The sequence below is a fragment of the Apodemus sylvaticus genome, chromosome 1 (assembly GCF_947179515.1).
Source record: "Apodemus sylvaticus chromosome 1, mApoSyl1.1, whole genome shotgun sequence".
NCBI lineage: Eukaryota > Metazoa > Chordata > Mammalia > Rodentia > Muridae > Apodemus > Apodemus sylvaticus.
The window spans coordinates 2,445,064-2,589,242 of record NC_067472.1 but is presented as its reverse complement, the minus strand read 5'-3'; the positions used below and the strand labels follow the sequence as shown (position 1 = coordinate 2,589,242).

Sequence of the window (144,179 nt, the reverse complement as noted above, 5' to 3'; positions counted from 1 at the left end):
AATCTGTATCCAAATAATTGTGCCTACAATTCATTCCTTGGTGCAGCAGAACTGTCAACTCTTAGCTTAGCTACTATGGAAGTAAAATCCTTTGGTGATGTGAGGGACATTGAAGTAAATCCTTATCACAATAAACTCCAATGTTTAAAAATTGTTCTTATTATGGGTTTCTACTACAGTAAGAGCCAAGATTGTAAGCTATACTAAAAAAAGAACAAACAAACAAAAAGTCTTTATCTTTTTATGTTCATTTAATAACGTGACCATCATTTTATGATTGGTATAAAATATATATTGTGTTGAATATGATAAAAAATTAAAATAAAAATAAAAACACAAATTGGAACTAGGTACAAGGACAGAAAATAAATGATGGACTAGTCTATACAAGACTTCAAAATAAAACACAAAGCAGACGATTTACCTCTTGACAAAACTATGCTAACTTTTTTTAAGATCTGGTTATTTATTTATATGAGTACAGTGTAGCTGTCTTCAGACACGCTAGAATAGGGCATTGGATCCCATTACAGATGATTGTAGGCAACCATGTGGTTTCTAGCAATTGAACTCCTGAGCTCGGAAGAACAGTCAGTGCTCTTAACCACTGAGCCATCTATCCATCCTAAAACTATGCTAACTTATAAAAATTATTGCTTTAACTTTTAATGAATTTATGGTGCTAGAAAAAAATAATGAATGTTAATCAGATACTAGTCTTAATGGAAAGACATATAAACAATTCTTCTGTAACTCCTTAAACCTTTATTGATCTATGACATCAACTATTGCCTTAAACGTACTATGAACTTACAGAATGTAAGAATGCTTTAAAAAACCATATGATCAACTATCCCAAGTTTTTAACAACAACTAAAACAAAAAGATAACCCCAAGTCCACAAGTTACAGGCTAGTAAAGTGAATCCTGCTATGTGCAGCACCACAGACTCTAGGGATGTTAAGGTGCTTGGTGAACACCCTAAGGCATAAAAAAAAAAAGCACATCATGTAATCCCACAGTATAAAGTTTGAAACCAGGCAAAATTGATCATCAGAGCATGTGGCTCGGAAGAGCGGCTCTTGTACCTGGGAGCTCCTCCAGTGGAACACAGGTCCCCTCGTCACCACCCGGCTGCTTATCCCCTACTCGGGTAGACTTTTGGGAATTTCCAGAGTTTCTACTAACCCCAGAGTCAGCTGTCCATCCCACATTTCCAGCAGTTGCCCTTTGCTAGATGCTCACTATGTGGCGGGGAGGGGTCCTAATGAAACTTGGCTACTATGACCTTCTCTATCTCGTTTGGGACTGTGGATGCATGTGTGCATATATTATTAAAATTAGTCAAGTAATGCATTTAATATTTCTATGCTTTATTAAACATAAACCCTTACCTTTAAAACATCTTTTAAAGTGTTGAAATAGAGGGACTGGAGAGCTCGTTACTGTAAGCACGACGTTCAGTGACAGGCTGTGTCTATATCTAATCCCAATATTGGGAGTCAGCCAGTGTAGTTGAATCTGTGGTATCTGGGTCCACAGAGAGATCGTGCCTCAAAAACTAAGGCAGGACGTGATTGAGGAAGACACCTGGCACTTACCTCTGGCCTCCATGCACACACACACACACACATACACACACACACACACACACACACACACAGGAGAGAGACAGAGACAGGGAGACAGAGAGACAGAGAGACAGAGAGAGAATATCTTTGGATTCAGTAATCTCACAACAGCATTATATAATTTAAATTTATATATGTTGACATCATTCTTGCCCTCCTATTTAATATCTTTTTTAGATTAGGGATTTTAATAGGATCTGTCTCATCCGGTGTTATTGTATATATATGTGTTTGCTGGCAGGTATGCATGTACATGCCTGATTCCCACAGAAGTGAGAAGAGGCCATCAGATCTCTCTGAACTGGAGTTACAGACAGTTATGAGCTATAGTGTGGGTCCTGGGAACTGAACCTGAGTCCTCTGCAGGAGCAGCAAGTGCTTTTATGCACTGAACCATCTTTCCAGCCTCTACTCTTCAAATTAATTTTGTTATTAAAATTATTTAAAGTTGTACTTATGGAAACTGTCCAATCTTTTCCATTGTGACAGGTGTATATATACCCTATGGAAACACCACTGCCATCACGGTTCCCACCCTGACACAGGCCTCTTCTATCCATACTGTGCCCTTCTTCCTTGGGCCTTAAATTTTTCACAGCCATGAGTCCACTTGCCTCAGACCGAAGAAACCATATATTTTCTTTTTGTGCGTTTCTTAGAAAAACTGAATCACTCTGAAAAATTCATGTGTCTGGATTCCTTAATTCAGTGCAATGATTTTCAGATTTCAGGATTAGGGCTATATTACATATTGCATTTATCAGACAAGCAGGTTTTTAGATGACTGAGCATTGCCCTGTTGTATGGATATGGTATAGTTACGAATCCATTCACCTGCTGAAGGATGTTTGAATAAACCTGGAGCATAACCTGAGATCCCAAGTGTGTGGTAGAGAACCTAACAAGGCAGGAATTCCATTCCAACAATTTGCCAACTCCAGGTGGTTTAGGGATTTTTACCAAGATTCAGAATTATAGGAATAATTTTCTACCGAATTATAGGAACAATTTTCTACAGGATTAGAACAATAGAACAGAATAAAATAGAGTAAGTTAGACGACAGACAGACAGATAGATAGATAGATAGATAGATAGATAGATAGATAGATAGATGACAGATGTTGATAAACGAATGCTGTCCCATTAGGGGCTAGTGATCAAACATGGGGCTGGGTTTGAGGAATTTGGCTATGGTAAGCTCTAGTTTCTGCATTTATGATATAAAGAATGCATAAGATTATTTTTAAAATTACTATCTTTATAAAGGAATACTAGCCAGTAAGGCTGTTTCTAAGTTGTTTTGTTATTCTTTTTGAAATTTCTACAGATGATCCTGTTTCTTCATTGTTTTCTGACTTTATTATCATAGTAAATTCACCTTTAAAGCTCTGACCAGACGCCTGCATATTTTCTCATGAAATGACTCTTGGTGATAAATGATAAATATGATAGAAATGATAAGGTGTTTGAGACTCAAAGTCTTTCGATTTGGAAAGTATGGATGGATGGCTTTATCATGAGAAATCTTTCTGACTTTCCTCCAATAGAGTTAGTTGAGGGACCCTCTAGTGGGAAAATTTGCACACAGCACAACCACTGCTTCCAGACTGGATAGTCATGGAGTCTATATTCTGTTCGTGAAACAATAAAGACTAATTTTCATATGACAGTAAAATTCTTTTTTTTATCAGATAGTCTTTTATTGAAATATTTTCTTGTTTCTTCTTAACTAGCTGGGCACTCCACGACACCACTGTTGATGTCATCTATGATGTCATGAGGGTGGTGGCCATCCACATTGCACAGACTGTGCAGTACCCAGGAGCTCTTTGATAGTTACAGAAAGTTCTCTGGCCAAAGACCGGTGTCTCATCTGCTGGGCAATGTTGACAGTCTCATCAAAAGCGATGTTTCCACTGTGTTTAATGTTCTTCTGCTTCTTCCTGTCTCTTGGTAGCTCCTTGAGGGCTTTGATAATCAGGGCAGAGGCAGAGGACACCACCTCAATCTGGGCCTGTCTGTTCTGGATGGTCAGTTTCACTGTAATCGTGAGACCTTTCCAGTCACCGGTAGCCTTGGCAATGTCATCACCACTTTTTTTGGAGACAGACCCCGAGGACCGATCTTAGGGGCCAAGGCGGAGGTGGCGCCGACCTCGCCTCCGGTGCACCTCAAGTACACCACTGATCTCTTTGGGGTCGAACTTGGGCGGCATGGTGGAGGTGGCTGGTGTCGGATGAACCCAGATTCAGGACGACTGAAGAAAGTTGCACCGTAGCCTCCTCTGAGCCGAAAGCGGAAAAAGGACAGTAAAATTCTTAAGACTCATATTCTCACTCGGGTTAAATTATAACTTGCATTTAATGCTAAAGTATATGAGTGGCTACTTGTGTCAGATTATTACATTTAATTTTTTTCTATCTACTTGCTATCCACTTTGGCTAGCAATGTTAGCTTTGTAGATTTAAATCATAAAGATGCTGTTTTCGCAGCTCCCTCCTCTCCATCCTCTGCTTCCCCCAAAGTCCCCCACTCTTCAGGAGCTTGGGTTATCTCCAGGCATCCTAGAAGAGAAAAACTCTTTGACCTTTGGTATTTCCAGGCTTATGCCCTGAACAGGAGCTATCCACTACAGCTAAGCTGCATTATGGAAGCAGCAGGTAGCCCCTGACAGGATCCTGGTCTTCTTTAGGACCTCTTGACTCTCATATTCCCATATCTGCAGCCATTTCCACTGTGTCAGGGGCTGTGCTGAGCCTCTGTGGGTTTCTACATTTGCCCAAGAACTTAGGATATTTATCATGACTGCTCCCATTTTACAAAGAAAAATGGGAGAGGGAAAATTCCCAAGGTGTCCTTCGGTAGCATAAATGTTAATATTAAAGGTTTGCTTCACGAAGCTGTATGGGAGGTTTGTCTCCCATGCAGACAGCACTTAGAGCTGGCGTCTAAATCCTGAGTGTGTTCCCTCTGCAAAGGCGACACGGCAATGGGTTTGCACTTAGTCTATAAACATGAAGTTCATAGGAACTGGAAGAACAAGGTGTCAACCCAATTAAGGACACTGAAAATGACAGCAATGTCAAACCTCTGGGAGTAGCAGCCCATGGGCTTGGATATTTCCTCCTCTGTGAGTCTGGGGCCATCAGGGCAGAAACAACAGGCAAAGCACCGGCTGGTGCAACTTCATGCTTACAGGAAGAGATCAGTATGAGCTCTGTCCTGCAGGGTGTGGCAGAAAGTCCCTCCCAAAGGCCTACACAGGGCTGTGAATTGCGTGAACCCCTTACACTGCTCATGAAAATCCCTATTTCCATGGGAGAATGAGAGTGCAAAACACATTGGCAGAGAAAGCCAGGTGGTACTTGTCATACACATTTAAGCAACTCAAAGAAGTTCACTGAACATGTAGAGTTTGTAAGGGAGAGGCATCTGTCTGCCATACAGAGGAATGTTCCATGCCCAGGTCTCCAAGTGGCCAACTCACAGAGGGGCAACTGGTCTTTAAATGGCTGCTTTTCCAGTGTTTTGTGTTGTGTCTGCACAGCTTGGAGAAGCCCCAGTGTGCCATCTATTCATCTTTGTAGTTGTGATTCAGAGAGGATCTCCAATGATCCCTGGCCAGACAGGATCCTCCATTTCCAAGGCCACTTGGCTGTTTTCATTTGGATAGCAATTTTATTAACTTTGCCTTCTCAATTCTAAATCTCTATTAGGGGGCAGGCATGGTGGTGCACACCCTTAATCTCAGCACTTGGGTAGAAGAGGCAGGTGGATCTCTGTGTGTTTGAGGCTATCTTGGGCTACACAGCAAGCTCCAGGACAGCAAAGGATATATAGTGACCTTTCAAAAACAAAATAATAAATAAGTAAGTAAGTAAGTAAATAAATAAATAAATATCAGAGTTGGCATGAGTCAAATCACAGACATCCAGATGGGTATCTCTCAGATGTTTGTGGCCTGCAAGGCTCAAAGGAGATCTTTTTGGTAAGCAGACTCCTGATTATCAGTAACAAGTGGCTCTCTCGTGCTCTGACTGGTTGGCTCTCAAATAATGTTGGACCTATTAGTTTATGGACCATACGCTGAGTAGCAGGAGTATAGGTTTCATTATAAGAAGATGCAAACAAATATTATATGCAAAAAGAATACTTTGATTCTGAGGCTATAAAATCACTAGGTCTATAGAGAGACTTTTCCGCAGGAACACGTTACATCTTGTCAAATTCACTGAATATTTGATATGACTCATTCTCTTTATTATAAATGAGTTTTAAATGACATTTGGTGGGGATTGTACTAAAATGAGGGAAGAGAAAAGGAACTTATCACCAATGTTCTGCTGATGTGATCTGTGTTATCCAGTGATGGAGTCAGACTCGTCAGAACAGTCAATCATTTCCTCTAGCTTTGCTCATATTTTTATCCATTTGAAACAGCTCTTGGGAACTACAAATACTTGTGGCCAGGTACAAATTTCCTTCATAGTTCTAATGTTTTAGTGTGATTCTAATCCAGTTGGTAACAGTTCACACTGTTGTGATATCTTGGACAGAGTTCTTTTTTACATTTCTTTTTTGCATGTATACGTAGTATGTTAGGGGCAGCTATGTGTACATGTGCTTGCATGTAAATAAGCAGACACATGGGTGCATGCATACAAGTCGGAAGTAGGTTGATACCAGGTGTCTTTCTTGTTCACTTTCTACTATTCAAACACACACACACACACACACACACACACACACACATGCATGCATGTATGTATATATGTATGTATATACTCATGTAGATACAGAGGGTCATTGTCTCTTCCTGAATCTAGAGCTTTCTAATTCAGATAGTGTATCTGGACAACTTCTGCTAGGAATTCTGTATCTGCAACTTGCATGTTAGGATTACCTTATCTGTCTGGCATTACACAAGTGCCAGGGGTTCAAACTCTGGCTCTGATGCCTGTTTGGCAAGAGATCTACCCTCCAAGTCACATACCCAACCCTTGAATAGGGTTATAACCAGGAAATAAAACCATTCATCAATGTGTTATCAAACCCGATTTCATCAGAGAATTAATTTATGGCATGTCAATCCTCAAGAGGCTGAACTTCCAGTAGTTTCCAACTCCCCCAGCCCTGCAGGATAGTCTTGCCTTTCCTGAAATGTTGAATGGGGAAAAATGTCATGGCAGTCGCCAGGGATCACATCACCCATAAAGAAATAGAAAGGAATAAAGGAAATTGAACATTTTCCAGTAATTTCTTTTATGACTCATACTACTTTCTGCAGATCATGTACTTAAGAAATACTTTACTTAACTATGTATCCAAGAAATGATGCTTTAGAGGAAATTAAATTTAACTTTAAACTAAATTTAATTTAACTCCAATCATCTAAATGGCTACTTCATCTGAAATATTTGCCTTCCAAGCACTTTGATACTGTCTAGACGTAGCTGTGTTCATCACATAAAGGGAAGGAAATAACTGGCTTCATCATCTTGTGTTAATTGTGAAGTTATATTAATTATTTATCAGGGTTTTAAAGTATGTGTTTATTTAACCAGACTTGGCGAGGCACACCACTTCACAATGAAATATGACAGAGGTTGGAGGGATGGCTCCATGTTTAACATCATCACTGGCTGTTTTATGGAGGACCCGAGTCCAGTTTCCATCACCCACACTTATTAATACCAGCTCCAGGGTAACTGATGCCCTCTTCCAGCCTCCACAGGCATCACACATATATGACATATGCTCACGCAGACACACATATAGACACACATATAAAAGAAATTATGAGAAGCATATTATGTGTTCAATGCATGATGTTATGCTGCTACCGGAGGTAGCATCTATTATATAGCTAGAGGTGGATACAGATATTAACTAAAGGAAATAAGTTGGGCTGAGTTAGTAGGCTATGGCAAGGCTTTCTACAAACACAAATATAACAGATAACATTAATCTAAATAATAATGACAGTATTAAGTGCCTACTATGTGCTAGACCCTATTCTATACGAAGCTTCCCAGCTGCCCATTCTCAATGACCCTTAGGGCTAGTCTCAATGGAGTCCCTTCCAGTTTCCACAGCTCAGTCCAAAGCTCATCAGTCCTATCCCCAAAGTATGTCTACAATTCTCACCATTAGGATACCTAACACGAGAAGGTCCTGTGCCTTCAGTATCCCAAGAACTGTGTATAGTAATTAAGAAAGATGAAGATTTAGGACTTGTGGGAAAAGAGCCACCGAAACAGTGCAGAGGGAGTTACCTACCAGGACCGTAGCCTTGAGAGTGACAGAATTTGCAGAACTATCCACTTGACAATCATCCATAAGTATGTTTTACCAAAATTTCAAGCATCTCTCAGTCCGTCCAGTTGACAAACAAAATTACTCATCTCAAAGAAACAAGAGGCAGCTTGGGAACAATTCATTTGGGCAAGCAGTCTCACATTGTGGCTTTCTTTGTCCTCTTCCTCTTATGTTATATCTCCCAGGCTACACTGACCTTGACATTGCTTTCTCCTTTCTTTGTCAATATCATTGAGAAGTTCCTGTCAGACAGTTGTTTAAGGCCCCTATCCTATTCAGAACACCACTCCCCAGCCTCCACCCACCTCACACACGTTTCAGGTTCTAAGAGAAGTTCATGAGGGCTGAAAAATTGAACCAATGCATATACAACTGATTTGATCATGTTATAAACACAGCAAACTATAAAGCCTTACTCATACAGATGATCATCTGAAGCATGACTGGCTAGTACCATGAGTGAAAAGAGTATTATTTCTTTTTTTAAAAAAAATTACTTATTTTATGTATATGAGTACACTGTAGTTGTTTTCAGACACATCAGAAGAGGGCATCAGGTCCCATTACAGATGGTTGTGAACCACCATGTGGTTGGTGGGAACTGAACTCAGGACCTTTGCAAGAGCAGTCAGGGCTCTTAACCATTGAGCTATCTCGCCAGCTCCCCAAAGAGTAATATTTCAGGCTTATTAGATTATATAAATTATGAACATAAATGTTACTCTCTCCCATGACATTCTAAGGTGTGGATGACATTATATTCCTCTTGGCCATGCTGAGCAAGAAAGTATAGTCAGGGAAAGACAATGAGGGAGAACAGGAACATAAGCAGTCTGCATGTAAAACTGAGGGTGCACAGAAGGCAGACATGGGGCACAGGAGAGGTCAGTCTATGGACAAGGAAGGGAGTTACAAAGCTATTGTAGTGACCAGAAAAGAATGATTATCATATAATAGCACAGAGTTTATATTTCCATCTTATAAAATTCCCATTTGCAGCACTAAGTGCTAGGGTTGAAAATATGACTTAAACAAAAACAACCGTGTTATCAAAATTATGTGCATGTGCAAAAGTTTGTCTTAGAAAGCAAACACTCAACCTTGAACAGGTGTGTCCATTCCCAACACACTACAGCCTCTGGGTTCATTCACTCTCGAGGTCAATTCTAGACTAACACAGCCTGCGTGAACATTGCCTTCCATGTGGCCATACAAATAGGTCAAAGGTGAGTGGGAAGAATTTGTGGCTCCAGACTGATGCTCTGCAACTCCCCCTCAAACTCTATCCTGGAAAGATTCTTTAAACTGAGTTCCGTGGTCTTCATCTAATCCAAACCACCAAAAGCAGCTAGGCATCCCACAGGTTTGAGTTGAATTAGAAGCAAAGTTGACAAGCCGTGGGAATCCACTGATGCTGCAAGTTTTAGGTGTGCTTGTAACAGCGAGCGTCAGCTCTTGCTTCACTTTGTGTCTGTGTAACTAGAACCCTCACATTTGGCAAGAGGGTTGTTGTGAAAGGTACAGAACACCAACCACCCCCTGTAGTCACAGTTCTTTTGTAACCCTTGGCCAACATGCCCTCCTTCCCATGGGCAGCCTTAGCCATGGCAGAGCTGGATAAGGGAGCTCAGGGCAGGTTCTCTGAAGGTCAGTTGGCTCCTGTGATGGTTATCCAGACACACAGGTGTCTTGAGCCCTTTTTCTCCCTCACCTGAAGTCTGGTATCACAAAGATGCCAGGATCCTAGTGTTACATAAGGGGAGTGTTGACCTCCTCTGCAAACACTGTTATCTGTTTAGAAACTTCCAGTCTTGTATTTTATATCAGACCATGCAATGTTTTTGGGTCAAAGTTGAACCTACTCTCTGAGTGTGGAGACCTAGAAGTGTGTTTTCCACAGGAGCCCATGTCAGCTTCCTGGTCTGTGCTGCTGAAGGTTGACCTCTAAAGCTGCAGTCTGGAGATGTGGAGTGTCAAAGGCTTGTGCATTTGTGATAGTGCTGGACCCCGCTCACATTGAGGAGAGTCCTCCACGTGTGGAGCACTGTGTCACACTGGAGAGAGTCCTCCATGTGTGGAGCACTGTGTCACACTGGAGAGAGTCCTCCATGTGTGGAGCACTGTGTCACACTGGAGAGAGTCCTCCATGTGTGGAACACTGTGTCACACTGGAGAGAGTCCTCCACATGTGGAGCACTGTGTCACACTGGAGAGAGTCCTCCATGTGTGGAGCACTTTGTCACAATGAAGAAAGTCCTCCGCGTGAGGAACACTGTGTCACACTGGAGCAAGTCCTCCATGTGAGGAGCACTGTGCCACACTGAAGCTAGTCCTCCACTTGCCGAGCACTGTGTCACACTGAAGAGTCCTCTATGTGTGGAACACTGTGCTTTCAACTTCATGCTAGTTGTGCCCAGGGGACCAGGCACAAAGAGGCTGATTTTTTTCACTATAACTTTGAGGTAGACATAGCCCCAGGTTGTCTATGAAGCAATGGTTCTCATCAGGAATTGAAGTAAAAAAATATTGAACTCCATTATACTAGGGTCGAGAGTTAAATATATTTTTGTAACTTAGGAGGTTGAAGGGAAGGGATAGAACAAGCATGGTAGGAGGTGACCAACCTAGTGTGGCCGTTCAACCCTTGTGCTGAGATGCGCAGTCCCACAGCAGATGTTTCCATCTGAGCAGATCATGAAGATTAGAGAGAGCATGCTCATTAAAGCAATTTCCAGGGGTCTGTCGGTATATTTGGCAGACTGCTTGTCTGGTGTGTGTGAAGCCCTGGGTTTGATCTCTAGCAATAGATAAACTGGTGTGAAAGTGCATGCATGCAGTCTCAGAATTCGGGAGGAGGCAAAAGTAACTTCAAGGCCACAATTGGATGCATAGCGAGTGATTTTGAGGCTAGCCTGGGGTATATGAGGCTTAGCAGTTATGAACACTTGCTTGTCTTTTCCTGTCCCCACATGGTAGCTTACTGTGTCACCCATATGGGGAACACACTGCCACAAAGGACACCTGCAGGCATGGGGTACACACATCAGGAGAGGATGGGGAAGAAAGCCTTGTTCTGGTCCCTGGGAGAAGATGGCAAAGCTCTCTACCATGCAAGGCAGAAGCGGTAACCGGGAAGCGTGTGAGTCATCAGAATATAACAGTTCTGATTTCATCACTTAGCTGCATAGTTCAGCATGATTAGATTTTGGGAAAGTCACCGTGACAAGGTGACAGAAGAGACAGCAGATCAGGACTCACCCCTTTTGCCAGCATTTCTAGATTTGGGAATCTGACTTTTTTTTCTTTCTGGAGCATTCTAAAATCAGAAACTATTTCAGTTTACCAACTAGTTTCCCCATTGACCTTGAATTTCAAATTGAGGTGACTGAATTTCTAAGTCAGTAGGCTGGATGACATAAGGGTCCCCAAGTTATGAGGCAACACAGCTCAGACACCAGTTCAGAAATGTGTGAACTACTTGGTAAGCAGAATGTAAATGATATACTGATAATACAGGATGAATGTTGGCTCATAGGGAATATTACCGTAGCAAGAACACAGCTTTCCCCAGGAGTAAATAACACAGGGAAGACTAAGTTTGAGCTCTCTTTCATTTCACTTCTCCCCTTTCAGTCCCCTTCCCTACTCCCATTGTTCTCAACTCTCCATCTCCCCTCCCCTTCCTTCCTCCTCTCTCAGACCCTCTATTTCTTTTGTGGTATTGGAGACTAAACCCAGGCCTCAAGGATGCTAGGCAACAAACACAGCTACACCCCTCGCCCAAGACTTTGGTTCCTAATGGCTCTTAGAGGATTTTCTGGTGGGTTTTTTTTTTAGGGGGGGGTTGGGTTCTTCACTTATTTATTACTTAACTCTTTTTATTATATATGAACCAATTTTGTATGGTCCTGTCTAAATCGGTGACTCACAGGATAAATGGGTCCAGTCCTTAAGACTATGTCACATCCTGTAACTTTAAGCAATCTGCCACACTAACCCATCACAGCTGTCAGCACTGCAACACTGCCTTAACAACAAAGTCACAGGCTATAATAGTGCAAGTTGATTTTTAATTTTTCCATTTTATTCATAATTTCATCTGATGGTGCAGTCTCCTATGTATTGGCCTCCTCATTTTCTTCTCTTCCTCCTTTTTCCTCCTCTTTAATTTTACTACTATTACTATTGTGGGAAGACACAGAATACTTGGCAGAGGTCAAAGGACAACTTTGGAAATTGGTTCTCGCCCTCTGTCATGTGGCTTCTGTGGATCAAACTCATCTTGTCAAGCTTGCATCCCCTGAGCTCCTTGGCTTTCCTTGTTTTGATTATGTGTGTGTTTGTGTGTTTGTGTGTGTGTGTGTGTGTGTGCGCGCGCGCGCGCGCGCATATGAGAGAGAGAGAGAGAGAGAGAGAGAGAGAGAGAGAGGATAGAGAGAGAGATCAGGCTAGCCTGAAACTCACACAATCCTCCGTGCTGGGGTCACAGGTGTGTACATCATATGTGCCCTGGTGTTAATTTATCCCTCTCTTCTGTGCTATTCTTGAATAATAAATTAGCAGCGTGGTCTTGCAACACAAAAGCACAGTCCACTTTCATTTTATCTGCATGCTCTTGAAGGCTTTCTTGTGTTTCACTGTGTTCAAGAGGAGTCAGGATCACTCAGAGGATGCATGAACTACGTGACTGACAGAGTAGATCTTTGAGGCAGTTGTTGTCAAGTGCCCACAGGCACACAGATGAACAAAGAAGATTGATAAGAGGAAGGAAAGGACTGTTTGCAGGAACAGAGAAAAGATGGTTAAAAAAAAAAAGATGGCGGTTCTGGGTAGCACACAGCACACCAGTCCAGAACATTCCATATCTAGCACTTTCTCGAGTTCCCACGAACACCTTGGAATGCTCAGCCTCCTGTACCAACCTGGGCTTATCTGAGATTAAAATTAGAAGTGCGTCCTTGGAACCTCTCTCTTCTCCAGCCACTTTTCCATGACACTGCTCAGAAAGATAAGGCTCGCCTATAAAAGGGCATCTCAGCATTTCCTCGTTGTCCGTAGAACCTGACGGATCCGCCACGGTGAGTCAGGAACCTGATTTGGAGACTCCCCTGTTAGACTGCACCCATTTTCCCCCACCCCCGAAGTCTGAGTGAACGTGGATTATGGCAATCTTGTGTTCATCAGACTCAGTCATGTTTTTGCCTCTGTGCAGATGCTGATGCTGTGGACATTCGCCGTGCTGCTGGGAGCAGTAGCTGGTAAGAAAAGATGTGTGTGGAGATGGGAGAGATCTTCCTGAGGCTGTGACAGTCGGGTTCAAGCTGTGGTGAGGAAGAGGACGTAGTTAAGAGCAATGTAGGATTAAGGAAGGCCAGACATAATTGAACTTAACATAGGATTAAGAGCACCAGATCTCGAAGTGATGTGAGGTATAATTCCCAATGCTATTTGTTTCAGACGAGTAATAGTGCTGGCAAATCATACATGACACTGAGCTAAAAATACACTGTTTATCTGATCTTCCAATTAATTGGATATTTATTTTCTGAACCTAGCCCTCTTAGGTCAAGGGAGGTGACTGAATGTAAATTTGTCACTTACACTTCTATGAAGCTATGTAAAATCCTAAAGCCCCCTGAACCTGGGGATATTTGTGTTAAATGGGCATAAAGGCATCCTTTAGTGGGATGACCACGAGGTTTCAGTCAGAGAAGTAAATCATCTTATTCAGCATCCAGCGCATGGTAAAGTCTAGAGAAGTTCCACCTTCACAACAGCTGCTGCTCTTACTCTGTCATTATCCTGGGCTTCGCATGGCTCCACAACTCTTTCTTTGAGCTGTTCCTTCATGGAGTAAGTAGCATGCCAGACTACCGCCATCACATCACTGGTGATTAGTATGATGAGTAAATGTATGAGTAATTCCTGCATCACAGAAATCCAGGATGGTCCTCAAATACAACTCAGACATTGATATCGTCTGCCAAGGTGAAGATTCAACTTGGCCTTTGCATAGAACTTATAATTCTTCATCCAAAGAGTGAAGACCAAAGGTTGCTACCTAGAGTTGAGAGCCTCCACACACTCAAACCAGTTCCTGAGACAAAGGGCCACCTCATATCTAGGCGGCAACGGCCAAAGATAACATCTGGGTCAAAAAGCTATCATTAGTCCTTGACTGGTCCTGAGCAGAGACATGAGGGGAGTGTCTGGTCCCAGAGGCAGAAGGGATGGGCAATAGTCTGGGCAAACAGAGTGTGTTTGAGAAAGCCAAGGAAGTAAACAAGATGCAATTCAACTTACATTTGGTTGATCGTGCACTGAAAAGGTTAAATATCTATGAAATATTTGTGTGTGATTTCAGGAAGTGAAGTTTGCTTTGACAAACTTGGCTGCTTCAGTGATGATGCCCCGTGGTCAGGAACTCTCGACAGACCCCTGAAGGCACTGCCCTGGAGCCCATCAAGGATCAACACCCGCTTTCTCCTGTACACCAACGAGAACCCAGACAACTACCAGGTAGGGAGGGATAGCTGTTGCTTTCCGGACTAAGTTTTACATGCTTTTTGTAACTAATATGAATATTCAAGACTTCTAATGAGAATACAGGAGAAATAGAATTTGTATCCATTTAGACTTTTAGAGCAATCAGATTAAGGACTCTTTAAAAACTTATTTATAAATGGTCATTCGATTCTTAATATTCATGTTTTATATCCAGTATACAATATAAAAATATTACACCTACAGGGATAGAATAGTCATATATATTTCTATAGTATGCATACTATGCATATAGTAATAAAAGTATGTATATTTTATTTGTGTGTTTTAAATAAAATTTCCTGATATGGTGCAAACACACACATAAGGAATTCCCCTAAAATAGTTCAACTTGACAGAATTTGTTTGGAAAGTGATGTGTTTTTGGTAGAAGCTTCTGGACTAGCTATGTCCTGATCTGTAGCCACAGGAAGGAGAAGCAGTGGACCACAGCTTCTAGTCTTGCACCAGTCATGAAGGTGAATGATTAACAGCTCTATCTATGGCAAAGGGATGGTAGAAAAGCTAGGTTAGGTGCTTATGATACATTCCAACCTGTAATGCTTTCCAGGAAGATATGGTAGCATCTTTAATCCAAGCACTTGAAGGGTAGACACTGGTTCGGGAGTTCAAGACTGTCTGCAGCTGTTTAATGAGTTGAAGACATTTGGTGTACATGAGACCCTGCCCCAAACAAAGCAAGACCCAGTTATAATATTTTTAACTTATACTGGATTTATTGAGCAATAACTCCATTATTCCTGGAGGAATATTGGTACATGTACATATCTCTGAATATTGGATAGATTATAAAGATGGATAGATAGATAGATAGATAGATGTGTAGGTAGGTAGATAGATAGGCATAAGTACAAAGACTTCCATTGAAGATCTTAATGACAAATACCATGGGACACATATTGTCTGAGTCAAACAGCTAGCTACAAGAACAGTGGCAACTTGGAGATGGCTGTAAATAGCTTGCCTATGTGGCCTTTCAAGAATCCTACCTACCATCTCTGCCCACACATAAATGATTTTAGAAGCTACTAGAAGAAACTTGACCCAAATACTTTTCTGCCCCAAACAGCAAATTACATCAGATGCATCAAGTATCAGAAACTCCAATTTCAAAACAAACAGAAAAACCCATATCATTATCCATGGCTTCATTGACAAGGGAGAAGAAAACTGGCTATCCGACATGTGCAAGGTGAGCCGTGATGGTTTTTAAGAGAGAGTTAGAGATCAGCAAAATACTGGCCCCAACTGAGGAGGATAAAGAGTGGAGTCTGAGACCACCTGATCCTGGAGCTAGGGATGGGGAGGAGGTAGCAGTGGATACAAGGGTCCTGGGACACTTGTGATATGGGGTATGGAGTTATTCAGGGCTCATGACATAGTTACTTAGTAACTGATGCAGAGATATTTCAGACTTTACCAAGAGAAGCTACCATGAAGTAGCATTCAAGTTAAGGGTGGACCTGCAACGCCTATGTAATGACCCAATGCAGCTGCTGCAATAGAAATCCCAAGAATTTAGTTCCCACAGTGGTCTGGAGCCAATAGTAGACTTGAGGAAGGACTCCATAGTCATTAGAGCCTAAGTTTTGGTCAGAGTATTGGGATTAACACAATAGATATTAGTCAGGTCAAGAAGAGAACTTAACAGTCTTCAAATACATGACTCAACAGTGAATAAAGGACCTGGGTTATTTAACTGCATACTGTGTCTCTTCCATCAGAACATGTTCCAAGTGGAGAGTGCAAACTGCATCTGTGTGGACTGGAAAGGAGGCTCCCGAGCCACATACACCCAGGCTACCCAGAATGTCCGGGTTGTCGGGGCAGAAGTGGCTTTATTGGTTAATGTTATGCAGGTAACTGAGTCTGGGTTATGTAAAAGTCCTTAAGACACTGCTGTCTGGATTCTCCTTTCATCACAAAATCTGTAGGATGATCATTGATAAAGACAAATAAGATTTCCATTCAGGCTTCATCAATAACCTATCTAATTCAATAACTGCCTTTGAACTTTAATTAAATGAACTTAAACACCTAGGTAGGTAGCATCACCTAAGTTCTGCCTGTGTTTTTTATTTAATTTTAGTTCTGGGCATGGGCCCTGGGACTGCTCATACTAAGCAAGCACTCTACTGCTGAGATACAGTGCCAAACTTGGATGTGTCTTAATCTTCCCCTTTGTTATCAATTTGATGTGCTGATATCAGTCACATATTTACATTTTTGTTTTATTTATTTTTATTGTGTTGTGGGATGCAGTGCTCATGGGGGTGTGCAAACATGTTTGTACACATGTGTGGCATCTTTCTGGATTGCTATACAGTCTATTTTTGAAGCACTGCCTTTCACTGAGCACGGAACCCATCTGTTCTGCTACACAGGCAGGCAGGACTGAGTGCCAAGGACCTCCTGTCTCTGCCTCTCTAGTGCTTCAATTACAGGCATCCATCTTCTTTTACATGGGTTTTAGGAATCCTAATCTGGGTGGTTGTGCTTCACTGACTGAGCTATCTCCCCAGTTTTCATTTATTTTATTGAATATGAAACCCAAAGGAAGCAATCTAATCTGACTGGGGCACTGAAAAGTCTTTAAAAATGTCAAACTCAAATGTGCTTGAGTAATTTTCTCATGGGCCCTGATCCAAATCCTTGCCTCACCATCTCCGATTATGACCTCATGTGTCCTTCCAGGGTGTCTCTTTCAGCAGTAGGAGAACACACAGGATTCTAGGCCTAGTTGGACTAGTTTCCATTTCTTCTTAGTGCTGTGGGGGTGCTCTGAATGGGGGAGGGAACACATCTCCTTGGAAACCCAGGTTTGGAGGCACCCTTGACCAATTTGCAATGTGCATTACTTGAAAGCATTTTAACGAACTTTCCTTCCAACAGTCTGATCTTGGATACTCACTCAACAATGTCCACCTTATCGGCCACAGCCTGGGTTCCCACATTGCTGGGGAGGCAGGAAAGAGAACATTTGGAGCCATTGGGAGGATCACAGGTTGGTTGAACAGTAAATTCTAGATGTTGAGACCATATGTACCCTCTGTGGGGACTACAGTGAGGCACAGGAGGAGTCCTTGGTGGGGTTGCTCTGAACTTGTCACACTTCCTGAGTTGTGCCAGGTGGTCAGAGCTCAGAGCACTATGACCTGGTGAGTCATATTCTTGTTTCCAGTTTTTGGTCAACACCACATCTTTTAGCATTGTTTAGCATATAAATATATTGTGCATAACCAAACCACGAATTAAGACTACCCAAAAACACTGTGCCTATTTCCGAGTTCGTGTGTAACGAGCTGAATTCTGTTTTATTTCTAGTTGGTAATAAATCTAAGCTTCACCAACTACAATTCCATTGCTGGGGGAGGCGGGGGAGAGGGAGAAGCTCTGGTTGCCTGGCACTTCTAGTTCTGGGTAGAGCTAATTAGATTCAAAATGTCATTTGCAAGCTGTGGCTGGTTGTATTGGGCGAGGGCCACAGGCTCAGGTAACCTGACAAAGAAGATACTGCTGTCCTGAACCTGAGACATGGATACTTCAGGGTATAAGCATTTTCTCACTCTGCCTTCCATCTTTCTACACTAACCTGGAAATTGTCTCGTTCTATATATTAGAAAAGTTGATTGCATTTGGATCAATGGGAACAGCCAGGGTCTCCATTAGTTTATTAAAGAACCATTCTTCCTGAACATTCTTTCCCATGATTTACCACTGGTCACCATAGCCTGCTCTGCCAGGTGTCATACTATACCATACCATGCCAGGCTATGGGCTCTGTCACAGAAAGCACCTACCTTCCTGGAAGACTAGAATCTGGTAGAAATCTTTAATCTGAAGAACCTTTAGTTTGGCATCTCCTGGGGGGTGTCAGCCATTTGAGGGGAACTGCTGCTAATGGGCAGTAGTCTTGAGGGAGTTGACGTCCATGAGCAGAGTCTAGTCAGATAGCTCTCCATGCACAGCTTACAATAGAGCCCGATACTTGATGAAGTATTCACACATTAACATCTCTTGTACTGATGACACATTCTATCTGCGTCAGGGTTGGACCCTGCTGAGCCTTACTTTCAGGGCACACCTGAAGAAGTCCGACTGGACCCCACCGATGCTCAGTTTGTGGACGCAATTCACACAGATGCTGCACCCATTGTCCCCAACTTAGGTGAGCTTCTCCAGCCTGTCTGCTGAATGACTTTAATCTCTGTATTTGAACCTTTGGCTGGGCCTTGGTCAAATAATAATAGAAACTTTCTATTACTTTTAAAAAATATTCAGGATTTGGAATGAGCCAGACTGTGGGTCACCTAGATTTCTTTCCAAATGGAGGAGTGGAAATGCCCGGATGTCAGAAGAATATTCTTTCCCAAATCGTTGACATTGATGGGATCTGGGAAGGTAAAAACATTGTGCACACGGATTTCCACCATGAAATGTTTCTCATTGCTAAATTTGCAAGCCACTTTGGAATTGTACAGAGTTCATATTTTTTTTTAATATCAAAGGACTCCTACTATGTCCCTGAAACATAAATTCCATTGTGACAAGTAAGTGCAAGGAAAGTTTGGGGGACGCTTGCATTCATGACCCAACTTTTTCATTTCCTTTAAGATTTGATTTGTGGGCATTTTGTCTGTATGTATTTATGAAGATTTGGTTCTGTAGGTATTTTGTCTGTATTTAATGTATTTGCACTCATGCTTGCCTGGTTCATGTGGAAACCAGAAAAATTCAGGCTTCCTGGAACTTGTAGTTACAGATGGCGGTGAAATGCCATGTGGGTGCTGGTTCCTGAACCTGCAGTCTCTGCAGAAGTAGGGAATGATCTAAACTGATGATCTAGCTCTCCAGTCCTTGTACTCCGGTTCCAAATGACCTAATTCAGGGAAATTATTGCATACTATATGTCCATATGTGGCAGTCTTTCTCTTTTCAAGTTGCTTAATTACTATTGATAAATAGTAATTGCATAGGCTTAATTTTGTATCACTTCTTACACCCTACATATACCTCATAATCACTTTATGTTTAGAGCTTGCTCGAACTAGAGCACACATTTGTTACCTCCACATTCTCACCATAATGCGACTTAGAGAAGTAAAATCAGTCACTGATGCCATGCTGACTCCACAGGAACTCGTGACTTTGCTGCCTGTAACCATCTAAGAAGCTACAAGTATTACACCGACAGCATCGTCAACCCAACTGGCTTTGCTGGGTTCTCCTGTAGCTCTTACAATGTTTTTTCTGCAGTAAGTAGCTTTCAGCTTCTTTATGAGTTTCATTCTAGGCTTTATTTTGTTCCCCTAATGACTGGAGATCCAACCCAGAGCCATGTGTACACTAAGCTCACACTTGGTGCTCTGTTTCTGGACCCCTGTTTGAATTTGTGATGATGTCATTTCCTGACCATTTATAGTTGAATATTTGTTATATTAACTCATGCATATGTGTTTCAGTAGCCAAAAAGCCTTAATGCATCACATGGGTATAGAACAAGGGGCTTGTAAGAAGGAATGTCTTACCTAACATTCCTCTAACAATTCTCTATCTCAGGTAAATGTTCAAACTTGTTCAGGATCAAGGACTCCTATACAAAATAGAATGCTAGTTTGTAGCAATCTGAATGTCATGATGAGAGGATACTGATGAACTAGGGCTTTTATTTAACTGCTGACCTTTAAACTGTGGGATTATGGACATATGGGTATGTCTCTGCTCATATTAATCAATAGTTTTAAAGTTTTGTCACATTTTTGTACTCTTGAATGTGATATTTCTATTTACTTAGATTTTAGAAAGTTGATTTTTTTGCTATAACTTTTTCAAATAAAAAAGTTTAACCACTATAATATAACAAAGAAAACTTCAAATAACCAACATTCCATGTAAGAAACAAGTACAAGAGAAATATACCTTAGTTATTAAAAACAAGGACTTAAATGACATTGGGCGATGTATTTCATTTCCATAAGACTTTTCCTCTCCTAGAAATGTAATGATGTCAGACCCAATGCCCTTGGTAAAGCAATTAATCACATGACACATGTTGAGTGCTTGGCCCAGAGCAACAAGAAAAATATAATAATCAAAATATGGGAGAGGGGTACATATTTTGTTCACATGTAAGTTTGTTATACAGTAAGAGCTGAGACCCCTCTTGGTTTGATTTTAGGTTTATCTTCCTGTAAGCAAGTGATTCAAAAATATTTAGGCTCCATGCTTCCAGAAAGCAGTCTGATTTAACGACATAAAAGTCCTTTTGTAAGATTCATAGCACTTTTGAACAGAAAAATGTCCCTGTGTTCACATTCCTCTGCTTTTGAACCTCTTCCTATGATTCCATCTTAATCTGTGTGCCCAGGCCATCCTGGTGACGTGTGTGTGCCCAAGCCATCCTGGTGATGTGTGTGGGCCCAGGCCATCCAGGTGATGTGTGTGTGCACAGGCCATCCTGGTGATGTGTGTGTGCCCAGGCCATCCTAGTGATATGTGTGTGCGCGCAGGCTATCCAGTTGATGTGTGTACACCTAGGCCATCCAGGTGATGTGTGTGGTCCCAGGCTATCCTGGTGATGTGTGTGTGCCCAGGGTATCCTAGTGATGTGTGTGTGTGTGTGTGCGCAGCCCACCCAGGTGATGTATGCATGCCCAGGTTATCTTGGTGATGTGTGTAGAGCCAAGTCATCCACGCCTACACACATCCAATTAAGTATGTCCTCTGCAGAGAAAATGGCTATGGCCCCTGGGTGCGTGGTCTCCTGGCTTCTTTGGAATTCAGGACACATCCCTGTCTGTCTTATTGATGAACATACTTAGAGATTAAGGGTGGGACTTTTGTCCTCTTCTTAGGAAATGTCCATGGAAACACAAACATGCTTCTTCTTGGCTGACCTAGTCTTTCCTCAGCTAGATGACCAATCCTGAGACCTCTCTGTCCTATTGTCTAATCTCCTGGTGGAGAAGTCCTCCATGAGTCTCTCCTGTGGGGGAGCCTTCCCTCCAGAGAGGAAATTGGGTGATCTGTCCTCAGAATTCTGCTGTTCATGCTCCACCCATTTTACCACAATCCCTAGCTGAGGGCATTTTCCTGCACTGGTTTTCTTTACAAGCCAGACACCTGGCTAAGCCTTATTGGCCAACTGGGCCATTTCCTCTCCACACTGATTCACATTCTGAGATGTGAGCACATGCCAAGTTAAGCTAAGGGAATAGAGAAGGGTCTGAATTTTGAGCCTGTTCCATCTTCATCTTCTGAATGGAACCTGTTGTGCCTGGCAGAAGTTGACTGTCATTTCCTGTTCTTATGTGATCTCTCCGAACTAAATTCTAATCACCTAGCAAGAGAGTGAATGTTTTAGAAAAAGCAAAGTAAGTTACAAAGGTAAAAGGGGGGGAGATAGGATAAATACATATATACCCATTATCCTATGGTGTAGTTTTTATAGTTTTGTGCAATTTAACTATGAAACTGAAGGCTTAACCTGAGGATAACAAGATGTATTAACTTTAACTGAGACGCCATTACTGTCCCCACCATTAAATTCAGGAACAGAATTAGCTTTGACTCAATCATAAACCATGTTGGAGAAAGAATGCCCTATTAAAAGTCGGAAAACTCCCAGTCACCATTTTCTCCATTTCACAGAATAAGTGCTTCCCATGCGGAAGTGGTGGATGCCCACAGATGGGTCACTATGCTGACAGATTTTCTGGGAAAACAAGCGGACTCTACCAGAAATTTTACCTCAACACTGGTGATAAGAGCAACTTCGCACGTAAGTTTCCATTTTAATTGATCTTCAGTGGAGATCTCCTTTTGGGCAGGCATAGATGGGACAGGGTGTGAGAGCCCAAGTCTGATAAATGCCAGTAAATCTCTCTACCACTGAGCTAATCCCTAGCCCTGACTTTAAACAAGAAGGATGTCTTAGGCTCTTGGCTTGGAAAAGGCAAAGCAAAACAAAGCCTCCTCATCCATCCACTCTGGAAATGTTCCCTAAGTCCACACTTCCCATTGCCTGACCCCAAACACCTAAGAAAACAACTGAGGCCTTTTGCCAGAACTGGGCAGGACACCATGAATTATTCACATTCTGCAGCTGCCGGGTGTGTGTTAACCTGTAATCAGAACCTCTTCCCTCCCAGCTGACAGTGTACAAATGTTGCCTCCTGCAGGTTGGCGGTACCAGGTGACTGTCACCCTCTCTGGACAGAAGGTCACTGGGCACATTCTAGTTTCTTTGTTTGGAAATGCAGGAAATTCTAAACAGTATGAAATTTTCAAGTGAGTAAAAGATTTAAAGCGTCACTCGGCGATTCTTACATTGAAGCAGACTATCAATGTCGGGTGTAGGTTGTTGATGTCTTTTTTCTATTATATGTATGTAGCATGTAGTCACATATAACAAAAGGAAATCTGCCATGTAGCCATTATACATGAATGCACTACAAAATTATATTTTTATTTTTTTCTGATTTTTTAAAAATTTTTTTAATTTTAATTTTTATTTTTTTGGTTTTTTTTTTTTTTTTCGAGACAGGGTTTCTCTCTATAGCCCTGGCTGTCCTGGAACTCACTTGGTAGACCAGGCTGGCCTCGAACTCAGAAATCCGCCTGCCTCTACCTCCCGGAGTTCTGGGATTACAGGCGTGCGTCACCACTGCCCGGCCTGATATTTTCTAAGGAAGTGGTTCATGTTTATTTTGTTGCCTGGAAATTGATTTATAAGGAGTAAATAAATTATTCTCTACATAACAGTAGAGAAAAGATTTTATAATGACAGCATCATTTATTAAACTCTGAGAATTGTGGCAAAGGCACATTTGAGTCTGTTTTAAAGAAAGGAGGACTAAAATAATCTGAGTTATTAATAGGAAAACCCACCACTGGGCTCAAGTGCATGTGGGGATTTACTTCAGACATTTGAGTAACAAATGCCTTATCAAGCAGCTTGGATTCCAATGGAATTTGAATTGGTTTTAGAAACATATTACATTTTTATGTACTGTGAGTATGTGTGTGTGTGTGTGTGTGTGTGTGTGTGTGTGTGTGTGTGAGAGAGAGAGAGAGAGAGAGAGAGAGAGAGAGAGAGAGAGAGAGATTAATTCTGTGTCTCTTTATGTGTGCTCACATATACTTTCGTTGACAATTTCCCAGGGGCTCTCTGCAGCCAGGCAATACTCACGTCAATGAATTCGACTCTGATGTGGATGTTGGAGATTTGCAGAAGGTTAAATTTATCTGGTACAACAATGTGATCAACCCGAGCCTACCAAGAGTGGGAGCATCCAAGGTTGTGGTGGAAAGAAATGACGGCAGAGTGTGAGTAACAAGAAGAGAAGAGATAAGAAAGATTAAATGCAGCTATGCACATTAAAAACAATTCATACCTCCGATGATAGCGGGTCACACATGCCCCAGCCAGGTCTGCTTCCTAAGACCTCATGTGTCCTTAGAGACAGTGTCAAGTGTTAGGAATGCCACTTTGATATATTCTTAGACACAGAGGAAGAATGCTTCCATCAGAAGATAGGCTTGGACTATGTGGGTGATTCATATGTGTACCCTGCCCTCACCCTTCATGAGTTCACCGAACTTAGGTTGTCAAGAGGTCATTATCAGAGAACAAAACAGAAATTCACTGTTGTGTGTCACTGGTCTTCTTGGTGAAGCCTACACTCCAGAAGATCAATTCTCCATTTTTTTCTAAGACTGACTGTGCACTGAGCTAAGGATGTTCACAAAAGGATCACAGGGGAATAGATCCATGGAGGGCACCAGTGTCAGCCCCACATTCTGCTACAGAGTGCGGCAAGTGCCGGGTCATCCTTCAGAAACCAGTGAGACTAGCGCTTGCCAGAGGAGTCTGAGGCCCCTCAGATAAAACTGCTCACACAAAACACATGCACAACAGTTTTCAAGACACTGAACTGACAGTAGATGGTGAAGCCTGAAAGATAAAAACCAAACCAAGTGGAGCCTTGACATTGTCACATCTGCTAACATCCCTAAGGGAATCTCGAGGATGTGGTGTGGGCAGGTTTTAGTGAGTTCTCACTGTCTAGGAGATGGGGCAGAGATGGGATCTTGAGTGTCTGAATTTTGTGCATCTCTGGGAGGCTCTCCAGTCTACCAGAGAAGATGGGGCTACAGAGAGGCATGGTAGAGGTCTAAAGTCCCTTTGGATATCTGTCACAGTCTTACAACCTCACATTGTGAGCAAATCAGCCACCACTAGGGAATAAGACACCTGGAGTGGTGTCCATTTCTCTCCAGGATGAGACTAGAGACTGTTTCCACCAGGCAGATTACAGAAGCCAACCATTTTATTGATGCTGGGTGGATTATTTAGTAAGATCCTGGTTTTGTTTGTTTGGTTTGGTTTTACTATTGCTTTTGTTTTATTTTTCCAGATTCAGCAAGACTTGAAAGAACTACATCCCACAACTCACTTAAATAAGACTTAAAATTGTTTAGCAGTGATGAGATAAAAATCCAATACCTGATACTAATTCTAATAGCCCAAGCTACACAAATGATAGGACAACACAATTTAAAACAAAGAAAGTAATCAATGAATTAACATCCAACTTAGTTGGTATGGATGTGAGAATAACAGATGAGGGTATTATTATTGTTATCAACACTCTTTCTGTTTGTTTAAAAAATGTCAGGAGAAGATGGCACATACCAATGGCAGTACTGGGAGGATAGGGAGGTTTATGTACAGGCATATTGTATGATAATGGATGGGGCATGGTGTACATATAAGTATTCAGTGAGAGTGTAATGAGCATATGTATAAATATAGCACGTGTTGATGGAGTATAGGGAGGGATACACACACACACACACACACAGAGAGAGAGAGAGAGAGAGAGAGAGAGAGAGAGAGAGAGAGAGAGAGAGAGAGAAAGAGAGAATATGAATGGAGGCATGGTACACATATAAATGCAGTGTAATGATGATGGAAAAGGGGAGGGTACAGGATATAAACAGATACAGTGGACAATTGGAAAGATTCTGTGGAAAGGCCCTGCGCCATCTGTGAATTGGTAAACTGTCATTTCCAAGCTTAATATAGGACGTTACATTTGTGTATTGCCAACTCTAAAGTAAGCACTGCAAGACAAATTAACAAAAAGTTATAAAAGAAAAAGAAAGTTAAAAAATCTCAGAGAGGGCCTAAAGAGGCAAAGAGAACAAAAGACCAAAATGACAAAAGACATGTGGAAAGATGATGGATCTATACCCAGCAAGAGCAGTGATTATACTCCATGCCGCCATACTGTCCATGCCATGCAGTCATCTAGAAAGTAGTTTGATGACAATTCTTTAAAAGCCAAACATACCAACCATCACATTGCTAGAGTCCCTGATTACTATGGCTTTGCTCCCCACAGTTTCAGACACATACAGTCAACAGTGGTCTGAAAAGATATGGAAACCAGTACTTCTGGTCCTTTGTGGGGTGACTGACAGCTCTTCTCTAGACATTTGCAATCATGGTAGGAGGTTGGTGGGGTGATCCAGTCTCCAGTATCCTAGTGTTTGACCGTGCCCCTTTCAGACTGCTGGGGCAGTGGGTAGAGATGTATAAAGGGACAGGTATATCTGTGCTCATACCCAACTCTCCACTTGTGTGAGGAAGAGGTGACCATTTTGTGTTTTCTTTCCTCAGGTTCAACTTCTGTAGTCAAGAGACTGTGAGGGAGGACGTCCTGCTCACACTGTCTGCATGTTAGGAAGCTGCTGATGTGTGACCACAGAGTCCCACTGTAATAAAGTCTAGTATTAAAGCAATATACTCTGTTGTCAGTGTTGATTATTTCTAACGGATCTTCTGGAGGAGATGATAAAAACCTTAAGTTCCCAGTTGTTGTCAAGAGCCATACATGATTGTAAACTTTTGTGGTAGCCTTTGGGTTTAGTCAGGGTTTCTATTCCTGCACAAACATCATGACCAAGAAGCAAGTTGGGGAGGAAAGGGTTTGTTCAGCTTATATTTCAACACTGTTGTTTGTCACCAAAGGAAGTCAGGACTGGAACTCAAGCAGGTCAGAAAGCAGGAGCTGATGTGGAAGCCATGGAGGAATGTTTCTTACTGGCTGGCTTCCACTGGCTTGCTCAGCCTGCTCTCTTATAAAACCCAAGACTACCAGCCCAGAGTTGGTACCACCCTCAAGGGGAGCTTCCACCTTGATCACTAATTGAGAAAATGCCCCACAGCTGGATCTCATGGAGGCACTTCCCCCAACTGAAGCTCCTTTCTCTGTGATAACTCCAGTCTGTGTCAAGTTGACACACAAAACCAGCCAGTACAGGAATCTTGCTTAAATGATAAAGCCATCATGTCCTCTGTTAATATTATTAATGCCACTGACCACCTAGGACAGCGCTCAAGGTTCTTTGTAATGCTATGGCGACAGTGATGAAATTGGCCACTTCTCTCATCACTTTTGGGTCAGACATCTCCAGAGTGATGGAAGAGCAGGCGATGAGGAGGGGACTCTGAGGCATGTCTGATCTCTTCTATGGTCTTACTTCTCTTATTGTGGCTCCTATAGAACCTCTGCCTCTGCCTCCCTATAATCTATTTGATCTTCCAAAAACACAAAGCAAAGTCATCCTGTCCCAGTAAGCCCAGGACAGAGTTCCTATTTCACAGTCAGCCTTGCTGCTCCCTTCTCAATTTGGCTTTAACCTAGGACTCCAGTCTCATCACCCAGGACATTCAGTTTGAAACTTCATACTCTGGACTTCTCCCCAGGGACAGACAATTTATTGTCTTACATGATTGTTTTATACTTACACTTGATATCAATACTATAAAACTATAGAAACAAAACCAGTATGATACTGTTACAGAAACATTCAGGTACAGTAAACTGCCATGGCCACCTAATCTTTGGCAAAGATGTCAAAACATGTATTAGAGGAAAGGGAGCCTCTTCACTTGGTGCTGCAGAAACTGGATATCTACATGTCCAAGATGGACAAAAGATTCCCATTCCTCACACTACACAAAGAGTCAACTCAAAATGCAGCAAAGACCAGGAGCTACTGTGGGAAAACATTTCTGCATACAGACATTTATGTCTGCATATAGACTATGACTTGCTAAAAGTGACTTGAGTAGCTTGGAAAGCCATTGAAATGCTTAATACATGTGGTTATAAGAAATGGAAAATCTGCAGCATGGCAGAGGAAGCAATTGGCAAAGAAAATAGAAAGCCTATGGAAGGGAAAACTAATCATTTCCAACTGCATCACAGGACTTCCCATGTATTACTCTGGGTTTGTTTTATTACCCAATGGTGTTTAGCCAGCCTTGCCATTCCCGCTTTATATACTAGTACCTAAACCCCAAGATGCTAGAGATTACTATAACACTATAGATAGATAGGCATATATATAATTAATAGAAAGATGATAGATACACACATACATGCATAAATATATACATACACAGACACAAATAACATAGACATTCACATGAAAGACAAGGAGAGACAGAGACAGATGACAGACAGACAGACACACTTATACACACATAGAGAGAGAGAGAGAGAGAGAGAGAGAGAGAGAGAGAGAGAGGAGAGAATAGCTAAAGAAAACTGTAAGAAATAAACACAGATTTCTTAATTTCTACCAAGTAAGGAATTAATACATGTTGCCTATTAAATGTATGGGATGGCTACTCTTGGTTGTCAACTTGACTACATCTGGAGATTAATCCAAGTGACTGGGCACATTTGTGAGAAGATTTTTTTTCTTTTCTTCTTTATTCGCTATATTCTTTATTTACAAGTGATTTTCCCTTTCCTGGATTCCCCCTCCCTGAAAGACCCATAAGCCCTCTTCCCTCCCCCTGTTCCCCAAACCACCCCTTCCTACTTCCCTGTCCTGGTATTCTCCGACACTGCTGCACCAAGCCTTTCCAGGACCAGGAACCACTCCTTCCTTCTTGGGCATCATTTGATATTTGAATTGTGTCTTGGGTATTCCAAGCTTCTAGGCTAATATCCATTTATCAGTGAGTGCATACCATGAGTGTTCTTTTGAGACTGGGTTACCTCACTTAGGATGATGTTCTCCAGTTCCATCCATTTGTCTAAGAATTTCATGAATTCATTGTTTCTAATGGCTAAATAGTACTCCATTGTGTATATATACCACATTTTCTGTATCCATTCCCCCGTTGAGGGACATATGGGTTCTTTCCTGCTTCTGGCTATTATAAATAGGGCTGCTATGAACATAGTGGAGCATGTATCCTTATTACATGCTGGGGAATCCTCTGGGTATATGCCCAGGAGTGGTATAGCGGGGTTCTTCAGAAGTATCATACCCAATTTTCTGAGGAACCACCAGACTGATTTCCAGAATGGTAGTACCAGCTTGCAACCCTACTAGCAATGGAGGAGTGTTCCTCTTTCTCCACATCCTTGCCAGCACCTGTTTTCTCCTGAGTTTTTTATCTTAGCCATTCTGACTGGTGTGAGGTGAAATCTCTGGGTTGTTTTGATTTGCATTTCCCTGATGACTAAGGATGTTGAACATTTCTTAATTGCTTCTCGGCTGGTACAGTGACAGGCAAGTAGATCAATGGAATAAAACTAAAGACATGGAAATGAACCCATAGAATTATGGTCACTTGATCTTTAATAAAGGAGCTACAACCATCCAGTGGAAAAAAGATAGCCTTTTCAACAAATGGTGCTGGTTCAACTGGAGGTCAGCATGCAAAAGAATGCAAATTGATCCATTCTTATTTCCTTGTACTAAGCTCAAGTCCAAGTGGATCAAGGACCTCCACATAAAACCAGACACACTGAAACTAATAGAAAAGAAACTGGGGAAGACCCTTGAGGACATAGGCACAGGGGAAAATTTCCTCAACAGAACACCAATAGTTTATGCTCTAAGATCAAGAATTGACAAATGGAACCTCATAAAACTACAAAGTTTCTGTAAGGCAAAGGATATTGTCAAAAGGACAAAACGGCAACCAACAAATTGGGAAAAGATTTTTACCAACACTACATCCGACAGAGGGCTTTAATCGAAGATATACAAAGAACTCAAGAAGGTAGACTCCAGAGAGCCAAATATCCCCCTTAAAAAATGGGGTACAGAGCTAAACAAAGAATTTTCACCTGAGGAATATCGAATAGATTTTTTTCTTAATTAAATCATTTGAAGTAGGAAGCCCTGCTTCAAATCCAGATCTTGGAGGTAGAAATATAAAGCTTTAATCTACTTCTTTTGAGGTAGGAAGATCCACCTTTAATCTGGACCACATCTTCTCTGGCAGCATATAGAAAGGACATAGAAGAAAGTTGTCTTTTTGGCTGCTTGTTCCCACCCTCATTAGCAAGTCAAGTCTTTCCCTGGCATTAGAGCTCACTTTGGGATTCTGCTGTGCCCCGACACTTCCTTTTTCTTGGTTCTCTCTTGAAGGTAAGCCTCCAGGGAAGAGGAGCATCAGAGGGGATGAGATATTTAGGGTTGCTGATTAATAGTAAAACATTTACCTATCTTAAGTCTAAGTCACTTTGCTACTGTAGCTAACCTGCCTGAGTTCCTTTTGGGCCAGAAACTATTTAGCACCTCATCATAAACATCAGAGTATTGTTGTTGCCTTTGTTCTATCTCTGCAGGAACTGCTTAAGTCTAACTCCCAGCCTGCTAGTTGAAGTTGCAGGAAGATAAAGGGACACTTTGGAAATGATTTTAATCTTTATTTCTAAGTTGTTTCTAAAAAGTTTCCTATGAAAGTTCTTTAAGAAATGGGGGGAGGTCTAACAAAAGGGGGAATAAGGGTTTTTTCATCTTCTTTTTGTCCTCAGCACTTTCATATCTTTCAGAATACATGATAACATGTTAAAAAGTTGATCACAAGTTTACACATAAATTCAAATCATAAATCGAATAAGAAGTTTACAACAGGGAATGTTTACATTCCTATCCATTAGGAGTAATTATCTGGCTAAACATTCCTCACTTGTCACCAGCTCTACAGATTCATGGAGAGTTAAAAACCATAACTTTTCTATAGATAAACCCAGTCAATATTTTATCTTCTGTTCTTATACCTATAGTAAATCATTTCCCTTTTTATGACCTTTGACTAATGGTTTTTACAATCTCTTGGAATGTGTTCTAAGTTGTAAATGCCTGCTTTTTATCTTAGAAGAAATTAACTCATGATAATTGAAGACTGGCAGAGTTCTCATTGCAGATTTCATATCAGAGAGGACTTAATAGCAGTCCTATTTCAAAAGAACTTAATAATTACAAATATAGGTTTAGGAGTTCTTATACAATCATTATTAAGAATTAAGAAGTCATCTATTTGCATAGCATCAGTACCAGACAGTACATCTTCATAAATCTGCAGAGATCTGCTCAAAAGGGTTAGCTAATACCTAGTGATTGTTTTATATATTTAATAATACCAGAAAAAGCATATTAATAGCAGGAAACTTTCCTAGAAATGAAATTCTCCTCAGCTTTGCATAAATGAGAAATTTGTTTTAGATTTTAATCCATGATGGAACCATCTCAGGAAGATCACCTGCTAGCTTTTTGTTTTTCCTAGATGGCTCCTAGTCCAGGCTGAGACATCTGGCCAGCTTCTGGATTCTTTAAACTTCCATTCATAGGCAGACATTGTTGGGTTAGTTGTAAGAACCCTCACTGATATAATGTATAATATAAAAAGAAAACAATAGTTTAAATTCTTACTGGATTTCATTTGCAATGGCTGAGTTGGGCAGTCTTTGAAATGGATGAGCAGCAGATGCCAAGCAGAAAAAACTGCAGTGGGCAAATGAGCTTCCTCAAGATGGTGTGCTGCTTTGCACAGCTGGGATGGGTGTATCCTGAACAGGCACAGCCCCAGGGGCTGTGTTTTAGGATTGCTTCTTGATGCTGCTATGCCTTCTCATGTTTGCCATTGCTGTATCCCTTGTTTGTCTGACACTTTTGTGATTGGGCAAAGAAAGACCCACTCTGCCTACTGTCTGTTATAATTGATTCCTGGTGTTAGCCCACCCTATTGGGCAAAATTCCTGCAGATCAACATGAAGATGAACTGTTATGAAAGGATGCTGTGTGGATGAATTAATGATTTTACAGAATTCCTGATTTGATTCAAGAAATTTTAAGAAGATAGTTGATAGAAAGTTTAAAGTTAGGATCAATAGTAAAGGTTACATTAGTTGAAAAGGTGTTCAATGAACTTTTTTGTGTTAGAGGTACATGCATTGCTCTAGGAAGAAGAGTAGGTTTGGAAAAAAATTAATGGTCAAAGAAAACATTCATTCTAGGTCAGGCCCTAGAATAAAGTTTTTATGTGATAGAATTATCTAGTAAAGTAAGGCCTTGAACAAGGAGTGGGTATTTCTATCACATAAAAACTACTACTTTAAAAGTATAATGAACATGTAGATAAAACTATTGTTTTGAAATTATTTTTCAGTTATTTGAATATTTAATCATATCTTGAGTAATAAGTCTTCCATGATATCCATAAACCTAGTTTTCCATAAACAGCCCTTATCTGTCACAGAGTAGCTTTGTAAGGCACCATTGCCTCTAAGACATATAGCTATGCTTTCAGATCTGTTCATTTTAAAAAGCTTTTCTATTTTTTTAGGTTTTACTAACTTTTTTCAATAATTTATTTTTATTCACTTTACATTCTGATTGCAGCCCCCAACCCTGCCCTCTGTCCAGTCCTGTTGCTCAAATCCTTTCCCCAGTACCCCTCTCCTTCTCCTCACAAAAGGGTACAATCCTGCTGTAACTCCCTCTTGTGTAACATTTTATCTGTTTTTAATGAGGTAATTACTTTCCTTATACAGAGAATTTTGTCTTCAGGGATATAAAAGAGCTAAAGGGAAATAATAAAGTTGTTAGGGCCCACTCATTAGAGCTTTTCTCTATCCATCAACTGGTACAACTCTGGAAATCAGTCTGGCGGTTCCTCAGAAAACTGGGTATGATACTACCAGAGGACCCGGTTATACCACTCCTGGACATATACCCAGAGGATTCTCCAGCATGTAATAAGGATACATGCTCCACTCTGTTCATAGCAGCCCAATTTATAATAGCCGGAAGCTGAAAAGAACCCATATGTCCCTCAGCGGAGGAATGGTTACAGAAAATGTGGTATCTTTGCACTATGGAATATTACTCAGCTATTAAAAACAATGAATTCATGAAATTCTTATGCAAGTGGATGGAACTGGAGAATATCATCCTGAATGAGATGACCCACTCACAAAAGAGCACACATGGTATGCGCTCACTGATATGTGAATATTAGCCCAGAAGCTCGGAATACCCAAGAAACAATTCACATATCAAGTGATGCCCCTGGTCCTGGAAAGGCTCAATGCAGCAGTATAGGGGAATACCAGGACAGGGAAGTGGGAAGGGGTTGATTGGGGAACAGGAGAAGGGAAGAGGGCTTATGGGACTTTCAGGGAGGGGGGAATTCAGGAAAGGGGAAATCATTTGAAATGTAAATAAAGAATATATCTAATAAAAAACTGTGTATAAGTTTGTGTGTGTATATAAGATGGTTAGAATGTATTTGTTAGAGCTTTGCTCTACACACACCAAATATGTGTGTATGTACGGAAGATGACTGGAGCTTTTCTCCACCTACTAAATATGTGTGTGTGTATGTATGTATGTATGTATGTATGTATATGTGTATGTATAAAATGGTTGGAGCCTGCTTTGCTTCATCCAGTGTGTGTGTGTGTGTGTGTGTGAGTGTGTGTGTGTGTGTGCGTGTGAGTGTGTGTGTGTGAGTGTGTGTGTGTGTGTGTGAGTGTGTGTGTGTGTGTGAGTGTGTGTGTGTGTGAGTGTGTGTGTGTGTATGTATGTATGTATGTATGTATGTATAAAATGGTTGGAGCCTGCTTTGCTTCATCCAGTGTGTGTGTGTGTGTGTGTGTGTGTGTGTGTGTGAGTGTGTGTGTGTGAGTGTGTGTGTGAGTGTGTGTGTGTGAGTGTGTGTGAGTGTGTGTGTGTGAGTGTGTGTGTGTGAGTGTGTGTGAGTGTGTGTGTGTGTGTGAGTGTGTGTGTGTGTGAGTGTGTGTGTGTGTGTATGTATGTATGTATGTATGTATGTATGTATGTATGTATGTATAAAATGGTTGGAGCCTGCTTTGCTTCATCCAGTGTGTGTGTGTGTGTGTGTGTGTGTGTGTGTGTGAGTGTGTGAGTGTGCGCACTCATGCATGCATGCATACTACTTCTTTTCTCTGATCGCTGGCCACCATCAGTGGCAACTCCCTCTGGCCTCTCTCAGTAGCAGTTTAAGCTGGTTACCACCAGCTCCTTCTCTTTCTTTTCTCCAGTTGCCCACTGCAATCAGTAGAGGCTCATGCCTGGTGCTGCCAATGCCAGTTTCTTAATCTTGGGCTATCTCACTGTTGTTCTGAGTAGGTGGTCTATTGCTTTGCTCTGTGCATGAATGAGCAGTCTTGTCATCAAAACTTTCACAGGATTACCTTCGAGATCTATGAGCAACCAGCTTTAACCACCTTGATGCTGAGGTTATAAAAGTTTGCTATAGCAGGGCTCTTAGAACTCTTTGTATCCATTGTGAATAAGATTGTTTTCTTAATTTTCTTTCAAGTAGATCACTTGTAGTGGGTAAAAATGCTAATTTTTAAAATGTAAATTGTATATCCCAAAGTTTTACTGGTTCTTTATATAGGACTTCACTGTTTCTTTCTACTGGCTTCTAGGCCTGGCCAGGGAGTCTAGTTTCATATTGGGTAGATGTAATGAAAGCAGAGACCTCTCACTTATTACAGACCTTGGGATCAGATCTTTGAACTTTTTCTCAGTCAGTAACATGCTGGCATATAATGGCCATGCATGAATTTCTCAGTGTTGATGAAATAGTCTCAGAGTACATGTTAGGCCACAAATTTTTTCAGATAAATGATAAAGGAAACACTGCATAACAACAATGCAATATTATTATATTATTATCTTTGAAACAATGCTGTCTCCTAGGACACAGAAAAGTAGTTATGAGGGTTGTTTATGGTGTAAATGTCTACATTAAAGAAATATCATGGATAACCTAATAATACACCAAGAAGTCAGAAAACCAAGAATACATCAAACCCTAAATTATTAGAATAGTAAGGATAAAGGAAGAAACAGGTGAGATAGAGAGTAATATTTAAGAAATCTTTAAGATCAATTACAAGATCAATAACACAAGGAGCTGCTTGATGGAGGGAAAGTAAAATCAATGTAGCTTTGTTTAGAAGGAGACACATGGATGAGAACAGAGCCTGTGGGAAAGGGAGATGTTTCCACTGGTGCTTCAGAAATATAAAACTCTGTAAGAGACAACTATAAAAACAACAGACCAAAGAGCTCACGATCTAGGCTGAGCAACGAACTCTTGGCCCATACAATGTGCCAGGACTGAGCAGTAAAGACATCAGACATCTGAGCACCAGTGAGCCAGGAAAGGGAATTAACAGTAGACAGAGATGTCCAGTCAGAGGCCCTCGGGAGCTCAGTGTTGAGACATCAAGACTTGCCATCCCTTCAAGAGAAGGGACTGCCTCCTGAGGTGATTGATTAGCTTAACTGGCAATTTGATCTGGAACCAACGAACTGAGAAGTCTGTAGGCAGCAGTTTTCAACCTGTGGGTCAGGACTCCTTTGGCAAACCTCTATCTCCTAAGATATTTACATTATGATTCATAAGAGCATCAAATTACAGTTATGAAGTAGCTACGGCTATAATTTTATGGTTGGGGGTCATCACAATGTAAGGAACTGTATTAAATAAGGGTCTCAGGATTGGGAAGGTTGAGAACTGGTGTTCTAGATAGATACCTGTGAGGCCATTTCCAGGAAGGACTGAGACACTCCCAAAATGAGGGTAGTGCCTTCTGAAATGGGTCAAATTACATCATGATTTGTTGTGTGCAGTCCCCTACTGGAATATATGACAGACTCATTTTTACATTTCCAAAGTGTCTAGTATTGCATTCCTATAGAGCAGTGTTTACCAAGAAGGTACAGACCAGGGAAAGGGGAACTTAGATTTTAAGAATAGTGACAGGACCATCTACATAGCATATCCAACTCTCTGGCAGACTGTCTAGAGGACAGACAAGGGAGGCAGCTAGAAAAACCACTGCCATGGGGTCCAGCATAATGACTCAGTTGGGAAAGGTGCTTGCTGCCAAATCTGAGAAACTAAGTTTGATCCCTAGAATCTACATGGCCGAAAATGGAACAAAATAATTTGTATACTGACTTCCGCATATGTATGCACACAGATCAAGCAAATACTTTTTTAAAAAAAAGTAAATGTGTTTTTCCAACATAAGAAGCATCTGTATATTGTAATATATTAAGTGATGATATTCGATATAACCAAAAATGCATTCAAACTATCATATACAAGGTTTTGAGAAACTATCCTGATATGTCTTAAAATATGTAAACATGCCCTATATCAGAGTAGTATTTGTGAAATATCACACTGCTCAAATGTTATCCTCATAATTATGCCATACAGCTTTCAAAACTGTTTGACTCTGAACCCATGTGAAGATACAGGAAGATAGGATTCCAATATGAATATGGTGTTTGCATGATTCCTTGTTTGGATGACTAGGACACTAATGATTTTAATTAAAATGTTTATAGAACTAAAACATGTATCTTTCCTATTTCTCTTATCTAATTTGAAAATTGGATAATTGACTGTCATTTCACCTTTAGGGGCTGAAGCCCTGGTGTTTAGTGAGATGACATTCTGAAGACTCAGAGCACTAACAACCTTCTCTAGCAACAGAATTTCCTTCTCAGGGAACTCTGGAATCTGAGGGCAACATGTCCTCCTTCCCATGGACAGCCTTGGCCATGGCAGAGCTAGATAAGGGAGCTAAGACAGGCTCTCTGAAGTCTGGGCCCCTGTGCTGGTTATCTGGTCACACAGGTGTCTCAGGTCCTTTATTTTCCCTCACCTGAAGCTGGGTATCACAAAGTTGCCAGAATCAGGCTGTTGTGTAAAGGAAAACTTATCTCCTGTGCAAACAGAGCTGTTTGAATAGAACCTTCACTGTACACCAGAACAGGCACTTACGCCTATAGGACATAATGGTGTGTTTGATGGAAGTTGAGTGACTGAGTAGATGCTATGGAGCTGCAAATGTCCTGAGCTGCTTGGGGAAAAGCCCTCGTGTTTTCAGTTTGGGTTTTTGTTTAACTGAGCAAGTGGCTATGAAAAGACCATTTGGAATGATTTGCTGTGGGATAATGTAGGCAGTTGTTATTGGAGTCAGTGTGCAAAGCACTTTGCTTTCCAGGTTCATTCTTTCTGGGTTTGCTTGTTTATTCAAAGTGTCTTGAGGGCCTGCTGTGCAGCAAGCTCTCAGATACATGTTCAGCTGTGTCAAAGTGTGCCAGGTAACTCCATCCTTTATTTATAGTTACAGTAATTCCTATGTCTTTTTGGGATCCAGGGGCACCCAGTGTGGTGGATCTCAAGTGAGGAAAGTGCTAAGAGAAGACTCTTGGGTAGCAACCAAAGGAGAGCTGAAGAAGCCACCTGAGGGAGAAGAGCACAGGCCCAGAGACTCAGGACAGAGTGGGGATGGGCCAACATCCCACTGTGGGATTCTGTCCCTGTGCCTTGTTTTCATGTTTCCTTTTCCAAACTTTCTAGGTACACACACACACACATACACATAGCACACACATACACATACACAGCACACACATACACATATACATACATACTGAAACACACATACACATACCACACACACACATATATATAGACCCCACACACATACATGCATATACACACACACATATATAGACGGAACACACACACACACACACAATCTTTAAAATTTTATTTTAGGGTCTGGAGAGATGATCCAGATCTTAAGAGTATTAGCTGCTCTTCCAGAGGACCCAGGTTCAGTCCCAATACCTATATGGTATTTAACAACTGTCTCTAAGTTCAGGAGGATCTAGGATCCTCTTCTGGCCTTCACAGACACTGCATGCCCATAGCACCCAGACATATATGCAGGCAAAACGCCCATGTACATGTAAAATAAAAATAAGTAAAGTTTAAAAGAAACTTACCTTTGTTTTAACTAACCTGTCCCAAATTGAAGACATCCAATTGTTTTCTATTAGATGTCTTCTTAGGACAAATTCCCAGATAACTTTTCCCAAAGCTTTATCCCTCTTGGTCTCAGTCACTCTATTCTATTGCTATAAAGACACAACATGCTCAAGGCAACTCTTATGAAGGAAAGCATTTAATTTGGGACATGTTTACAGTTTTAAATGTTTCATCTGTTATCACTGTTGTGGGGACCGTGGCAATACATAAACAGACATGGTGCTGAAGTAGCTGAGCGCTTACATCCTGATCCACCAGCTGAGAGAGCTCACCCCCAAGTGATGTACTTCCTGGAATTATGCCATACCTCCCAGTCCTTCTCAAGCAGTGCCACTCCCTAATAACTAAGCATTCAAATATCTGAGTCTACAGGAGACCATTCTTATTCAAACCACCACACTCAGACTCATACTTTCCTTCAATAATGGGCTCACAGCCATGCCTGCCTCTGTGTTCTCAACAATTCATAGCCTGCCTCTGTGTTCTCAGCAATTCTTAGCATTCCCTTCGTTTTATATTGGTTCCTGTTATTCTTGAGAAATTGTCATGTACTTTGGGCTATCAACAGAAGCCAGCACTTGCTTTTCTAGAAAGCATGAGAACTCTGAAGGATGCTCTTTCTTTTCTGTGTTTGAGAGGATGAAAAGGTAACAGAAGAACCACGTGTGCTGGATCATGTGATTATTCAAATCTGTTGGAATTGGCCACGCACTAAGAGTCCTGTATATTGAACTATAAACTAAGAAAGGCTAACAAGAAACTTCTCTACAGTCAAAAACCAAATACTGTATTTCTCTTTCATAGGCAGAACCTAGTTTCCCATGGCTAGATATGTGTGTCCAGGGACAGTAACTCAAAGAGAGTCAAGGAATCCAGAAAGGAGCCTTTGTAAAGGCTCCCTTACACGTGTAAATGAACATGTTCTGAGAGTGAAAGGGAAAACAACAGAAGTTGCAAATGGGGATAAAGGAGGGCAGAGAAATGGGAAGTGTGGGAGATAGGGGTCTACCAAAACAAAGGACATGTGTAAGTAAAGTCAGAAGCTAATTTTGAAATTGATAAAGTAATTAATTTTTTTAAAGAGTGGTTCTGAGCCCCCACACAGCACACTGGTCCAGAATATTCCATATCTATCACTTTCTCGAGTTCCCACAAACACCTTGAAACACCCAGCCTTCTGTACCAACTTGGGCTTATCTGAGATTAAAATTAGAAGTGCGTCCTTGGAACCTCTCTCTTCTCCAGCCACTTTTCCATGACACTGCTCACAAAGATAAGGCTCGCCTATAAAAGGGCATCTCAGTGTTTCCTCGCTGTCCGTAGAAGCTGATGGATCCGCCATGGTGAGTCAGGAGCCTGATTTGGAGACTCCCCTGTTAGACTGCACACATTGCCCCCACCCACCCCCGAAGTCTGAGTGAACGTGGATTATGGGATCTCGTGTTCATCAGACTCAGTCATGGTTTTGCCTTTGAGCAGACGCTGATGCTGTGGACATTTGCTGTGCTGCTGGGAGCAGTAGCTGGTAAGAAAAGATGTGTGTGGAGATGGAAGAGCCTCACCATGTGGGTCTTCTCAAGGCTGTGACAGCTGTGTAGAAGCCATGAGGAGCATGAAGAGTCAAGGGGGTTTGATAGAGTCAGATCACAAGCACTTAGGCTATGTAATCAGAGAAAACCCCCAGGCCCTGGTCAAGTAGATCACAAACACACAAATAAATCAGATGAGCATGAATGTGTAATATGCCTATTTTTTAATTTTTTTCTCAAAAACATTCTGATAAACATTTGATTTTTAACATTAACATTTACCTTCAGAGACCAAGAATCCTAACTTGGATCCAAGGGACAGGGTTCACTTTCATCAACTGACTTCATGACCCTAACAATAACCCATAATCCTTACCCTTCAAAACTTTGGTGTCTTGATCTGTGAAATATAAATAATGAAATCTCTCTCAAGATGGCAGTGGTGCTTAAGATAAAGTAAATCATCTTGCTCAGCATCAGGTAGAGAGTAATAAGTAGCGAAACACATTCCTCCACAGATGTTATTACTCTTACTTCACCATTGATCTTGTCTTAATACTGGTCCAGACTCCCTACATATACTAGCATGCCAACCTATGGCGATTTTAAATCCTAAATATTTTATTTGTCACTGATTTATTCAGCATATGAGTCCAGGATGGTCCTCAAACATACTTAGCTAAGATGGAGATACAAAATTTGGCTCTGGAATGAAACTTACTGTCTCCACCTTAAGTACAAAGCCAAATGATGACTGCTTTTACTTGAGTTGAGAAGATGGAATGAGTTCCTCTTTGGCACTGGGCAGGGTTATGAGGGGAGCACCATGTTCCTTGAAGCAGAAGCAAGGACCAGCAGGTTGTCTACAGCAGAAGAATTATCCAGTTTTGTGTGATCAGGAAGGGAAAGCAGAGGAAGAAAATATGCCACAAGGTGAAATTTAATTCATATTTTGCCTGAGAGACCATTAAAAGAACATTCGGGTTAAACTAACATCCTCGAAATAGTGGGTGGCTGATGATTCTCCAAATGGAGGAACTTGGGAAGACCTCTCAGAGTCTTGATCTGGTCTCTAAAAGTGGTCAACACCTACTTTCTCCTGTACACTCATGGAAACCACAATAGCTAGCAAGTAAGAGAACTCACAGAGCTTTAGGATCTTTTATATAATAAGACACATTTAGACTTGTTTTGTGCTTCTGTAAAGCAAGTAGCATGTAGTTTAAAAGACAATCCATACTAAACTGGCTAAAGACCTGCAACGGTGGTCTCACCTGCCCCCAGGCTTCCCATGGCTAGCTTACTGCCAAGGTGCTCCTACTTCTCAGGCCATCCACCCCCTGTGGCTAGCCTGCAGAAAGACTACCACTATCTCAGAACCTCTTAGCCCTATAAAATGATAACACCAGAGACTTGTAATATACCAGCCAGATTTATAATGGTAAATCTCCAACCCCAAAATGCCCATGCAAGAACACAAAAGTCACTTGATATAAATTCAAGCTGCATTCCTAGTTTGGACAAATGTACTCTATACTACTCTATTGCCCATCTATGAAATCCTTAGCTACTTGTGGTTTCTCTAGACAACATGGGTCAGCTCCATCTTCTCCTTCTGGTTCCATCTTGTCTCTCTCATCCTCTGTCTCGTTGGACCTCTTCTTCCTCTTTCTCCTCTCTAAAAACTTTCAGCTCTGCCTCCTCCTTCCACTGCCCAATCACAGGCTCTAGCCTTATCTGACCAATTAAGATTTCACATGAGTACAGGCACCCCTTTTGAGGGAGCAGAAAAACAGACAGCAACCCACAACTACAGACAGCAAGTTGTTTAAAATGTGATGTTTATTTAGCTCACAGATGTAGAAGAAGGGGACTCTAAGATTAAAGGTATAGACTCTTAAAGCCCCTGGTTGGGTGCTTTCACACTGTACCACAGTATAGTGAACAGCATCACATGATAGGAAGCATGTAAGGCAGAGATGGGGACAAGAAGATTAAGGTACTGTGTAGCGACAATTTGGAAGTTTGGGTTTCTATTAAAAAACACTCAAATATTTTCATTTTAATCTCTACAGAGACATATTATAGAGACACACATACTATAGTATGTCTTCATACCCAGGCTATCCCAGTTGTTTCTCATGTCTAGATGAAAGTTTATGCCTCCCATCTCTTGATTTCTGCATGCCTGGGAGAATATTACATGTGTATTACCAAGATTTACTGAATGTGCCAGAGGGGTATGGCCTGAGTCATGCTTGAGCCACACATGAACTGCTATAGAGTCCTCTGAGACTTAGTGCAACTTACATCAGCAAGACCATGATGGTGGTTCAGGTCTACTTCTTGTGATCATTTGGTCTTTGTAGGGCTCTTGTCCGTGAACTTTCTGCCCACGTTTCTATCAGGGCACTGATTATAACCATTTTAGCAATCTCTAAAAATGTCACATCTTTCTCGCAGTCATTGCTTTCTTTCAGAATTCTCACTAATGCTATTCTGATGCTCCATTCTTGCTAAAATGGGTGATTTGGGGTCTGCTTCTCTGTACTAAGTTCCAAAGCAGCACCCACATGTTTATGTGGTTGTTGTAACAACCCCACTCCTGGGTCCAATTCCTAGTCTTAGTCATTTTGTAGGGAGAAGAAGGAGAGTGATATAATAGCATCATTAATTAGGAGAATTATGAAATATATGCATTTATTTGGCTCAAAGTTCTGGAGTCTAGGGAGCCCATTATTCAGCCTGTGAGCTGGTGAAAGTCTTCCTGTTGCATCACAAAAGAGGAAGGGGAGAAAGAGAGGGAGACAGAGAGGTGTGAGGCAGGAGGGTGTGAATATATCCTTTTATCAGGCCTCATTCATTCCCACAATACCTAAACAACCCTACAATTCACTCATAGTAGCTGTGCACAATCACCTCCTAAAGGTCCCACCCCCCCCTGTCATCAAAATGTCAGGTGGAAGTCGTGTGTTTCCAAAATGATATTTAAGTCATAGTAGAAAATAAGTCTTCTGAAGATAAACAATCAGATGGTAAAATTGGTATTTTGTAGACTTTCAAGGGAAGATCTATTTAACTTGTTTATAAATATTCTAGTACACTATACTCCTTCCTTGTTGTTTCATATTTCCCATTAGTATATATAATACACATGCACACACACACACACACTCACACATATATACCACACACACACACACACACACACACACACTCACACATATATACCACACACACACACACCTATATCCTCAGAGGATATAGATTTAGGACAAAACAGGCATACGTGTCTGGGTATACATACCACACACACAAACATACACACACACACACACACACACACACAAGCTTCTACTATGTGTAGAAAAGAGTCTCATTATCAATATTATAGTGGCCATATAACCTTAAATTAAGTAGCTATGCAATTTTTTGTGTCTACTTAAAGGTACCAACTTGAAGATTTAGCTATAAGGTGAGAATTCTCACTTTCAAGGATCTCAAATTCCAATAGTCTCTGCCTACTTGCCACCTACCAGAAGAAAGTTGACCTAAAATACTTTTGCAAACTAGCAATCACTATATATCAAGGATCAGCATCAAGTATTGGCAGGGCCAATTCCAAAACAAACAGAAAACCCCGCTTCTTAATTCACGGATTCACAGACAAGACTTGAGACAATTGGCTGTCTGATATCTGTGATGTGAGGGTGGTTACTCACCTAAAGGGGTGTACCTCACAGAAGGGAACTGTCCCTTTACTGAGCATGTTGGTCGCCACAACACAGAGAAGCCTCTGAGGCGTGCTGAGCCTGCACTATTGCAGGAGAGGGAGGAGGAGGTGGGCACAGGGGCCCTGGAATAGTCGGGACACTGAGGTTGGCAGGCGATCCAGGTGGTAGTCATTCATTTGACCGTGTACCCAGGGACAATTCTGGCTTTAACAGGAGAAGCTGCCACACTTGTGAGTTCTGGGAGACCATGGAATTGCTTGTTCCCTGGCCTTGAAATTTCGAAATGAAGACGTAAGGGAATCTATTCAAATTTCTTTTGATTTTCATTAGGTATTCTGATGACCTCTGGTAACCATGTCCAGAAATACTCTGAGGGTTTTCACAGTTGGCTTTTGATATTTTTGGGGGGGAAAAGTTTCTATTTTCCTTAATTTGTCTCTGACTCTGTTCCCAGTGATAATGAACACTGAAAAGACAAAACCAGACAGAATGTTTCCTTAGTGACTGAGGAACAGTATAGTTGACTTGTTTATTCATGGATGCCAGGACATAGATGACTGATGATGCTCTCCTGTGAGATAGTGATGTATGGTACAACATGCTGCTCCAAAGCCAGACTAGACTTCCAGCATAGAAAAGCTTGTTCTGATCCCCCTTACCCTGTCTTCATATAGAAGAGATCCTTTTCATTTTTACTGGGCACCCAGTGTGTGCCAAGAAGTGTTGTAGACACTGAGGACACATCAGTGAGAGAGACACACAGTGTTCTCAAGAGCTTTTTAATAAGGCACAGTGGTTCTTAAGACATGGGGACACTCTCAGGAGATAACTCACCATGCCACATCTCCTTAATTTTTAAGATTAGCAATGCCTATGCATCTGCTGTAGTTGAAATCTCAATAATGCAGTTCCCACGAGGGCCATGCCTCTGGTCTGGAGTCAGTGACAGACTGGAAGAGGAATTCTATAACCATTACTAGGTGTTCAGTTAATGACTTTTGGATTAAAAAATATGTGTGTGATATTGTTCAGGCAAAGAAGAGAATTTAAATGTGGTCTTTAAATGTGTGGGTAACAAAGAATGTTAATAAGGATTGTCTACATACTTGCTTGTCTTTCCCTTCAGAATATTTTCCAGGTTGCAAATGCCAACTGCATTTGTGTGGACTCAGAAGGTGGCTCTTGAACTGGATACATTCAGGCTACACAGAACTTCAAAATCATAGGTGCAGAAATTGTGTATTTGGTTAGGGCCCTTCAGGTAAGTACCTCCTGATTACTTAATAACACTCACCTTCCCCTTTCTCAGTTCTCTTACCAAAAGAAAACTGTAGCTGTGAGCATTTCTCATTTCAACATATTTTTAAACTGATACATAAAAATAGAACATATTCAATGAGTTCCATGTAGCATTTTCACACAATTTATACTTTGTTGTGTTCAAATCAAGGTAAATACATGTGTCCAGGGTGACGCCATCCATTAGCATTTCTGGCTTTTGAAACATTTATGTTTTATATCCTATACTCACCTCATTTCCATCCCGGAAGTTCTACCCTGCTCCTTGCTTAGTGCCCATCGACCAACAGTTTCACATTTCTCTGCCTTTATGCTTTCTAGACTCTAGTGTTCACAGATCCAATCCTCAGGTTCTACACAATCATGATTCACACATGTGTTAATGAAACCATGTGATACTTATCTGTCTATGCCTAACGACATGGGTCTATCCAGGTTCTTGCAAATGACAGAATGCCACCCTTGTCATGGCCAAGTCATATTTTACTATGTATATGTGTCATATTTTCTTTATTTGTCCATCAGTTTACTGATACTTAGGGTGCCTCCTCTTCTTGGCTGTTACACATAATGCTGCATGACATTAGGAGTCCAGATGTCCTTTGTCCTCCTCAACAGTAGGGTTGGTGAGTCAGGTGACAATTCCGTTTAACTTTGAGGATGCCCCATGGTGCTTTCCACAATGACCACATAGCTTCATACTCTCCCTCACTAGGGCTCTTTACCTCCTAATTCTTGTCAGCTTGTAGTATCTTTGATCTTTCTTCCACCAGCTATTTCTGGTGGGACCAGGTGATAGCTCCCTATGGTGTTGATTTGTACATTACTGTTGGATGTTTTTTTTTTTCATATGCCCACTGTCTCTCTGTCTTTTGAAAAATGTCTGTTTGGGTGTATTGCCTATGTATAAAATTCCCATTTTGCTGTTGAGTTATTTGAGCACTTCTTCAGCATTGGATACTACCTCCTTGTTAATCTTACAGTTGATTTTACAGTTCTCTAATTCTGTAAGTCTCCTCACAATGTCTTATGGAGTCCTTTGCTATGCAGAAACTTTTAAAATTGCCATTATCCATTTGTCCATTTTTGCTTTTGTTTTCCATGATTTGGGGGCCATGTCAAAAATAATTCTTGCTTAGACTGCTACCCTGTAACAAGTATAACATTTGACAAACACATTCTTTGTCTTTGTGGAAGACGTGGCCTTCCATCTCCCTGAAAACAATGTAAAGCAATTTTGATATGGGTTAACCTATAAACCTACCTAAGCCCAGAAAGTTATTTTAAGAAAATGTACAAGTTCTATTTGTTCTAGTTTTATTGGTTATTAGACATGATAATGTTGATCTCAGGATTAAGCTAGCTACATTTTTTAGCACAAAATTTCAAAGCTAACCTAACTGGGTAGCCCAAGACAGAAAATGTTATCCCTGAATTGGATTTGATAGTTGCTTTTGCTGTGGATTTCCAGTTTTCACTTCGCCATCTTGGAGTAGGAGCTGCCCCTCACTGGATACAATATAATAGTAAAGTTTCTCCATGAGCCTATTTTTAAGAGCACTGGTCAGGTTTTTTTTTTTTTCCTGTGAGTTTCCAAGCCTTCAGAGAAGAATTGCAAATGCCTGTGGACAATAATTGTACTCATGTGAAAACTAGGATTGGCAAAGAGACATGTTCCAGGTGTGGGTGCATGCCTTTAATAAAGAGGCAAAGGCAAAGACAGGAGATAAGGGAAGAGGAACGAGAGAGGGGTAGGGGAGATGAGGGCAGGAGAGACGCAGAGTGGGAGAGAGAGGAAGGGGAGACACAGAGTGAGAGAGAGAGGCAGGAGAGACACAGAGTGAGAGAGAGAGGCAGGAGAGACACAGTGGGAGAGAGAGAGAGGCAGGAGAGACACAGAGTGTGTGAGAGAGAGGCAGGGGAGACACAGAGTGAGAGAGAGAGGCAAGAGAGACACAGTGGGAGAGAGAGAGAGGCAGGAGAGACACAGAGTGTGTGAGAGAGAGAGAGGAGAGACACAGAGTGTGAGAGAGAGAGACAGGAGAGACACAGAGTGTGAGAGAGAGAGAGGCAAGAGAGACACAGAGTGGGAGAGAGAGAGGCAGGAGAGACACAGAGTGGGAGAGAGAGACAGGAGACACACAGAGTGGGAGAGAGAGAGAGAGGCAGGAGAGACACAGAGTGAGAGAGAGAGGCAGGAGAGATACAGAGTGGGAGAGAGAGGCAGGAGAGACACAGAGTGAGAGAGAGAGGGGCAGGAGACACACAGAGTGGGAGAGAGAGAGAGGCAGGAGAGACACAGAGTGAGAGAGAGAGGCAGGAGAGGCACAGAGTGAGAGAGAGAGAGGCAGGAGAGACACAGAGTGAGAGAGAGAGGCAGGAGAGACACAGAGGGGAGAGAGAGAGACAGGAGAGACACAAAGTGGGAGAGAGAGGCAGGAGAGACACAGTGGGAGAGAGAGAGAGGCAGGAGAGACACAGAGTGTGAGAGAGAGGCAGGAGAGACACAGTGGGAGAGAGAGAGGCAGGAGAGACACAGAGTGGGAGAGAGAGAGACAGGAGAGACACAGAGTGGGAGAGAGAGGCAGGAGAGACACAGAGTGGGAGAGAGAGGCAGGAGAGACACAGAGTGAGAGAGAGAGAGGCAGGAGAGACACAGAGTGAGAGAGAGAGAGACAGGAGAGACACAGAGTGAGAGAGAGAGGCAGGAGAGACACAGTGGGAGAGAGAGAGGCAGGAGAGACACAGAGTGTGAGAGAGAGACAGAAGACACACAGAGTGGGAGAGAGAGGCAGGAGAGACACAGTGGGAGAGAGAGAGGCAGGAGAGACACAGAGTGGGAGAGAGAGAGACAGGAGAGACACAGAGTGGGAGAGAGAGGCAGGAGAGACACAGAGTGAGAGAGAGGCAGGAGAGACACAGAGTGAGAGAGAGAGACAGGAGAGACACAGAGTGAGAGAGAGACAGGAGAGACACAGAGTGAGAGAGAGAGAGGCAGGAGAGACACAGAGTGGGAGAGAGAGAGACAGGAGAGACACAGAGTGGGAGAGAGAGAGGCAGGAGAGACACAGAGGGGAGAGAGAGGCAGGAGAGACACAGAGTGAGAGAGAGAGGCAGGAGAGACACAGAGTGAGAGAGAGAGAGAGGCAGGAGAGACACAGAGTGAGAGAGAGACAGGAGAGACACAGAGTGAGAGAGAGAGAGACAGGAGAGACACAAAGTGGGAGAGAGAGGCAGGAGAGACACAGAGGGGAGAGAGAGACAGGAGAGACACAGAGTGGGAGAGAGAGAGGCAGGAGAGACACAAAGTGGGAGAGAGAGGCAGGAGAGACACAGAGTGAGAGAGAGACAGGAGAGACACAGAGTGAGAGAGAGAGACAGGAGAGACACAGTGGGAGAGAGAGAGGCAGGAGAGACACAGAGTGGGAGAGAGAGAGAGACAGGAGAGACACAGAGTGGGAGAGAGAGGCAGGAGAGACACAGAGTGAGAGAGAGACAGGAGAGACACAGAGTGAGAGAGAGAGAGACAGGAGAGACACAGTGGGAGAGAGAGAGGCAGGAGAGACACAGAGTGGGAGAGAGAGACAGGAGAGACACAGAGTGGGAGAGAGAGGCAGGAGAGACACAGAGGGGAGAGAGAGACAGGAGAGACACAGAGTGGGAGAGAGAGAGGCAGGAGAGACACAGAGGGGAGAGAGAGAGGCAGGAGAGACACAGAGTGGGAGAGAGCGAGGCAGGAGAGACACAGAGTGGGAGAGAGAGACAGGAGAGACACAGAGTGGGAGAGAGAGAGGCAGGAGAGACACAGAGTGAGAGAGAGAGGCAGGAGGGACACAGAGGGCAGAGAGAGAGGCAGGAGAGACACAGAGTGGGAGAGAGAGGCAGGAGAGACACAGAGTGAGAGAGAGAGGCAGGAGAGACACAGAGTGGGAGAGAGAGAGGCAGGAGAGACACAGAGTGGGAGAGAGAGACAGGAGAGACACAGAGTGGGAGAGAGAGAGGCAGGAGAGACACAGAGTGAGAGAGAGAGGCAGGAGAGACACAGAGGGCAGAGAGAGAGGCAGGAGAGACACAGAGTGGGAGAGAGAGAGGCAGGAGAGACACAGAGGGGAGAGAGAGACAGGAGAGACACAGAGTGAGAGAGAGAGAGAGAGGCAGGAGAGACACAGAGTGGGAGAGAGAGAGAGACAGGAGAGACACGGAGTGAGAGAGAGAGTCAGGAGAGACACAGAGTGAGAGAGAGAGAGGCAGGAGAGACACAGTGGGAGAGAGAGAGAGGCAGGAGAGACACAGAGTGGGAGAGAGAGAGAGAGGCAGGAGAGACACAGAGTGGGAGAGAGAGAGAGGCAGGAGAGACACAGAGGGGGAGAGAGAGGCAGGAGAGACACAGAGGGGGAGAGAGAGAGAGGCAGGAGAGACACAGAGTGAGAGAGAGAGGCAGGAGAGACACAGAGTGAGAGAGAGAGGCAGGAGAGACACAGAGTGAGAGAGAGAGGCAGGAGAGACACAGAGTGGGAGAGAGAGAGAGGCAGGAGAGACAGAGAGTGAGAGAGAGAGAGGCAGGAGAGACACAGAGGGGGGAGAGAGACAGGAGAGACACAGAGTGGGAGAGAGAGAGGCAGGAGAGACACAGAGTGGGAGAGAGAGAGAGAGGCAGGAGAGACACAGAGTGAGAGAGAGAGAGGCAGGAGAGACACAGAGTGGGAGAGAGAGAGAGAGGCAGGAGAGACACAGAGTGGGAGAGAGAGAGAGACAGGAGAGACACGGAGTGAGAGAGAGAGAGGCAGGAGAGACACAGTGGGAGAGAGAGAGAGGCAGGAGAGACACAGAGTGGGAGAGAGAGAGAGAGGCAGGAGAGACACAGAGTGGGAGAGAGAGAGAGAGGCAGGAGAGACACAGAGTGAGAGAGAGAGGCAGGAGAGACACAGAGTGGGAGAGAGAGGCAGGAGAGACACAGAGTGGGAGAGAGAGACAGGAGAGACACAGTGAGAGAGAGAGAGGCAGGAGAGACACAGAGTGAGAGAGAGAAACAGGAGAGACACAGAGTCTGAGAGAGAGAGGCAGGAGAGACACAGAGGGGAGAGAGAAACAGGAGAGACACAGAGTCTGAGAGAGAGAGGCAGGAGAGACACAGAGTGAGAGAGAGAGGCAGGAGAGACACAGTGAGAGAGAGAGAGAGGCAGGAGAGACACAGAGTGAGAGAGAGACAGGAGAGACACAGAGTGAGAGAGAGAGGCAGGAGAGACACAGAGTGAGAGAGAGAAACAGGAGAGACACAGAGTCTGAGAGAGAGAGGCAGGAGAGACACAGAGGGGAGAGAGAGAGGCAGGAGAGACACAGAGTGAGAGAGAGAGGCAGGAGAGACACAGTGAGAGAGAGAGAGAGGCAGGAGAGACACAGAGTGAGAGAGAGACAGGAGAGACACAGAGTGGGAGAGAGAGGCAGGAGAGACACAGAGTGAGAGAGAGAGAGAGGCAGGAGAGACACAGTGAGAGAGAGAGAGAGGCAGGAGAGACACAGAGTGATAGAGAGAGAGATGCAGGAGAGACACAGAGTGAGAGAGAGAGGGGCAGGAGAGACACAGAGGGGAGAGAGAGGCAGGAGAGACACAGTGTGAGAGAGAGAGGCAGGAGAGACACAGAGTGAGAGAGAGAGAGTCAGGAGAGACACAGAGGGGAGAGAGAGAGTCAGGAGAGACACAGTGAGAGAGAGAGACAGGAGAGACACAGAGGGGGAGAGAGAGAGAGAGGCAGGAGAGACACAGAGGGGAGAGAGAGACAGGAGAGACACAGAGTGAGAGAGAGAGAGAGAGGCAGGAGAGACACAGAGTGAGAGAGAGAGGCAGGAGAGACACAGAGTGAGAGAGAGAGAGAGGCAGAAGAGGCACAGAGTGAGAGAGAGAGGCAGAAGAGACACAGAGTGAGAGAGAGAGACAGGAGAGACACAGAGTGGGAGAGAGAGATAGAGGCAGGAGAGACACAGAGTGAGAGAGAGAGGCAGGAGAGACACAGAGTGAGAGAGAGAGAGAGGCAGGAGAGACACAGAGTGAGAGAGAGGCAGGAGAGACACAGAGTGAGAGAGAGAGAGGCAGGAGACACACAGAGTGAGAGAGAGAGGCAGGAGAGACACAGAGTGAGAGAGAGACAGGAGAGACATAGAGTGAGAGAGAGAGGCAGGGGAGACACAGCGTGAGAGAGAGAGAGGCAGGAGAGACACAGAGTGAGAGAGAGACAGGAGAGACACAGAGTGGGAGAGAGAGGCAGGAGAGACATAGAGGGGGAGAGAGAGAGGCTGGAGAGACACAGAGTGAGAGAGAGAGAGGCAGGAGAGACACAGAGTGAGAGAGAGAGAGGCAGGAGAGACACAGAGTGAGAGAGAGAGGCAGGAGAGACACAGAGTGAGAGAGAGACAGGAGAGACACAGAGTGGGAGAGAGAGGCAGGAGAGACATAGAGGGGGAGAGAGAGAGGCTGGAGAGACACAGAGTGAGAGAGAGAGAGGCAGGAGAGACACAGAGTGAGAGAGAGAGAGGCAGGAGAGACACAGAGGGGAGAGAGAGAGAGGCAGGAGAGACACAGAGTGAGAGAGAGAGGCAGGAGAGACACAGAGTGAAAGAGAGACAGGAGAGACACAGAGAGAGAGAGGCAGGAGAGACACAGAGTGAGAGAGAGAGAGGCAGGAGAGACACAGAGGGGAGAGAGAGAGGCAGGAGAGACACAGAGTGAGAGAGAGAGAGGCAGGAGAGACACAGAGGGGAGAGAGAGAGAGGCAGGAGAGACACAGAGTGAGAGAGAGAGAGGCAGGAGAGACACAGAGTGAAAGAGAGACAGGAGAGACACAGAGTGGGAGAGAGAGGCAGGAGAGACATAGAGGGGGAGAGAGAGAGGCTGGAGAGACACAGAGTGAGAGAGAGAGAGGCAGGAGAGACACAGAGTGAGAGAGAGAGAGGCAGGAGAGACACAGAGTGAGAGAGAGAGGCAGGAGAGACACAGAGTGAGAGAGAGACAGGAGAGACATAGAGTGAGAGAGAGAGGCAGGGGAGACACAGCGTGAGAGAGAGAGAGGCAGGAGAGACACAGAGTGAGAGAGAGACAGGAGAGACACAGAGTGGGAGAGAGAGGCAGGAGAGACATAGAGGGGGAGAGAGAGAGGCTGGAGAGACACAGAGTGAGAGAGAGAGAGGCAGGAGAGACACAGAGTGAGAGAGAGAGAGGCAGGAGAGACACAGAGGGGAGAGAGAGAGAGAGGCAGGAGAGACACAGAGTGAGAGAGAGAGAGGCAGGAGAGACACAGAGTGAAAGAGAGACAGGAGAGACACAGAGAGAGAGAGGCAGGAGAGACACAGAGTGAGAGAGAGAGAGGCAGGAGAGACACAGAGGGGAGAGAGAGAGGCAGGAGAGACACAGAGGGGAGAGAGAGGCAGGAGAGACACAGAGTGAGAGAGAGAGAGGCAGGAGAGACACAGAGTGGGAGAGAGAGGCAGGAGAGACACAGAGGGGAGATGTCTTGGATAATGAAGTCTGACTTCAGATATTCATCCTCCACCCTTTACCTCATCATTCACAGTCTGGGGTCCCAAGTTGCTGGCAAGGCCTGAAAGAGGCTGAATGCGGCCATTGGATGAATCGCAGGTTGGTCACAACAACAAAAGCTGCAAAATTAGACCACAAGTGCTTCTGTGAGAGTCTAGAGGAAGGCTGGGGGGGAAATCTGGAATAGTGTGCTTTCTGGTTTGTCAGACTTGGGTGTCGTATCAGGCCTGGTGACTTGGTAACTGTCATTTACTCTTGGGTTACAGTGTCCTCTTTAAAATACATAGCTACTGCACCTAAAGTGAGGCTTAGTGACAACCAGAGGCCTATTCCTTTATTTCCTCCATGCTCAGGTCTTCACAAAAAATGAAGTTCACAAATACAGTAAATATCACAGCATTGGCATCTCACCCATAGCTAACATATGTGAAATTACCTGAATTCTATTTCAGTGGTGTGCATGAGGACCCTGAGTCTTGTCTGCTGCAGTCATGGGCTATAGGGAAGGCAAGATTCCCCCCCCCCCTCTCTCTCTCTCTCTCTCTCTCTCTCTCTCATGTGTGTGTGTGTGTGTGTGTGTGTATGTGTGTGTGATGCTAACTGTACTTAAAGTTCCTTTTTCACATGCTGACCTTCCAGTAACCTCAGGAGAAAGACATTTGTGGATTCTGAGGCATGGCCGCTACAGGAGCAACCAGTTTCATCTTCTGCCTTCCAATTTTCTGTGCTGATCTGATCATTCTGATCATTCTCTTCTTAAATTTGTGTGTATATATGCTGTGTGTGTGTGTGTGTGTGAATTCATTCATGTATATTCAAAGACCTGACATATTTGGTATCTTCCTCTATCCACCTCCCTCCCCTGCCCCCACCCCCTGCCCCGGCCCCGAACCCCCATCCCCCACCCCCTACCCCCCGCCCCCCGCCCCCCGCCCCCTGCCCCCCTGCCCCCTGCCCCCTGCCCGTCCCTGCCATCTCTCTCTGTATGACGAGGTATGACAATGTATCCATGGCTGCCCTGGAAATTGCTATGTAGACCTGGTTGGCTTTGAACATGCAGAGATCTTCTTGCCTCTGTTGCCAGAGTGCTGGGGTTAAGGGCATATGCTATCATGTTTTATTTGAAGGAAGAGATCACCAGTTAGCCAGACTAAATGGCCAGTAGGCTCTGGGGTTCCTCTTGCCTCCAAACCCTTTATGCTGGGGTTACAGATGTGGGTTGCTGCACCTCATTTTTGTGTGGATATTGGGGAGCCTAACTCATGGCAAGGATTTTAATCCAATGAATCATTTCCATATCCTCTCTCTGTTTTATATTTTGGAAATGTTAGTTACATTTAGATGGGAATATCTGGAATTTCTAATAATTTGCTGAAGAAAAAAAAAAAGAAATTCTTCCAGAATGTTTCTTTATATTGCTTGGTAAACTGCTATGCCATTCTTGGGCCTTGCTCTTCTGGGAGTTTATAGTCTTTTGCTCTATAGTCCACTGTCTCTCATGATCAGCCTCTTCTCTGCTACCAGTGATCAGGGTTCTCTCACCATCTAAACCTTCTTAAGTAGAGGCAATTTCTATACTCTGAGGCTTTCAATAAACAGCAAACAAACTAAAAGCAGAATTCTTTTGAGAAAGTAGAGGGTATGAAGAAGTTTCCCTCTCCTCCCTCTCCCTCTCCCTCTCCCTCTCCCTCTCCCTGTCTCCCTCTCCCTCTCCCAAGGGTAATTTGGGATTGCAGCCAGTTCTTGCACTCAGGCCGGGACCTAATGAAGTAGGCTGGACACACCTAACTATTGACACTGTTGATAGTGCAGGTTATCTGCCTTAGGTTGGATCCTGCTGCACCTTACTTTCAGAATACTCCTGAGGGTGTCTGATTGGACCTCAGAGATGACCAATTTGTAGATGTAATTCACACAGATTCTGCCACCATGATTCCAACATGGGTGAGTCCCAGATGTTGCACCAGATGTTTGGCATGCACTTTGCATTAGTGAGAATGTCTTCAGGCATCAATAAGTAACATAAACCTTTCCTTGCTTTTAAAAACTTCAGGATTAGGAATGAGACAACCTGTGTGTCACTTAGACTTCTTCCTGAATGGAGGAGAGGAAATACCCAGATAACAGAAGAACACTCTCTCAGATTGTGGGCATGAACAAAATCTGAGAAAGTGAAACTCGTGGAGACCAAGATTTCAGTGGGGAACAATAACTGTGCTCTGTGTTAAACTTGCTGATGCCATTCAGCCTTCTCATTTTATACAACAGAGGTCTCTTAAACTGCATCCCTTAGATTATAGGCCTCTATGGGGACAAGTGGACATTCAGAGACTGAGAAATATAGTTTATTATTAGTGTATATTTCAAGAACATAATTCAGGGGGCTGGTATAGCTTAACAGATAAAAGCATACACTTGCAGCAGAACTGAACAGTTCCCAGCACCTATGTCAGGCAGTTCACAACCACCTATAATCCCAGGTCCAAGAGTATCCATATCCACTGGCCTTCAGAGCACAACACACATGTATATACACGTATATGCATGCATGCGCTTGCACACGCATGCACACACACACACACACACAGAGAGAGAGAGAGAGAGAGAGAGAGAGGCAATTTAAAATATAATAAATAAAAATGTAAACATTTTTAAAGACTAATTCAGGGTACACACTATTAACCTGCATTTATATCTATACAGACTACTCTTTCTCTTCTCAAGTTTCTTTTCCACTCACTTAACAACATTGAATTATTTTAATCTTCAGCAGTGATGAACTTCAGAGCCTATGTCATATGGATATACTTCATAAATGATTTTGTGCTGTGACCTCCACAAGTTCACGCCCATGAGAGAAGTCTATTCCATAACCTACATCCTTATTTCAGTGATAGCCTTAGAAAAAATGAGATCTGTCACTGATGTCATGTCTGACTTCATAGGAACATGTGACTGTGTGGTCTGTAATCACTTAAGAAGATACAAGTATTACACAGGCAGCATTGCCAATGTGGCTGGCTCTGCTGGCTTCTCCCATGCCTCATACAATGATTTCACTTTGGTAAGTAGCTGTGTTTCAATGACAGATCAGTATGACTCACTGTACATGATGTCATTTAGTGAATTCGTACTTTTATATCCATCTTTAGACATAGAGATATACTTTAACATGACGTACTTAAGGACTTCAGAGAATTCAGCTTGGAGATGCGCTGTCCTGTGTAGGAGGCAGATGTGAGCATTTGTTTTAGAAGTAATGCTAAATGAGAGTCTGCAGACATCTCTGAGCTGTGTTGATACAATGTGCTAAACATGGGAAACTTCCTTGATTCCTGCCTTTTAAAACTGTGGAGTTATGGCCTATGAACATTGTATAAGTTCCCACAGTAGCTGCTTTGTCTTTGAGTCTTTGTTTTGTTTATTATTTTAACCCCCGAGGTTGGATTCTCACATGTGCCCTAGAACGCGGCATGCTGGTTCTAAGATTGACTTTTCTTCCCACTCTTCTGCAAAATAATATTGCTAACCTGTGTCATTTAATAAGGAACATTTCATGTGAGCACATTCAGAGGCAGTCAAAATCACCAAGAGGTATGTCCTGGGGAGTAAAGGGGAGACTGAAATTCAGCTTTCACTGTTAAATAACTGGATAACTCTAGGAAAACTCATCACTGTTTCTAAAAGTTTGTCCATCTGTGCAGCAAATAATGATGGTGGTCTAAACATATTTGGGAACAAATGTTGATGGATTGTGTATGTTAATTACTTACCCTAAAGCAATGAATTATTATTTTGTAAATGTTAGTTATTAGGAGAATATGGAATTGTATTCACAGTAAAAGTACAAGAAGAATACACAGTGACTGGAAACACCCTATGATACCCAAGGATGGAGAATAATAGTACCCAAGGATGGAGAATGGGGGACACATAAATAACAGCATTAGATCTAACCTGGTTGGTGCAGGGCAGATTCAAGAGCATGAAGATCCCTTCTGAGAGCACATGGCCCTTTTATAAAATGGTGTCTTGATCTCACAGATGTCTCTGCCTTGGACCCACTTCTTCAACATCTAAAAAATTGGTACTGGGTCAGGTCTCCCTAGTAGACTTGTCAGTATGTGTTCCATACAGACAGTGACTTGGGGTACACAGTGGTCCCTTGGTTCATGGTCCCTTGGCTACTTTGGGTTCTGAGTCATATCCCTGTCTGGCTTACTGATATTACACTCTTAGCAGTTGGGGATGAAATCTAGCACCTGCCTATTCTTCTAGCTTCAGAAATGTCTCCCTAGGGGCCCTCCAAAGAGCCTCAGATGATGTTAAGGAAAATATGGAGAGGAGAGGGGAGGGGAGGGAGATGCAATTTTTTGGCTGCATATTCAAATAGTGATTTGAAGAACATCTACTCCAGTAGACATCAGAGTGGATCCATTAGAGAATGATTTCAGGGTCCTTATAGGAACTTTAGTGAGTCACAGATTGTTTATGACTAGAAGATAAATAGATTTTATAGCTCTCAGGTTTTACATGGACCTCCTTAGCCCAAACCCTAGGTATAATCAAAATATACTTTTCATTAAATAGCTCCCTTTCAGCACATAAATAAGTTCATAGCATGGCTCGCACAACACAAGATGAAGATTAGGTCATAAATGCGGACATCACTGTCACCTTCTGTAGTGGCTATTCCTGGTTGTCAACGTGACGATATCTGGAATGAAATACAATCCAGAACTGGAAGGCTCACTAGTGATCCTAATCTGGAGGCTGGGAGATACAAGTTTCTGACCTCGATCTTGGCTTGGGGATCTTGAGGCATAGTGTCATTGAATTCCAGGAGATTAAGACAAGGAGATCTCTGAGTTCAAGGCCAGCCTAGAACAGAGCAAATTCTAGGTGAAGAAAAACTTAAATCCAGGCTTGGTGGGCCACACCTTTAACCCCAGTGTTTAGGAGACAAGTATTCAGATCTCTGAGCTGAAAGTCAGTCTACAGAGCAAGATCCAGAACAGCCAAGTTTAGGCAGTGAAGGAGCTGGAAAAGGGAAGCTAATGATAACATAAGAGAACAAGGGAGCCAATGTTCCAGCTCCTGCAAGCAGCAGAACTCAGCAGCTTTGGCCATGTGTTTCTGGCTTTATATTCAAGAGGAGAAGGAGACTACTGGGACAATTGATGCTGGCTATCTGGAGCTAAGAAATTAGTGCTGATTAAGAAGAAACCAGCATCACTGAAGTGAAATCTTCTGAGAAGTGTAGCTAAGGCTGTACCTCATGCTGCAGTTGTACTTTGTATTATGTAAGAATCAACTTGGTGGTACTGGTTTTGAAGGCATGAAGGCATCACGAAGAACAGTTGAGGCTTGGCACTATGAAAGGCCATGGAAGGATATTGATGAAAGTGCAGCCTCAGTTGTAGTTGACAGCCCAGGACTGAAGGGGTCATGCAAAGGAGTTGAGGCTTGGTAATATGAAGACAGACTAAGAGAGGCTATTGGTGAAGCCTAGTTGCCATGGAAGACCCCAGTGTATTGGAGATGCCAGTACCATGGGATGATCATCAAGAACAGCAGTGGCAGTGGAGTGGATCAACCTGAATGTAAGAGTGCTACAGACGGCAGAGCTGGAGAAGTGACACCAGCCCTTTGGAGATGCTCAGAAGATCATGTGTGGATCTCACACACTGGAACAAGAAACTGTGAAGTTGAAGTTGACTTGGAGAGTCCAAGATGTTAAAGACGCCAGAGCCACAGGATGCCTGCCAAAAAAGCTGCTAACAGGAAGTGGACCCAGCCCAGGAGAAGGAACCTTGTTGCAGTCAACAAAGATGAAAAAAGAATTGAAGATCTGAAGACTACTGCTTTGCAGTCTTAGAGATGCAGAGTTTGGAGCTTGTCCAGCTGGTTTCCTCTCTTGCTTTGGGGATTTGTTGAGTGATTGGATGAATCTCAGAAGAGACCTTGGATTTTGGACTTTTAACACTGTTGAGATTGCTATAGACAATGGGTTCTTTTGAAATTGGACTGAATGTATTTTGCATTATACTATGTTTTGGTATGGCCCCCATAGACTTATATTTGAACAAGTCTATGGGGGCCAGGGAGTGGAATGTGAGGGTTGGTATATGCACTATTAGACGGTATGGCCTTGTTGGAGGAAGTGTGTCACTGTGAGGACGGGCTTGGAGATCTTCCTCCTAGATGTCTGAGGATGTCCAGTCTGTTCCTGGCTTCCTTTGAATAAAGATGTAGAACCCTCAGCTCCTCCTGCACCATGCCTGTCTGGATGCTGCCATACTTCTGCCTTGATGACAATGGACTGAAACTCTGTAAACCAGCCCCAATGAAATGTTGTCATTTACAAGACTTGCCTCGATCACGGTTTCTGTTCACAACAGTAAAATTCTAACTAAGACACCTTCCAAATGCATTTATGCACTACATAGAAGCTATACACTCTCTCTTTAGCTTCCGACCAGTAGATGCTATTGGCTCTATCATCTTGTGTTATTCAATTCTCCATGTGCCTCTCCTGTGGAGATTCCTCCTGTGGAGGTGTGGAAGGAACAGGGTTGCTTCTGTCTCCACAGTCTCTTCTCCCCTATCCACCTTTCTTCCCTACCACAGTCTCTTGTCCCCGCTGGAGAGGACATTTTCTTCTGTCTTCTTCAGTCACCAGTCACCTGGTTAAGCTTCAATGGTTAACTGTATGATTTTCTCTGTATGTCAGGGATATTTCTAAAATGTGAATTTGCAGTTACCTACTAAGAGAAAGTCATATGAACTGCCAAAGGCCTGCCTTGAGGCCAAGGAAAGCCCAATTTTTTCCTACCAGTTGCCGACTGACACCTCCTCCTACTCTCGATTTGCAGCTTTTTCAAATTAGTCTTTGGAGATATACCTGCTGCCTCTCATACTCTACATCTTGAATTCTATGACAAAGACTCTGGGTTGTATAGTTTGTACAAACACGAACATATGAATATATGAATAAATGAATGAAATGAATGAATGAATGCATTCTAACAGTTCTTCAGGTAGATGAATGTCTTAGGGCAAAGAGGCCAAGGCAGAGAAGCAAAGAGAAGATAAATACCTGTAGGTCAGCTGTGTGCAATGGTTTACTATGAAGAAAAGCGCATCCTCATCCATCATTCGCTTGCCCTAGGACAGCGCTTCCCCGGCCTGAGTGGAGGGTACCCTCAGATGGATCATTATGCCGACAGATGGATATTATGGGAGAACAAGCAGAGTCTGCCAGAACTTTCACATAAACACTGGGGATACCAGTAATTCTGCTTGTAAGTTTCTATCTTATTTACCTTACATTCCAAGTATGAAATAGTTATCGTGTTCACTGGTAATGTGTGAAATTGATTTCCATGTGGAAGCTTTAAACGCTGCTCCCCATTGTGGAAAATGTTCAGGGTCACACTAAGAAACGATGCAGTCTGATAGCGGAACAGAACATGAGGCCTGGGCTATTAATGAAACAAAAATCAATTTCTTCATGCTTGATCATGGAGTTGATTTCAAAGTCTTCCTCTGGTCTATCCTTTTAGTATTCAGCCATAAGTTTTATTGAGCAGAATTCTGGGATTTTCTACACCAACCTTCAAACCCCTAAATAAGAGTGGCTTGTGACTGTGCTGTCAATTGGCATGTGTATAAATATTACAATAGCCTCTGATGCAGTGGGATCTAAAGTAGTCTTGCTTAACTATGTCTTCTCTTTGATTGGCATCCTGTGAAAATTTTGCTCCTGAAGGCTGGAGGTACCAGGTGGCTGTTACTTTGTCTGGACAGAAAGTCACAGGACACAGTCAGGTCTCCCTGTTTGGAAATGAAAAGAACTCTAAACACTATGAAATTTTCAAATGAGTGGAATATTACTCCAATCTCCTTCACTGTATAATATATCATGTAAGACTGGGCTCTTTATAATGACACAGAGGCACCATCATGTACAGCATGAAGGAAATACTTTGCAAACTTACATCTCAACACATTCAGAATTCTATTACTAATTTTTCTCTCTGCTGTATCGTGAGATAACCCCTTGGGCTTACTCTTATGCATCACACCTGAGTGGTGAGCAGTAATTTTATTTATTTTATTTTATTTTTGGCAAAAAGCTGAAGGAAAGATTATATAATAACATCATAAATAAATTATATCCCGAGATAACTGTGTCAACTCCTGAAAGAATTGTGTAAAATCCTGTGTTTGGTTTTATTAAATTTACAGTTGTCCTTGAAGTAAGTAAAATCATCGACAGTAAAAGGTGCCATTTAACATGCAAGTATGAGTGTATTTAACAGGGAAATGACAATTTCCTATCGACCAGTTAAACTCAAGAAGACTTCTAAGCCATTTTGGGAATTCCACATACATATATCTGCACAAATGATGAAACCCATATTTATTCATACTCAAATGCATTATATGTGTGTTTTTATGTACATGCTTCTTTGTACTTATATGTTTTTATTTCATGCTTCGCATTCCCAGGGGCACTCTTCAACCTGGAAAACTCTTACCAGTGAAACTGACTCTCCATGGATGTTGAAGATCTACAGAAGGCTAAATTTATTTGATACAACAATGTGATCAACCCAACTCCACCCACATGGAAGCATCAGGGATATCAGAGGGAAGAAATGATGGTAGAGTGTAAGAAGCACCAGGGTAATAAGGGTCTAGAAGTATTTACCACTCTCTTCTCTCTAAAATTCTTTCAGAGGTACATCACTTATAGAGTCACACATACCAGAGCCAGGTCTGCTTCCTACGACCTCATGTGTCTTTAGGAGATAGTGTCAAGTGTTAGTAATGTCACTTTGATAGATTCAGACAAGGGAGAAAAATGTTCCCTTCAGCAAACAGGCTTAGACTATGTAGGTGACTCATGTGTGCACCCCTACCCCAAACCTAAATTAACCAAACTTAGGTTGTTGGGGACTTGTTTTCAAGGAACAGAAGTATGCCCCAGGCTCTTAAAAGTTTCAGTCACTGAAGCTAAGTGAGGATCAGTAGGTATGAGACAACTGGATTTCAAAGTACAGCCTACTAGAGAAGTGTGGAGGGAGGGTGGTAGAGGCTTAGAGTTCTCTTGAATATTTAGCATAGCCCTGATAAGCACACACACATGAGCAAACCAGTCATGTTCCGGGAACAAGCCACATGGAAGGATTTAAAACAGCAGTGCTCTGTTCTCTCCAGCAGTGGGATTATGGTCTGTTTCCACCAGGCAGACTGCAAATGTCTGTCATTCTGATGACACTGCACATCAGCTTGGGACAGAGTCCCATTTCATGGTGTGGAATGAATCACCTAGGCTGAGCAGTATTTGACATGAACAAACTCTTTCCAAGCAACCGAACTTGGTCTCAGAGCAAACTTAGATTTGTAGAGACATAAAATTGCCCATCAGGAAACATCTGAACAGCCAAATGTGGAAATGTAACTCAAGGACTGACAACACTACAAAGAAACCAGATAATATAATTTCAGAAGAAGAGACCAATAAAAAGATGTCTAGTCAGAGATGACACTAATGTTAAACACATAATTCAAGAGGTCAGCACACATCCATTTTACTTATTCAACAAGGTTAATAGCAGGTGTAAAAAAATAAAATATAAAGACCCAAGGGGAACTACAGATTAAAAATAGGATGTCTCACATGAAAATACAAACTGGGCATGGAGAGCAGCAGAGGGAGTGACTCCCCGCAGCCATCCTCACTGCCTGCCGGGGCAAAAAAGCATCATTAGCTTCTGTATTATCCCGAGCTTAAGATCTCTGGGGTGCAAACCTCCAGGGGTCTGCCTGTGCCCAGGACCTGAGCACATAGGAGGGTCCTCTGCCAGCAGGCCTGTTGTGGGGGCCTGTGTCCTATGTGAGGATCAACAGAGGGAGTGACTCTCCGCTGCCATCTTCGCTCCATGACAGAGCAGTAGGGGAACATCTGGCTCACTGAGACAACCCAAGTATAACATTGCTTGAGGCAAGACTCTGCAGGGCTCCAAAGGAATAAAAGAGGAAGGCAGCATATCAGCAATCTGTGCCAGAGGAAACCCAGTCATCCAGTGTCACAGAAATAGCCTTAAAGGTCCACAGGAGGTTGAAACACCAGCCAGTGACAATAAGATCATCTAACACCAGTGAGAACCAGATGGCTAAAGGCAAATGTAGGGATGTTACTAACAGAAACCAAGGCATTATGGCAACAACTGAACCCAATTCTCCAACAACAGCAAGTCCTGGATATCCCAACACACCAGAAAAACAAGAGTTGGATTTAAAATCACTGGTCAGGATGCTGTTAGAAGAACACATGAAGGACATAAATGAATCTCTTAAAGAAATTCAGGAGAAAAATGATCAAAAGCTAGAAGCCCTTACAAGGGAAACACAAAAATCACTTAAAGAAATTCAGGAGAATATGGGTCAGAAGTTAGTAGCCAATAAGGAGGAAATGCAAAAATCACTTAAAGAAATACAGGAGAACTTTGATCAACAGGCAGAAGTCATGAAAGAGGAAACACAAAAAACTCTCAAAGAATTACAGGAAAACACAAACAAGCAAGTGAAGGAACTGAGCAAAAACATCCAGGATCTAAAAACAGAAGTAGAAACAAGTAAGAAATCACAAAGGGAGACAACTTTGAAGATAGAAAACCTTAGGGAAGAAATCAAGGACCATAGATGCAAATATCAACAGAATACAAGAGATAGAAGAAAGAATCTCAGATGCTGAAGATACCAGAGAAACCATGGACTCAACAGTCAAAGAAAATACAAAATAAAAAAAAAGGTTGTAACCCAAAACATCCAGGAAATCCAGGACACAATTGAGAAAGCCAAACCTAAGGATTATAGGCATTGATGAGAGTGAAGATTTACAACTTAAAAGGCCAGCAAATATCTTCAACACAATTATGGAAGAAAACTTCCCTAACTTAAAGAGAGAGATGCCCATGACTATACAAGAAGCCCATAGAACTCCAAACAGACTGGACCAGAACAGAAATACCTCCTATTACATAATAATCAAAGCCCCAAATGTACTAAACAAAGAAAGAATACTTAGGGCAGTAAGAGAAAAAGAGCAAGTAACATATAAAGGAAGACCTATCAGAATTACACCAGACTTCTCTCCAGAGACCATGAAAGCTAGAAGATCCTGGGTGGAGCTCATGCAGACTCTAAGAGAACACAAATGCCAGCCAAGACTACTATACCCAGCGAAACTCTCAATCACTATAGATGGAGAAACCAAGATATTCCATGACAAAACCAAATTCACACAATATCTTTCCACAACCCAGCCCTACAAAGGATAATACAGGAAAACACCATTACAACAAGGGAAACTAAACCCTGGAAAAAGCAGGATATTAAACTTCTTTCATTAAACCCAAAAGAAGATAACCACACAACTGTAAAATTAGCATCAAAAATGATAGGAAGCAATAACCACTAATCCTTAGTATCTCTTAACATCAATGGACTCAATTCTCCAATAAAAAGACATAGACTAACACACTAGATAAGGAAACAGGACCCTACATTGTGCTGCATACAGGAAACACACCTCAGTGTCAAAGACAAAAACTACCTTAGAGTAAAAGGCTGGAAGACAATTCTACAAAAAAATGGTCTCAGGAAACAAGCTGGAGTTGCCATTCTAATATCAGATAAAATTGACTTTCAACCTAATGTCATCAAAAGAGACACGGAAGGTCACTTCTTGCTGGTCAAAGAAAAAAATCCAACAAGAAGAACTCTCAATCCTGAACATCTATGCTCCAAATACAAGGGTGCCCTCATTCATAAAAGAAGAGACCTTCAAAGAAGACTTAACACCAATACTCTCAAACTAGAAAACAGAAGGAACACTAACTACCCAACTCCTTCTACGAAGCCACAATTACGCTGATACCAAAACCACACAAAGATCCAACTAAGAAAGAGAATTTCAGGCCAATTTCCCTTATCAATATCGATGCAAAAATACTCAATAAAATTCTTGCCCACCGAATCCAAGAACACATCAAAATGATCATCCACCATGATCAAGTAGGCTTCATCCCATGGATGCAGGCATGGTTCAATATACAGAAATTCATCAATGCTATCCACTACATAAACAAACTCAAAGAAAAAAAAACATGATCATTTCATTAGATGCTGAAAAAGCATTTGACAAAATTCAGCATCCTTTCATGCTAAAGTCTTGGAAAGAACAGGAATTCAAGACCCATATCTAAACATAGTAAAAGCAATACACAGCAAACCAGTAGCCAACATCAAACTAAATGGAGAGAAACTTGAAGCAATCCCACTAAAATCAGGGACTAGACAAGGCTGCCCCCTCTCTCCATATCTTTTCAATATAGTTCTTGAAGTCCTAGCTAGAGCAATTAGACAACATAAGGAGGTCATAGGGATACAAATTGGAAAGGAAGAAGTCAAACCATCATTATTTGCAGATGATATGATAGTATACTTAAGTGACCCAAAAAACTCTACCAGAAACTCCTACAACTGATAAACAACTTCAGCAAAGTGGCTGGTTACAAAATCAACTCAAACAAATCAGTAGCTTTTCTATAGACACCCTTCACAATAGCCACAAACATAATAAAGTATCTTGGGGTGATGCTAACCAAACATGTGTAAGACCTATATGACAAGAACTTCAGATCTCTGAAGAAGGAAATTGATGAAGACCTCAGAAAATGGAAAAATCTTCCATGCTCATGGATTGGCAAGATTAATATAATTAAAATGGCCATCTTGCCAAAAGCAATCTACAGATTCAATGCAATCCCCATCAAAATCCCAACTCAGTTCTTCATAGAGCTAGAAAGAGCAATTCTCAAATTCATCTAGAATAACAAAAAAACCAGGATAGCTAAAACTATTCTCAATAGTAAAAGAGCTTCTGGGGGAATCAGTATCCCAGACCTCAAACATTACTACAGAGCAATAGTGAAAAAAACTGCATGGTATTGGTACAATGTCGGGCAAGCAGATCAATGGAATTGGATTGAAGACCCAGAAATGAACCCACACACCTATGGTCACTTGATCTTTGACAAAGGAGCTGAAAGTATCCAGTGGAAAAAAGATAGCCTTTACAACAAATGGTGCTGGTTCAATTAGAGGTCATCATGCAGAAGAATGCAAATCGATCCATTCTTATCTCCTTGTACTAAGCTCAACTCCAAGTGGATCGAGGACCTCCACATAAAACCCGACACACTGAAACTAATAGAAAAGAAACTGGGGAAGACCCTTGAGGACATGGGCACAGGGGAAAAGTTCCTGAACAGAACACCAATACTTACACTCCAAGATCAAGAATTGACAAATGGGGCCTCATAAAACTACAAAGTTTCTGTAAGGCAAAGGACACTGTCAAAAGGACAAAATGTCAACCAACAGATTGGGAAAGGATCTTCACCAACCCTAAATCCAACAGAGGGCTGATATCTATTATATACAAAGAACTCAAGAAGGTAGAACCCAGACAACCAAATAACCCTATTAAAAAGTGGGATACAGAGCTAAACAAAGAATTTTCACATGAAGAACTTCAGATGGCTGAGAAGCATCTTAAGAAATGTTCAATATCATTAATCATTAGCGAAATGCAAATCAAAACAACTCTGAGATTTCACATCACACCAGTCAGAATGGCTAAGGTCAAAAACTCAGGAGACAGCAGATGTTGGCGAGGATGTGGAGAAAGAGGAACACTTCTCCACTGCTGGTGGGATTGCAAGATGGTGCAACCACTTTGGAAATCAGTCTGGCGGTTCCTCAGAAAACTCGGCATGACACTTCCGGAGGACCCTGCTATACCACTCCTGGGCATATACCCAGAGGATTCCCTAGCATGCAATAAGGACACATGCTCCACTATGTTCATAGCAGCCCTATTTGTAGTAGCCAGAAGCTGGAAAGAACCCAGGTGTCCCTCAATGGAGGAATGGATACAAAAATGTGGTATATTTATACAATGGAGTACTATTCAGCCATTAGAAACAATGAATTCATGAAATTCTTAGACAAATGGATGGAGCTGGAGAATATCATACTAAGTGAGGTAACCCAGTCTCAAAAGTTCAATCATGGTATGCAGTCACTGATAAGTGGATATTAGCCTAGAAACTTTGAATACCCAAGACATAATCCACATATTAAATGATGTCCAAGAAGAACGGAGGAGTGGCCCCTGGTCCTGGAAAGACTCAGTGCAGCAGTATAGCGGAATACCAGAATATGGAAGTGGGAAGGGGTAGATGGGGGAACAGGGGGAGGGAAGAGGGCCTATGGGACTTTCGGGGAGTGGGGAGCCAGAAAAGGGGAAATCATTTGAAATATAAATAAAGAATATATCAAATAAAAAAAGAAAATAAAAACAATAATACAGCTTACAAACTGAGTAAGAAATTCATAAAGATGGAATACATCATAAAGACAGAATACAAACTATACAAAATGAAATATAGATAAAGAAAATCATTTCTAAACTGCAAACAGCATCAGTGACTTACTAAAAAATTCAAGACAGCTAATATTGCTATTTTTCGAAGACCAGGTAGGTAGGGGGGACAGAAAAATCTATTTCTATAAGTAATGTCTCCAAAATTGTGCAAAAGTTTTGAAAAACCAACAGATCCAGAGGACACAGCTAATGTAATCCAAACCAAATAAATCAAAACCAGATATAGTGGGGAAACCTGGAAAAACAGCCGGAAGGAAAAGACACCACACCAGGGAACACAGAGACCAATTTCATAGACGGTTCTGCACAGAAGATGCATATTTAATATTCTGAAGAGAAAGACCTTTCATGCTGGTTTTCTTCCTGTTGCTGTGAAAAAAATCACTCTGGCCAAAAGCAACTTAGGGAAGAGTTGGTTTATTTGGCTTACACTTCCACTCACAGCCCACCAGGAGGGGAACTCTGGGTAGGAATCCAAGTGGCACCTTGGAGCTGCCTTTCTTGTGTAGCCCAAGACCACCTCCCAGGGCATGGTGTGGCCCACAACACGACGTACCTTCATCTTCAGTTAAGACAATCAATGTGACCCCCTCCATGACATATGCATAGATCAACCTGATGAAGAATTTCTCAATTGAGACTTTCACTTCCTTGGGTAGCTCTAGACTGTCAGGTTGACAGTTAATGCTAAGGTTTGTACTTCTTAACTTAGGCTTTATACCCACACAAATACTTTTCAAGGCTGAGAATGAAATGCTTTTCAAACTATTAACACTCAGTTCATCACTGGCTAGTCAGTACTACAAGAAATGCTGTGGAGAGCCTTCAGAGTTGTTGTTTAGTAGGAAATTAACCTATGGAAAGGGACTGTGAATAGTAAATTCAAAAGTAATTATTTTGAAAATGCATGATATTTTAGGCATTCTTTAAATCCCATTAAAGCAATTGACTACAGAGAAATAATAATATTTGGGGGGTTTATATTATAGGTGTAAGTGAAATGTATTCTAACAATGCCATATAGGGCAAGAAAAGAGATGGAAACACAGTCTTGGAGGATCCTCATTCTGTAGGTGAACTGCTCTAATATTATTTGGAGGTTTGCTATGACAATTGTTCTTTTAATAACATATGTTCTTTTAATTGTAAAGCAACCAGTATATCAACAAATAGTGGAGAAAGGAAGAAAAATACTTCAAAGTGTGATGGAAAAGAAACAATGGAGTAGACACAGAATGGAAAGGCCACAGTCACTGTGGGAGTTGGGTTGGTAATTCCTTCAAAAGCCCAGCACACACTGACCTGCAGTGTGGTCATGCTATTCTCAGGCCCAGTGGCCTTTCCTCATTTGAAAATATTAAATGGAAATTCCAGAGGTGAACAATATCGACATTTAAATTGCACGCTCTTCTGAAAGCTCACATTGTCCCATTTCATGCCCGTATGTGGATTGTCTGCTTTCTGGTGTGGTGATGCTGCATACACTACCCACTCTTGTTAGTCGCTAATCTCTCTCATAGGTGTCAGGTTGTCTGCTGTATCATAGGGGTTGGGGGCACATTTTTATCATTTTGCTCATTATATAAAGCTCCAGACTACAATTGGTACACTTTCACTACAGCACTGGGTCACTCTATTTAACTTAATATTTTTGCTGTTTTGATATCTTACTGTTCCTCATATATATATGTATATACATATACATATACTCATACACATACACATACATATACATATATATATACATATACGGCAGTGTGTATGCCTGTGCATGTGCATCATGGTGCATGTGAATAACACACAGGATTCAGCTCTCTCCGTCTACCATGTGGGTCCTAGAGATCAAACTCAAGTCATCAGGCTTGGCAGAAAGTGCCTTTACCCACTGAGTCACCTTCCAGCCTCTACATTTCTGTAGCAGGAATGTCAGGGCCATCTCTATGTAAATTCTGGAAGCCGAGCAGTCGCAAAAGCATTTCCTGCAGGAGGTTCTAATTTTTAAAAATTGTATGTGTGTGAGTGCAACATGCATATGTGTGCATAATGTGCATGCCTGGTGTCTGTGAAAGTCAGAAGAGAGTGTTGGATCTATTGACACAGGAATTACGGATGGCTGTGAACTGCTATGTAGGTACAGACCCTGATCCCCGGCAAGAGTTTCAGATCTCTTAACTGATGAACTATCTTGGCAGCATACACAGACACAGACACACACACACACACACACACACATACACATATACATACACGTGTGTGTGTGTGTGTGTGTGTGTGTCTTAGTCAGGGTTTCTATTCCTGCACAAATATCATGACCAAGAACCAAGTTGGGGAGGAAAGGGTTTATTTGGCTTACACTTCTATGTTGCTGTTCATCATCAAAGGAAGTTGGGACTGTAACTCAAGCAGGTCAGGAAGCAGGAGCTGATGCAGAGGCCATGGAGGAGATGCTGCTTACTGGCTTGCTTCCTCTGGCTTGCTAAGCTTGCTTTCTTGTAGAACCCAGGAACACCAGCCCAGGGATGGCATCACCCACAATGGGCCCTCTCCCTCTTGATCACCAACTGAGAAAATGCTCCACAGCTGGTCTCATGGAGGCACTTCCCCAACTGAAGCTCCTTTCTCTATGATAACTCCATCCTGTGTCAAGTTGACACACAAAACCAGCCAGTACTATATATTATATATATATGTGTGTGTGTGTGTGTGTGTGTGTGTGTGTGTGTATGTATGTATGTATGTATGTGTATGTATATAAAACTACATACACACATACACACACACATATATATATATAATTTTTACCTATTATCCCTGGAACCTCCACCTGGTTCCCCCTTTCCTCCCTAAATAGCCTCCTCTTCTGCTTACTGAACAAGTATATTTCATTGATGAAACTTCTTAATTCCAATGTTCATAATTTATTCTGTGTTAACCAATGCTCAATAGAGTTATTATAACAAGCATGTCTTCCTTTGAGGCAATTTCCATTGTTATTCCCATTTTAAAAGTATCTACATACAAGTCAATGCTACAATTCATATAAAATTTAACTACAGTAAGCTCATCACGTATGATCAGAATAGAAGACTTCAGAATTGTCTATATTTTTCTCATATAGATATATTATGTAGCTTTCATTAATATTAGTTCTTAACCTTTACCCTGACATTTGCAAAGCCGTCAGACCACAGGGAGCTAAGTGATGAAGAGAAAAGGAGGGTTTTTCTGGACATTTTTTAAAGGCCATGCACTTTACACATGGCAGTATATTTTATTAGAGAAAATTAAACCCAAAACATCATAATATTGCTTACAGAGGAAATCCAGTTATTGCAGTTCAGTGTTGAATTAAAATAAGAGCAGCAAGCCAGTAAAAGGCCCTTGTAAGCTCTGTGCAGGGCTGGCATTGTGTGCCATCCTCTACTCTTGCTCCATTGCTTTGGTTGGCCGAGTGTTCAGTAACTATTTGACAGAGCAGATAAAAGAGCTCTTACTGGTCTTTGTGGCATGCAATGCTAACATGGCTTTGTTGTTGTTCTATTTGTACACCTGTTAAACAAACTTGGACAGATAATTTAGTCCTTCAAAGGTCAGTGGCCAGAACCTGCCGAGAGTGCTCTTCACTCAAACTCAAGGAGAGTTACTGCAGTTTCATGCCCAGCACTGTATCCCTAGTAGTGTGCCAGGAAGAAGAAACTTTATAGTGCTTTCTCTCCACAGGTTCAAGTCCTGCAGTTCCAACACCGTGAGGGAGGACTTCTGGTGACCCTGACTTTATATTAAAAGCCTGTTGACAAGGGGCCACTGAATTGAATTTCTAATAAAACCCAGCAGTGGAGTGATCTGTAGGGGTTGGTCTGATGCTTTGATCGGAAATCTGCATGTGGACATTGTAGGTCCTGTTGCCTAGTGGGATTCTGATCGATCAATAAAGATATCAGTGGTCAATGGCTGGGCAGAAGAGGCAGGACTTCCAAGTTCCCACAGACAGGCTAGGAGACACAGGAGGAGGAAAGGGATTTACCATGTTTCAGAGGGAGAGAGAGCCAATAGCCTTGTGGGCTCTTGGGTGTAGTGGTCATTGGCTGCTTCCCTGACTGGCTTGGGTGGGAGATTAGGAACACAACCAAGCTGAGGGCAGATTTAGAGTGCTGAGCAAGGAGAAGGTAAATGAGCAACTAAGTTGAAGGCAGACTTAGATTGTTGAGCAAGGAATAAAGGGAAGGGTATGCTAGCTGCAGGGGGCTTAAAAGAGTCCAGCCACTGAGACTTAAGGCAGGTTAAAATAAACTAATGTGTATGTGTGTCTTTCATCTGAAAATCTGAGTAAAGCAGGGCGGTGGCTGGTAGTGTGCCCCATCAGGAGCTTAAAGTGGGGTAGCAAAAAGTACATGCTCCCATGAGCCATTATTTGTTATGTTTTGTCCTCAATTCCATTTTGTACTTGGAAACTTCTTAACTATCTTAACTTGTACAGAGTCATATTGGGGAGCCATACCACATGGTAGGAATTTGACATTAGCCAAGGACAATCCCTGGCTTCAGGTAGGAATCTGATGTTAGGACAATAGGGAAGTAGGTTACAGCAAGAATTTTTATCCTAAGGTGGAGAAGCTCAGAGTGAAGGTTAAGCTCATTGTTACTCCAGGTCTATGAATTCCTGAATTAAGCAGGTGACCCACCCAGCTGCCAGAGCAGTCAAGACAAGCACTGCCAGGAGAAGCTAGGCGACTTCTGCCAGAACTCAGCCCAGAGTCTGGGGGGAAGGGCTTGCCCAAACTGTTAAAAGGTCTGACCGCCATTAAAGTTGGGGCCTTGATCAGTAAAATATTGCACTGGCCTTCTTTCTTTTCACCTCTTCCCCATTTATCTCTCAGCTTCTGTTCCAGAAACCCAGTTCATAGTAGCTGCAGGCAACTATGGAATACAACAGATTGGTACCCAATGTGGGGCTGGATACAAGACGGCTTCCTGAGGTGACCATGTCTTGGTGAAGCTTTGTGGAAAACAGGAAAAAAAAAAATGGTATCCTGCAAGGTGAGCAACTATAGGCGCTCAAGGATACGGACTAAGTGAGGCAGTATGGACCCAGCGCTGAACTCGCTTAGGGGGCAGACAGTGGAAAACGGGGTAGGAACTTCTTAGGCATTTGTCCACAGCTTTTAAGAGCTGATTCAGGTGAAAAAGAAAAGGGTTTAAAAATAGGCATATTTCCACAGCCTCCAAGAGCTGCTTTAAGAGGAAAATGGATGTAATTGCTTACAAGCGCGCTTCTCTTTCTGTGTATCTTTGTTTGTCCTGGGGCACTGGCCGTTTGTCGATGTGTACGTTTATGTCCTCTCCGTGTTTTTGTGTGAATGTTTGTTTCATGTTAAAAAGAAAAATTGGTAAGGATTTCATCCGCTGGTGGCCTATCTCTTAATCTAGCTGCAGTTCATACAGAGGGGACTGATTTAAAGCTGTGGAGCAGCACAGCTCACTCACCCAAGAGGCAAACATGACTGGGGAGAAGCCACTTTTAAAAGGCCACGAGCCTCAAGATTTGGGAAAACTTTGGTTTAACTTATGAAATTCTTGTAATCTGCTTTATTCTTGTTTCTAAATGGTCTTAACAGTATAACGTTTTACATATCTTGACTATAGAGTTATAAATTAATTGGTTATGATTTAAAAGGTATAGTGTTATTAAGAAAAGGTTAGTTTAAAACTGGTGATTCAGTGTTGGAGCCATCTTAACTGCTACACATGGCTTAACACAACTCACACTTTGTTCTTGTTTATAATTGGTCTTAAAGGTATATTTTGCATGTCTTGACTATAGAGTATTGGCTTATATTGGACATGATTTAAAAGGTATAATGTTATTAACAAAAAGTTAGATTAAAACTGGTAGTTTAGGGTAGTAGCCATTTTAAACAACACGTGGCATGATGCAACCCAGGAAATACAGGCCTTAAGATGCTTCTAAATTGGCATGGTGTTTTGTGTGAATCTTGGCCTGGAGATTGGACTTATAAAGATTAAGATTTAAAATAATGTCTCTTTAATAAGTTACATTGTCATACACTTGAACATAAGAACTGACAGACAAACCTTGTGCTGTAAAAATAATGCGCTTGCCATTAATTTTAAAGAAAATATATTGTTTAAAATTGGGATTTGCTTCCAAAGTTATAGATATGCTCTTGCCAGTGTGCCATTGGCTGCAGTTTGCAGTCTGGTTAAAGGCAAACGATTCTTAACATATTTTGTAATTAAGATAATTTTGAGAGTGATACAGCTGTGGTCATTATAGGCCTATTGCCACTTTTCCACAAGTTTATTGGCTACAATGGTAGAAGCAAAATTTAACCCTCCAAGATTAAAAAGGAGATCTCAGTGGAAATGTATTTGGTATCAAGCAGGTTCCTTTGACTACTATGAAACAGCGAGTAGAATCTTTCAGGGAACCCTGAAATTACAGGTTTCTTTTGTTGTTTAATCCTCAAAATGTCCTTGTAGGACAGGTGGGTTTTGGTCTGGTCTTAGATAAAAAGGCTCATATTAGAAGATATCATACAATGTCCTTGCCAAGGACTCAAGGTGGGTCCTAGGGCAGATTTAAAAAAAATTTACATTTGAGTTAATGCAAAGCTTAGAGCTGCCTCAGGGGAAGCTAGTGTGGAAGCTTATGAGAAATTAATTGTTTCTGCCTCACAGGCCCCACCTAGGGAGTGTTTGGCTAAAAAAAAAAAAAAAAAAACAAAACCATTCTTCACAGACCTATCCAGGTGTGGTTTAAAATGCAGTTCAAATCTATGAAAGGTCAATAAGGTTATTATAAGAACTTATAAAGAAATTGAAATTTGGCCTGCCTACTCTATTATATATTTAAAGGGTTGTTTTCTGCTTTACATTCTGATAATTATAAAAGCATTTGCTTGTAACTTTAAAGAAACAATAAAGCAATTTCATTAGAAAGTTTTTGCCTCAAGGAATGACTAACAGCCTTACCTCATGTGAGAAAAAATGTTTTGTCTCTGTTTCAATACAAGAAGCTAGGATCTTAGATTTTTCAGTGTATAATGTTCATGAAATGTTTGTTACAGGCCTTTGCTCCTAACTATGGGCTTTAAATTCTTTTAAGTAAATGATTTTTAAAGATTGTTAGGATATATTAATTGGCTTTATCCTATATTAACCTCATCTTAAGCTTGCCCTGGGAAGACCTAAACCTCTGTTTTCAAGGTAGAAAACATTTGTTCCTTGTTTCAAGTAGCAATCAAATTATTAATGGTTGTTCTATTACATGGCAAGCCTTTTTAGGAAAAATTAATTATTGCTATCCAAAAGATAATTTGTTACTATCAGGCCACATGTTTATTCCTTCAAGTTTCTCCCTGCTTCAGCACAAATGCTATAGTAGCTATTTTTGAGATGTAAAATATCAAGCTTTTAATAATAGTAAATATATATTTAGCTCATGGTTTATAATTGCTTAAAATTGTTTTCTTTTTAATTCTGCTAATTCTTAATTTTTATGATTATTTATGCAAATGTAATTCAAATTTCAAAAGATATGTTTGCTAAATGACTGTCCTTTAGGTATTTGAAAGCTAACCCAAAGGCTAGAGAGACAGCTACAATACACTTATATAATTAATCTTTTAAAAGGTGCCTGGACAAGACCCCTTAAGGCAAGGCATATAAAATTTGTATTCCAGACAGGCTGTATAGAAACAATCAGATGTACAAGCATATTATTTATATCATCAAAAGGCTTAAAATATAATTTTGTATTTTTGTGCACATCAAATTATAAAGATTTGTTCTTGATGTCCTCAATTTCTACTTATACCACATAGTGGTGTTAATCCTAGAGGACTTAATTAATTATTACAGATAAATGATACTCATATTTCTAATTTAGAAGATTAAAATATGTGCATGTGACTAATGATTCATTTTTAGGCTTTCTAGTTGCAAATGCTCTAACAGAAAAAGCAACTAAAATGCTATGTTTATTTTCTATAATTACATAGTTATTGCCTATATTATGGTATATACTTTGTGTTCCAACTTAAATTAATAAAACATAATGGAAGAGAGAAGAGAGGGGAAATTGTGTCCCCGTGCATATCATTTTAATTATGCTTGCATATTTTTAAGAAAAATTTTAAAATTTGGATGCCAAGGAACTCCTCGCTGAGTGTATATGACATCCTGTAATTAGTCATACTGATGTCTAGGTGAAATGAAGGAATTCACTTATTGGCATATGCCATGATCCTGACTTAATGTTGGGGAAGAAGACATGTCCCCTATGTTTTTTCCACAGAAATTTGCAGAAGCATGCTAGCTACCAGAGTGATTGCTATGGCATGCTGAAGATATGCTGACTGTGTGCTTGCTGAATGCCCAGACAATGGTAACATAAGAGCTGTATTGGGTATATGTTCTTGACTTATTTTAATTGTCAAATGTCCCAGGTTAGATAAATTGCCTTACTTCAAGCTTGTAGACTTTGTGGGACAGAACATGGAGACTGTTACACTAGCTTAGAAAAAATTAATCTAAAGAGGAGTTATAATGACTCTTTTCTTTCCTTTAATGTGATCAGCTGACTCAACCATAGACTGGTCTAGAAATAAATCCAATATTGGATATTTCAATTATGAAGATGGCTAACAATCTTCTTCAGCCAACTGTGTTAATTTAAAATATAGTCTCCACTTTTCCAGAGAAGTAACAACTTATCTCTTGTTACACAAAGGTTACCTCTTCCACCCCAGGGTCCAGGCTTTGTGTCCTTTAAGTTGTTAATTTGCAACTGAATTGGATACTTCAGGGACAAGTTAATCCTGTCCCACCTTTAACTCTTGATCTTGTTTGTTAAGTGCCACACAAACTCCAGTGTCGTCTGTGTGACATGACAGTAAGTCGTTAAGGCAGACGGGAGAAAAATGCCCCTCGGGGCTAGGCTCCCTGGAGGTCCCTGGCAGTGTGCCCACCTCTGGCCTAAGAAAAGGCCTTGACGTTCTCTAAGGATATTGCGCTTACTGGGTTATGGGTTTTGCACTTTGTCTTTCTTCTTCCTACTCTTAATTCTTTATACAGCTCGATCCCAGACTACAAGCAGGTTAATTGATAAAGGAGAACTTGGTATTCCGGTGGAAGGAAAAAGAGAATGTGGCAATTATGTCTACCGCTTCCAGTCCTAAACTCAATGAACTCATGTTGAACCTTAGTGAAAGAAAGTCTTGGAATGCTTTTAACAGGATCCGTCTTTATTACTAGCCTTAGTAAAGTTAATGATAAATAGTCTGCAACAAGAAGAAAAACAATATGAAATAGGACTACTGATGAGCTATTGCTTTATACAGGTACTTATGATAAGACGGTAATAGATGGATAAAAAACATTGAAGGTTAGAAGGTCCTATCATTTTCTTGAGATTATGGACGTAGATTAGCTTGAGCCAGATCACCTGGTGTTTGCTGTCCAAGGCAGTAGAGAAGGCTCTTGTAATATATATGTGTTCATTTTTAAAGCATTTTGACTTTTGATGACAGAAGGCTTTAAGCATGCAAATTGGTATGAAGGCCCAAGTTCTCCTGTTGATTATTAACACAACTTTAATAAGTAACCACAAGTTAGAATCGAACACTATATGTCTGAGGTTCATGATCATAGTTTGCTTTTGATCACGGTTCACAGAGTAAAAGCTCCTGTGGACATCATGTCATGTCTACTTGCTGTTCTAATTAAGATGGAAATGTTCCTTGTTTAGCAATTGTTTGAATGTTTCTGGAGATGTGCCAACCTCGATCTGTTCCTCAATGTATTATAAATATGCCTGACTAAAAAGCAAAGTTGCAGCAGATTCAAACCACTCTCTGGTGTGTCTGTCTGTCATCTCGCCGAACCTGTGCCTTCCTGAATCCAAAGCCCTGATTTTCCCTCGGTCGTGACTCCCTGGCTGGGTCAGTCCATGGCAGTTAAGCAGACTGGCTGTCTCCACCCAGGCTCACCTGGATAGAAGGATTGCGTGTCTGTTAAAGACACTTGCAGACCCCCTGGCTTCAAAACTTACACAAGTGGATCTCCAAAATGGGAGCCACATAGAACTCAAATCTATGTGTGTTTGTTTATGAACAAACATGGGTACCAGTGAGAGGTGCGAGGCAAGGCACTGCATGGAGAGGTGAATTTCTGCTTCTGAATCCCCAGGAAGTACACCTAACTGCATAGGGGTTAACGTCGAGAGGCTGTCCTTAAAATAATAAGGGAGCCCTCCTCTGAAAAAGATGTTATACAATATTTAAGAGGAATTGAGGTCAATGCTTCCCCTCCTGGTTAAGGCCCGCCTTCTTATGAAGGATGTTTATCCACTTGTTTTCTACCTCCTCATTTTTAATTAATAAAAAAGGGAGGAAATGTACAGAGCCATATTGGGGAGTCATACCACATGGTAGGAATTTGACATTAGCCAAGGACAATCCCTGGCTTCAGGCAGGAATCTGACATTAGGACAATAGGGAAGTGGGTTACAGCAGGAATTTTTGTCCTAAGGTGGAGAAGCTCAGAGTGAATGTTAAGCTCATTGTTCATCCAGGTCTATGAATTTCTGAATTAAGCAGGTGACCTACCCAGCTGCCAGAAAAGTCAAGACAAGGACCGCCAGGAGAAGCTAGACAACTTCCACTGGAACTCAGCCCAGAGTCTGGGGGGAAGGGCTTGCCCAAACTGTTAAAAGGTCTGACCGCCATTAAAGTTGGGGCCTTGATCAGTAAAATATTGTCCTGGCCTTCTTTCTTTTCGCCCCTTCTCCATCTATCCCTCAGCTTCTGTTCCAGCAACCCAGTTCATAGTAGCTGCAGGCAGCTATGGAATACAACATTAACTATCTCAAATCTGCACCTGGTGTGATCACAAGTTATGGTTACACTTTGCTATATACTGTGTGGTAGCCACGCCTAGGAATATAACATACACAGTCACTATCATGGTGTGTCCACTTAATATTACTCTTGTGTTCTGATCGCTGAAGGCAGACTTCTGGGCTCAAAGGATTCCCTCTGGGTAGGTGCTGAAGGAAAGCACTGAATCTAGCCTCTGAACCCATCATCTGTTCTCAAGTGATCTTTCAGTACATGATTTTCAACAGGGTTCTTGCTGGACTGTGTGCCTTTTGTCCGAGATTGCGTAGATGGACATTGGCCATAGAGAATGAGATTCAGCCTGTTCTTTCCATAGTGGATTCACAGAAGATGGCCGACTGCCCACTCTGTTGACCTTTTCCACAACAGGTGCCTTAAAGCATTTTAGCTTCTTTCTAAGTATGCTATAGACCAGTTACTCATTTAATTCAGATAGTACTCTGTAAGCCAACTCCATTTATTACTTCCCCTTTCAGATGAAGCAGATCAGAGCTGTGTAACTCAGGTGTGATTACTGGCCATTTTGTGGTGGGTCTATTTTCCCAAAGTCATTTTGGAGGCCAATTTGTTTTCATAAAAGAGAGTTGGATTCTTTTGTTTGCTTAGCTTGGTTTGGTTTTGGGGTTCTCTTCGTTGTTGTTTTGTTTGTTTAGTTGTAATTGTCAGACTGTCTTGACCCACCATCTCCCAAATAACAACACAAAGACTTGTATTTATTTATAAAAACTTACGCCTTAGCTTGATATCTTCTAACTAGCTCATATAAGTTAGTTAACTGGTTTACTCTAATCCACATTTGTCATGTGGCATGTTGCATGTCAGTCACTGTACATACGACTTCCTCCATGTCTGGCTGGCAAATCTCCTGCCTCTCAATTATTTTCCCAGAGTTCCTGTCAGTGCCAGGAAGTTCTGCCTTATCTTTCCTACCTAGCTATAGGCCATCAGCTCTTCACTAAAGTCAGTCAGAAAATGCCTTGGTGCAGGTGAGAAAGGAAAGAGACACCTTCACACAGTGTACAAAAATGTTAGCCCAATTTAGCTTAGCTTGGGGATTTTTATTGTTGTTTTGAGATAAGGTTTCTCTGTGTATTGCTGGCTCTCCTGGAACTTGCCCTGTAAACCAGGCTGGCCTCAAATGCAGAGATTCATCAACCTCTACCTTCCAAGTTCTGGAATTAGATGCATGGAGTTGGGGTTTAATGAAGACAGTTTACTATAGGTTAAATACAAAGGTAAAAAGAAAAAAGAGGTGCTCAAAAGAATAAACAAGATATATTCATGAATATATCCAAGTGTTGGGTACAATCTCCTTAATGGAGAATCACAGGCTCTTGTCTTTCAAGACATACATGAAGGAGTGCTTCAAAGAATTGTTAAAGAGTTTAAGTGAGATCTTTGGTAGGGTGGTTTCTGAGGGTGTCTCACAAGATTGCAGCTGACAAGGTAAGTGTGGGTTACAGGATTACTAGAACATAAGGTATCTCTACTGTAAAGAGTGTTAAAAGTTTTAAAATATTATTTGTTTATTAAATGTATCTATGTGTATACTTGAATATATATTCATATATATACTATATATCAATATATTCATATATATACATACATATATACATGTGATAAGTATATATGTGTGTGGATATATATATATATATACATACATATATACATGTGATAAGTATATATGTGTGTGGATATATATATATATATATATATATATATATATATATATATACCACATGCATGCATCACCCATGGAAACCAGAAGAGGGAATTGGAGCCCTTGGAACTGGAGTTATAGGTGCTGAGTTATGCCACTCACTATGGGTGCTGAGAACTGATTGCTTTCAACCTCTGGAAGAGCAGCAAGTATTTTTAACTCATATTTCCCAGCCCAAGGTTAAATCTCTGAATTAATATTAAAATTAAATATTTAAAAAATATTAAGAAAAAGAGCTCTGTTCGAGATTCTCAGATGGAGTCTGTGAAGACAGATGGGACCAGACCCAAAGTTATATACTTCTAGACCTAGAGGCTGAAATATTGTTATTAAAGTGTAACAATATCTATAAGTGAGAGGGATGTAGGCTCTGGGTTTGTATCCTTTTCAGTAAAGGTTAACTGTGCTGGAATTCCTGCTGCTTTGCTGGCTAAGAGCTTCCACCAGGCTCAAGGGTGAGGTGCCCCTGTTTATCCCATGTTCTCACAATTTCCCAGTCTTTATAAGCTGCTTCATTGTCCCCCTTTAAGACTTTGTCACACAAAGCTGAACATCTGTCTTTTGTAATTCCTTTGATGCTGAACAGACACATAGATCCTATTGCTTAAAGACAAGCACATCAGAATTGTCACTGGCCGTTTAGATTTTCCTGAAGGTATCCAAGTCTTTTTGCATGGTCTGCAATGAATGAGCTCTTAGAAGAAAGGTCCAAAAGAGATTTCATTTCAGGATTTCTTCTTAAAGCTTATATACATTTCCTGTCATTACTAAATTAACATAGCAATTCCTGGGCATTAGCCCACCCCATTGGGCAGATTTTCTGCAGATCAACCAAGATGTACTCTTATAGTAATTCTATGTAGACAGATAGATTTCATAACTCACCAAAATTATTCTATAAAATTCCTAAATTTATACAAGTAATTCTGAGCCCTCTAAGTATGAAGATTGCAATTAGGACTCTGTAAACCTTTGTGCATCATGAGCTAAATTGCACTAATATAGAAAACAGGTATGAAACAGAATTACAATAAGGCAAACATTCTTTCTGGGTTGGCTGTGAAACCATTATCAGATAACCAAAGGTCATAAAACTGAGAATGAACCATTTATTGTAGGTGCTAGGATGAAAGATGAAATATCGACTGGATTTATCTATATAAAACTTCAATACTAATGAGACACTAAGCAGATGATTTGCCTCTTGACAAAACTGTGCTAACTTAGACATAAGAATTATTGTTTAAAACCCTTAATGAACCTGCGGAGTTAGTGGCAGATAATGAATGTTTAGTTAGATAATTTAGTGTAAACACATTTAAACATCTCTATTGCAACTCCTTATTCAATTTATGATTTGAAGTTATGTTTGAACTTGCTGTGAGCTTTCGAAAAAAGATGCTTGGAATACCATGTGATCATGTATCCTGAAAAAGTACAAGAACTAGGACTGATGACAAAAAGAGCAGAAGAAGAGAAGAGAGAACAGAGAGAGCACAACAGAGCAGAGCAGAACAGAAGGACACATTTGTTTCTTAACAACTAGAGAGAGATTTTTCTCCCTTTTCTCTTGAAAATAAAGAATAGTCTCTCTCTCTCTCTCTCTCTCTCTCTCTCTCTCTCTCTCTCTCTCTTTATTTATTTATTTTATGCACATGAGTACACCATCATTGCTCTCTTCAGACATACCAGAAGAGGGCACCAGACCCACAGATGGTTGTAAACCACTATGTGGTTACTGGGAATTGAACTCAGGACCTCTGGAAGAGCATTTGGTGCTCTTAACCACTGAGCCATCTCTCCAGCCCCTAGAGTCTTCTTTTATTTCCTTTCCTTTCCTTTCCTTTCCTTTCCTTTCCTTTCCTTTCCTTTCCTTTCCTTTCCTTTCCTTTCCTTTCCTTCCCTTCCCTTCCCTTCCCTTCCCTTCCCTTCCCTTCCCTTCCCTTCCCTTTCCTTTCCTTCCCTTTCCTTTTCTTTTCTCTCCTCTCCTTTTCTTTTTTCTTTTCTTTAGATATTTGCTTTATGTACATTTCAAATGTTAGCTCCTTTCCTTGTTACCCCTCCAAAAATCCACTAACCCATCCCTCCTCTCCCTGCTTACCAACCCCCCCCCCCCCCATATGCACACACTGCCACTTTCCTGATCTGGCATTCCCCTACACTGGGGCATCAATCCTTCACAGGACCAATGGCCTCTCCTTTCATTGATATCTGAAAAGGCCATCCTATGCTACATATGTAGGTGGACCCATGGGTCCCTCCATGTGTGCTCTTTGTTTGGTGGTGTTTGGGTGGTTTAGTCCCTGGGAGCTCTGGGGGGTACTGATTGGTACATATTATTGTTCCTCCTATGGGGTTGCAAAACTCTTCAGCTCTTTGGGTCCATTCTCTAGCTCCTCCATTGGGGATGCTATGCTCAGTCCATTGGTTTGCTGTGAGCCATGGGTATTTTAATCCCCCTTCTAAAAAGGACTAAAGTATCTACACTTTGGTCTTCCTTCTTCTTCGACCAAAGTATCTACATTTTGATCTTCCTTCATCATGAGCTTCATGTGGTCTGTGAATTTGCCACACCAACTCCAGTAGATTCTGTATGACAAAGTTCCACAGGCTGAGGCCCTTAAACTCCAAAGGGAGGAAGTCTCCTGGGAATGGTTGTTGAACTCTCTAGCTAGAGGATACTTCTGAGCCTTAGTTCTCGAGGCAGTTTGTTTTGCTCTCAATTTCCTCTTTTCCTCTTTCACAAGATAATCCTAATAGCCTGGGGCAAGTAATCCTTTCTTTGAAGTAGAGTCACTGGCCACAAACTCTTTTTTAAGAATTGCAATGCTTTGCCTCATAGTCATTTACATAATTACAACCTCCCAATAACATGCAAATTTATATGGCTATGCCTATGTAGATGAGGGGTGGCTCTGACACTGTGGTATGGAAAGCACTGATTAAGTCAAGAAGATTTTACAAGGTAAAAGCTAAATGTTAGATAAGGATTACTCACAAAAACTCAGGGGGTATGACCAAATGTTTTTTAAAAAACTTTCCTTTCCTTCCCTTTCCTTTTCTTTTCTCTCCTCTCCTTTTCTTTTTTCTTTTCTTTAGATATTTGCTTTATGTACATTTCAAATGTTAGCTCCTTTCCTTGTTACCCCTCCAAAAAATCCACTAACCCATCCCTCCTCTCCCTGCTTACCAACCCCCCCCCCCATATGCTCTCCCCCCAAAACTCTCTTTGAAGGTCTGCTGTTAACTGCAAGTGACTCTGTATTCTAATCAGAAATATTGATGTTATCTGTAATTGATCCTCTAAATCTGTTACATGGGAAACATTATACTTGATTTTGCATTTCCTTGTGCCAAATGGTTATGATATTTGTGCCTGATTCACTGGATACATCTTTTGAAATGGTAATACCAACTCTTCCTTTATAAAAACTTTTTCTTGAGAGCTCCTAAATACATTCAGATTCAAACCACCTCAGTGGTTGTTTCTGTCTGTCATCACTGAATCCGTGCCTTTCCTGAGTATCAAAGTCCCCCTCCCCCCCCTCCCGCCCCCCCCCCCCCCCCCCCCCCCCCCCGGTCGTAATCCCCCTGACTGGAACAGTCCATGGCATGAATTGTATCTTGGGTATTCCTAGATTTTGGGCTATTAATATAGGGATATTAATCCACTTATCAGTGAGTGTATACCATGTGTGTTCTTTTGTGATTGGGTTACCTCACTCAGGATGATAATTTCTAGCTCCATCCATTTGCCTACGAATTTCATGAATTCGTTGTTTTTAATAGCTGAGTAGTTCTCCATTGTGTAAATGTACCACATTTTCTGTATCCACTCTTTTGTTGAGGGTTATCTGGGTTCTTTCCAACTTCTGGCTATTATAAATAAGGCTGCTATAAACATAGTAGAGCATGTGTCCTTATTACATGCTGGAGCATCTTCTGGGTATATGCCCAGGAGTGGTATAGCTGAGTCCAATTTTTTGAGGAACCACCAAACTGATTTCCAGAGTGGCTTTACCAGCTTGCAATCCCACCAGCAATGGGATTGCTTTCTCCACATCCTCTCCAGCATCTGCTGTCCCCTGAGTTTTTCATCTTAGCTATTCTGACTGGTGCAAAGTGGAATCTCAGGGTTGTTTTTATTTGCATTTCCCCTGATGATTAAGGATGTTGAACATTTCTCTAGGTGTTTCTCAGTCATCTGGTATTCCTCAGTTGAGAATTCTTTGTTTATCTCTGTACCCCATTTTTAATAGGGTTATGTGTTTCTCTGGGATCTAACTTCTTGAAGACTTATTATTAGTGCCTCTTTATGCATAGAGAAACTTGATTGGGGAATAGGAGGAGGGAAGAGGACTTATGGGACTTTTGGGAAGGGGGATCCTGGAAAGGGGGAAATCATTTGAAATGTAAATAAAGAATATATCGAATAAAAAAATGAAACACAATAAAAATAAAAAATAAAAAATAAACCATCACCACAAAAAATGAATAAATAAATGATATATGAATTAAGAAAGAGTAAATAATTCCTAAGTATTTAACTTTCTTTTGATTGTTTCCTAAGCACAATCTTAAAAGTTCTCTCTGTACTTAAAAACATCTCTGTCCAATCTGTATCTATCCAGTCCTCTGTCCAAAAGGAAAATGTTCGTGTTTCTACCTCTAAAACATCTTTTGAGTCCTCAAGCTTTTTTCCCCTGCGCTCTCTTTTCTGCTGGAAAATTTTTCTTATTAATTGTGAGTGTTCATGCTTTTATCATGCTAACAATTTTTCAGGTTTTATTTTGCTATAGTTCAAAGGTGTGAATCCTTCCTAGTTGCTTACAAACACTCTTAATCTGCTTTTCTTTCCTTCTCTGATTTCAGTGCAGATTACAGACAGTGGCCATGCTAATTTCTCTAAAATGTTATCTGTTTTCCTGACTTTAAAGGATCATGTGAGCTTTAGGGAATCATGCCTTGGACCCATCTGTCACAGGTCAAAGGACTCCTTCCTCCCCTCCTGATGGGTTGATCTTTCTGTACTCACATCCTCCTAGGCAAAGAGATAGGACTGAAAGTTGCAAGTAAAAATTTCCCTGAGCTCCTTTACTTCACCTTCTGTTCTCAATCTGTCTTGAAGATTTTTACTCAGCTGACAGACATTACTGAGGAGTCAACTACAGCCCTGCAACTACTCCAAAATGGGCTCATCTCACTAGCCCCAGGTGTTCCTGAAAAGCTGGCCAGATCTGGATTTGCTGAAAGTCAATATGAACTAGTACAGCCAAAAGAAAGAGAACTTGCCTGTAAGCTATGGCTTCCTGTGGCCAGCTCCAAGGTCCTTTTGTCTCCCCTGGGCCCCATGGCTCTTACCTCTCCTCCACCCACTGATCTCCATCCTTCCTACAATAATGTGATTATTCCCTGTCTCTTCAGGTAGTAAACTGCTTCTAACAGGACTTTGTCAAGGCTTCCATAGCCTGCCTGTCTGACTCACCTCATCTTTGACTCACATTTCAACCTTCCTGGGCCCCTATGACCATGTCCCTATCCAGCTGTGAAGCACCCAGAAAAGTATGTCCCCTTACCATCAGCAAAAGGCTGGACTGTTACATCTAAAGATAAAAAACCCCAAGCACTCCAAAGAGAGGCCAAGTCCACTGACTTGGTCCAAAATATGTTCTTGGCTCATCCCAAACAGGCCTATAGGATTGCTGGTGGAGAGATAACAATTCACTCACACAACTCTACAGGAACCTACTCCTGCTCTTCTCTGCTCTGATAGATAGCCCTGGTGCTGGCCAGTCTGACCTTCTCCTCTCTGTCCTAGAGAGATAGCCATGGCGGCTTTGGATTTCTGTCTCTTATGTCTATGATATAACCCTTCTTCCCACCCATTCATTTCTTAGGTGACTCTCTGAGCCCTTCCTTACATAGGATAGTAAGAGCAAGACAATAATTAATGAAGCAAAACTAACAGAATAATACTTTGAATTAAATTGGGTTTTTGAGTGACAGGACTTTTCCTGGTACAACTGTACTAGACTGAAGAACCTAGGGTATCAGACACCCACAGTCAACAAACCTGGAACAATGGCTCCAGGGTCTGTCATCTCATTCCAATAAAATTTAACTCAGTAGAAGAAAGTATTACAGAAAATTGAAAGCCTGAGGCAAGGTGAGAAACTGGGGGAATGTGAAGCTCCCAAGAGTTGGAGGGGAGGAATTGCTGAACTCTGTCATCCAGGGGCTTACAGGGTGCAAACTGGGCAAAGGCTGAGGTAATTGTGAGAATGGTTGGTTTTCTAGACTACCGTGGGTCTAGTCACTCAGGGTCTCACATGTCCTATGTGTATTCCTCTGGCCCAACCTTGTCATGGAGTGTTGAAGACCCTCAGCCCTGTGTCTACCTCTGACCTCTGTTTTCTTAGTTATTGACCCATGGGTTAGCTTTGTGTCACTTGCCAGATAGGTGTTCTCCCTCCCACCTTGCAGGTTAGCTCCTTATCTATGCGATGGTCTGGGGTCTTGTTCCTAAAACAGGGTGAGGATTTCCTAGAAGTTCCCTGTTAGAATTAACTGGGTTAGAAGCAAGAATATCTAAAAGACCAATAGTGCACAGCATGTGTTTCCCAGAAAGGTCTCACGGAAGCTTGCCAGCCAGTCTGTTGACCCTGCCCTTGCTTCTTAGAGTTCCTGTCTTCTCATATCATGTCATCTTGAGTGCCTCACACCCAACTGTCAGCTGTTCATTCCCATCCCTAGTCCTCCCAGGCGCCTGTTTGCCCCTAACATTCCTTCCAACACTAGCATCTGTTCTCACTGCAGCATGTGTGACCTTGCACACTTCACACCTTCAACACTAACAATATGCTCTGACTGCAGCAAGTGTGACCTTGCACTTTTCACACCTTCAGCACTAGCATTTGCTCTGATTATAGCATGTGTGAACTGCACTTTTCACATTGGGCTCCTTTCCCTTCCTAACTATGGAGAAACAACTTCTGCCTTAGAATGATACTGATTTTTAGAAAAGAGAGATAAGGTTCACAAACTCCTGGCCAAACTAATAAAAAGAAAAAGAAGAACCAAATTAATAAGAGTATAGATGAAAAATGGGAAGTTGCTACAGATTCAAATGAAATCTTGAGTATCATTTGAGAATTATGTGTGAAATTATATTTCCCCCAACCCTGAAAAATTTAAAAGTAGAAATTCCTAGACATATATGACCTGCTAAAATTAAATCAAAGATATACAAGCAACTTAAACAAACCCTAAATGAGCAATAGTAGAGAAGCCATAACCCACACCATACACACCACACTCTCACATACCACATGTCACACACACACTATGCACCATATACAACACACACCACACCATACACACACACCTCTCACATACCACATACTACACACACATCCATAGACACACCTCATATCCACACATACATTCTATATATACCATATACCATACACACACACATACACACACACATACCACACTACACTCTACACACTATCTACACACACATACCACACTATACATACCATATACCACACACAACACACAACACACATACACACACACACACACACACATATCACATACTATTTTAAAAAAATACCCTGAACAAAGAAATTGTAAAGGATTCCAGAAGACAGAAAGACTCTCCTGCTTGTGGATTTGCAGAATCAATGTTGTAAAAATTGGCTCTCTTGTCTAATTCCTCTCTTGTCTAAAGCAATCTACCAAGTCAACAAAAGTAACTCACAATTCAAATGACATTCTTCACAGAACATGAAAGCAATCCTAAAATTCATGTAGAAACACAAAAGCATTTCTAAAGTAATCCTAAACAGAAAGCAATGCTGAAAGTAACACAGTTGATGATCTCAAACTATACTCCAGAGCCATAGTAAAAACAAAACAAAACAAAACAAAACAAAAAAAATCATGGCATCAGCACAAAGATAAACATGTAACTCAATGATGTAGCAAACAGGAATAAAGGACCCTCACAGATATTGACATGTGGTACACATACATACACACATGCAGGCAACAGCCATACATTAAAATTAAACATATTATAATATTGGGGTTTCTTTTTAAAAAAAAAAAGATTGTATCTTTCATTAGAATGGCTCATCAAAGGAACAGATACATTTTGGGAAGCAAGTGAGGAAGGAACTCTTGTACGTTGCTGGCAGAAGTATGAACTAGTGTAGCCATGATGGAAATTAGAGTGGACATTGCTCAAAAATCTGAAGTTAGAAATACATATGATCCAGCAATACTACTCTTACTAACTATGCAATTGGCTCTTAATTTACATACCACAGAGATAACATGTAAGCATATTCGTATTTATTACTACACTATTTACAAAAGCTAAGAGATGGAGCAAGGGTCGCTGGCTATCACCTGAAGAATAACGGAAATGTGGTACCTACACACAACCAGACATGAAGAAATATTTCCTGCAACTGAAGATGATTGTGTTACATTAATAAATCAGACTCAGAATGACAAACTCTGGGTGTTTTCTCTCATATGCAGACACTAAATTTGTGTGTGAGAGACCATGTAAGGCAAGTAAGAATTTTTTAGGGGGGGGGTGTGCGGAGGAAAAGGATATGTTCTATGCATGAAAATATATCATGAGTTGACACTGATAAAAAATAATTCAGATGTCATATTTCAGTGCAAATTTCAGTGCAATGATAGATTCTGATCTGATGAGTTTGACTTTGCAGGCAGAAACATGTCAACAAAGAAAAACCAGAGACACAGCTTGGGTTGGTTGTTTCAAAGTTATTTCCCTGTACAGCTAAAGCAAAGGGGACTTCCTTATTGTGGTTATTAGTGTTGGCTAGACACTCCTGTTTTATTGAAAAGATAATTGGCCCATTCCATTGTTCACTTGGATTATGTGACTTGTAACACACATAATTCTGTTTGATTCTAACAGTAGATGCTTATAACTACTTGTCTTAATAAGCAAGTTGGGGAGAAAAGGGTTTATTCAGCTCACACTTCCACATTGCCTACATCACCAAAGGAATTCAGGACTGGAACTCAAGCAGGTCAGGAAGCAGAAGCTGATGCAGAAGCCAAGAAGGGATATTACTTACTGGCTTGCTTCCCCTAGCTTGCTCAGCTTGCTTTTTTATAGAACCCAAGACTACCAGCCCAGGGATGGCACCACCCACAAGGGGCCCTCCCTCTTGATCACTAATTGAGAAAATGCCCCACAGATGGATCTCATGGAGGCACTTCCACAACTGAAGCTCCTTTCTCTGTGATAACTCCAGCCTGTGTCAAGTTGACACACAAAACCAGCCAGTACACTGTTAAATGAATTTTGTGGGGGTGCACAGTCCTGGAATAGCCTCCTGTTCTAGGACCCCACAGATTTTAACCAAACCATTACTTTAGACTGATGCTCCTATAAGCATGCTGTTTGTTTAAATCAATGACAGTGCGAGGCTTCACTGGGACAACAAAGAAGCACAGAGCCCTCCTCACAACATAATCTAAGACAGGGTTGCCTCACAGAATGTGATCTGGCAACTCTGGACAGACTTAAGCATATTCCTCAGCTTTCCCTCTGTTTATAGGGCTAGGATTTCTATGCTGCATTTGTCCTCATGACATTCCCTTCCCTACAGTCTACACAAGCACTTCAGTGGCAACAGAGTCTAGATTTAAAGAGAAAGCAATGGTTATGTGCAACCGCATAATTACTATGTAACCATTGTATCTTGCCCTAAATCAGACACCTAAACCAATGTAGCAGAATAGAGAATCCATAAGAATTTCGCATCTGTGGCCTGCTGGTTTTTAGCAAGGGAGCCAAGAGCATGTACTGGAAAGTGAAAATTCTCTTTAATAAATTGTCCTGAATTGTTTCAGAGAGATAATATGTCCACCCGGAGAAGAACATCATTCAAAGCTTCCCTTCCAACATATGTAACAAGGAACACAAAATAGATACTGACTCCAAGTTACAAGCTGGAACCATAAACATTCTAGTAGAAAATATATAGGAAGTGCTTCATGGACTTGTCCAGACAAATATTTCTTATCTTTAACCCCAAAATTACAGGAAAAAAAGGGAAGAGAAAAAAAACCAAAAAGCATATGTGGGCTTGCATCTTACTCTTTAGCTGGGTGATGTATTTATCTTTGTACCTCAGTTTCTCTATGCATAAAGAGACACTAATAATAAGTCATCAAGAAGTTAGACTCCAGAGAAACAAATAACCCTATTAAAAATGGGGTACAGAGATAAACAAAGAATTCTCAACTGAGGAATACTGGATGGCTGAGAAACACCTAAAGAAATGTTCAACATCCTTAATCATCAGGGAAATGCAAATAAAAACAACCCTGAGATTCTATCTCACACTGGTCAGAATGGCCAAGATCAAAAACTCAGGGAACAGCAAATCCTGTAGAGAATGTAGAGAAAGAGGAACACTCCTCCATTGCTGGTGGGATTACAAGCTGGTAAAACCACTCTGGAAATCAGTTTGGTGGTTCCTCAAAAAATTAGACATAGCACTACCTGAGGACCTAGCTATACCACTCCTGGGCATATGCCCAGAAGATGCTCCAACATGTAATAAGGACACATGCTCCACTATGTTAATAGCAGTCTTATTTATAATAGCCAGAAGCTGGAAAGAACCCGGATGTCCCTCAACAGAGGAATGGATACAGAAAATGTGGTACATTTACACAATGGAGTACTACTCAGCTATTAAAAACAATGAATTCATGAAATTCTTAGGCAAATGGATGGAGCTAGAAACCATCATCCTGACTGAGGTAACCCAATCATAAAAGAACACACATGGTATGTACTCAGTGATAAGTGGATGTTAGCGAAAAGCTCAGAATACCCAAGATACAACTCACAGACCACATGAAGCTCAAGAAGAAGGAAGACCAAAATGTGGATTATTTGATCCTTATTGGAAAGTGGATCAAAATACCTATGGCTCACAGCCAACCAATGGACTGAGCATAGGGTCCCCAATGGAGGAGCTAGAGAAAGGACCCAAGCAGCTGAAGAGGTTTGCAGCCCCACAGGAGGAACAATAATATGTACCAACCAACACCTCCAGAGCTCCCAGGGACTAAAACACCAACCAAAGAGTACACATGGAGGGACCCATGGCTACAGATGTAGCAAAAGATGAGCATTTCAGACATCAATGAGAGGAGAGGACATTGGTCCTGTGAAGGCTCGATTCCCCAGAATAGGGCAATGCAAGTCAGGAAATTGGGGAGGGGAGTTTGAGCAGGGGGAGAGGGCATGGAATAGGGGGTTTTGGAAGGGTAACATGGAAAGGGGATACCATTTGAAATTTAAATAAAGCAAATATATAATAAAGACAGAAACAAAAACAGTGAGTCCGGCCTGGTGTGGTAGCTGTCAGGGCAAAATGAGGTAGTTTGGAGCATTGCTTGTACTTGAACCACAGTGGCCAGAGGCATCTGTTTCTGTTCTGGTTTTGGACATGGTCTCTTGCAGCCCGGCCTGGTCTCATTCACAGGGTAGTCAAGGAGGCCTTTGAGCTCTGACTTCATGCTTCTCCCTCCCCAGTGCTGAGATGGGAATGCTCTACAATGCCCTATGTGTAAGGTGCTGAGGGTAGATCCTGGGGCTTCATACAAGGTAGGCAATTACTCTACCAGATCGGGTCCTTCCCCAGCCTGGCTGCTGTTCCTTATCACTGTGGAGGATGGATGACCTTTCCTAACTGGAGGGCCCTTTGGACTTTAACCCAGTTCTTAGGCTATTTTGGTGTATGAATCTTACATGGAAACAGGTTTAACTTAGGATCGAGTCTGGGGCCCCCACCATGCTTGCTCTGAGAAGGCTTATCTGCCTCGTGTGAACTGGCCGGCTGCTCCCAGGTACACAGATCTGAAGGTAAATCAGGGTCCAGTCTGTCTTGCAGCTGTGCAGCCTTTCCAGGATCTGGGGTAACAAAACTGACATGCTGTGGAGTGCTGGGTGGGATCTGGGGGGAGCACCCGAACCCCAACTGTTCAAATTAGAGGGAGATACCATTGCAGCTGCTTTGAGCACTGTATTTCAGATTGATTCATTGCTCCACAGTAGAAACAGGTTGATGAGGCTGGAGAACGTGCGTGGATTGTTGGGAGACCCACCGAATCTGCTTTCAAGGCTCTTATGCCCGAGTGTTTCTAGCCTGCAAGGAAGAGGGAGGCATCAGAGAGAAAATTCTCTTAACAGACTTTTTTTTTTGATGGGAGATTCATGTTGGAACCAGATAACCAATGCTGAGAAAGCACTCTCTCTTTGAGCAACAACTGATCCCATTTTGGTTTTAATTCTTTTTTTTAATAATTTTTTTTATTGAATATAGTCATTTACATTTCAAATGCTAAAACCTTTCCCGGTTTTCCCCCTCCCAAAAACACCCCAACCCCTCTTCCCAACCCCTGGTTCCAAGTATATGTCCTTCCACCCAACCCACTCCCACCTCTCCCCTCCTCGATTTCCCTATGCTGGGGCATCTATTGAGCCTTCATAGGACCAAGGACCTCTCCTTCCACTAATGCCTGACAAAGCATTCCTATGCCATACTTTTGTCTGGAACCATGTGTATCCCTTGGTTGATGGATTAGTCTCTGGGAGCCCTGGGGCGTCTGGGTGGCCGACATTGTCAGGCTGTAAATGCCTTCAGCTCCTCCACTACACCCTCCAACTAGACCCCACGGTCAGTACAATGGTTGGCTGCTAGCATCTGCCTCTGTATCTGTAAGGTTCTGGCAGGGCCCCTCCAGAAACAACCATAACAGGCTCCTTTCAGAACCTCACTAAGTCACTTGTCTGCAGCCCAGGCAGGCCTGGGTCTCCTACTCCGCCCATCTCAGTGCATTTTCACGCAGACTGAGACCTGCACACTGCTTGGTGGTGAAACTGAAGCAGAGAAGCAAAGAAGCAAAGACCACGTGGCTCCTAAGGATTCTCACAGACAAGGGAAAGCTACAGGCTCTGCTGCATCTTTTAGTGGAGCACACTTTTGTCTTCCCAGGCTTGTGGGAAGATCTGCCGCCCATCCCAAGCTTGTGTGTAAATACACACTCAGGTTGAAGGACGGATTTAAGGTGAGATTAAAGGATAGAGTTCCCATAGCTCTGGCTCGCATCACGCACTGTTTGCTCGAACTACAGTCCAAATGATAAGGCTGGAGCATAAAAAGGTCCTGGTGGGTCCCAGGAGAGCAAGCACCTGGCTCCTGTGACCACATCGGCCACCTTTGCATCTCCACCAGCTAAAAAACAGAGGTGAGGCAAACAGCCCAGCATCCCCCAGAGACTTTGCTCCAACCCAGGCTGAGTATGTTTGATGTCATTGACTTTGTTGTAGATGCTGATCCTCTGGACAATCCCTCTTTTCCTACTGGGAGCAGCTCAGGGTAAGTGACATCTTGGCTCAGACAAAGCTTGCAGGGGCCCCAGACTTTCCCTCATTCTGGGAAAGGTGGTGGAACAGCCTGGGAGGATGGGCTCAGCAATTGAGGTGGGATAGCTCCCTATGCCTGGAGGAGCTTGGGACCTGAATATTTTAGGAAAAATTCTAGAACATCTAGAAGTGACAGGTGGACTTTTGCTGTGTTAACATGGACTTTTGGGGTGGGAGGTGCTCTGCAAATATGCTGGAAGGGATTTTGAGAGTTTTTCTCTCTCTCTCTTTTTCTTTTATTGAAAATAGACTTTTTCCACTCAATGTATTCTGACTACAGTTTTCTCTCTTCCCACACCTCTAATTCATTCCTACCTCCCCTCCCATCCTGATCCACACCCTCTCTGTCTCTTGTTAGAAAACAAACGGGCTTCTAAAAAATGATAATAAAATACAAATAAAAAAGCAAACAAATTTGAATATGAAAAAAGTTCCAAACAAGAAAGAGAGCCAACTAAAAGGTTATAAACCCTCGTGTAGATGCAGAGACATACATGTTCACACACACAGGAATCCCATAAAATCCCCAAACTGGAAGCCGTAATATATATGTATATACATATATACATTTATATGCACAAAGGACCTGTACAGATAAAAGCAAATTCATTGTGAGACAAAGCTCCATCAAAGATGCTGTTGAATTCATTTTATGTTGGCCACCTACTGCTGGGTGTGGGGCCTACCCTAAGAGTGGTTTCCCCAGGGAGACTTTCTTGGAGGGAACTAAATTTTCATTTGCAAGAGGCTATCAATTTGAAATAGCTTCAGGGTTAGCACTCCTAGCATGACTATCATTAGAAAAGCTCCCCATGCAGAGATGGGAACAACCAACCAGACAGTCTGGAGAGAGAGAGAGAGAGCTTGGAATTCGCAGGTCCCCATCAAACCCCGCCCCCAGGAATGAGGGACTCTGCTGAAGAGGAGCCTAGTGCTTGGGAGCTCAGCCACAGTAGCTTCATCTTGAACCTATCCATTCTCTCTCTCCCTAGGAAAAGAGGTTTGCTACGATAACCTTGGATGCTTTTCTGACGCTGAGCCCTGGGCAGGGACAGCTATCAGGCCCCTAAAACTCCTCCCTTGGAGCCCGGAGAAGATCAACACTCGCTTCCTGCTCTACACCAATGAGAACCCAACAGCTTTCCAGGTAAGACTTCTCTTCATGAACTCTGGGGACACCTCCTTATCTTTATACCTCTTTCCCATGCCCTGCCCCACCTTCTGGGTGAGTGACTGGTTTACAGCTGTGTAGATCCTGCTAGCTCTTTAGTTCTGGTCTAGATATGAGCTTACTGTCCAACAATTCTTCCATAGGAATGATAACTGTGTAAGACCCATCCCAGACCCAGGAGGCAGGGCATCAGGAATGGAGAGGTCAGGATGGCCTCCTGAGGAGTTGCTTCTGTGCTCAGCCTTGAAAGGCTGACACAGTAGGCGAGGCAAGGGTGGAGATGGAGAGACATAGGCTCAAGGGATAGGTTAACAAAAACCTATAAACCCTTTCTGTTTGTCACAGACTCTCCAGCTTTCTGACCCATCGACCATTGAGGCCTCCAATTTTCAAGTTGCCAGGAAGACTCGGTTCATCATCCATGGCTTCATAGACCAAGGAGATGAGAACTGGGTGGTTGACATGTGCAAGGTAGGGATCACCTCTCACCCACATAACTATGTCCTTCTGACCTCTCTGATCCATGTAGCTCTGCCCTACTGAACTGCCCCACTTCACACAGACACAATACGTAGGCTTGAAAGCAAAAGATCTTCAAAGCAACAGAACTGCTTCTCTTCACCTAACCCCAATTCCTCTCCAATTTCTAATCCACATTTGTAGCCCAAAGCAGGAATTTGCTATGAGAACTCCCCCTTCCCCTATGGCGAGGCGTCCTGTATAGCTGTGGTTCAGAAGCACTCACTATTGCCAGGAGTGTTTGTATTTCTGTAAATGAGGGATTGTGGAATTTTGTTTGTCCAAACCTTCTCCACGTTCCTTAGCATCAGAGGCGTGTGCCTGTGACTACTTATTGAAGACACAAAGGACTAAGGTTGACAGGGTAACTTTGAAGAGGCCCAGTAGAGAGCAGGGCATCAGGTAGCCATGGGAGAACTCAGACCTACACACATGTTCACATGGGAAATAGGCAGAGGCACATATGACTGTACATGTGTAGCCTACACACATGTAAAAGATACTCCTTTCTTAAAATATATAACTCTTCCTTATTATATATACAGATTCTATTTGTCTCAGAAATTGTGCAGCCACTTGCCTTCCACACATGCAGAAGTAACAGTACCAACTGATAATGGTGACAAGAAAAATTACAGTTTGTCCCTCTGCACCTGTCCTTAATAAACATCCTCGTTAATCCAGCTACAGCCCCAGACTTTTCAAGGTCTGGAGATTTCCCAGGGTTGCCTGGAGAATGGAAGTCTTGAGGAACATAAGCATCAGGAACTCAAGACATCAGATGTATTAGCACCATTGTCAAAGCGTTGGACAGGAATCTCAGATGTCGGAGCCAGCCGGCCATGTGCACAGCCTGGCTGAGCTCAAGGGTGCTCTTTGTAATTCCCCAATCTCTCCCACAGTAGTGTTCTCTTATTTCCTAAAAGCCTGAAGTATGTTATTCCCTCCATGAAATGCTATACCATCTCAACTGGAAAATGACGCTTCTGCCCCTCATAGCTCAAGAAATGCCCAGCGGCCTGACATGTCACCTAATGGACCTCTCACAAGCAGAATCATGATGTCACATAAACACCAGCCACACTGGTGGCCATGACACTACACTGAGGCCATTTCCAGTCACAACTGGATTCCTTTAAGGCTGCAATCTATTCACCTTGTCAGATTCAGTTAAAGATATCAGAGGGGCCGGTTTTTCCTCCATCTTTAGAGTGTAGACTTTCTCTGCTGCTATATTTACCCTTATGAACTTCAGGATCCCCTGGGAAAAGTCCAGACTATCCAGCCAGAAGGCACGAGGAGCCCTTCTGACCCCTGACTGAAAGGTGTTCCCCATGCCCTCTGTCAATACCATGTCTCTCCAACCCCAGAACATGTTCCAAGTAGAGGAGGTGAACTGCATCTGTGTGGACTGGAAGAGAGGTTCTCAGACCACCTACACACAGGCTGCCAGCAACGTGCGAGTAGTGGGTGCCCAGGTGGCTCAGATGATTGACATCCTTTCGGTGAGTAGGCCAGCATCTGGGTGGAGCACCAAGCTGAATTTAGCAGTTATGAAAGAAGTGGACACCACCTTAGTGGCACCCGAGTGGGTGAGAAGGTGTCAGCTAACACTCAGTGGTGGGATTTTATTATCTTCTCCTATTTATAGTTAAGGAAACTGAAGCACAGGACAGTTAACTAGCTTGCCAATATATAAAGCAGGTGGGTAGAAGAGTTGTCTTAGGGCCCGGATCATCGAGCTCCAGGAGCTGCCCACTACACAAGTGGCATCTGTGTGAGGCAAAGCCTCAAGAAAGCCACCCAGAGCTGGGGGCAAGACACGCAATTGACAAACATGGGTCCCTGTGATCTGGGTCTCTGAGACCCTGGGTCCCTATGATATGGGTCTCTGAGATCTGGGTCTCTGTGACTCTGAGACCCTGCCACTCTGCGTCCCTGTGATTTTGGTCCCTGTGACTATGGGTTCCTGTGACTATGGGTCCCTGTGATCTTGGTCCCTGTGACTCTTGGTCCCTGTGACTCCGGGTCCCCATTTCACTGGGTCCCATTCTTGCTGGAAAATCTTTCCTTCCACCATCATTTCAGTTCTTCTTTATTATCCCAGTCTTTGATCTTAGTCAATACTGTAAGTCTCTCCTTCACTGTGTTAATTTAGGAATTCTGTACCAGGTCAAAGTTCCACTATTCCCTATCTTTGAAGTCATAGGTCTACAAAGAACCAACTACTTCTGCACCCCTACAGAAATCAGAACCTGTTGGGTTTGTGCAGGAAGCATTGCAGACCCATTAATGAGAGGCCTATTGAAGGATATCACAGAATAGTGCATGTGGATGCCTTGGTTGTCCTGTGTTTCTAGGACAGGGACAATAGGATGTGAAAAGATAGAGGAGGTTAATGGAGTCCTAGACCTTCAATGAGCTACATGCAGGGAAGACTTGCAGTGACTACAGAGTGTGATCTCTTAGAGGGTTCTGGAGGTGGGGGAAGAGTGAGCAGGCTTTGTGTGGGTACACGGGGATAGTTAGACCACCTTGTATGTGTGTATGGGGTGATATTTTGGAAGTCTCCCAGGAAAGGGTTGCTGAAGACAGGATCTTTAGATAGTAGTTGGGTAAGACATAGGGAAGATGGGCTACCATGGTATAAAACAGGGAAAATGAAGGAAAGCATCATTGTTTGAGACCACAATGGGTTTTAGCTTGAGGAGAGTCTCAGAAGGAACATGTTGAGTTGGGAAAACTCTAAGGCTCTTGTCAGGAGCTAGAGTTCAATTCTAAGGCCCCAGAGAGCAAGGAAAATACACAGCTGGAGAACCCAGAGTCCAAACGTGTCCTGCACATGTGATCCTCCTCTCTAGAGAAACTACAGCTACTCGCCTTCCAAAGTCCACCTCATTGGCCACAGCCTAGGAGCCCATGTGGCAGGAGAAGCCGGAAGTCGGACTCCAGGTCTAGGCAGGATTACGGGTAAGGCCCCAGGTCCCATGCCAGCAACTCCAGAATGACCACAAGCTCGTAGCCCAGCTGAGAGCCATCCCAAACCCCTCAGCTGTGGCAGTCCCAGAATGGTGACAAGCTCATAGTCCAGCTTAGAGCTGTCCTGAACCCCTTGGCTGTACAACCTGGACAGGGATTTTAAGAAGCTTCTAAGAAACACATGGGCCCTCACTGTTGGCAAGGTGGCTGTGTTTCTCTGTGACCCCTCTGCTGTGACCATAGTCATTCCTCCCCAGGGCAATCCTTCCTTGGTGTGGGCCATGTAGCAGCTTTGCACACCCAGGACAGCTAGGCTGCAGAGGGTAGCTAGTATGGACATGACCTGAGCAGGGACTGCTCTCTACCCATTCCTTGCCTTCTTTCTGAAGTCAGGGGAAGTCAGGGAACCTGAAAATTGCTTCTCACCTTTCTGCTGGTAAAGGTTTCTTCTACCCACCATATCTACCAAAAACATCTTTTAACCGACACCGTCAAAGCAGCCTTCAGACACAGCAAAGCCTTCACATTATAACAAGAGCAATGGAATACATCTACATGAGAATATTAACACTGTTCTTAAAGAAAGCATAGACTAAGTTCCTGATTGGATTAAACACTGCACTTTGTGTTTCCCCTCTGATCCTTAGAACCAAAGAAACCTAGTCAAGGAAGCATAACTTACCTAAGAGCACATAGATTATATGATTCCATACCAGTCTTTGTGCCACACATTGCATATTGAATTATTTAATTGACAACTATATGAAATTAATGAATCATTACCTTCGATTTATGAAATAGGGAAACTGAGATACAAAAATCCTGAATGACCTTTGCAAAGTCATACACAATTTGTTCCAACCAGGCAACCCATACAGGCCTAAAACACTGTTTTTTTTTTCCTTCTTCACTAAAATAAAACAAAGAAAATGAGAATATTAAATACGCAAGAATCTGATGTAGAAAGAAATCCTTGCTCAAACATAATCTGAATTCTTTTGCCCATGTGCCCTCCTCTCCTGCCACAAAGTGCCCTATAAATGAAGAGCATTGAGACCCCATGTCCCCAGGCAATGTCACTGAACAAGTGTGGTACCATCCAATTGCATAATCCCTGTGTGACCTGTCCCCCTCCCCTTCCCCCCCCCACCCCTGTGAGCCTATAGTTTGACATCTTTTCTGTCCCTTTCAGGACTAGATCCTGTAGAAGCAAATTTTGAGGGCACTCCTGAAGAGGTCCGGCTCGACCCCTCGGATGCTGAGTTTGTTGATGTGATTCACACAGATGCAGCACCCTTGATCCCATTCTTGGGTGAGCCCTGCAGTGCCCTGGCCTCTTGCTGTGGGCAACAGTAACCCTGAGAGCCCTTTGCATCCCAAACCCTGTCTCATTGCTGTACAAATATTTTAGGCTTTGGAACAAACCAAATGGTGGGGCACCTTGACTTCTTCCCCAATGGAGGACAGAACATGCCTGGATGCAAGAAGAATGCTCTGTCACAGATTGTGGACATTGATGGCATCTGGTCAGGTAAAGCCGAGGGGAGAGGGGCAGTCTGGGAGGATGTTGCTTCTTTGAGATACTCAGTGCTGGCCATAAATAATATGTGTGTGTGTGTGTGTGTGTGTGTGTGTGTGTAAGGATGTATGTAGGTGTGTGTATATAGGTTTGTATGTATAGGTGTGTGTGTATATGTGTGTGTGTGTGTGTGTGTGTGTGTGTGTGTGTAGGGGTGTGTGTCTGTGTAGGCAGTGCATGTGTGTGTATAAGACTGCATGTGAGGGGGCAGTGGAAAACTTTCTGTGTCATTCCTTAGACAACTATGCACCTTTTTTTAATGACATCAGGTCCCATTGTCCTAGAGAATATCCCCCCACCCTGCCAGCACTATCAAAAGCATGTACTGCCACATTTAGCTTCTTTTGTAACATGGGTTTGGGGCATGAAACTCAGGTCCTTGTCATTTCAAGGCAAGCATTTTACCAACTGAGCCATAGTAGAAGATCAGCCACCATAGCAAACCTTAGTAATGAAAGTGTACTTCCTCTTAAAATAAACAATGTTTCTTTCTGCACATAATTTCTGGGAAAAAACCAACTATATAGTTCTCATATCTCAAATCCACCAATTCTGTATTTCCTTCAAACATTGTCCTCCATGTGCTGGAATGCGTAAGCCACAAAGAATCAAAGTTCTGCACAACCCCAGCCATCAGCTGACAGTCGTTTCACAGAGAATGGGAGGCGGCAAGAGGGATTGTGCAGGATGTCTCAAGAGAATGTTCTTGCAAATGCCCCTGTGAATAAATATTTCTGCAGCTAGTTTCTGTTCTGTCCCTAGAATAAGGGTATCCTAGAGGAGTCGGTGGCAAAGCCATCTCCACAGTGCAAGTCATTGCTCACTTATGGTGAGAAGGGCAATCACACGAGGGAGGCTAGAAGGAGGACCATCTACTTGCAGCTGATGAGCACACTTGGGGTTAAAGGGCATCCTTCTGTTACAGCTCTTGTCAAGATCAAGAACTCAACAGTCATTTCCAGCCATACTAATCAACTAGCACCATTCGAGTCAAAACCCTTTGTGGTATCTTACTAGGATCCTTTCTATTTAATCAAAAGAGTTTGGATAGCCTCTGTGCAAACATTAAGGCTACATGTCTGGACTTTGACTACTCCATCAACAATGGAGAGTGGTTAAGGCCAGGTTGAGAGGGTTGCTGGGACATTTGTCAGGTGGCTTGAGTGAGGACATGGAAGAACACTGAGGGTAAGAGGGCCACTCAGGTGGAGCCACTGGAAGCTACTTTTACCTTCACGTGCATAAGAGCATTGTGATGACGCCCTAATGCTAATGGTGTCACATCGGGAAGAAAAGGCACATCTGGTTGTGTTTCTGGGGATTTCCAACCTTGTACCTGGACACAGAGGCTGGAGAGACAGTATTGAACCAGATGAACGTTCCACCTTGCTAGCTAGTATCTGTGAATCATTGTGGATATTTTTATAAAAGTAGTACTGGGACATCTGCCTCCTAGGAAGGGGGGTTTTAGCAGACAAGGCCAATGAGGTAACCAGAACATTACCCTCAACACCCAAAGCCTTGTTTGCTTATTGACATTATTGTGAATGAATTATGAACTTAAATTCTGAAGATACAACCCTACTCTGGAACTATTACTGTGGAGAAAGAGAGACATAGATCTTGTCACAGCCTGCCCCCCCCCCCACATACACACAATCGCCTGGATTGACCTCCTGCCTTGTCTCCCCAGGAACCCGGGACTTTGTGGCTTGTAACCACCTGAGAAGCTACAAGTACTACTTGGAGAGCATCCTTAACCCTGATGGGTTCGCTGCATACCCCTGCGCTTCCTACAGGGACTTTGAGTCTGTAAGCTATTATTCTGCCATGAGTGAAGGGCATCACACACTGAGGTCCTACTATATGGAAATCATAGTGCCTTCTCAATGCGTGCTACACTCTGTCCCTCAGAACGCACACCCAGATGAGCCACAGAGGAGAGGATGACCAGATCTGTTTTCTGATGATCAGAGAGATCCATGTTGACAGGAGCTTGGGAGGCATCCTGCAGAAGGGTGCACTGAAATCTGGCTGGAAAGAACAACAGAAATTAGAATGAGAAGGAACGTGCCATTCTGTAGATCAAACATAGAAGGGGATGTGTGAGGAGAGTTATCCCAGAGTAGAGTGAAGGAAAGGCAAATGGTAGGATTCTCTGTGCCAGGCTGCCACAGTGAAGAGACAACCACCATGGTATACTGCTGCCTGCCTCTTTGATACATGAGATCCAGTAGGACATCCTTCATTAGCTCCATACATGTGACGTCATGCTGGCAGCTTAAAGTTGGCCAGGGTTGAAATATTTACACCATAGAAATTGACAAACTCTGGGTCTGTAGCTGTCGCTCAGTTGGTAGAATACTTGCCCGGCATGCACAAAGCCCTGGATTCAATCCCCAGCACCTGATAAACCAAATATTGAAGCCCAGACCTATGTAGACAGCATTAGAGAGGCTATAGCAGAAGGATCAGACATTCAAGGTCATTCTCTATTATATAGTGACGTCAAACACAGCCTGGGCAACATATGATTCTGTCTTTAAAATATAAAGAAAGGGAAGAATACTGTATGTAAAGTCTACGATCAATATGGAGAGTTGACGCCACTACCACACACCTGTCTGGGAAATACAACTTTCTGATGGGAACTGGGCCCAAGATGGCAGTGCTGTTAAAGTTCCCTGATCATTCTAACATGCTGCGTATCACAGCTAAAAATTGTGTTGAGATGGAGAGAATTTGGAGATGATGATCTCTAACTCCCTTCCCATTGCAAATGGGGGAACTGGGCTACAAGGGAATGGAATGTAGTCTTTTTCCAGATATCATAAGAAGATAAACCTGCTTCACAGACCCCTGTTCTCTTTACCAGAACAAATGCTTTCCCTGCCCAGATCAAGGCTGCCCACAGATGGGTCACTATGCCGATAAGTTTGCTGGCAAGACAAGTGAGGAACCACAGAAGTTCTTCTTGAACACAGGGGAAGCCAAGAACTTTGCACGTGAGTTGACTACTTTCCCGGGTCAAGAAAGTGTTATATTTGTTATGCGGGAAGGTTTGTCCCTAACCTGAAAGATTTCTGAACATATTTGGATTACCTTAGAGGAGGGTGTACCTGCACTGAGCCCTCCATGCAATGACTCGACTGAGACACGGAGAACACTCCAACTTCTTCCATTTGATCTCCATTCTGTGGAACTACTGGAAGTCAGCAGTGTCATTTGTGGGGTTGAGGCAATTTTGTAAATTTGTAAAGCTTTGGAAAGAACTAGCTTGAATTTTTACCCTCTACAGTCCATTGCTCCCTTCCTTTTAGCTCTCTCTCTCTCTCTCTCTCTCTCTCTCTCTCTCTCTCTCTCTCTGTCTCTTTCTGTCTCTCTCTCCCTATCTCTCTATCTCTGTTTCTCTATCTCTCACTTGTTTCTCTGTCTCTGCCTCTTTGTCTATCTCTGTGTCTCTCTGTCTCTGTATCTCTCTTGTTTCTCTACCTGTCTCTCTGTCTGTCTGTCTCTGTCTCTCTGTCTCTCTGTGCCTCTCTGTGTCTCTGGCTCTGTCTTTCTCTGTCTCTCTGTCTCTGTCTCTGTCTCTGTCTCTGTCTCTCTCTGTCTCTCTCTCTCTCTCTCTCTCTCTCTCTCTCTCCTGTGTATTCATTCAGAGACATACTTGGGACTAGTCCTTTGCCAAGCATGTCTCCATAAGGTACTTCCCTTTCTCTATCATGTGCCCTGGTGCCTGTCTGATGTAGAGGGAGGGGCTAGCTGAGAAAGGCGTGGTTCCTGTCCTACTCATGTTGAATTCACTCAGAGGTAAGGTCCAGATTAGGCATGTTTGTATCGTTTGTGACAATTTAGCTTAGTGAGTTCAATGGGATGTCACCCAATGAAAACAGAAACAATGAATTATAAGACTCTGTCAAAATAATATGCCTTCTGCAGTTTCTGAAAGTCAGGTGTATTGAGGTATAATTTATGTAGAGAATGACTCATTCATTTTAAGGCATATTTCTGGTCTGACAAACCAATAGATGGATAGCCAAATTCCATGGAGATCTGGGGCCTTCCCATCACTATAGACACACATATCTATCTATCTATCTAGCTATCTAGCTAGTTAGCTAGCTAGCTATATATAGCCTGATTATTCAGCCCTCACTGATGTAGCAATTCTTGGAATGCTTGCTTATATATATTTTTAACAATAATGAAGGAACCATTCAAAGCCACGGACCTATCTATGGGTCACAGATATGGGCCACTAGTAGGCATGGCAATGGACAGATGACCAAAACATGCTTTAAAATTTATGAGTCCTTAGTAGCAGCATTGGTTGGGTAGACTTCAGCATTGGCCTGGTGGGCTGCTGCATTGATCTGCTGGGTTGCAGCATTGGTTGGGTGGACTACAGCATTGGTTGGATGGACTGCAGCATTGGTTGGGTGGTCTGCAGCTGGACTAGAGCATGGGGGACATGACCCTGATAAAGGAGAGAGCAGGGGCAACATCTCTGGGAATGTGAAAGGTGAGTGTGACCTAGACACGTGTGTGTGTGTGTGTAGATAACTGGGTGAATTTGTGTGTTTATATGTGTGTACACTGGATGCACATACCTCTGTGTATATGCATATTTATGTGTTTGTATATGATACACCTGTGTGTGCATGTGTATTTGTGCATGCAAGCAAGCCCTGGAACAGCACTGTAGGTAAGCTTACATGACAACTTCATCATGTAAGAGGTGCTAGGGATGTAGAGATGGGAAGGACCCAGGCTGGAGATGCTCTGAAAGCTGACTCCTGAGCTTCCTTCTCATGGGTAACCTGGAGGCCTGGCGCCTCTTCTTGCCATTATGCACAGCTCTATCATTCTGGAACAGAGCTTTTTCCAACAAAGGGCTTGCTTAGGTCCTCTGCAGGACCCAGAGGCCATTGGCCCCAATGGCAATTTAAAACCCACAACATAGCTATTGAATTTGAGGGAGTAAACAATTTATTTATCATGAATTTAACTCTAGGCAGTCATCCGTGTTTACTGGTTGGTACTGGTCCAGTGGGGCCACTTTTGGATGCTTATTTGAAGTGTAGATTAGCAAGTAAGATATTTTATACTCTGTGCCTCTGTGTAAGGGTGTGGGGGGTGATAATTTTGTGTAGGACTCCTATTTTCTTTATCAATAAGGCAACCTCTCCCTTGCTTTGCCTAGGCTGGAGGTACCGTGTTTCCTTGACATTCTCTGGAAGAATGGCCACAGGACAAGCCAAAGTGGCTCTGTTTGGAAGTAACGGCAATACTCACCAGTACGATATCTTCAGGTAATCCCCATAGGGTGGGCACGGCACTTAAACATTTACATCTTTAGACATCAGTGGGTTTGAAACTTCTTTATGCACAAAAAATAATTTTGTACTTCTAATATTTTTTAATTTAAGCCTAACAATTTCTTTCTTGTTTAACAGGTTATATTTTAAATATCTATTGTTCCAGATACCCTGCATACTGATTAGTGTAACAAGATATCTTAAGCTAAGAAGATAACTTACTTATATAGACAATCCTTCCCAAAAAAACTAAAATAATTTGAGAGAGGTTTCTCATTTTTTTCTATAAAGAGAAATTAATCTGAGTTTGAAAAGCAATCCTAAGTAATAGATTGGTGTTGCCAGCTCATTGTTAATTTTCCACCCCTCCTCTTTGATTTAAGGATGACTTTGAAGAAGACTGGTTATTTTACTAAGGATAAGAGTGGAGAGGCCTAGTCCTTTATGAACTTTACAATGTGCTTCAGTGAACAGGAATGTTTCTCCTTCTTTATTTCAAGGGGAATTATCATGCCCGGTGCTACGCATTCCAATGAGTTTGATGCCAAGCTTGATGTGGGAACAATTGAGAAAGTCAAGTTCCTTTGGAATAATAACGTGATAAACCCAAGCTTCCCCAAAGTGGGCGCAGCCAAGATCACTGTGCAAAAGGGAGAGGAGCGGACAGAGTATGTATCTTCCTTTGCTGAGTTGTCTCATGATGTTTGCAGAGGGTGTCTGTAGGGGAATCCCCTCCCCCAGGACAGACAAGGATAAAAGAAATCATTTGAAATAGGACACAGAATGCACAGAGGGGACAGTACTTGTAGAATCCCATCCCCACCCACAGCTCCCCCCATTCCTTCCTGAGCAGGCATAGGGCCTTCATTAAAAACGGGGGCAGCTGGAATGGGGAGAGATGACCTGGGGAGGCAGAACCAAGTTCCATCCACGTCCAGCCAGCAGAACATTCCTGGTGGCTTGCTTGGTGGGAAGTGTCAGCTACTGGTGGACGTTCTTTGGGATTGGTGGTTAAATGGGGCCAGTAATCCCAAACCCTTGGAAACTCAGATGTGGATGAGAAGAAGAGTTGCCAGAGGGAATTGTGGTTGATCCAGGGGTCATCACCTTGGATGGATGGACTTCTTAAATCACCCCTGATCCCATAAGGTGGGAAAGTAGAGAAATCAGACTGGTTAGGTAATCAACAGGATTAGGCATTCTCTCAGTAGAACAGAGAAGACCCAAGTTGGTCAGTGGAGAGCCTTCCTTCCAGCCTCCACTGTAAGACACTGCCTGTAGAGTCAGTTCCTAAGGTCTGTTAAGAAGTATTCCTAGGCCTGGATCCTGCAACTATGAGGCTAAAATCACATTAGAATCCAATTAGAATGTCACTGGACTCCTGAAGGTTTTTAAAGAGAGATGCACATTTTCTGGAAATCAAACAGGTCTAGAGGAAGCGCTCCCTGAGGCCCTATGGCCCTGAATCCATGTATGTCTGATAGACTCTCCAGTGGGTGAGCACAGTGACTTTGCCTACTCAATCTCTGTGGACAGAATCTCTTTTTAAAAGTTTTATATATTGTCAGGTGGTGGTGGCACATACCTCTAATCCCAGCATTCAGGAAGCAGAAGCAGGCAGATCTCTGAGTTCAAGGCCAGCATGGTATACAGAGTTCCAGGACAGCCAAGGCTACACAGAGAAATCTTGTCTTGGGAAGAAATAGTATGCACTTATTTGTGAAATAATATGAGCACACGCCATGGTTCACAAAAACTCAGAGGACAAGTTACTGGAGTGAGTTCTAGCTATGTGAGTTCCAGGGATCAACCCCAGGCCTGGCTGCAAGTGTCATTACATGTTGAGCCATCTTACCGATAGACAAGTCTCTCTCAAGGGATTCTGGGACCAAGTGGTTAAAATAGAAGAAAGTCAAAACCTACTTCAAATGTCACAAACTAGCTTGGGGAATAAAAAACTCAATAAGTAAATTATTTAGACATTCTACCACTATGAGAATTGCTGGGAACACTTGTTATTAAATAACACTAATAATAATAATAAAGTTAAGAGTAGTTAATATTGTGGCACAGCCTCCTCTTGGCTCCCTCTCCTATGTAAGCTGATGAGGTCATCTCTCAATGGGGTTCTAACCTGCTAACTAGAATTCTTTCAGGGACATGAGACCAAGAGACAAATAGAGCTCATCCTTCCTGTATTATCCCCCACCCATTCAGTAACTCATTGTAATGTGACTTTGACAAGGAGTGTAACACCTGCAACTATGTGGCTAAAATCACATTAGAATCCCATTACACCTGTCCTGACGAATATCAGGGAAAAGAAAGGTAGAGCCTGTATCGAGGACATTACTTCAGGCACACATGGTAGATCACATGACCCAGGAGGACAGCAGAGACCACGGAGTGACTGAGAGACTAGGGCAGGAGGGAAAGTCAAGGACAGCAGGTGCTGATCAGGACAGTTAAGAGGCAGCCAGGTGGCAGGTAGTGAAGCCTAAATGCAGGGCTGCCCGGTTAAAAGTTCTAGTAAAGACACGCTCAGAAGAGAAAGCGGGAGGGGTCAACAAAGACGAGTAGTTTTGTTTGGTTGCTTACAGGAGCATGGAGAAAGGCTATAAATGTGCAGAGCACCCTGCCAGGGGCTACTCTGATGGAAAAACAGTTGGGACAGAATGTCAGGGCTCGCAGAGTCTCAGAGGAGCCCTGGGTTCTTCCACAGCCACAGAGATAGCCAACTGTGTCTGCTTTAGCTTCATGTTAGAAAACATTTTCCATTTGCCATGAGCTCCCACATAATTACCATGTGAGTCTCGATAACACAAGAGGAGGCTCTTGTACAAATGAAGATATCAGCAAGCAACAAGCAGTAATAGCTAGAAGGTGTGAAAGAGATGGGGAACCCAAGGAGAAAGCCATACTTTCTGGCCCTCAAAGACAGGGAGAGTGGGGTGAGCAACACCACACAGGAGATCTCAACGGTGGCTTAAGGTAGACTTGCAATGGCATCTGCATTTTCTACCTTACGTAAGCTTTATGTACTTCAGTTTCCTCTCCTGCAAGGCAGGGCTCATCATAAGACCTCCTCGCCCAGAGTCTACTTTACACAGGTGGACCTTTTGATGTATCTGCCTGCAACAGAGGGTTCAATCTGTCATAGATGATATGGCATTCAGCTGAGACTTAAGGGTGACTAAGAAAGCATCAGTGACAGTCTCTAAGCCAGTTGTGGCCTGCTGTGGCCACCAGTGTCTATTAAAATGGTGAAAGAAGGCGTGTTGCCTTAGGAAGCCTCAGTCAGTGCATGGCAGGATCCGTGACTGACCACCTCAGAGCAACAGCAGACCCAGCCCTAGGCTGGGTGGCTTCTTCCTAGAAACTCAGTGGTCGCAGCCACAGTCTTAGCGTGTCTCTCCCAGGCTTCTGAACTTCAAATCCATGCAAACTGTTGCTTAACTCCCAGAAAGCAGAAGCTTTCCTCAGGATGACCGAGCACGCCAGTGCCAAACCCTTGTGTTTCTTTACAGGTACAACTTCTGTAGTGAAGACACTGTTAGAGAAGACACTCTGCTCACTCTCTTGCCTTGTGAAACCCCAGGCACAATGTGACTTCTTGGTAACACCAATAAAATCATCATCTGCACCTACCCACACAGTGTCCATCTCAGATGTCCGCAGCCACCTGCAGGGACGTTTGACGACTGAATATTTAAAGCGTGGATGAGCATTTCTCGGCATGCAGGTCTCTCACCATAGCATCCAACAAAACAGCACTTTACCTTCTCCCCCACCCCCATCACTTCCACACCCACTGTGTTCTCTTCCTCGGGGAGCAGGGAGATTCACAGAAGTAAAGGGTGAGTGGCCAGGAACTCTGCAGATCCTTGTCCTCATCGCATCTTCTTACAGGGGGAACTGAGGCAGAGAGCAGGGAGGGTCTATACTCATAGAAATAGTCTATGATGCTGATTTCCTGACACTTAGAGGTGATAAGTTTGGTTTTGGTGGGGGAGAAGCCTATGGTGGCTCTTGATGAGAACCCCCAGAGACTACTCATTTAAGTTCATTTGCATAGCTTGACTGCAAGTCAGACTGCTTAAGGCCCTCCCTCCCTCCCTCCCTCCCTCCCTCCCTCCCTCCCTCCCTCCCTCCCTCCCTTCTGCAAGCATGCATGCCTGCCTGCCTACAAGGTCTGAAGGAGGATTCAGGATAGATTCTAGGATGCAGACTTCCTGCAGGAATTACTAGGGTGGGGGGCTCTCAGACATGGGTCACATTCACACAGACTCAGGTATAGATACTTTCAAGGTAACCTGTTGTCGAGCATCTGTGTCGAAAACAGCCAGACACACCTGTCAGAATTTGTCAAAGGACAATAAACTGCCAAGCCATGTTGGCTGCAGGTCACCGAGAGCCCCTGGCTTTGCTTGACTAGCACAGCCCTGGCCACAGAAACCACAGCCCTTTCATTCTGGTCTTAATTACTAACATTAACTCTCAGATCTTCCTTCACATGTTAACTTCAGATAATCGGACAAGATCTGAAGCTTTGCTAACCACAGCACTGAGCTGTGCAGAGTTGTCAAAATACAGGTCCAACTGGCAGACCATAAGAGTACCACTGTGAAGTGGGCTGGGTGTCAGGGCATGGGAAACCTACACTCGAGCTGGAGTCTGGGGTCGGGGTGGCAGTCCTTCCTTGTGGTAATCTTCCTGATGGTGGTTTATGACAAAGCACCAGATAGATGACTAGATGCCGAGTCAGCCTGCCTGCCACATCTGTGTTGGAGTGCCCCTTGCATAGTCCCAGGTCTGGGTGACTGATAAGCCTGTATGCCTACAGTGTCTGGTGTGACTTGGTATAGTCACAGGTATCACCTTGGCAGAAATGAATGATCAGCTTGTAGCTTGCAGAGTGAAGGCAGACAGAGACTGTTCACTTGTATACTCAAGATGTAAACTTTATCTTTCCTGGTACTCATACTCAAATGCAATGACTCCGGTAGAGTGTTATCTTCAGATAGGGTAATTCAAGCTTAAGGCTGTGATTTTATGCAATATACCAAGGTTCTAGAAGGCCTAGTCTCTTCTCACCCATCCTAGCCATAGATCTTCCAGGCAAACCACACCCTCCCCAGAGGGTAGCCCCTTTAGTTACCCCAGGAGCCTCAGTACCTCATTTCATTTCTGTCCATCTGAGCAACGCCAACCCTTCCCGGTGCTTAGATTTGAATAAGAGTCTGTAGAAGTGGTGCCCTGGTAGGCTCTAAAGAGACCATTGTAGAAGAGGGTTTCCCAGTGTAATGGAGAAAAACCTAAATAAATCCTCCAGCCCCACTGTTGATAGTCATGTACCTTTAAAAGTTATTAATTCTGAGGACTGGAGAGTGGCTTAGTGGCGATGAACATCTCAAAGACGCCTCAGGTTCAGTTCCCAGCACCCTCAAGATAGCCCAACAACCATCTATAATGTCAGAAGTTCCAATGCCCACCTCTTACCCCATAGCCAATGGGCATCCATGTGGTGGTTCTTGGACATATATGCAGCAAAACAGTCACACATAAGACAAATGAAAATCTGTTGCTGATTCTGCACACCATACTGCTGAGCAAAAATGCATCATGCCTCTTTCCTGGTGGCCTTGGTTAGATGGCGTCTCCGGTACGTATATCCTGATAACCATTGCTTTGGGGGCCTTTAAGGCCATGTCTGTCCAAAGCACTTCCCCTTGGCCTATGTGGGTATCCTGCAAGTGACGAACACCATAAAAGGGCTTGGCTTCTCTGCCTTCATCTTGGAATATGTGGGTTACCTTAGCCTTTGGAGGTGACTATTTCTGCTCAGCTAAACATAGACAGACTGGTACTTAGGGAATATTTGTCTGGAACTGAGAGTTTAAGGTTAACTTATCTGAGACTTTCCCAGTCTCTCTTACACATCTTCAAGACCGAAGTCAAGACTAGCAAGATAAAAATTATCTAAGATTCTCTCAGGACAACAGAGGCGTCACCATCAATAAATCATCAGCGTCCACATTTTAGCATCTCAGTTGCCACATACTAGAGCAGCCTCAAGAGGCTTTTCCACCAGTAGTCTTTCCCTAGCTGAAGCGCCTTCTCTGCCTCTTGCTTAAGGGCATGGAACTTGCAGCTGACTGGGGAGAAGAAGACCATCCTTTCTCCATGCTAGTCCACCATTTCCTTACTCGCTGGCACTGCAATTGTGCCTTTTCTTGCTTTCCCATCCACTTTGACTCTTTTGAAATATCAAATGAACATATGTGGGCAACAGCACCAGCATGGACCACCACCAGTGAAGATTCAATAATAAGTAGTCATGCGGTGGTGACAGAGATGAAGGCAGAAGCAGGGGACACTCAGCTCCTTGACGACGGGGCCTCCAAGCAGTCAGAGCTGGTAGATGCTACGTGGTCTTTTGCCACAGTGGGACCCAGTTGTAGACCTGACCCCACACCATAGGCAAGGTGATGCTGCATTAGCAAAATACCTCAATGTAGTCTAGATCCTACAATTCTACAGACACGTATCACGAAATGGCTCTGTATGTGTGACCGTGTCAGGCACTGGTCACAGAGGAAAGCAGAGAGTAAGAATCATAGCCTGGGAGGGATAGCAGGGATGCTGAACCCAGATGGGCACTGCTGTGTGGCTGTGTTCTGGGTACACAAAGCAAGGTATGCCCTAGGACAGGGTAGCCAGGAAAGGGAATGAGCACATTGGCAGAGTCTTTGCTAAGGTGGTGGTTTGGGGCCCAAGTTTGATGAAAGACTGACTGACATCCCCTTGAGATGTCAGTGTGGCAGACAGATGGGAGGAAGCAGTTCCCTGTGGATATACAAGCTATTGGGGGTGAGAACTTGTCTGAAGTGACTGAGCAGAACCAGATAGGACTGAGGTAGTCATGAATGGCAGCCTTGCTTCTTGGTCAAGGGTAAGATATCACAGTGCTCGTCACACTATGGGCATAGTGGTGTAGAATCGTTGATTTTAAAATAAAGAAGAGCAGAGAAGATTACACAGGGATGGAGTGAGGAAAGTAGGGCATACCTGCTGGGCACACCATTATCAGACTGTTTACACCAGCCCTGAGCCTCAGGGACCTCAGGCAACCTGAGCCCTAACAGATGCAGTCGTGTCAACACAGGAGTGGCCACATGCTCCAGGAGCCGGCAAGGCGGTCATAGCCAATGGGGCCTGAAGCTGGAGTGGTGCCAAGCCCCAGCCCTCTTCTTCCAACTGCCTTTCCTAGAATGTGTGTCCTCCTGTGCAGTGTGCACCTGGACACAGTGTCCACAATTTGAGATATGCACCTGGGCAAAACTCACAGAGAGGCAAAGGGCAGGTCCCAAGGTTGCAATGATCTGTGTAGAATCAAGAACTCACTTCCTGTAATTGCTGGGATGTGTATTTTCATAGGCACACCTGGGGAGATGGACAGACTCTGGTTCTCATGGTTATTCTATGGAGCATGGAGCATCTGAGTTTTCCAAATTTCAAGGGATACATGGGCTAGTTTCATTGGACTTTTTTTGTGTATTTTTTTAATCAAAAGCCAAGGAGAGTTCACAATGCAGATGAATAGAATCTCTGAGGCAATAAAAATTCATTTTGCTGTCATGAAGTTTTGAAATAATGCCAAACACTGACATAGCTTGTTAGGTGACATTTATTCCCAGAGTTTCCTTCAAGATTAGACCTTGTGTGAAAACTTGGTATAGTTCTCCTTTTCCCTTGGGAATGTCATTTAATATTGTTGGAATTCCACATGGACATTTCTGACCTCCAGTGCTGGACTGGGAAATACATATAAACCCAGGAGTTTAACGATACTTTGGAACCTTAGGCAGGAGCAGACAGTGCCCTATTCACTTCGGGGCCTTGCATCTTAGCTCTCTATCACAGGTTTCTGCCATGTGGTGTTACAGGACATTTGTCCTCCAGGATCCCCACTGTGGAGGTCCAATTACCTTTGTTCACTAACCACTCCTATGAGTCTCTCTTTAACCTGACCTGGACTTGGCTTTCCACTGGGGCCTGTTTCCAATCAGATGGAAGAACTAGACGTTAGTGATTCTACAAGCTGCTCACTGCTTGGCTGGTGTACATCTACATTGTCTCTGTGAACTTGGTACACATTCTCTTCCTCTAGAACCATTGCAAACCTCAGAAAACTTCCTTTTGTATGTGATAAGTTCTGTGACTCATGGAAACACATTTATATCATCTTCCTGTTTCCACAGTGCACAGATTAGCATGCAACTTATTGACATAAAGCTCAAATGTCATTCAGACCGTCTGGAGGCACTGTAATGGGGCTGTGAGACAGGGGTATGCTCAAACCAGGTGACCAGTGCAAAGGCTGTTTCCTCTCTGGTTTATAGCTTCTTCATGCATTCAGTGGAGGCAATAAGTGGACCCTGATTCCTAGTATTAGTGACTGTAGGCTCTACCAAGGAAATCAACAGTGTGGTGAGTTGTCACGTTCTACCCTCAGCTGCTGCAAGTGGGTTAACCTCAGTGCGTGGTCATGGTCTGGCTACAGATCTACAGGTTGTGGAGGGTTATTACAGTCCTTGGGTCTGAGAGTATGCAGTACTTATAACAAAAGCTTCAATGTCCAACTAATCTACACTCTGTTTACAATCTCCCAAGGTACACAAACTGGCCCTGGCCTAGGGCATTAGAATGCAAGGATTATCTTTGAAGACATGGTCAAGAATGTCCTCTGTCTCATCTTCAGACCAGAATCACATGCCTAAAAGGAAAGTCACACATGAGTAATTAAAAAGCAGTCACAAGATCTGACCCTTGGAAAACCTGTGGGTCATTCCCACATTCACGCATGTGTTGGTCCACCGTGCTGCAGGAACTTTTCATTCCCCAGGCTTGTTCATACTGTAAAGAAAATTAATTCTGCATTTCTTTGGAAAGAAGTTGCCTATTTAGTGTTTAATTTTAATGGTTATTTTAACCAGTTGTAGAAATGAGTTTTTTCCCTTGTGATAACTTGCATCCAAACTTTTATTTCCTGAGCTGATGCTTGATGAATCATAATATTCCAGATCATCATGAGGACATTTTAGGAAGAATGGAATCTACGTAGCTGCTAGAATCTGAGAAAGTTTGGGGAGTCTGGCTGAGGACCAAAACTATGGAAGATACAGCCTTAGGCTTTGAGAGCAAAAACTTTCTCTGGGGCCCTGGAGAAAGAGGCAAGAGGTGTGAGATGTGGCAAATTCTCTGACAGGGGGAGTATGAAAGACCACGTAGCTATAATAAAGGCCTGGTCCAGGGAGACTTACAGAGAAAATAATCTTATCATCATTGTAGAGACCAGGAAGGTATAACTGAAGTGCCTGTTCTCTGGGAAAAGCAGGCACATGCTGCAACTGATTCCTCTATTGGGCAGGAAGACAGACATCAAGGAGGGCAGGACTAAGCTGGGAGAGGGTCACATGGAAGCCATGTTAACTTGTTAGAACTGCCGCAGCAGAGTAGAACAACTGGGTGGCTTCACCCGCAGACATCCTTGCCGTCTGGAGACTAAGAAACCCAAGATCAAGATGTAGACAAGCTTGGTTCTTCTCAAGGGACACAAGGGCACACCTGTCCTGTGCTACTCACCCAGCTCCTGTCCGCCTGCACTCATGGACATGCCTATATGTTCTGCGCTTCATGGTCAGTCACATGTCCACACTGTGTATGTATCTTAGTTAGAGTTTTATTCGTGTGAGCAGACACTGTGACCAAAGCAAGTCTTATAAAGGACAGCATTTAATTGGGACTGGCTTACAGGTTCAGGGGTTCAGTCCATTATCATCAAAGTGGGGGCATGGCAGCATCTAAACAGGCCTGGTGCAGGCAGAGCTGAGAGTTCTACATCTTCATCTGAAGGCTGCTAGTGGAAGACTGGCTTCCAGGAAACTAGGATGAGGGTCTTAAAGCCCACCCTCACAGTGACATACCTACTCCAACAAGAACACACCTACTCCAGGAACACATATTCTAATAGTGCCACTCCCTGGGCTGAGCATATACAAATTATAACAGTATGTCTTACTCTCAAATCCAAATTCTCTCCCTTTTATCTGGACAATAATCGTGGTGGACCAGGGCTTACCCTAATGACTCCATCTTAATTTAGTTACTTCTGGAGAGACCAAACTCTAACTAGATCCTGTTTTGAGACACTTGGGGAGGAGTCAGGCTTCCAACGATGTTGGGAGTGGGAAAGACATGATTCAATACATACTAGTAGCCATAATTTGAATAACTGTGAGACCCTAAATTCCACACTGAAACTAATCCCCATTTTTGTGGCACTGAGAGATGGGTCCTTATCAGAGGTTGTTGAGTGCCATAAACTTATCATCAAGAAAGGGACCAGAAAGTCCTAGAAAGACGCATTGGGTTTCTGTATGACATACCCATGTCTACTGCCAAGTAAAGATAGTCATCCACTCTGCCACGGAAGAACCTAGCAAGAAGACATCACCTTGGAAACAAAGAACAGATTTTATCAGACATCAGATAGTTTGGGTTTCCCAGTCTTCATACCTATGACAAGAAAATTATTTTCTTTATAAGTTATCCAGTATCAGGAATTCATTATGGCTACATGAACATGCTAAGACAATGCTTCATATACCCTGTTTAGGAGCTTGGGTCCTGCTTAAATTATGGCTACTTTCCACAGTAATTCTTGTTGTAAAAAGCCAAAATTACATGTAATATATCCTAGATGGGAGCCCTGCTAGTAAGATTTCTCTTATTAGTCATTGGTAATTGTATATTTATTTGTAAATAATCATGTGTCCCATAGGACTTTTGGTCCCATAAGAGCTAGAAAGCTGGGTGTGTAATAAGGTCACTATTGTGCCAGTCTCCTGTCTACGTGAAAAATACCCGAGACAAAGAGCTCATGAGTGTGGCATGGCTATTTTTCTCTGAGTTAGGCGTGACCATCACCCTCTTGAAACAGAGAAGATTTGGTTATCTGCACGAGACCCTCACAAGAGCTACCCAATGAATACTCCCTTGTGGAAGGATGAGGCAGGTAAGACTCACAAGGCACCTCCTCTCCCGAAGATGCTAACTACCATTATAGAAGAGATAAGTGATTGACTTAGGTAAAGTTGCCTGAGTCATCCTGATAGAAAACCAATAAACTCCCTGCCCTACCAAGTTGGATTTCCTCAGGTCTATCAGCTCCTGAGGTCTACAGTCCACAGTCACTTGGCCCTGCTGCTTTGACTCTGTGGTGACAAAGTGCATCACAGCAGAACATTTGACAGAAGAGGCTTGTTAACATGATGACGGTAGGGAACACAAAGAGCCAGGAAGAGGCCATAGACCTAACATCCCTCATAAATACGTCCTTTGTGACCTCACTTCCTTGCATTAGGTCTCACCTCCCAAAGACTCTGACACCTCCCAATCACCCCAAAGACTAGGCACCAAGCCTTCAACACTTTGGACCTTTGGCAGAACATTCGAGATCTCAAGTATAGCAGTGGAAGAGAGTCAGGCACACTGTAGTCCCATGGAAAGGAATGTGAATGAGGAAGTTAGGACTCAGGCATCTGAGGGCACAAGGACCTACATAAAGGGCTAGATCTGGAAGGACTGAAGGAAGCTGTGGCTGTCCTGGGCAGGGGTATGTGATATATTAGAGAGGTGACATGAGCTAAAGAGTTCAAGGCAAAGGGAAGAGAGAGGGGATGGAAGACAGGCCTCTGGTGTAAGGACAGGGATGACCCAAGCCAGTCCTAGGCCCAAGGCAGCTGCAGTGCCAGTTGGCAAGGATAAGGTGCCAATCTAGCTTTGGAGACACATGTGGTTGGCAAAGAGGTTTTCCCACAGGAGCTGACCTTCAGCTCCTTCACCTACCTCCAGCAGGCAACCGGAAGAACATTCAGTCTTCTTGGTGCCTCAAAAAAGGGCTTGCAGCAGAGAGGGAACCAGCATGGGCAAGCAAGCCAAAGCTAATGAGCTCCTAGATCCAGCTGTGTTATCCCGCAGAAGAGACACAGCAGTCTCTGAACTCAAGGGCACCCTGTGACTTTTCCTTCAACCAATATTCCAACCTGCCTCTGATGTGTGTGTGTGTGTGTGTGTGTGTGTGTGTGTGTAGGGGAGGCACACAGCCCCCTTTGGAGGCAGTTTAGTCCAAGAATGGAGTTACTAAATTCTACCCATTCTGTGGATTAACAAGCTAATACCTGGCGGAATAGAGAAAAGTACTAAGGTATAAAATGGGGCCCTTGGATTAAGGACCCACCCTTCCATTCCTCCACACTCCGCTCTTAACATTTTTGGGTCCTAATTGTCTCAGCTGTGAAGTGGGGCTTGGCATGTCTTTGCTTCAGTTTTACACTGCTCTTAGGACATACATTCAATAATTGGCATTTCCTCTGAGAACACCTTGTATGACCACCGTCTAATATTTTCTCATACCCAGCTCTTTTCACTTGTCCTCTGAACTATGGTCCCCAAATATTCAGCTCTTTCTCATCACCTTGAGTACCATCAGCTCTTACAAAATTTCTTACCCTCTTCATAACAAGGGTTGAAATTATAACAGGCCTGGAAGGAAACGCTGTATCCTTCCATTTGACTCTGAAACAGACTATTGCAAGAATAACCCCCCAAGGAATCTCACTCAGGAAAAGAGAAAGGCTAAACCCAGATTAGTCAGAAGGGGAGTTTTCTTCTAGAGATTTGCAGTTTGTTAGCAAACCTTGAGGGAGAGTGGAGGCAAAACAAGGATGGGTCAGCTATGGGAGGGACAAATTGCTTAGATATGCATAATTCTGACTCTGTTCTTAAACCTAAACCTCATGTCAGGATCTCGAAGGTAAAAGAGTGTGTGTGTTTCAGGGTGTGCAGTAGTGGGCACAACATGGATGATGCAGACAGGTGGGTCTCTTTATCCCTCTTCTCACTGTGGCCAAACTGAATAAATCGTGTTATGCTTTAAACTATTAATTTGGGTCTTTTCATCAGCTTGCTGAGGATGAATGCCTGAACCTGACTTGTTGAGGCCCAGGCTGTGACCCTTAATCTGGTAACAAATGATGTCTTCCTTTGGTGTAGCTCTTGCTTGGATGGAAAGATGTTGTCGTGTAGAATCCCAGATTTGAAGACAGCCAAGGAATAGACAACCTGAATGAAGACATTCCTGAACCATGACTTCTGTCCTGAAGTGAGGCTGAGATCTCAAACTCCACTAGCAAACCCTGTGCAGTTTTCTAGTGAGTTTAGCCTTTTGGAAATGTTTCCTCACATGGCATAAATCTGTTTTATCAGACTCCCGGAAGTGAGGGTGAGCATGAGCTATCCTCGACCTTCAGAACAGAACCTGGAACCTGGAAATGACAAGAAAGACTTCTCACATTACAGGAACTGTAACATTCCATTGTCTAGCCCTTCCTCAGAGCTGTGAGTGCCAGGAGAACAACCACTGTTCTCTCTGGAGAGGATTCCCTAGATTCCTTGACTGATCTATGGCTGGAGCCATGGTCACCCTCAACCAAGCCCAGAAGTTGCTCAGGTATTCAGAAGAGGTGGTGGCCTGCTGATGAGAAGGCAGTCTGTAGAAAGCCACACGGCTACCTGTGCTGTCTCAGCAGCTACCCACAATCCCTCAGTGATGTCTGTTTCTCTTGTACAGTGACAAAACCTCAATTCTATGTCTGCCCCTCATCTTGGCTTCTGCTGTATCCTGAGAACCAGATCAGAAGTAGACAGATGATCATAGGGCCTGTGCCAGCCTTTCTTCCTCCTGTCGCTGCCTCAGCCAGAAGCTTGAGGTTCCCCTCCCTCCCCCTCTTTCCCTCCCCCTCCAACTCTCCCTCTCTCCCTCTCCCTTCCTCCCCTCTTCCTCCTCCTTCTTCTCTGTCTGCTTCTCCTCCTTCTCCTTCTCCTTCTCCTCCTCCTCCTCCTCTTCCTCCTCCTCCTTCCTCTTCTTCTTCCTCTCCCCCACCTCTCTCTCCACCAGAGACTGGAATTAATGGCCTTGAGTTGAGTGGTGGTCAGTCAGTAAGGTGACCACAGCCTCAGTGCCAGACAGGCTGCCCAGCTCAGCTAGCTCAGCCAAGCCAAGGCAGAGAACATCTGAAGGCCATTAAAGCCAGGGGATGCCAAACTCAGATACTTTGCCACCCACTTTCCCTGGCTGCAAGGGTTGGTCTTGTTACTTCTAGAGTCTCTGCCCACACCTCCACCTTTGCACCACAGCAGAGGCTCAGTCACATGCTGCCAGAGACACTGTGAAGGTCACCCAGACAGAAGGAGGCAGACTTCCGTTTACCCACTACCCCAGCAGATACAGAATTCCCTGGGGTTTAACTGTTTACAAGATTTACTTGAGGTTCAAGGCTAACATTTCAAAGTTGCTCTGGAATTTTAGTTTAACTCATATCTGTAGGCTTAACTTTTATGTTTTTTGAAAAATTTTGTGACCTTATTTTTATTAAATATTTTAATATCTAAACAGTCATATGTGTTTGGATTTAAATTGATACCCTATTCCCTCACCCTTTCATATCTCTTCTGTCCCTCTGAGTTTTCCTTCCCAATTTCTCTCTCTCCCCTCAATATCCCTCTTAATTTAATACCCATTAAGTCTCTTTAGTGTGACATGTATGAGCATTTGGGAGACATGCGAGCATAGTTACACATATGTACTTAGAATGGCTGGGACTGTGTGCACAAGGTCAAGTCAAGCAAAGTCCCCACAAGGGAAGAGAGGGGCTCACAAAGTCTCACCTCTATATTGAGGATCTATTGTAATTGGTGTGTATTGGGAGAGTCATTTTCATCTTTTTAATCATAACTTTGACACAAAGCATTTTTACCATTTCTCCTTTCGGATTTAACTTACTAATTCACATTTGAGACGCTACTCTTAACTTGTAATCAAGTCCTGGCCATTTACTATGAAAATGGACCAGTATAATGCTATTCTATATCCAATACCTTGTGTCTTATAGACAGCACTGAATTCACAAGAAGTTTCTACACAAAGGGATATTGGAGAATTCTGTAAATACAGCTAATCTGTCCCCTACCATTCTGGGACAAAATCTAACTCTTCCCAAACCAACATCTACCAACCTGGGGGGTGGGCTACTGCTGGAGTAGTCTTTGAAGCTTCACTGTAAGGGCCACATCTATGTGGGCATTTGGGAATATACCATCATAGAAACTGGGTGGGGAGCATGGGGCTCTCTGTCTCTTGGACGTCACAATAAAACCACAAGATAAAACCATAATTATCCCTTTATGTAACCTAGCTCAGTACCCATTCAATGGGGGATTCATTTGTGACCACTCAGATGTTCCTGTCTCACTAAGCCTGGCCTACACAGTGACTATAAAAGGCTGGGGGCGGCGTGCTGAGATGATCACACAGTGGTCAAGATGCTCTTGCAGAGGACCAGAGTTCAATCTGAAGTATTTATGTTGGGTTGCTCAACTGCCTGTAATTCCACTTCCAGGGGATCTGCTACCCTCTCCCTCTTCTGGCCCCAGCATCACCCTGACATATGAATGCATATCCATATATAGATACATGTTCATTAAAAAAATACTGACACATAGAAGAATCTCAAAGACGCTGTATGTGAGGAAATAAAAGATACACATGTACCAGCTCTATTATCTAAAATTCTGGAATAGACAAAGTAGAAATAGAGATCACCACATATATAACAAGTGACAGAAAAAGGAAGCCCACAGAAACTTCTGGCTGAGGAAAGTCTTGTTCTAGGCATATTCACAGTCACACCTCTATCAGAACTCGCTAAACTGTGCCTAAGTATTTAACTGGAATCCGTATCCTTCAGTGTGTCCGTGCAACACCAACTTGAAACACAGCAGGGTGGCACCTGGCTGTTCACTCAGGACTGCTTCTTAACTCTGATGGAAAGAAAACATTTCCACTTCTTATCTCCAGGTCAAAGTACCACAGGTGCTTTGCAAATGGAATAGACTGTTTCTAAACAAACCTGGTTAGAAACAAAGGATTGGTGTGGCTATCTCCTTCTGTACCCTCGGTGCCTTTTCAGCTTCTTTCTGAGATCACTGAGGCTGAGGACTGCTGGCCACCTGCTCCACCCCTCAAGTGACCAAGGAGTATCTTCACAAATACTCCTTTTCATTGCTTTTGGTAACTGGAGTTCAGAGCACTCGTGTGTAGCTCTCTCTCTCCTGTCCTGGCATTTCTTCAATGGAGTCCAAGAAAGAAAACTTGTTCATAAAGCATCGAGTCCTCTGGTCATAACTATACATCCCAGTGTAGCACAGTAAGTCATAGTGCCACCTGAACAAGGAGAAAAGCTGGGCTTAGGGCCAAAGGGGGAGGTGGCTTCATGAGAAGACTTTGAGCCCAAGATCCCAGGGTGGTGGTGCCGCCTCAATCATTAAACTCTGCGAGGCCTCAGCATCCGGTCCCGCCCACTGGGGATAGTCCCACCTACACAGCCTCTGGTACCGCCCACCAGGGACAGCCCCACCTATACAGTCCAGGCTGCCGGTCTTCTAGTTGTTCACATTCCTCAGTGCACTCTAGAATTAACTGCCTCTTTGAGTCCGGCCTCCGCTGGCCTCATCCCTATCCTATGCCTATGGGTGTCCGTGGATGTCTGTTTCCATCTGTGCAGATGTTGCTCTGCTGGATTGTCAGTCTTCTGCTGGCCACGGTCGGAGGTGAGGATGCTGTCGCCATCCCTCTAGAGAAAAGATGATGGCCTGAGCTTGATGTCGTGGAGACTGAGAAAGATAAATGGCATATCTGGGCTAGAGTTCGTAGGCATTAAGTAGTAAGTACTTCATGCTCAGTAAGAACTTAATGTCTAAGTAGTAATTAGTTCATGCTAAGTAGTAAGTGCTTCATGATAAGAGCCCTGTGACTTGCGCTGAGCTGGCTGGCAGCTTCCTGCGCTGTTTTATCACAGTGAATGTGCCTTGCGTTTGCCTGTGGGCAAGGGTGCTTACTAAACATGCCACTTCGGGACCAATCTAGGACTCTCAGGGTAGAGTGAGGAAGAAACTTGGAAGTGTGTATGTGATAGATGCACCCAGCACCCAACAGCTCTTACAGGTGCAGAAGTCCGGGGAACTACAAGATGACCCAGGGTCCACCTGGAAAATCTTCCTGTGACAGATGACATTACTCCTTCCCAGAATCTTATGCCTGACCTGTGTGTGTGTGTGTGTGTGTGTGTGTGTGTGATTTATTTTTCCTCCAGGGAAAGAGGTTTGCTATGGACACCTTGGCTGCTTTTCCGATGACAAGCCCTGGGCAGGGATGCTTCAGCGGCCTTTGAAGCTATTACCTTGGTCCCCAGAGGACATTGATACCCACTTTCTTCTGTACACAAATGAGAATCCAAACACCTACCAAGTAAGTGTGGGCATGGAGCGTCTGTGTTGGATGACAGAGTCAGTATGAACCGCATACTGGGGCCACTCAGTGGCTGGCTAGGGCATAATCAACACTTTGGAACTGTCCTCCTAATGTGGGAGTTCTTGGCTCTAAGGGTCATAAGTCCTGAGTAGCTCAGAAAATGTACAAATAAAATACCGACGTGTACATGGGGACATTTATGGAGAAGCTCAGGCATAACCCAGCTAAGCCCTCCATCACCTTCTCTCAGGGCCACGGAGCAGTGGCTTATGCAAAGCTATGCTACAAGGGTGGCTTTGCATACGCTAGGATGATACAAGACAGGAAAGGAGGACATACAATTCAACACAAAGGATTTGAAGACAGGAGGTCTCTGGGGCGATTCTCAGAGCGGGCCTGTTCCAGGTGGTCAGGTGACCAGTGAGTGTTTGTTTGTTTGTTTTTTTGTCTTTTTGTTTTTTTAATGATGACATTGCTATAAGTTTAAGTAGCTTAAGCTTTGGTACCTGGCAGGTGGGTCTATCTCTGGGTGCCTGGAGTTATCCACTCTGGGACTTAGTTCCTCCATCTTGGAAACTGTGTACAGACAATGGCCACTCCTGTCTTTATTGTCTGATCTTTCTATTGTTTGCTGGCAGAAGTGTATGGAAATCTATTCTGAAGTACCAGGCTACCTAGAGCTGGAGCTGAGGCTTGGCTTCTAGGCAAGGATCGTCTACCTTCCTTATACCAGGAGTCTATTTAGGTACCTGAGGAAGCCTGAAGGCCCTTCTCAGGATGATATGTCCAGATAGACAAAATAAACTGTAATGGACTACAAAGAAAACCAGAGATTGAAAACAGTCATCAGAATGTGAAAAAGATAGAAAATATGTAGCATGGTATTACATATGCTATTTTATTATCTCCATAAAAACGGATCTAGAAACTATGGTAACAAGGCAGTGATGGCACAGCACTTTGAGCTACTTATAGCAACCACTCTGTGGCATCAGAATGTCTGACTTTAACTGAGGAATTGAGTCACAGCCATTGCTAATCCCACTCTAGTCTGCTACCTGGACCGTGCTTCACAGAAACACTTGATCTAGATTTAAGGTTCACAAAGACAGGCAGTCAGGGAACTTGTGGTTTCTGGATTCACAGGACTCAGCTGCAGGGTTTTAGACCCAGGATCTCAGTCCCGAGGGTCTGGCCGTCCGTCACAGGTCTGCAGATGAGCCCAGCCAACATTCAAATTCATCTTGTCTAATTTAACCAGATGATCTCGGCCACCGACCCAGCCACCATCAAGGCTTCCAACTTCCAACTGAACCGCAAGACACGCTTCATCATCCATGGATTCACAGACCAGGGAGAGGGGAGCTGGTTGCTGGACATGTGCCAGGTTCTTATCTGTCCTTCTCACCCAAATCCCACACTCCATGCCCCTGACACAGGAAAGGAAATGTTCATGTAGACAAGGGTTCTTCCTAAACACCACTGAGGAAAGCCTGCTTCTTGTGCCTCCGTTGTCACCTTCTCCCATTCATGGTTGCTAGCCAGCAAGCCTCAGAGGTGGGGACTGCACATGCCACCTGACATTTTATCTCTGACTCATGTAACATTAAAACAAACATATTGCCCTCTCAAATTCCACTAGCTCATGGTCGTGTTCTGTACCCTGTGTGGCTGGAAGCAGGTTGTGAGCCTCTGAAATACACTAGTGCACCGGATGACATGATTGTGAGCTTTATAGCCTCGGGATTTGTTTGGCCCTAGCTTTGAGTCCTAAGACTAGGAAAGGACCGTCTCAAGCCTCAGTTTCCATATTTATTATGTAAGATGAGCATATCCCAAAGGTCAGCTGTGCCAGGTGGGAGAGAAACTGAAATGAAACAAGGACCAGGGACTCATGGAGGTGAACTCTGAGGTGTGCCACCTGGCCTGTTTACGAAGTTTGTTCTCTCTCTTTCTCTGCCTTAGAAAATGTTTCAAGTGGAGAAAGTGAACTGTATTTGCGTCGATTGGAGGGGTGGATCCAGGGCTGAATACACCCAAGCTGCCTACAACACGCGGGTCGTGGGTGCTGAGATTGCCTTCCTAGTGCAAGTGTTGTCGGTAATGGGTAATGGTCAAGTCTGGGGCAGAGTCAGACAGAGGGGTAGAGTTAGCCGGCAGAGTTAGAGAGGGGTGGAGTCAGGGGGAGGAGCTAGAGAGGCATGGAGTTAGTTTGAGGTAGAATTGGAGGGGCGGAGTTAGAGGGGTGGAGGGTCTGGGTTAAGAGAGGCAGAGTTAGGGAGAAGGGCGAAGTTAGAGAGAGAGAGGGGGGGGGCAGAAGGGTGGTGTTAGATTTAGAGAGGGACCGAGATAGAGGGGAGGAGTTAGAGAGAGGGGAGGAGTTAGAGGGCGGCACTAGACGGGCACAGCTGGAGGAGCTGGAGGGTCACACCTGCACACATATGGCAGAGCTGGCGCCACAAGTCAAGGAAGCCAAGTTCTGAGGTGAAGCAACAGCCTTTCTCCTCGCTGTCTTCAATGCCCTAGACGTGGGAGCCTGGGAGCCTCGGTTTCCCCTTCTATCATCAGACCTTTCTTGCAAGCTGTTCTGGGAAGTGAGAGCAGACTGTGACACCCAGCAGTTCTCTCTGTGGAAGACAGCTTTGGGCTTCATCTTTTAGCATACTGGATAGGGATGGAGTGGGGGAACTTAACACTTGTCTCCCTTTCTTCCCTGTTGTAAGTTCTGGAGGGCCCAAAGCTTCCCTCTCACTGCAAGCCTTAAGATAGAGGCCTCCATTGCAACACCAGGTGGCGGCAGCAGCCAGAGAGGTGGCCTGCAGTTAGCGTTGTGGCCACTGGCCAGCACTGTTGCTTCATGTAGGTGCAGGAAATCTTCCCGGGAAGGATCCAGCAGCCTGCATTATCTCCCGGCTATTCCCCTGGAGTCTCCAGCTCCATCCCCCTGTCCTCTGGCAAGGGCCAGGCTCTACTTCCCAATCTTCTGGTTCCTAAGTGGTTCCGGGGAACCTAATGCTCCCTCTTTCCACAGAGAGAGTTCGAGTACAGCCCAGAGAATGTGCACCTCATCGGCCACAGCCTGGGCTCACACGTGGCTGGGGAAGCAGGCAGGAGGCTGGAGGGCCATTTGGGCAGGATCACAGGTAGGAGTCCTGAGAGCCAGTCTGGGGTCTAAGGCCCCCCAGGAAGTAGGGGAAACCTGTCTATGACTGTTCCACAGCAGAGAATACCCCTCCTGCTCCTCCCCCTCCCCCTCCTCCTATTAGATGATAGCCTGACTCAAAAAAGAATTGCCCTTGTTTCTTAATGTCTGCTAGAAAATCCATAGTCATAGATTTAAAAAAAAATGTGTTTGTAAAATAAGAAAAATATAACCAGGTTCAGAACCCTAACTTCAGAGACATTACTGCTGCAACGTAGCAAAATTATTTTTGTTTTTAAATGGTATTATTTAAAAAAAAAACCATCAGTTCCACTTCTTGAATGTTTTAGCTAAATCTGCATGGCCAGAAAGAGACTTAACACTTAGAAAGTGCCTTGTGAATGAAGGAATCATTAAAAACAGTTGATGTGAATAAAAGCAGACTCAAATAGCTATTCACCTTATGCCGTCAAACCAATATGTAACAGTAACCCCTCTGGGTGGTGGCTTGAAGGATGGGAATAGTATTTATAGTCCTGTAGACATTTTCACTTTGCAGGGGCCTGTCTGTTACAACTGTTCATGAGATTTTCATAAGCTTGAGCAATAAATGGCCTATTCTCACTCTAGATGAGAGTAGACGGACAGACACCTCACATTCTTCTCATCCCTGGCTCTCTTTGGAAAAAATGATGGGCACCCACCTCAACTTTAGGAAATCCACAGACCTGTCCAGAATGTAGAAAACTAAGTAGACAAAATTCAAAGCAGAATCTATGAACACAAAATAATGCAGTGGTTAGGACAGCCTGAGAAGGGAGGAATAAAGTTTCCAAGAAGAGGTAGTATTTGAGGCCAGACTTAGTGAAGGGCGATTGGATAAAGGGAGAATGTACTGGAAGGTCAGTGGCTGAGGAGGTACATCGCAGAAACAGGTGTGGAGGAGGTGTGGGCCTTGGGAACTGGGGAGCCCCTGAGTGAGGACACGGGGCTTGTGATCTCTGTGTGAGGACAATCAGGAAGGGGGGGATGAGAGGTGTGTGCCCCAGGTCCTCCCTGGAGACAACTCTAGAGATTTACAAGCATTCTCTGGCAGTACTTCTGTTCCCTACCTCTGTCCTGGCTTCTAGTCCAGGAGCTGTGGCCTCTCAGAACAGTAACCTCTGGCGTGTGCAGGTCTTTACCCAGCACGCGTCACCTCCGTTTCTTGTTTGACGCTTAGACGACCTTGTCTCTCTCAGGCTGTGATGTTTCTACCCCTATTCTGCCTTTCAGGGCTGGACCCTGCAGAGCCCTGTTTTCAAGGCCTGCCCGAGGAAGTTCGGCTGGACCCGTCAGATGCCATGTTTGTAGATGTGATCCACACAGATAGCGCCCCAATAATCCCCTATCTAGGTGAGCTCTACACCACCTCTTTGTGATCTGTGACTGATGGCATTGTGTCCAAGGGACATCCCCCAGAGACACACAACTGCTGAGGAGCCATTGAATATGGTTCACTACAGAGCACTTTAGGTCTCCATCAATAACAATAAGCACCAGGCACAAACAATTATCCAGTATGATGCCAATGGCATGGTGTGACCCCCAAACTGAACCACAAATTCTTCTATAGTGCTGGGAGACTGTGACTCCTCAAGGCTTGCACCCCTCCCTGGATTCAGTGGAATGGATGTTTTCACTTGACCAGACAAAGTTTTTATACTTAACTCTTTATTTTAAAAAGCTGCCAACACTTTGGTTATAGTTGTCCTGTTGGAACTGCACCCTTTTGCTTAATTCTTCTAAAATAAAAGCATTCTTTTTTTTTCAGTCCTGAGTATTGTATAACCGCTCAAGAAATATGCACCCATTGGGTGTGGTTTGGTAATGACAAAGATAAGACAGATATCATTTACTGAATGCTTACCATGTGCTGCACTAAACATTTTGCACATAAAAGCTTATTATGGAACACCCTAAAAGGGAAACTGTCCCCCACCTCACAGCTGAGGAGACTCTGAGACCGAATAATTCAGTAAGATCGTGAAGTCAGTCAGTGGAACCCAGGTTTGATCATAGGTCTGTGCACCTTGAAATCTAAAGCTCCTCCCCATTTGTCTATTTCTCCCCCAAGTAACCCCTGTGGTCTCACTATAGCTCCATAGCCTCAAAGGCCTGAAATATGGCTTAGTTTTAGAGAATTTCTGTCGTATGCTCACCACATCACCAATTTTAAAACCTAGAGTGCAAGGGACCTGCTTGGTGATTAAAAGCACATGCCGCACTTGGAGAGGAGCCAAGACTGGTTCCTAGCAGCCATGATGGGAACCTCACAATGCTCCACAACTCTGCCTCCAGGGAATAGATGCTTTTGGTTTCTGGGGGCACCTGCACTCATATGCATGCATGCACATACATCCTCAACATACATATAATTAAAATTACATAATACAGAAACCATATACTTAAAAGAATAAATGTAATGGAAATGCTACCATATACATGCCTACTGGAGCCTTATGACCTTAGATTTATCAATATCATCCAGGGTCGCTCCAAGACAGACAGACAGGCACATATACAAATAGATATATACACACTCACCCATACCTTGCCCACCCCTTACCCCACATATGTTGGCCCTTCTTCCTTGTCCTGCCTGTTGCCCATCTCTGAGAACTCTCTGCAGAAAGAGCTGGTGTGGCTAATGGGGAAATTGCCAAGGAGGCGTGTGCTCCTGCCCCAAAGAACAGACATGTCACTGAGACCAGGATGTAATGTAGGGACTGTGTACACACCTACTCACTTCTGCTTCAAATGTTGCAGGTTTTGGAACGAGCCAAAAGGTTGGCCATCTGGATTTCTTTCCCAATGGGGGGAAGGAAATGCCGGGATGTCAGAAAAACATCCTTTCCACCATTGTTGATGTCAACGGAATATGGGAAGGTATGTATGTGCGAGAGAAAGGATGTGGTACCTGCCCAGTCGGGGATGGGGGCAGAGTATGAGAGTCTGGCCACTGTAGCGATGGACTCACTACCTTCTGTTGCCTCGAGCGGGGTCAGGCATTTCACAACACTCTAAGATATTTTCTGGGTTTGGCCCTACATCGTACATGTAGGCATTGAGTACCTGGAGGGCTACATACTTTGTCCAAGACTACACAATATATAAGTCTAGCTTCTTACTGAAGGGCTCTCAGTTGTCAGGATGCCAGGACAGGGGCTGGACGGGTACAGTAGCAAATACCCAGCTCTGGTTTTGCCTTCACATGTTCTCAGCATCTGTTCCTTGAAGAACTGCAGAACTCCACAGGATGTGGGGGCTCTGACATTCTTGGTATTGACAGACTGACAGGGCAGGAGACTTAGCTGGCTAGAAGGAGATGGACTCTGACAGTTTCTGGGAGGCCTGGCAACCATGTGACTTCCTGAAGGTTATGTGTGACTTTGTTTATCTTCAGATCAGAACTTACACACTTAATACTGGCAACATTCCAGAGCCATTCATATGCCTGCCCCTTGTTCTAGCTTTCAGTTACTCTTTTTTTTAAAAAAAAAAATTATGTTTATTCTTTATTTACACTTCAAATGTTGTCCCCTTTCCTGGTCCCCCCTCCCCTCAAAATCCCATAAGCCATCTCCTCTTCCCCAATCAACGCACCCCCGCTCCCCTGTCCTGGTATTCCTCTATACTACGGTTTCAAGTATTTCCAGGACCAAGGGCCTCTCCCCCTTTTGGTGTCCAACAAGATCATCCTCTGCTGCTGCTGTGTCTGGGGCGATGGATTATTTCAAGTATACTCTTTGGTTGATGGGTTTGTCCCTGAGAGCTCTGGGACTACTTGATCACTCATATTGTTGTTCCTCCTATGGCGCTGCAAACCCCTTCAGTTCCTTTGGTCCTTTCTCTATTTCATCCATTGGGCTCACATCCATTGCTCAGTTCAATGGCTGGCTGAGCCACTTGTATGTATTTGTCATGCACTAGCATGGTCCACTATGTTCATAGCAGCCCTACTTATAATAGCCAGAAGCTAGAAAGAACCCAGATGTCCCTCAATGGAGGAATGGATACAGAATGTGATTATATGTATATTGGAGTACTATTCAGCCATTAAAAACAATGTATTCATGAAATTCTTAGACAAATGAGTGGAACTGGAGAATATCATCCTGAGTGAGGTAACCCACTCACAAAAGAACACTTATGGTATGCACTCACTGATAAGTGGTTATTAGCCTAGAAGCTTGGAATATCCAAGACACAATTCACATATCAAATGATGCCCAAGAATCTGGGTGGTGGTGGCACACTCCTTTAATCCCAGCACTTGGGAGGCAGAGGCAGGCTGATTTCTGCGCTTGAGGCCAGCCTGGTCTACAGAGTGTGTTCCAGGACAGCCAGGGCTATACAGAGAAACCCTGTCTTGTAAAACAAACAAACAAACAAACAAACAATGCCCAAGAAGGAGGAAGAACAAAGTATGGATACTCTAGTCCTTAGGGGAACAAAGGAGGAACAAAATGCCCACAGAAGGAGATACAGAGACAAAGTGTGGAGCAGAGTCTGAAGGAAAGACCATCCAGATACTACGCCATCTAGGAATCCATCCCATATACAATTACACTATTGTGGATGCCCACAAGTGCTTGCTGACAGGAGCCAGATATAGTTGTCACCTGGGAGGCTCTGCTAGTGCATGACAAATACAGAGGGGAATCTCTCAGTTACTCTTTGTCCCTCCCCTGAGACCAGGCTTCATGTTCTTTCTTAGAGAGGAGGCTTTGAGTTAGTAAACAATTTATTGACATTTTTCTTAAATTAGAAACTCCATGTGGCTGGGTCTCTTTTTTTAAAAGATTTATTTATTTATTATATGTAAGTACACTGTAGCTGTCTTCAGACACACCAGAAGAAGGCATCAGATCTTGTTATGGACGGTTGCGAGCTGCCATGTGGCTGCGGAGATTTGAACTCAGGACCTGCAGAAGAGCAGTCAGTGCTCTTAACTGCTGAACCATCTCTGTAGCCCAGGTTGGGTTTTAATGAGCACCCCATTACCCCACGACCTGGCCCTGGCTTGAAGCACGCACCAGGCACTGTTGAGTGCTGTTGAGTGGTTTGTTGTAGTCTTTAACTGTCCCACAGGCTTAGTATCTGTAAGAAATATGGAGAAAGCAACATCCAGCATGAATGACAAACAGCCTTTGACTGCTTGGCCCCTTACCAGGTAGCTTATTGGGGACTGGCTGTTCTCCCCTAAAAAAGCTGGAGTTGTGATAACAGCAGGGGTGAGGGGTGCTCCCAGAAGTGACGAGAAAGCACATACAACAGCAGAGAACCCAGTTTAATTAAAGAGGCAATTTAGAGTGAACCAGCTCTTGAGCACCGGAGTGTGTTTCTATTGTGTGTCTCACAAGTCACGCAGCCTCTGGGCACAGGGAACAATAGAACACACTTTCTCCTCTATTATGGGATCCCTGAGCAGCAATTTTGGATCAAAGAAACAATTAAGTTTAAAACAGGTTCTGTTGTCTACTGAGGGCACTGGCATGAGCCCTGAACTGAAGGCTGGGCTATAAGCACAGCAGGCAGGGTTAGGAGCCCAGGGAGCAAAGCTACCCCACCTGTAATGGGAACAGGTCCTTTCTTGATGAGTGACTCCCAAGAATGGTCTTTGTAGATTTCTCCATGGGAAGTTTTACATCAAGTAACTAGAGAAATGAAAAGTGATTTCTCCAACAAATCATCTTTCGGTTAAAGTAGAAGGTCTACTGGGAATCACCCAGCAGACAGGAATTGTTATACAGCCCTAACAGTGAGGCCCAAGATGACTGGCCCTTAGGTAAGGCTGTGCACCCACACGGCTGCTGGGAATACTAAGAAGTCAGCTCACGCTCAGCACAGACTCAACTGTCATAGACCTAACGCCATGGACCAGTCATGGTTGTGTGAACCCAAAGGTGCAGAAATCACAGATAATGATTACTGCTGGTTGACTATCTAGTCTGTCTCTCGCTCTCGTCTTTTCTCTCTACATGTATTCCTATGTGTGTACTGTTTTAAAAGCTGATGTTATGTCTTTGAAAGTTTTTTTTAAATCAATTGTTCTCTTTCCATGTGTGTACAGACTTCTCTGTGTCTGTTTGTTTCTTTCTGTGTATCTGTCTCTCTCTCTCTGTCCCTTGGCTCCCCCTTTCTCCAGTCCTTTCATGTATGTTATACATATGTTAACACGCATTCACCAAGCATGTTTGCTAGGACTTGTCAGTCTTCAGCAGTTCCTGGTCAGAGGCCTGAGGCATGGAAGCTGTTCCTTGCTTGCTCAGAATAGTCGACCTGAAGGTGGAGGCTCTTCTCTTATGACTGTGGCTTTTTCAGGAACTAAAAACTTTGTAGCCTGCAACCACCTGCGGAGCTACAAGTACTATGCCAGCAGCATCCTCAACCCTGATGGTTTCTTGGGGTACCCCTGCACCTCCTATGAGAGATTCCAGCAGGTAGGTCACTCCAGGGCCCAAGAGAGAAGAGCTGGGTGGCCCTGTGGTTGTGTTTTTTTCTGTGACATAGAGAACAATAAAAAGACCCTTTGGGCATGAAGCAGGGCTGGAGGGAATAGTTGTGTGTGTGTGTGGGGGGGGGATATGCAGAAGTTTCCAAAGCCACATTCCTTCAGCAGGGAAGTGGACTGCAATGGGGATCATATTGTTAACTGCTATGACCTCCCCAGGGTCTCCAGCTTTTCATTTAGGACAATTCCCAGTCTACAGGAAGGTTGAAAGAGGTGCCCAGAAGTGCCTGCTACACCTGTACTTACACAGACCAATTAATTAGTAAGGTTTCCCCACACAAGCATTTATGTGTGCTTTGTAAGTCTGTGAAAGTGAAGCTAATAGGGCACTGGACTCAGTATCATCTCTAAGAACAAGAGGATCTTCCTATAAACAGCACTTAAGAAATCTATCTCTTACACACTAACATTTTAAATGTATAAGCTGTGTGGTCACAACTCCATTTTTTCTAAAGTTTGCTAGAACTGTGCTAGCCTGTCCCCATCCCTCCTTCCAAACTTCCTTCTTTGTTCCTCATGTCCTTCCCCTATCCCTCCCTTCTTCCTGTTTTTCCTTCCATCTCCCCTCCTCTCTTCCTTCCCTTCCTTCCTCTCCCCTGCCTCAGTTTCTCCTTCCCTCCATCATTCCTTCTTCTTCCTTTTCTCTTTTTCATCCCTCCATCTCTCCTTCCCTCTTCCTGCTGTCTCTCCTTCCCTCCTCTCTCTGTCTCTCCTCCCTGTCTCTCCTGTTCCTCTGCCCTGTCTCTCCTTCCCCCTCCCTCTGTCTCTCCTTCCCTCCTCCCTCTTCTCTCCTTCCCTCCTCCCTCTTCTCTCCTTCCCTCTTCTCTCCACCCTTCCTTCCCTCTTCCCTTCTGTCTTTCCTTTTTCTCTTGCCTCTCCTTCCCTCCTCCCTCTGTCTCTCCTTTCCTCCTCCCTCTTATCTCCCCTTCCTTCCTCCCTCTACCCCCACCCCTGCTTCTACATTGCCTTTTTTTGCCTCTTTCCTCTATAACATGGAGGAGTTCAACATTTTATCTTAGTCTTCCAGGACACAAGTAGTTCTGAAGATTCTAGGATGTTTGGTAGAATACCCCATGCTCTGAAGCTGTTGGTTTCTTTCTGATTCGGTGGTTGATATGGGATCCTTTCCAGTGGATTACAACCAAAGGCATCCATTCACTGGTGCTCTTGATTTTAAAATATCTTTGTCAAGGAAATATGTTTAAATGTATGTTTTTCAAAACAAACTTTGACCTTAGCATCCTGAGACATATCTGGGTTAAAAGGACCTCACATTTGATCATCATGGTCTGGGATCACTTAGTAAGTAGCCTTGCCTGCACTGGTTGGGAGACTGGGAAGGCACTTGGCCTCCAACATCTGACTCTGCAAACCTCACACCATATATTTGTGGTGAGTAATAGGGTCAGAGAACAAATCCTGCTACAAAGAGCTCACCTGACTAAAAGGCCCAGTGAATGAACAGCCATCTAAGGAGTACTGGGTGGGATCAGCCAGGGTGGTAAAATCATTCATAGTAAGAGCAAATGATTAAGGATCCTCTTATTTCTCCCTTCTTTCCTACCTTCCTTCCTCCCTCCCTTCCTTCTTTCCTTCTTGTCTGTCTGTCCTTCTACTTACCCATCTCTCTTTCATTCTCTTGGTGGTTCACTCATCTTCCTAGCTCAGACATGCATGCATTTATTTATCTATAAATCCCTGGGTCCACGGACTATGCGTTCATTCACAGAGCTGTACATAGGGCCATTCTTGAACATGCAGAACACCCAATAATGTACCATGAAAACTTATGGTTGGGAGACAAATAATATAGGAGGCAGTAAGATAAACAGGAAAGGGGACTATAAAACAATGTCTCTACGGAGAAGCCAATTGGAAAGGCAAGTTATTTCAAAAGAATAGGAAACTAAGGATCTGGGCCAGACATGGGTGATGCATGTCTTTAATCCCAGCACTACAGAGGAAGAGAAGGAGGCAGAGACAGGCAGATTTCTAAGTCTGAAGAGAGTCTGGTCTACATAATGAGTTCTAGGACAGCCAGAGAAAATAAAGAGACCCTGTCTCAAACAAACAAACAAACAAACAAACAAACAAACAAAACAAAGAAAAAGAATGGAAGGAAGGAAAGAAGGAAGGAGGGAGGGAAGGAGAAAGGGAGGGAAGGAGGGAGGAGGACAGGGCAGGGAGGAGGACAGGGAGGGAGGAAACAAAAGAGTGATGTGGGGCAAGATCTTCTACTAAGAAATGATCTCTTTCCACTAGAATGACTGCTTCCCTTGTCCAGAACAAGGGTGCCCCAGAATGGGGCACTATGCTGATCAGTTTGAGGGGAAAACGGCTGCTGTGGAACAAACCTTTTTCCTGAATACAGGAGATAGTGGTAACTTTACTTGTAAGTTTACATTTTACTTACCATTTTCTTAAAATAACTTTAAAAGGCTCTGCTAGTTAATCCCCTTGGTGCTAACTGACACAAACTCAACTGTCAGTGCCACAAGCTGTAATGTGAGGGTGGCAGAACAACACCGGCTTTGCGGCTCATGCCTGCTCCTTTAATGCCTGTGAAACCTGAAGAAAAGCGAGCAGGTAAATGACATGTCCACATCATGACAGGGAAGACATGCATGTTATTTCAAGGAGAGAGCAACAGAAGAAATGGGACTGTAAACCAGAAAACTATCGCAGACATCTAACTATCACATGCACACACACTTGCACACACATGTGCATAAACATAAACACACAGAGACACACACACAGACATGCAGGCACACACATCACACAGACACATGCACCACACACACACATACACATACACACACACACACACACACACACACACACACACACACACACACACACACACAGATCACTGTTAAGCCACAACCTCTCCTTTCTTATTCTTTGTCAAACCACACATTAATATCAACATTATAATATAAACATTCCAACTTTCAGAAGTCCCATAATCTTTAAAAAGTAAAACACTTACAACTTCAATCTCTTTTAAATAGCCAGTTTCTTTTAAAAATCTTAAGTCTTTTAAAATTAAAAGTCTCTCAACTGTGGGCCCCTGTAAAATGAAAAATAAACACTTTCTTACTTCAAGAGGGAAGAACCAGGGCACAATCACAATCTGAACAAACAAAACTGAACTCCAAAAGTATAAAAACTTGGCGTCCAATTATCTGGGATTCATTCAACAATTTTTATGCTCCTCCAAGGGGCTTGGGTCACTTCTCAGGCTTTCTACTCTGCAACCCACAGCTTCTCTTCTAGACTCTGGATGGATTCCATGGCCACTGCTGTTCTTGGCAGTCATCCCATGGTACTGGCATCTCCAAGATTCTGGGATCTTCTACAGCAAATAGGCTACACTTTCACTCATAGCTTCTCACAGGCTCTCTTCCTGCTGCAAAGGCCACAACTTTCTCCAAGGCTCCTTCAGATCTGGGACCTCCCCTGCTACTCTGACTGCCCCTCCACAAATGACCTCTCCCAGTAACAAGCCTCAGCTCAGCCACTCTCCATGACTCCTTCATGCCTTCAAAACCAGTACCACCTGGGAGACTCTTCTCTACCAAGTTCTGCTGCCAACACGAGGTACCGCCTTGGCTGCCTCTGAAGCACAGCTTGTGTTTAGGCTTACAAAGAAACACTTCCCACAAGATTTCACCTCAGTGATGATGGTCTATCAATCCTTACAGATCTCTCAGTACCATCTGACCAGCATCAAGTATCTCAGTAAATCAAAGGTTTTACTTCAGTGATTTTGGACCCTTGTTAATCAGACTTGATTCTTTGGCCCCAGCTCTCCAGAACCACAGCAAATGGTCACAATGGGCTCATTAAGGGCTCTCAAACTTCTCTCTGAAGCTTCACAAGTCTGGCCCCATTATCTGACTGTTCTTGTATTCAAAGCTCCTACAGAACATCCCCCAGAGCTCTCAACACTCAATGGCTCTTCTAGTCCAAAGTTACAAATTTCTTCCACAATCCTCCCAATCTGCAACAGCAATATTCCACTATCCTGGTACCAATTTCTGGCCTAGTTATGGTTTCTCTTGCTGTGACATAACACCGTGAGCAAAAGCAAGTTGGGGAGGAAAGAATTTATTTGGCTTAGGCTTACACTTCCACATCACTGCTAACCATCAAAGGAAGTCAGGGCAGGAACTCAAGCAGGGCAGGAACCTGGAGGCAGGAACTGATGCGGCAGCTATGGAGGGGTGCTGCTTGTTGGCTTGCTCCTTGTGGCTTGCTCAGCCTGTTCTCTTATAGAACCAATGACCATCAGCCCAAGGATGGCACTGGCCACTCCCCCCATAACTAATTAAGAAAATGTTCTACAGACTTGCCTACAGCTCAGTCTTATGGAGACATTTTCTCAATTGAGGTCCCTTCCTCTCAGATGACTCTAGTTTGTCATGTCAACATAAAACTAACCATCACAAAGACCTCAACATACAAATTGGGATGGAGGAGGGGACACCCCCCTATATCTGTCAGCGGCATCCTTCATCCATAGTGAGACACTGAATTGTGCTCAGCTGTCATGTTTTCTGTCCCCTTAGTCCCCTTACCTTCCCAGAATCTGAAGATCAACACCATGGAAGAACATAACCCCATCCCTGTCACCTCTTACCCTAGGGGAAGCCAATCATAGAAAAATAACACTTCCAGTTGAATTATTTTTTTCAAGCCAATCATAGAAAAATAACACTTCCAGTTGAATTATTTTTTTCAACAGTGTAAGTCTGTTGAAACAATATACTTCTTGGCACAGGTTGGAGATATAAAGTGTCAGTCACACTGTCAGGAGCAAAGAAACTGAGTGGGTACATCTTGGTTGCTCTGTACGGAAGTAACGGAAACTCAAAGCAGTATGAAATTTTCAAGTAAGTATGAAATTTTCAAGCAGTATGAAATTTTCTGGTAAACACAATGGCTAAACTTCCCATAAGAGGTGAGACTTGTAACAGCTTGGTCATCCACCACATTACAAATTTAGGCATTTACTCAACAGAACATAGTCCCAGACTCTCTGAGCTGGAAGGAAATTGCCATGTCTAATCCAATTCAACCCATTTTACATATGAGAACAATGAGGCCCTGTAAGAGAGATCATTGTTTACAATGTGTCTCATGATGATTGCTTTTGTCAGCCACAGGACTACAGTGTGTGGCAAGCTGGGCAAATACTTTGCCCAGTATTTATCTTATCTCCAGCCCTCTTCTCAGTGTTTCTGTTTAGTTAGTTTGTTTTGAGATAGGGGCTCACTAAGTTGCCCAGGCTGGCCTTGAACTTGCAATACTCCTGCCTCAGCCTTGTAAACAGCTAGAATGTAGACCTGGCTTAGTCTTCATTTTCCCTCTGAGCAAGGCTCATCCACAGGACAGCTCACCCTGCCTCATTCTCCCCAATATACATAGAGGTGGGTGTGAAACCTCACATATAACTTAGAGGATAAAACTTACATTCTGATTTTGCACTAACTTTTATGGTTTCATATGTAAGTTTAATTTATTTGACCACTTCTGGTATTACTTACTAGACATTAACAGTGTTTGCCAAGCTGCATGCATCTTTCAACCAAAGACACTCCATTAATTTGTCCTTAGCAAACGCAGAGTTCCCAGTCACTCCAAATATTCTCTAGAAATATATTTGTTTGTGAAGCCCCTAGATATGTTTGGAGTCCTTCTAGGCATTTGCAGAAAGCAAGTATCTACTTCATTTGGAGAAGCAATAGATGAATACCATCCTATGTATCCATGCACCCAGCTGACATGATTCTTTTGTCTATGTAATCAGAGGATCCCTCAAACCAGAAGAGATGCATATTCGTGACATTGATGTGGACATCAATATTGGAGAAATCCAGAAGGTTAAGTTCCTCTGGAACAACAATATCATAAATCTCTTCCGGCCAACTCTGGGAGCTTCGCAAATCACAGTGCAAAGTGGTAAAGATGGGAAAGAGTACGTATCTGACCTTCCTTCCAAGTCTGCTTCTATTATGTTCCTGTCTATGCATCCTCCCATCCTTCCAATCCCTCACCCACCCATCCTACCATCCTCTGTCCTTTTTGCTTACCACACATGCATCTTTGCTACTTGTGAGTCCTTCTTTCTTCCACCATACTCCATCCTTTTTCTACCATTTTGACCCCTTAACACTAGAGGAGAGAGAGAAAAGGATAGAAAGGGGGCAGTATTATCATTAGACTACCTCCTGATGATTAGGGGCATTAAGTTCCTTGGGGCAAGTTTTATCTTTGTGGTCAGAATATCTAATTTCTTCTTTCTTCTTTTTCACTTGTGCACAACTACTTAATAAACTGCCACTAACAGCAACTAACTCACCCTATTCAGGACCCTCGCACTCTCTCTCTCTCTCTCTCTCTCTCTCTCTCTCTCTCTCTCTCTCTCTCTGAAAAGTCCCCAGAACTCCAAGTGTCACTTGGAGTTACTTGGAGACAGTAACAAACTATCTGTCACTGGCAAAATCACCTACCTGCTAGAGCACAAGGCAACTCATAGTCAGCTGCTGTGGACAATCTGAAGCAGCCCCATATCCCATACCCGGGATTAAAACAAAACCACAGTCTTATGTCTGTAATTTTTAAAGAAACCAAAGTTTTCACTACAGCTTACTCTTTCATCTACCAAGTCATTTGTCTCTCCATCTTTCACATCATCAAGATGTTTATCTTCCCATTGACTCATTAAATTACCCAGCTTCCCTCCTACCTCTCTACCAAACCATCTGATTTATTGAGAAAACTCGAGTATCATCCTTTCCCTTAGATAATATTCAACAAGGCAAGGACAAAGCATAGATTATAAAGTATAAGAGACAAGAAAATCTAGGAAAACTGTGGTGGAATTAGTTTTGTTGTGCGGTTTTTAGTATATATGTTTTTTTTTTCTTTTGAGACCTGCCATGGGAGGGACAAAGACATGAGTTTGGTTCAGTGAGAAGCTCATTCTCAAGAAAAAGAATCTCCCTTAGTAGGACTGTGATAGAACCTACTGTTCTAGTTTCTGTTCTGTTGCTGAGATAAAACACTCTAAGTAACTGGGTCATGGGGGAAGGGAGGTATCTTAGCTCTGGACTCCAGGTCACAGTCCATCACTGAAGGGAGTACAGGTTAGAATTTGACTGAAGAACATCCTCGAGCTAATCCAGAAAGCATTCTCTGGCCAAGGAACTCTCTCACTTCATAGCTGAATGGAGTGTGTGGCTTGCTAGGTGTCTCACAGCCCAGCTTATGCTCGGCTAGTTTTCTCACAGAGTTCAGTCTGTCTAGGGATGGTGCCGCCCACAGTGGGCTAGCCCCTCCTATATCAATTAGCAATCAGGACAACACCCCACAGTTGCCCACAAACTAATCTGATCTAAGTAATTTCTCAGTTAAGGTTCTCCTCTGAGATGACTCTAGGATGTATTGAGTTGACAGATAAAGATAACCAGGAAACCTACTAATTTCAAAATATAGAAAGAAAAAAGATTATCTCAAAGGAAAGGGAAAACCTGCTCTGTGTCAGCAGCAGGGTGGCTGCTGGCTTCTGTGAACCAAAGCAACAGGAAACCTTGAGTTACAAACCCTGATTTGAAGTGACTGGTCCACTTCCTGCTTTTGAACAGTCCTCAAGGAGAAGAAAGGGTTTGGGTTGGTTATTAATAGGAATCAGTTGGGTTCCTGCCTGGGGTCCCAGAGTGTTTCAGGCTGAGGAATCAACCCTTGGAACCGGCTAACTGCTGTCTTATAGTCTCATCAAAGATGTGAACCTGCTGACAAACCAGCCTGCCGCTTTCCCCACAGGTACCACTTCTGTAGCAGTGACACTGTGCGTGAAGATGTCCTACAGTCACTCTACCCTTGTTAAAGGTGTGCCCATGCCTTTCCCCATAATAAACATTCCTGATACACTTGGTCTGAGGTTGAGGTGTAGCATGACGTACTCCATGTAGTGGGGCCACATTTTGGAAGATGCCAGGGTCGAAGGGCAACGTAACCACAATAATACCTGGAGCTTCCCACAAACCCTCCGGCTTTCAGCGGCTTACATCTCTGCGCATTTTGTGTGTCTTGTGTTCATATAACTGTGAACTTTCATGTCTTGGGTTAAAATCAACTCATGACATGAAAGAAGAGGAAGGGGCTTTAAAAGAGCAAGTTAGCCGGGCGATGGTGGCACACACCTTTAATTCCAGCACTTGGGCGGCAGAGGCAGGTGGATTTCCGAGTTCGAGGCCAGCCTGGTCTACAGAGTCAGTTCCAGGACAGCCAGGGCTACACAGAGAAACCCTGTCTGGAAAAACAAAAACAAAAACAAACAAACAAACAAAAAAGAGCAAGTTAACTCCTGTACTTGGTGCAGAATCCACGAGAAACAGAACATCCCTTCATCTTCAAGTGTGTTGATTTTTCTTCCCAGAGACAACTTGGGTTTATTCCCCAGAAATATTCCACATATGTTTGTGTCCATTTCACACCCTACCCTTATATTTGAGTACAGTGGAATAATACTATACATGCTAGCAGCTTGAGCTTTTCATTCTCCATGAACTGGGTGTTGTTATTATCTAATGGTACAGAACAGGGACTCATTCATCTAAAAGCTTGGAAATGCCAAGGGCAAGTATGGACCATGTGAAGGGTGGGGCCTGATGATGAAGAGGAGGGGGCCTTTCCCATCACAAGCATGCATACGATTAATATTCTTTTGTGGTGTTTTCTTCTGGGTGAACTTGATGGGCCATAGTGGGGTAGCCATTGTTCAATTCTTAGAATCTAGAAATGGTTTCATTTAGCCACTTCCAAAAACGGAGCCAAGGCAGCAGGGGCTGATACCGGAAGGGAAGAGCTCATCGTGGAATCTAATGATTTAAAAAGTAAAGCGTTGGTTTCCCCAGAGATAAGGTCATGTTAATGACCCCCCATCTTGAGGGATAGTTTCGTACCCATTATTCTTGCTTAAAGATCATGGTCTAGGCTACCAGGGACCTGTAACTAAGAAAAGGAATGAAAGAAAACAAAACAGAAAAATTTCCATGAGAACTACGGCTCAATATGTTTGCTCCAGCTGAGAGTTCCACAACGGTTCCAGAAGACCTCCTCTTTTGGAAGTCTAATGCCTCATCTGTGGAACTTGCCACACAGATTCTACTGGGGTCAGTGTGTGTGTGTGTGTGTGTGTGTGTGTGTGTGTGTGTGCAATCCAGAGTTACAAATGGCTTTGAGCTGACAGGTGTGGGTACTGGGAACCAAACTCTGGTCCTCTGTGTGTGAGAGCAGCACCTGCTCTTCACCTCTGACCCATTGCTCCAGCCCCTACAGATCTTAACAGTAGAAAGCTTTTCAGTTGTTTCCCAACGTGCTCTACAGTTACACCTTGTATACATGGCAATCTTTAGGACTAAGTCAATATGGCATGCATGAAAATCACATACCACAGTGCCTGGCACATAAATAGCAGCCAATCTGTGACTCAAGAAGGAAGGGCCAGTTGACACAATTTTTATTTCAGAGTGACAGAGACTCAAAGGCAAGTGGGTGACACAAGTCACAGCCTCAGAGAAGGTTGGGAAGTATGCACAGCCAAGGCTCAGTATTCAGATGACATAACCAGAAGAGACCTACGGGGGCTCAGGGATGGGGTCTGGGGGGTGATGACGGTGTAAGTGAGCAGCTAACCAGCCGGTGGAGAAGCTGCTCTAATCTGTTACTATTGAAATAAGTGATGACAACAGCAGCAAAATGCCCGATGCTGGCAACTCATGGAGAAAACGGCTTCTATCTCATTCCTCTCTCAATTCTGGTAGTGGGAACAGCAAGCACAATGTGGCGGACAAGTGGGTGTGTGTAGAAACAAGAGAAGCAGAAAGTCAAACTAACCCCATGGCAGCCCGTTCCTGAGACCTGACTCACCCTCACCTCTTCCAACAGTGGTATCCTTCCTGGTGTTATCCTCTTCCCAAAGGCCTCAGCTCATGAGGACGTACAATGTCTCAATGCCCATGGGGGGCAGGGGCAGGGGGATCCACATGCGACCACATCCCAAGCACATCAGGGGAAAATACAGTACAAAACCCTCGAGATTCCAACTCACTCAAGTAACCAGAGGAATGCAGATAAGATCAAACCAATAGTTCACTCAACTGATTATACAAAACTTAACCTTTTCAAACAACAAGTAAACCCAAAACTTAACCTTTTCAAACAACAAGTAAACCTGGATCCATATGTATCAAAACAGGTAGAGCCCCCACACCCTGGGGAGAATAGTAGTACTGAGGAGCTATCATGGTGACTCATTTTGTTAATTTCACTCATAAAATATTACTGCCTACCCTCCAGGCTGTTTGAAATATCATGACAACCAAGAAAACTACTTAGAGCTTACCCGAGAGGCCAAAAAACAGCATATCTATTTTAATTACAAAAGAAGTTGAAATAAAGGTGATAAAAGGTTCATTTTTGATAACTCTAGGTAGCTGTTGGTATGGTTTCTTAGTAGTTCAACTTCAGAAAAATCCAAATCTAACTGCTTGAGTTAGATTTGGATTTTTAGAGGGACAGGATGTACCTGATCCTGTAGATACTTGATGCTCCAGGGAAGGGGGATGGGGATGGGTAGGTGGGTGAGGCAGGTGAAGGGACACCCTCTCAGAGGCAAAGGGGAAGAGGGATGGCATGAAGAACTCTTGGAGGGGGGACCTGGAAGGGGGCAACATTTGGAATGTAAATAAATAAAACAAAAGAAAATCCATGTGGTGAGTTGTATCTTGAATATTCCAAGCTTTTGGGCTAATATCCACTTATCAGTGATTGCATACCATGTGTGCTCTTTTGTAACTGGGTTACCTTACTCAGGATGATAGCTTCTAGCTCCATTCTTTTGCCTAAGAATTTCATGAATTCATTGTTTTTAATAGCTGAGTAGTACTCCATTGTGTAAATGTACCACATTTTCTGTATTCATTCCTCTGTTGAGGGACATCTGGGTTCTTTCCAGCTTCTGGCTATTATGAATAAGGCTGCTATGAACATAGTGGAGCATGTGCCCTTATTACATGTTGGAGCATCTTCTGGGTATATATACGCCCGGGAGTGGTATAGCCAAAAGCTCGGAATACCCAAGATACAACTCACAGTCCACATGATGCTCAAGATAAAGGAATACCAAAGTGTGGATACTTTGATCCTTATTGGAAAGTGGATCAGAACACCCCATGACTCACAGCCAACCAATAGAAACGAGAATAGGGTCCCCAATGGAGCAGTTAGAGGATCCAAGGAGCTGAAGAGGTTTACAACTCCACGGGAGGAACAATAATATGTACCTAGCAGGACTCCCAGAGCTCCCAGGGACTAAACCACCACCCAAAGAGTGCACATGGAGGGACCCATGGCTCCAGCTACATATGTAGCAGAGGATGACCCTTTCAGACATCAATGAGAGGAGAGGCCATTGGTCTTGTGAAGGTTCGATTCCCCAGAATAGGGGAATGCAAGTCAGGAAATGGGGGTGGGGTGAGCAGGAGGAGGGAGGATGGGATAGGGAGTTTTTGGTGGGGTAACAGTGGAAAGGGATTAACATTTGAAATGTAAACAAAGCAAATATCTAATAAAAAGAAAAAAGAAAAAAATCGAAAACTAGGGGAAAGGAGATAGATAGAGACTGACTGGGTGCAGGAGTGGGGAAGATCAAGTCTGTTACTGTGTTTACAGTTCAGTAGCTAGGGAAGGGAAAAGGCAAACAACGGGCTTCAGTGGCTGCCTCCCCCAGGATGCACCTGTATCCCTCTTTGAATTCAGATCCTGATTCATCAGCTGCAATTGCTGAAGCACAAGGTGAGAGGAGCCTCTCCCTTCCCCCCCTCCCACTATTGCTATAGAAAACCCTTTCTCTAAAAGGGAGGGGGAAAGATAGAATGGATGGAAAGGACTTATGGGACATATGGGGAGGGGGAACTGGGAAAGGGGAAAGCTTTTGGATTGTAAACAAAGAATATAGAAAATAAAAATATATATTAAAAAAGAAACCCTTTATCCTCACCCCATGCCCATAGCATGACATTAGTGTCTGTAGACAAGGTGGCACTGCCTCGAGGTGGTGTGTGGACAACATATTCCACAGCACTAACCCTCCCAGGCCCAAGCTGCGTAATCCCATAAAGAGTTTTCTGAATAAAGACGTTAACAGAAAGAGGGGGCAACGTGAAGGCACCCCCAGTGAATCCAGCGTCTTCACCGCATCGTCTCGGCCCCCATGGGGTGAAAAAAAATGAATGCTTTACAAAGCTGTTTCATAAAATGTTATGTTAAATGAATATCTTTTACTAGCTTTTAATGCTAATAGGGCCATTTATTCCTGACCTTCAGAAATATGAGATATTTTAAATGACAACGTGAAAAGTGTTCTTGTTTGAAAACCCAAGCTACTTTAGACTGCATATTATTACTTATAAGTATAGTGTACGCCAGTGGCGTGCATTTCAGCATCACATTTCTATCTAGCTGGTGTATATTTCAGCTGACATTTATTGTTCCTCTGCATACGTGTCAAATTCCTTAATGATGGCCAACAAAGGCATAGCTCTCGGTATATATAAATTACATTTGCTACCATATAATCAGTTATCTATTAGAATGCTATTTGTGACAAACCATGTTCAAGATAAAGATGGAATTGATTTTTCTGTGATTTTAATATTGTGCCGCACGCAGCAAGCCTTTGATTGAACCTTAAACACTTTAATGCTCTGTTTTTTGTTGGTGGCAGATCAGAAATGGAGTTTGTACTGTTCACAAAGCTAAAATAATTTGCAAAAACAACAAAATCGAATTGCTGAAAAAGAAGAAATATCGTCTTTATTTTTCAAACCAAGGGAACGTATTTTGTGAAGCTAGCGTTAGAGAGCATGCAGCCGAACGGTAAAGACACACGCACTTTTCATTTCTGCGCCTCAATTTTCATCTAAATT

The 144,179-nt window shown here is 43.2% G+C and overlaps 3 protein-coding genes and 1 pseudogene across 3 annotated transcripts; 3 read left to right on the top strand and 1 right to left on the bottom strand.

Annotated features, from left to right (window-relative positions):
• Positions 1–3,310: 3,310 nt before the first annotated feature.
• Positions 3,311–3,862, bottom strand: LOC127676080 (60S ribosomal protein L12-like; annotated as a pseudogene).
• Positions 3,863–12,961: 9,099 nt separating this feature from the next.
• On the top strand, positions 12,962–26,324 carry Pnlip (pancreatic lipase). The gene is made up of 13 exons (XM_052182652.1): positions 12,962–13,028; positions 13,163–13,208; positions 14,315–14,469; positions 15,584–15,706; positions 16,239–16,373; positions 17,407–17,518; positions 18,563–18,682; positions 18,796–18,915; positions 19,651–19,769; positions 22,165–22,294; positions 22,695–22,803; positions 23,677–23,841; positions 26,201–26,324. Exons 2-13 carry the CDS (start codon positions 13,163–13,165, stop codon positions 26,262–26,264), a joined length of 1,398 nt encoding a protein of 465 aa, XP_052038612.1. The 5' UTR covers positions 12,962–13,028; the 3' UTR covers positions 26,265–26,324.
• Positions 26,325–92,201: 65,877 nt separating this feature from the next.
• Positions 92,202–107,699, top strand: Pnliprp1 (pancreatic lipase related protein 1). The gene is made up of 13 exons (XM_052182638.1): positions 92,202–92,308; positions 92,391–92,439; positions 93,479–93,633; positions 94,003–94,128; positions 95,547–95,681; positions 97,038–97,146; positions 98,348–98,467; positions 98,567–98,686; positions 100,428–100,546; positions 101,610–101,739; positions 103,938–104,046; positions 104,553–104,720; positions 107,580–107,699. Exons 2-13 carry the CDS (start codon positions 92,391–92,393, stop codon positions 107,659–107,661), a joined length of 1,422 nt encoding a protein of 473 aa, XP_052038598.1. The 5' UTR covers positions 92,202–92,308; the 3' UTR covers positions 107,662–107,699.
• A 12,915-nt stretch (positions 107,700–120,614) lies between these two features.
• Positions 120,615–139,121, top strand: LOC127685421 (pancreatic lipase-related protein 2). Its single transcript, XM_052182625.1, has 12 exons — positions 120,615–120,783; positions 121,326–121,480; positions 122,745–122,870; positions 123,449–123,583; positions 124,515–124,626; positions 125,901–126,020; positions 127,434–127,553; positions 130,992–131,110; positions 133,444–133,573; positions 135,968–136,079; positions 136,997–137,164; positions 139,012–139,121. Exons 1-12 carry the CDS (start codon positions 120,696–120,698, stop codon positions 139,073–139,075), a joined length of 1,449 nt encoding a protein of 482 aa, XP_052038585.1. The 5' UTR covers positions 120,615–120,695; the 3' UTR covers positions 139,076–139,121.
• Positions 139,122–144,179: the final 5,058 nt, after the last annotated feature.

What these genes read in the sequence shown, in the direction of transcription:
- Pnlip (XM_052182652.1), top strand. Translation starts at nt 13,163, where the DNA reads ATGCTGATGCTGTGGACATTCGCCGTGCTGCTGGGAGCAGTAGCTG. An exon ending in CATTGATGGGATCTGGGAAG is followed by an intron (nt 18,916 to 19,650) that starts GTAAAAACATTG and finishes CTGACTCCACAG; the next exon opens with GAACTCGTGACTTTGCTGCC. An exon ending in GAAAGAAATGACGGCAGAGT is followed by an intron (nt 23,842 to 26,200) that starts GTGAGTAACAAG and finishes TTCTTTCCTCAG; the next exon opens with GTTCAACTTCTGTAGTCAAG.
- LOC127685421 (XM_052182625.1), top strand. Translation starts at nt 120,696, where the DNA reads ATGCCTATGGGTGTCCGTGGATGTCTGTTTCCATCTGTGCAGATGTTG. An exon ending in AGAATCCAAACACCTACCAA is followed by an intron (nt 121,481 to 122,744) that starts GTAAGTGTGGGC and finishes TAATTTAACCAG; the next exon opens with ATGATCTCGGCCACCGACCC. An exon ending in TGTCAACGGAATATGGGAAG is followed by an intron (nt 127,554 to 130,991) that starts GTATGTATGTGC and finishes TGGCTTTTTCAG; the next exon opens with GAACTAAAAACTTTGTAGCC.
- Pnliprp1 (XM_052182638.1), top strand. Translation starts at nt 92,391, where the DNA reads ATGCTGATCCTCTGGACAATCCCTCTTTTCCTACTGGGAGCAGCTCAG. An exon ending in AGGTCTAGGCAGGATTACGG is followed by an intron (nt 97,147 to 98,347) that starts GTAAGGCCCCAG and finishes TGTCCCTTTCAG; the next exon opens with GACTAGATCCTGTAGAAGCA. An exon ending in GGAAGCCAAGAACTTTGCAC is followed by an intron (nt 101,740 to 103,937) that starts GTGAGTTGACTA and finishes TGCTTTGCCTAG; the next exon opens with GCTGGAGGTACCGTGTTTCC.